The sequence below is a fragment of the Acinonyx jubatus genome, chromosome A3 (assembly GCF_027475565.1).
Source record: "Acinonyx jubatus isolate Ajub_Pintada_27869175 chromosome A3, VMU_Ajub_asm_v1.0, whole genome shotgun sequence".
Taxonomy (NCBI): domain Eukaryota; kingdom Metazoa; phylum Chordata; class Mammalia; order Carnivora; family Felidae; genus Acinonyx; species Acinonyx jubatus.
In genome coordinates this window covers 30,864,841-31,008,365 of record NC_069388.1, presented here as the reverse complement: position 1 = coordinate 31,008,365, position 143,525 = coordinate 30,864,841, and the positions used below count along the sequence as shown (strand labels likewise).

At 45.3% G+C, this 143,525-nt stretch overlaps 4 protein-coding genes and 1 pseudogene across 7 annotated transcripts in view; 3 read left to right on the top strand and 2 right to left on the bottom strand.

Moving 5' to 3' along the window:
- PROKR2 (prokineticin receptor 2) overlaps window positions 1-12,260 on the top strand; it is a 12,701-nt gene extending 441 nt beyond the window's left edge. Inside the window, exons 2-3 of the mRNA XM_015078138.3 lie at window positions 1,951-2,533; window positions 9,213-12,260. Of these exons, the coding sequence (XP_014933624.1) occupies window positions 2,013-2,533; window positions 9,213-9,909 (1,218 nt within the window). The 5' untranslated portion in view covers window positions 1,951-2,012 and the 3' untranslated portion in view covers window positions 9,910-12,260. The remainder of the gene's footprint in view (window positions 1-1,950; window positions 2,534-9,212) is intronic.
- Window positions 12,261-66,434: 54,174 nt separating this feature from the next.
- On the bottom strand, window positions 66,435-122,439 carry CDS2 (CDP-diacylglycerol synthase 2). 2 transcript variants are annotated; one of them, XM_027069619.2, is made up of 13 exons: window positions 122,138-122,439; window positions 82,986-83,122; window positions 81,010-81,106; window positions 79,917-80,014; window positions 78,768-78,907; window positions 76,942-77,000; window positions 76,207-76,289; window positions 73,646-73,733; window positions 73,057-73,125; window positions 71,974-72,126; window positions 70,108-70,227; window positions 69,280-69,383; window positions 66,435-69,019 (listed from the first exon to the last, which is right to left on the bottom strand). In XM_027069619.2, exons 1-13 carry the CDS (start codon window positions 122,192-122,194, stop codon window positions 68,887-68,889), a joined length of 1,338 nt encoding a protein of 445 aa, XP_026925420.1. In that variant the 5' UTR covers window positions 122,195-122,439; the 3' UTR covers window positions 66,435-68,886. The 2 variants fall into 2 exon arrangements, with proteins under 2 accessions (XP_026925420.1, XP_053056192.1); XM_053200217.1 differs by lacking the exon at window positions 122,138-122,439 and adding an exon at window positions 88,768-88,827.
- On the bottom strand, window positions 106,942-113,603 carry LOC128311147 (ATP synthase F(0) complex subunit C2, mitochondrial-like; annotated as a pseudogene).
- A 9,612-nt stretch (window positions 122,440-132,051) lies between the features above and the next one.
- Window positions 132,052-137,856, top strand: PCNA (proliferating cell nuclear antigen). The gene is made up of 6 exons (XM_015078162.3): window positions 132,052-132,474; window positions 133,311-133,408; window positions 133,560-133,627; window positions 134,686-134,880; window positions 137,235-137,358; window positions 137,458-137,856. Exons 1-6 carry the CDS (start codon window positions 132,254-132,256, stop codon window positions 137,535-137,537), a joined length of 786 nt encoding a protein of 261 aa, XP_014933648.1. The 5' UTR covers window positions 132,052-132,253; the 3' UTR covers window positions 137,538-137,856.
- Window positions 137,857-139,239: 1,383 nt separating this feature from the next.
- Window positions 139,240-143,525, top strand: part of TMEM230 (transmembrane protein 230) — a 10,507-nt gene continuing 6,221 nt past the window's right edge. Inside the window, exons 1-3 of one of the 3 annotated variants that reach the window (XM_015078163.3) lie at window positions 139,240-139,395; window positions 141,509-141,629; window positions 142,961-143,083. In XM_015078163.3, the coding sequence (XP_014933649.1) occupies window positions 141,531-141,629; window positions 142,961-143,083 (222 nt within the window). In that variant the 5' untranslated portion in view covers window positions 139,240-139,395; window positions 141,509-141,530. Of the gene's footprint in view, window positions 139,396-139,447; window positions 139,593-141,508; window positions 141,630-142,001; window positions 142,081-142,960; window positions 143,084-143,525 lie in introns of those variants that run through there. The other 2 variants (XM_053200218.1, XM_015078165.3) reach the window with 2 other exon arrangements.

Genomic DNA, 143,525 nt, shown 5'->3' with positions numbered 1-143,525 from the left:
CGAGCGCCAAACTGCAGGGGAGGGCTTGGGCAGGGGGCACCTCGTTGAAAGGGAAGCTGAAGAGGGAAGCATCTCCCGGGTAATTCCCGCTCACCGGGTCCAGCCCCTAACCCCGGTTTTCCTCTGGCCCGGAGGCCTCGCACGCTTCGCCTTTGGAGCCCGAATCTCCGACTGGATTCCCGCCCTTGCTGGGCGGCGCCTCCGGGACCGCCCGGCCGCGCCGGGGCGGGTAAGGGAGGGAAGGGAGAGGGCGCCCGAAGTGGGTTGGTCTGGGGCAGAGGGGTGCGTCCCGCGAAAAATGGGGCCGAGACCTGCGCCACCCGGGCTCACGCCCCCTCCTCGCGGAGCGTGGCAGCCGAGAGGACGCGACTCCGGCTTCTCGGTCTCGGGTCGGGCACTGTCTGCGGGGACCCGGGCTTCGCGGAAGAAGGCGAGGCGACCCGGACGGAGGACGCTCCCGGCTGCAGACGCCGTTGGCACTTGAACGTCGTCTGGCGGAAGAGGTTTTCGCCTCGGGTACGCAGCACTCGCACGCGCTGCAGGTTCGAGCGGCCCTGCCACCCTGCGACGGCCGTCCCTGCTGCTTCAGTTCCTGTCCCTCGCTCTCCCCCCTCCTCTGACGGGGCCGGGCCAAACCCGCTCTCCAGTTTGGTCCACTGCTTGCTATCAGCATCCTGCGGCGCCCACACTTGGAGTCATTTCCAGTTGTGTTAAGCCTGGAGAGGCAGCACACAGCTTGATGGCTGGGGTCTTCTTTCTGCTGGTGTTGGGATCTCGAGTTTCTTGTTTTTGTTTTGTTTTGTTTTTTCCCAAGGCCCTCCGATGCGTTGAACCCGGTGGTGCCCCATCTCCTAAGGGCTCACTACTTCAGAGACTTTATTTCCCTTTGCCGTGGGGATCTTGAGGCACTGAAAACATAAAGGACTCGGGACAGTTTCAGCCCTCAGGCCCTCCTGGGTCCTCCCTGATATCCCCTTCCCCTTACTCCTGCCCCCCCTTGGGGGCCGTTTTCAGTTAAGCGGGGTCTTGGAGCAGCCACCACCACTTTCAGAGGACAGGGACCTTGGTGGCAAGATGTGGTGCTTCCCAGTCAGGGTTGATTCTGGGGGAGACCTGGGGCGGGGGGGGGGGGGGGGGGGGAAGCTGTCCAAGGAGACAGGGAGCTGATCACAAAAGTGGGAGCAGGGAGGGGAAGCAGACAAAGCGTTTCTTGTTAGATCTGGTTCCCAAAGCACAGAGGAGCAGCAGCAGAATTCTCTCCCACCCACAGCCCCCTTCACCAGCAGAATCCTGGGCGGATCCTCATTCCTGCATCCCACAGACTCCTGTCCAGCCTCCACTGTCCAGGCCCGGTCTAGGCAGCGGGGATTTGGTTTATAGGAAGATCAGTGCTCAGACAGCATAAATCACTGGCCCAGGATGACTCAGCCTGTATATGTGAAAGTGGATTTGGTGATGTCCATGTCCAAGGTTTGGCCAGGGCATAGGGGGCAGTGCCCTGCTTTGGAGGAAAGACCTTGCCGTGTGTCCTGATCCTCCGGCTTCATTGTCCTTGACCAAAAGGTGACACAGCATGGTAGCTGCTGTGGAAGCCTGGGCCAGCCGCCTGGAACAAGCTTGTTAAACTTTTTGAAGACCTTGTGGGAGTTGATGGTGGGGAAGGGGAGTGTGACTGGGCAGTCAGACTGGTCCCGGCTCCTGAGAAAAAGACAGACATGCAGGCTCTTCGTGGGTGTCTCTGGAGAGTCTAGTTCATCCTATGCCCAGTACCTCCCGAAAGCCAATGGAGGATTTCCCAGTTTCCAGACCTCATGTCCTCTCTCCCCCAAAGTCTGGGTAATTCTGTCTCAGGGTAGTCACTGGGTCTGGTTGGCCTCCACTTGGGGAGCTGTGGGAGAATATTACCAGGTGTTTTCCTGCATGTTGCCCACTGACTGTGTCTCCTTCCAGGGTCCAGGATGGCGTGGTGACTCTCCTCAAGGATGTGGGCGGGGTGCTAGGCTCGGCGACTCATGACAGCAGAAGGTCTGGATCCCCAGCTCAGAATTCTCACCACTCCACCTGCAGTCTCCACCATGGCAGCCCAGAATGGAAACACTACTTTCGCACCCAACTTCAGCCCGGCTCAAGACCATACCTCCTCCCTCCCGTTCAACTTCAGTTATGGTGATTACGACCTCCCTCTGGACGAGGACGAGGACATGACCAAGACCCGGACCTTCTTTGCCGCCAAGATCGTCATCGGTGTGGCACTGGCGGGCATCATGCTGGTTTGCGGCGTCGGCAACTTTGTCTTTATTGCTGCCCTCGCCCGCTGTAAGAAGCTGCGCAACCTGACCAACCTGCTCATTGCTAACCTGGCCGTCTCTGACTTCCTGGTGGCCGTCATCTGCTGCCCCTTCGAGATGGACTACTACGTGGTGCGCCAGCTCTCCTGGGAGCACGGCCACGCGCTCTGCGCCTCTGTCAACTACCTGCGTACAGTCTCACTCTACGTCTCCACCAACGCCCTGCTGGCCATCGCTATCGACAGGTGAGGGTGCCGGGCCGGGGTGAAGATGGGGGCTGGGCCAGGCGGCCCCTTTCCTCACTTCAGCCCCGACAGGTTGGCGCCGCTGCTGATTCGGAGGCTGGCTCATCTATTCGAGGCAAGAGGAGACCTGGTTTCCTCACTTGGGGCTCACGTTCCCCCCCAGATGTGGGCGAGAGGGAGGCTCCTGAGCCCCCCCCAGCTCTGGGCCGTGCCTGCAGATACCACGTCTGCCACAGAGTGGGTGCAGGCATGTCAGGCGAGCGCGAGCAGCCACAAACACGACTGAACGCAAAAGCAGAAAGTTTAGGCCACGTGAGACTTCACCAGGGCACCTTCCGGTCAGGGTCACGTGTACCAAGTTTGTCCTGTAGCCAGTACCCAAGTCAAGACGTGGAACATTTATTTGCATCACCTAGAAAACTCCCTTGTCCCCCTTACCAGTCAGTTCGCACCCCACACAACCACGGCTCTGATCTCACTCATCATCGTTTAATTTTGTCTGTTCTTTAACTTCATAAAAACAGAATTGTGCGGTAATGTACCCTTGTTTCTGGTGCCTTTGTTGTAGAGCTGATTTTAAAATAAGATAACCGCCTATTTGTAGAAAAGAGGGAAGGACATCCTTGCCTTTGTTTCCTTGCGTACATCCATGGGCTCATTTGCATACATTTGCATGAGATGTTCTGGAAGTCCTTGCTCTCTTATAAATTTATAAAATCTACAAAATTTCTAGCAGCAGCTTGTGACAAATCTTACACGTGTTTTATTTACGCAAACAGCTATAGAGCTATAAGCCAGTATCAGGTCACCGGTGGCTCTGTTTGAGGGGGGCAGCTGGTAAAACATCCTCTTGGTCCACGGTGTGCTGAAATTCATTTTTAAATTTTTTTTATTATTTTCTTAAATGTTATTTAAAAAAATTTTTTAATGTTCATTTTTTTTGAGAGAGAGAGAGAGGGTGCGAGCAAGGGAGGGGCAGAAAGAGAGGGAGATACAGAATCCGAAGCAGGTTCCAGGCTCTGAGCTGTCAGCACAGAGCCCGACACGGCCTCGAACCCACAAACCGCGAGATCATGACCTGAGCTGAAGTCAGACGCTTAACTGACTGAGCCACCCAGAGGCCCCTAAATTCATTTTGATGATGTGTTTTTTAAACATCTTTTTTCCCTTCTGTCTCCTTTGAACTCTTCAGTTTTTTCCTTGCTCTCAGTGCTATTTAGGTTTGTCGTCCCTTTTAATGAGGCACTTCATTATTTTTCATAATGAAATACACGTAGAGGTCTAAGAGGCATCTTCTTTTTAAAACATAATTCCTGCAGGATAAACAACTCTGTTATTACAGCTCTCCAACCTTAAAACCAGTGTTTGTAAGATGTAACTGTCCAGCAACTGCACAAAATCCCCGAGGGCAAATGATACAAAGTCAGATTCCTAGCCCCCACCCCCCAGCCCTACTAAATGAGAATCCCCTGGGCTAGGTCCCAGGAATCTGCATTTTTATCCAATTCCCTGAGTGATTCTGATGCTCACTCCAGTGAGAGTTATCCCTGTCCTCATCCCCTTTGACCTGTGGAAACCTTTGTCATTTTAACGTTGGGGGTTTGGGCGACGTAGGAGTCTCTTAGGAAGCAGCCATCCAATCGTAATACAAAGAGTGGTTCCTTTTTCACCCTGAACCAGCTCTGCCGTCAGCTTCCCAGCTCCATCCACAGCTCTGCTATTCCGCCCATCACCCAGGCAGGAAATGTTACCATCATTCTTTTTTTTTTTTTTTTTAGGTTTTTATTTGAATTCCAGTTAGTTAACATACAGCGTAATATTAGTTTCAGGTCTACAGTATAGTGACTCAACACTTCCTCACAGCTCCAGGGCTCATCGTGACAAGTGCACCCCTTAATCCCCATCACCTCTTCCACCCATCCCCCCCCACCTCCCCAGTTTGTTCTCCATTGTTAAGAGTGTATTTCTCTGTTTCTCTCTCTCTTTTCCCACTTTGCTCGTTTGTTTTGTTTCTTAAATGCCACATGAGTGAAATCATATGGTATTTGTCCTCCTGACTTATTTTGCTTAGCGTTACGCTCTCTAGCTCCATCCACGCCATCGCAAATGGCAAGATTTCTTTTTTTTTTTAATGTTTACTTATTTTGAGAGAGAGAAAGAGAGAGAGAGCGGGGGAGGGGTGGAGAGCGAGGGAGAGAGAGACACTGCCAAGCAGGCTCTGCGCTGTCAGTGTAGAGCCCCATGCGGGGCCCCATCTCACAAACTGTGACATCATGACCTCAGCTGAAATCAAGAATCTGACATTTAACCCACTAAGCCACCAGGCACCCAAGATTGCATTCTTTTTGATAGTTAAGTAATGTTCCATTATATATATATATATATATATATATATATATATATATATAATCACATATGTATATATATAATATAATCACATATATATGTATATATATAATATAATATAATCACATATATATCTATATATCACATTTTCTTTATCCATTCATCAATAAATGGACACTTGGGCTGTTTCCATAATTTGGTTATTTATTATAAATAATGCTGTAATAAACATAGGGGTGGGTACATATATCCCTTTGAGTTAATGTTTTTGTATGCTTTGGATTTGCTGGATCATAGGGTAGTTCTATTTTTAACTTTCTGAGGAGCCTCCATACTGTTTTCCACAGTGGCTGCACCAGTTTGCATTCCCACCAATAGTGCAGGAGGTTTCCTTTTTTTCTCCACATCTTTGCCAATGCCTGTCGTATCTTGTATTTTTTATTTTAGCCATTCTGACAGGCGTGAGGTGCTATCTCATTGTGGTTTTGATTTGTATTTCCCTGATGATGAGTGATGTTGAGCATCTGTTCATGTGTCTGTTGACCATCTGGATGTCCTCTTTGGAGAAGTACCTGGTCATGTCTTCTGCCCATTTTTAAGTTGGATTATTTGCTTTGGGAGTGTTGAGTTGTAGAAGTTCTTTATATATTTTGGATACTAGCCCTTTATTGCATATGTCATTTGCAAATATCTTTTCCCATTGTGTAGGCTGCCTTTTAGTTTTGTTGTTGTTGTTCTTATTTTTAGAGAGGGAGTATGAGCAGGGGAGAGGGGCAGAGGAACAGAGAGAGAGAGAGAGAGAGAGAGAGAGAGAGAATCTTAAGCAGGCTCCATGATCAGTGAGGAGCCCGACTCAGGGCTCAGTCCCATGACCCTGGGATCATGACCTGAGCTGAAATCAAGAGTCAGACACTCAACCGCTCAACTGACTGAGCGACACAGGCACCCTGCCTTTTAGTTTGGTTGATTGTTTCCTTGACTGTGCAGAAGCTTTTTATTTGGATGCAGTCTCAATAGTTTATTTTTTGCTTTTGTTTCCCTTGCCTCAGGAGACATATCTAGAAAAAAAGTTGCTACAGCGGATGTCAGAGAAATTACTGCCTGTGCTCTCTTCTAGGATTTTTATAATTTCAGGTCTCACATGTAGGTCTTTAATCCATTTTGAATTCACTTTTGTGTGTGATACAAGAAAGTCGTCCAGTTTCTTTCTTTCCCACGCTGTCTTCCACTGGAATGCAGGAAGCAGAGCCTGAAATGCCAAGGTGAGGGCTGCTAGGGAAATGGTGGTCCAGTAGCCAAGAGGACTCTGGAAACAGAACTAACTCAGGATTTCATCTCTCTCTCTCTTTCTCTCTCTCTCTCCTTCCCTCTCAACCCCCCTCCAATATAGTTCCAGCATGAAAAGTATCTTGATAACCAATGCCAGAGAGAATTTCTACATTCCTGCTTCTTCTGTCGTGGACTCTTAAATTCTAATATTTTCGAATCCAGTAACAACTTCCTCGTTACAAAAGGGATTCCAAAATTCAAAGTTGTCATCAAATAAATCAGAAAGGAGGGCCGCCTGGGTGGCACAGTCGGTTAAGCTCTGACTTTGGCTCAGGTCATGATCTCGCGGTCCGTGAGTTCAAGCCCCACATCAGCTCTGTGCTGGCAGCTCGGAGCCTAGAGCCTGCTTCAGATTCTGTGTCTCCTCTCTCTGCCCCTCCCCTGCTCGTACTCTCTCTCTCCCTCAAAATTAAATAAACATTAAAAAAAAGAAGAATAAAAAAAAAAAAAGAAAGAAAGAAAGAAAGAAAGAAAGGCAAGAACACTGGCCTAGGAGTGACTCAGAACATCTGGGTTCCAAGCTGGATAAATCCATTATGCTCCTGGGACTTAGTTTCTTCATCTGTGAAACAGAAATAATAATAACTTGACTGACAACCTCTCCAGCTTTTTGTCAGGTTCTGAGAAGGTAAACCTACATAAAGCATGTGGGAAGCTATAGTATTTTGTTAAAACTGATCTTTCCCCGTGACTTGTCCATTGGCAAGAGGGACAGCCACAAGGTCTTTGTTACCATCTGTCTGCCTGGATGCGTGTTTCCTGAGATCAGCACCCTCCTAGGGTCTCTATGAGCTGAAATAACATCTCTCCCAGGTCCTCTGCACATAAATCTCACCCTTCTTCGGCAGTGGCATTCAGAAATGGCAGTAGATAGCCTTTCTGATATTTCCACATAGAACAGGCATGTGTTACCAAGGAGTAAAGTGCACAGGGAAGCCTGTGTCTCTCTCACTGGCCTGTGTCAGGGTTTGTAGGTTTCCCTCATTGACTATGAAGTGGCCCCTGTGCTCACAGAGAAAAGCCCTACTGTCCAGTATCAGTGTCATCACTTTGGGAGTGAGAGTTTGGCCGTCCATCTTTCTTATCGTTTTGCCTTATTTTTCAATTGGTTTTGAACCTGAGTGCTGTTTATTAGGCTGTTATATTGGAAAGCCTGAAACTCCCTGTGCTGCTTTGACATCTTCGAGGCCCACAGGGCCCCCAGGGTCTCTAGCCATGAAGCCCTCTGTTCTCACCAGGTATAGCCCTCTACCCAGCAGGAAAGGCTCTTGACCTGCTAGTCTTGTCTCGCCTGGACCAGCTGCACCCTCGGTCCTCAACCTGATGCGTGTCACCTCCCTATCAGGTGGCAAAATTATTCAAACAAGCCGATCACATCCTCTCATGGGAGCCCAGGGTCACTTAATCCTCTTGTCGCTACAAAGCCTGCTGCCCACCACCCCTGCTGGCTCATTCTGTTCCTGTGTGCCACTCCTATGTGGCCCCACATGCTTGGCAGTGTCCCTCTGTCTGGGCGGTGAGTGTAGGTGACTAGTTAACTGCTCTAGGGCTCATCTGTCCACTGTCGGGTGTTGTGTGTTCACTCACCTCGTTCTCCATAGGGCAGGGGAATCTTGCCTTCATCAGCAGGTGAATAGAAGGTGGTCAGAATCTCACAAGCTCCATGAAGCGTTCCCAGACTACATCGCTAACATAATGACCATGGCTTCCTTCAAGTTGCTCTTGACCTGTCACTTGGTTATTCTAGTTTTTGTGTGGAAGAAAAGCTCCCGGAGGTCAAGGACTGTGTCTTCTACTCTGTCTCCATTTACACAGGTCGGGCCCACAGCAGGACCAGCAACCTGCTGTGGATTTACCAGGTTGTAGCAGATGCTACTGATATGCTCCTCTCAGACCCCTTTGCTCCTGTCACGTCTGCGCCCCGTCCACTCCCACCTGTCAACACCCGCGTTTCTTTGTCCGAAGGCCTCCTCTGGCTCCCCCAACAACGACTTAGGAGAGTTGGTGTATAAATACCCCTGCTCCCTCCCACTCCTGGGGGAACTACACCTGCTCCAAGAGTTCCTCGGCAAGAACGAGCACCAGTGAAACCTTGCTCAATAGCGCAGCCTGTAGTGACCCCACGACGGGCTCCAACCTCTCCCAGGCAGGGTCGCTCACTGGAACGAGCAGGATAAAGCTCTAACGTTGTGTGCCGCTTTGTGGTGTCGAGGCAACTTCACACACCTCATCTGAGCTTGAGACAACCCAGGAGGTGGGTGTAAAAGCTCTGTATCAGAAGCCGGGATCCTGGTCCCTGCACCGAGTGAGGTTGGGCAAGTCATATACTTCTCACATTAGACTCCTTAAATTCCACCCTAAACCGACCCCTACGCTCCTGCTCTGTAACGCAGGATGGTCCCTGGGGGGGAGGGGAGAGGAAAGCCCTAGTGCACTGCCCTGAAAAGGACCCTACCTCCCTCTGAGCTCCAGAGCCCTTTTTTCACCTCGAAACCATGAGATATTTGGAATAAAGAGTTTTGAAAGTATTAAGTTCTTGGGCAGAATGGCAAGACTGAAAGCCAAGGTGGTGTCAATAGGACTAATAATAATAACAAGAACGCCACATATATTTATTGAACACCTACTACAATGCAAAGCATTTGACAAACATTATCATGTTTAATATTTACAGCAGCCCCACAAGGTAGGTTGTCATTTTATCCCATGTTGCGTTTGAGGAAACAAATCTCAGAAGGGCTGAGTGATTCCCTCCAGACCCCAAAGCCACTAAGGGGGAAGAGCTGGGATTTATTCCACCTGTTTGCCCAAAGCCTGTGCTGTTTCCACTAAACCACTGCACTACTCCAAATGATGTTGCTAAAATAAGATGAAGTCTGGTGAAGCTGGATAATTACATGGGAACTCACTGTGCCATCCTGTTTTTGTGCCTGTTTGGGCTTAGATCGAGACTAATGTTTCCAAGCACATATCATTATTACTGATGGCTTTCCTCCCCCACCAGATATCTCGCCATCGTCCACCCCTTGAAACCACGGATGAATTATCAAACGGCCTCCTTCCTGATTGCTTTGGTCTGGGTGGTGTCCATTCTCATTGCCATCCCATCGGCCTACTTCACAACAGAGACGGTCCTGTTCATCGTCAAAAGCCAGGAGAAGATCTTCTGCGGCCAGATCTGGCCGGTGGACCAGCAGCTCTACTACAAGTCCTACTTCCTGTTCATCTTCGGCGTGGAGTTCGTGGGCCCCGTGCTCACCATGACCCTGTGCTACGCCAGGGTGTCCCGCGAGCTGTGGTTCAAGGCCGTCCCGGGCTTCCAGACAGAGCAGATCCGGAAGCGGCTGCGCTGCCGCAGGAAGACGGTGCTGGTGCTCATGTGCGTCCTCACGGCCTACGTGCTGTGCTGGGCGCCCTTCTACGGCTTCAGCATCGTGCGCGACTTCTTCCCCGCCGTGTTCGTCAAGGAGAAGCACTACCTCACTGCCTTCTACGTGGTAGAGTGCATCGCCATGAGCAACAGCATGATCAACACCGTGTGCTTCGTGACAGTCAAGAACAACACCGTGAAGTACTTCAAGAAGATGCTGCTGCTCCACTGGCGGCCCTCCCATCACGGGAGCAAGTCCAGCGCCGACCTGGAGCTCAAAACCAGCGGCATGCCGGCCACCGAAGAGGTGGACTGTATCAGGCTCAAGTGACCGCCTGGTGCTCCGAGGTGGAAAACCCGAAAGCCAGCACTCCGAGCACAGTCCACCAGTAACCAAGTTCACACAGGCTGCCTGGGAAAAGGGCAACTGTGTTCCCACCTCACTGCCCTCAAGGAGCAGATGCTTCTCAGTCATGGTGGGCGGTAAGACTCAACGCAGCTGACGTGGACCGGACAGCTCCTGTGTGCCGGCCACACCAATGAGATTGGACAAGGCGACAGGAGCTGGCATTTACCAGTTACTATGTGCAAAAATTAAACAAGAAAAAATGTCAGAAGCTATTGGAGTCACCAAGCGATGGCCAGTCAGAAGCCTCACATGGTTATTGGCACTCACTCTGCATCTACCTACCGTCATTCTCTATCTCATCAGTTTGCAGGAAAGTCAAAAGCCTATAGAATAAGCCACTTAGACGTGATGGAAATGTAAGGATAAGTTCGTCAGAGTGTGGGGTTTATAGCCTCTTGGGAAGAAGGTTCATGCCATCACGTTGAACTTTCCCACTCAGCTCCCACTACCTCCCTAAGGATATTCTTCAGGATTCTGGCTGTGAGAAAAGAATTTTTCTCATAACCAGGCCATTGGTTAGCTACAGTGGTGTGATTTCAAAGTAAAGGACCAAAAAAAATCTCTTTTCCACTGATGGTTGAAAGCTCATCATTCTTTTGGGTGAAGACATACAGTCCTGAAATGAGGACCACATCCTGTCCTTGATACATTAGTGTAAAGGATTCAGAGGCTGTAATGTCAGGGAGGAAGGGGACAGAGAAAGGGGTGGAGCTTGCCACTGGCAATGAGCATAATCTATGTTGCTCTTTTACTAAGGTGTAGATCACTTTTCTAGGACAAATCGTCTTTTGAGAACAAAGTGATCTCTACTTGGAACGGAAAGGCCTGGGTTCACGTCTTTAAGATTCATGTGACCTGGATGCTTACTCTCTCTGTTTCTTGGTTTTGCTTCAATGAAATAAGGGTGATGAAAATACCTGTACTGTCTACTTTACAAGAGTATTGGGGGAGCCCGCTGACGCCATAGTTTGTGAAAGTGCTTTGTACTATACTAGTGACAAGAATGGCTAAGTGATATTGAACAGTTTGGATAAGAGAATCCCCATTCACTGTGACTTAATGTGAAGAAACACTCCCGCTTTTTCATTCCTGTTCTTTGGACCAGGGACCCCTGAACTCTTCACAGTGCAGCCCATCTACACTGGGGTAAAAAAAAAAAAAAAAAGGAACGCCTGTCCTGGGTTATAATGAGGAAGATTTAACTTCAGAACTTCAATGACTGCCCGCCGCCCCCCACCTCTTCAGAAGCGTTGACGGTCTTCCCTGCATGTTGTCAAGGAGCTTGCCCCAGGGCTGCATAATGTTTGTATTAGTATACATCGGTGATGATTGTGTATATATGTCCTCAATTCTTCCTTGTTCATTTTGAAGCAGAGACTACAAATGGTACCCGGTTTGGGACTGACTCATCCACATTTGGACAACTCCGACTTTTCTGTAGAGAAAAGGTTAATGAGTTGTCTGCTTGTCTTTTAAGTGTTGGTTTGCCCAACAGTGAAGTTTCAGCCAACGTTTTCTTCCATCACCACCCAGCAGACTCACCTTCAGCCCAATCACTGTACCTTCAGAAAATGCAGACTCACTTTAACATTAGCTTAAGCCAAATGGTTTGTAAGTTCTAAGTTTACAAAATATACACAATGCGATTTAAAGCAAGCAGCTGTTTGGGTTTGTCTGCATTTTTACAAATAGAATAATAACTATGCTTTTATTTATTACCCCCATCCAGACCCTTCTCCTAATTAGAAGATTCTTTAAGAGTAGACTGTGCACCAGTTGTGTGTGTCAAAAGAATTCAGCCCTTTTTTCCTTTTTACCTGAAATGGACCATCCTCTTCTCATTGAAATTTAACCGAAATAACTTTGTAAATATCGGTGTGTTTGTGATTTTTTTCCAGGGAATGAGTGTTATGTTATCCAATTAAATAATTAATATATGGAATCTTAACCACAATGTTCAAGTGTTTCCCCATATATACATATAAGTATATTTACATATAAACAAAGTAATAGCCACCTAAACAGTTCAATCATGAAACTGAGAAGAAATTTGTTCAAGGCATATTTAGAACAGTGGCAGCTCAAACCAGCATCCAGCCTCATGTAGGTTACATCCCTCAAGCTTACAGCCCAGGAGTGTTTTCATGCATGCAGAAACGATTTTGTGCCCGTGTTACCCCTTTGTTTAAAAGTCATCTTGTTTGTGTAATGAAAACCGCTGTTTGCATGGAGACTGTCCATTCATCTAACTGGTGTTAAGGTAATAAAAAATTAATTGCACTTGTGTTCACCCTTTTCTTCTCAAGACTAATTAATGAGGGGCGCCTGGGTGGCTCAGTCGGTTAAGCATCCGACTCGATTTCTGCTCAGGTTAAGAGCTCAGGGTTGTCAGATCAAGCCCCGAGCCTGCTTCAAGATTCTCTCTCTCCCTCTGCCCCTCTCCACCACTCATGCTCTCTCTCTCTAAAATAAAAACAGACTAATTAATGATAAGCTTAAGATACTTTTAATGCACTTAGATAAGTAAATGTCTATATATACTATTGTGTATTGAAATTTTAATCTCATTTGACAAAACAGATCCATTTCCTTGGCCAGAACAAGAGAAAATATGGCTTTGTGATGAAGCTATTATTAGAGATTTTTCTTTCAGCATCCAATATCTAAATAAGTTGATTCTCAAATTGAAGAAACCAAAAGATGGCTTCAAGCGCTCAGGCATAAAAACCAATTCCAGACTTATGAGGGAGAATGTGACATGTGGGAGGTGATTAGAAAACTTTAAGAGTTCTGTTTCTAGGGGGAAATTATGGGTTTGAAACATATCTCCTCAATTTAACCATTCTCTCTCCCTTAGGCTCAGAAACACACACACACACACACACACACACACACACACACACATCTATAGGGCACTAGAGCAAGAAATGGCCTTTCAAGAGCATATGATTCAACTTATTCCTTTCTTAGGTGAGGAGATCTGAACTCCAGATGAAAAAATGATTTGCTTAAGGATGCGCAGCTAACACTTTTTGGAGCCAAAACATTGCCCCAAGGTCTAACGCTGATCCAGTGAACTGCCCTGAGCCACTGTATTCTGGAGAAGAATCTTCCAAAGAAGATAACCTCCTCTAGGAATGCTTCAAGGGCCATTTAAACTGGTTTCTGACCTACTGGGAGAATCTTAAGTTGCACAAAAGATACCTTCCCTCCCTCTGACAAGCAAAGGGTGCATCCCATCCATGTGACTTCATAATCCAGACTCCAAGATTCCAGAGAAACCAAAGAGCATCATGCCAGGGCCCCTCTAGTGCTCCTATGTTTCTTTCCCCCATGAGAAACATGCCCTCCCTGGGGGAGGTCTGAACACATTGGCCTGAATGTACATGGAGCTATTTGGAAGTGATACTAGAGCATATGGGAAAGCAGATTGTGAGGAGAGGTGACATTGACCCAAAGGACAGCAGGTAGTGGGAAAGGGGGTTTGTTCATATTCAAAGACAAAGCGAGTCTGGGGCCACCCAAGACACAGTATGCAATCCTCAACCAAGTCACTATCAGCTGACCCCAAGCAGTGGTCATTCTTCGTGCTTCCCAAGAACCAAATGCCTTCTGGTCACCAGGTCAGCCTCCCTCCTGAGGCATACCAACCAGGCGCACATTGTCCCCTGGGGTTTCTTGCCCAGCTTACTCCTGTGTTCAGAGAGCTCCAAATAAGGGACAGTTTTTCCAAGAGATTAAACCTGTGTGAGAAAAAAAAAATGTGTCTGGCACTTTCTTCAGATATAACCAACTCGTGGGAGGCAAGGGATTTATTGGAACTTAGAATGAAGAAGTAATCGCTGGACAGGGAAACGAGCAGGAAGGAGGTTTGCCTCCCAGAAGCAGGAAGGTCAGCCCTTGGAACAGAAGGCCGTGTAGGCACAAGGTCCTTGCATCCTTTTGCTGACTCTTATAGTGAATTTCCGCAGATGAGTGTCACAGGCTGAAATGAAAGAGGTAATTCCTGGAAGCTTGGTTAAGTATTGTTTAATGTTGTTTAATGGTAATCCCAGCTCTGGCTCCAACACACTCTTTTGACTGAACCTGGCTTCAGGGATGGTCCACTGTGTGTAAAAAAAGGGCCTTCCACCCACTCATCCAGTCTCTATGAATCTGCGGAGGAACAGAGCTGATGGAGGTGCAAGCCTGGGTCCCAAGGTGACTCTTGAGATGATATACAAAATGGAGACACTGTAAACACAAAAGTGGAAGGAATTCAGAAGATAGTTTCCTTCCAGCCATGGGATCAGAGAAGGTTCGGGGTGGTGGGGTAGTCAGGCAGAGCCCTGGACGATGGTGGGGAGAAGGCATCCCAGGCAAAGGGGACAGAATGACCAAAGATGGAGAAGAGGGGAAATGAGACGGAATACACATGGAATGATGAATTGTCTGATTTGCGCAAAGCACGCAGGTTGTCTAAAGGGAGAACAGACTCAGGCAGCAGGCTGAAGAGCAGGATGAAGAAAGCGGCCAGGGAGTGGCCAGGATGGACTGAAAGAGCCTGGGAGGCACAATCATACAGAATCAGGTTCAGACAGTAATTCCTGCTTCACCATGTACATTGGGAAGATACCTCACCCCTTAGCTGGGCCTTAGTTCCTCGTGTATTAAATGGGAGTAGTGATAGTACATACATCATAGGATTATACGTGGTATAACTATATATCTTAGAAAAATGCCTAGTACATCATAAGCAGTCAAAAAATATTATCTGTTATGTTTATAGCAACTAATTATAGAAACAGAATTTCTCCTAGAGGAATCCAAAACATTGTGTCATGTATAATGGATATAATGTTTGGCGATTATCAAATCAGAGTATTTTTATTTTCTGTGATTTCAAGTCTGTAGTTATCTTGGACTCCCACCCATACCAGGCCAGCTCAAATCACAGGAGCTTTTCCATAATGTTGAGAATGCCCTTTCCACCATTAAGCCTGAGCCAGGAAGTTTAATGACTCTCAGGAAGGAGACTATGATGTAGGGGAAGTCCTTCCCATAGAGGAAGAAAAAAACGAGGACCACTCCTTCCAGTCCCTATGATGTTGGGAAAGAAAGAAAAAAGAGTTAATTGAACACAGAGGTATTTGTCCTTGCTTTTTCCTTTATGGGCTAAATCTAGGTGGTGGCAGTAGGGATGCACTAGAAGCATCTAAGTTATGGGAATGCCTAAGATCAAGAAGTAGGGACACACCAATGAAATGCTTCCCCAAGTTCACTCTTCCTCAAGCTCCTCTAAGAGGAGTCATGCATGTCACCCAGGGAGATTGTGGACCAGCAGTGGAAGGGGCCACCATCTTGGTTCCCAGGTTCTGTGACACAATCTTGACACGTGGAAGCGTGCTTAAACCTCTATGTCATCTCACTTCACCATTTAAAGATGGCTAAATCCCCCCACCCTTGCCCCATCTGGAAGTCCTTGATGTAGGAGTGAGATCAGTGGGCAAAGTGAAATGTGAGTTGTTACTGGGGCTCCCTTGTGAATAGCTGTTGGGAAAACAAGGCACCTAACCTCACCCAGGAGTAGTTCAAAAAATAAGTTCTTTCTCCTTGGAGAAAGAGAAGGGAGAGGGAGGGAGGGAAAAACCAGAAGAGAGAACGCATAGTCCCATGCGTTTCCAGCCTGATTCTAGCTGCCTTTCTGGAAAGAAAGAAAGAAATGCCTTTCCAGCCATTTCTAGCCATGCACTAGAAAATGTGAGGGATGAAGAGGTGCTTACGAAATATGCAGATGGGGAGAAGATTTGGAAGGAAGAGCTCATCCTTGGCTGTTCTGTGGGACCTGGAATGTCAAAAGCCTTGAACTGCCTTCTGGAGCCCGAAGGGCATTCTCATAGAGGGAGAGAAACACCAGAGAAAGTACTGCCAAGGAGAGAGGGACAGACCCTGGGTGAGGCAAATCCTTTGGGTAGACAATGGAATTTCTAAAAAAGTGAGTGGGAGTCCCAAGATGAGAATAAGAGAGGAGTTGGTGCTCCCTTTTAAAGTAAGAACAAGATGAAAAATGTCTGTTTTCCACTGATTATTGCGGAACTTATTTTTTTAATTTTTTTAAATGTTTATTCATTTATGAGAGAGAGAAAACAGAGCATGAGCGGGGGAGGAGCAGAGAGAGAGGGAGACAGAGAATCGGAAGCAGGCTCCAGGCTCTGAGCGGTCAGCACAGGCCCTGATGCGGGGCTCGAACTCACTGACCGTGAGATCATGACCTGAGCCGAAGTCGGACACTCAACCAACTGAGCCACCCAGGGGACCCATTGCAGAACTTATTTTTAAAGCCTATTTAAGTAAGCAAAATATAAATACAAGAAGCAAATAAAATTAAAATGAAATATTAGAGTAATTTTGGACAAGAGTTTTTAAATAATAATACTATAAAATTACATGTCGTTAAAATTTTCAATGTAACAAATTGTAAAATAATGCCTTGAAAAAATGTAAATGTGAAGGAAAAGAATAAATGGAAGATGTAATTTGACTACTACCCAATAGAAATAGTAGTAATAAAAAATATACCCCTAAAATTAAAAAAAAAAAATCTGCTTCCATCCCTTCCATTCAACCTGTAGTAGAAGTCAGCACAATAAGACAAGAAAAAATACGTATGCATTACAAAAGGCCATTGCCCTTGTTTGCAGGTAATATACTGTCTACACAGAAAAACCAAAAAAATCTAATAAAAACACACAGAACTAATAAAAGTGCACAACAAGGTAGTTGGTTACAAGATTCAGAAACAAAAATCAATACTAAACTTGATAAGTTTATTCCAAAATTCAAGCCAAATCACCTTTTTGAAGGGACTTATTTTACCAGAACCCAGTACTTAGTACAAAGCTATAGTCGTTAAAACATTGAGGTGTTCAGGGGCATGATAGATAAACAGCCCAAAGAAATAGAAGATAAAGCCCCAGATACAGATGCATGTATATCTGGAAGTTTGCAAAACATCAAATTGTCTCCAAAATGTGCAAATCAAGACTCAAGAACTAATTTAATCTGTTACAGAGACATAAAGTGAGATTTTACACACCTGACTTTTTTTTACTGAAACTTTACACCTCCAGTCTACTCCTATACTCAGTTGTGGAGGTGCTGAAGGAGATAAGGGCACAGAACAGAAAAGGGAAATGTATTCTGCACCCCCCTTCAGGCCCGTGTGAATGCCTGGGAGAATGGTGTCCAGGCCTTCCTGGGTCACCTGCAGCAAAGTGAGAAGAGGGGGGAATGAAGCCATGATGCCCAGCTTACTTCCAGGTAGATTCCTCACAAAGGACCGAAGAGCAACTCCCCTACACGAGGCCAGGAGGCTGGGAGGCTTGTCCATGGGTGACTCTACCCAAGTCTAGTCAGTATCATATATTACCAACAGAATTCCTCTACCATACATAACACACCAGCAACTCACTTCCTAAACAGACTGTGATCTCCCTTCCTGGCACCAGAGAGAGTTGCCCACTTTTATAATAATGCTTTCCTTCCCCCCCTAACATCACTAAAGGGAAAGCCAAAGCTACATAATCATGAGCTATGATTCTGCCACCAGACATTTATCACCATGTAAAACAGAAAGTGTGGGCTTCTGTTTTATGTGTCCTTTCCTACCTGTCCTTTCCTGCCTGTCTCATCCCTACTCAGACTCCTCTAAGACCATGAGAGTAACCCTTAACCTCCCCATTTTCATCCTTATTACCTACGCCAGTTTCTCTGGTGGAACGGGCTCATGGTTCTCAGCCTGTTGCCTGGTTCTGGGCTTATGCCCAGCTCTGGGCTTCCCATCCCATCGGGACTGAGCCTTATTGGACGCAGAAGGATTTCCCAGAGTGAACTAAGTCCCCAATCTCCACTGCCCAAGATCCCTGCCTCTTTCCCCCCACAAGAGAATGTCTCCTCAGTTTCAGCACCAGCACAGGCCAGGAACAATAACCTATAATTAAGAACCATGTGACCCACTTTGTTCAATTCCTGGGTCCTGTCTCACATGCCCCAAGTTTATTCCACATCCTCCCCTCTAACCTGCATCACTGCTGCCTCAGAAAATCAATCCCACACAAATTGGGACACTTGGTGCCTTTACTCTTTCTCCATGGGGCCAGTCAGATGGTTCAAAGGAGAAGAAGATTTTAATGGAGGGGCTATTTATAAAAAAGAATCCTGCTGGCATGTGAACCCCAAAAACTGCCACCCCTAGGGTCAGTCTCCAAGCATAAAGCAGAGCAGAGCAGAAAATGAATCTAGGGTGGACAAACAGCACAAGCATCCTTCCTGTCATGGTAGGTCCTTCATTTCCCCTGTGACCATGAGAGTTTCAGCTCTATCATGTGGGCTCTTCTGGTCTCTAGAGAGGGGAGTTTCTCCGAACTCCTTCATGAGGTGTCCACCTGGTATTTGCCAAGGCGTTACAGCTCCCACGATGCTACTGCAGCTACTCAGCTATGAGTGAGGCCATCTCTTTGACTTTCCAGGAGTGGCACCACAGATGTCTGGTACCTCTCCGATGCCAGGAGCTACTGCAAATTTACAGACAGATGACAGGGAGGGCACGGCTCCCACCAGAGAGCTCCCAGGGGAAAAGCAGGCAGGTGGGACAGAAGCAAAAGCGAGGAAGAACACAGGACTTCAAAGCTCAAGCCAGGATCCTTTGGTCCGATCCCTTGGGACATTTGAGGGCGACAGTCCCTTCTCTCCTGCCAGGGGCTGCCCAACAAGCAGCGGAGTAGCTCAGGCAGCCTGACAGGAAGGGCTATGGACCATGTAGCAATGCCCTTTCCAAGTTCACACCCTCTGCTCTGTCCAGACCAGGCACAGATTCCCAGCCCCCACTCACACACAGTTGTCCTTTTCTAACTTAGTGTGCATTTTCCTGCATCTCGTATTCCCAGCTCCTTCCTCTCCTTTCTTTCTAGGTTTATTTATGTCATCCCATCACTTTGTGTTGTCACCTAGTCCCAGTTCCATGTTCTTTGCCAGCTTTTAGTGACTTTAAAAAAAATCTGGTTGCCATAACAACACTTGCAAATTCACGGGCTGGCTGCATTATTTAGCAGTTGGTATGTCCCACCTCGGACGACATCCTGGTAAAACAGAGGGTGTGGGCTTCTGTTTTATGTTAACATTGAGACTCAGGGAGGAGAACCAACACTCTCGCCACTGGCTGGCAGGCACATACACTAGCTCATTTGACTCTTCAACTACCCTGTTAGGTACAAACCAATATTAGTCCCATTTTATAGATGAGGAAACTAAGGCTCGGAGAGGCTGAGCAACTTGTCCCAGGTCATGCTGCTAGTGAGGGTCAGAAGCAGGACAGGAGCCCCGATCTGTTCAGCTCTAAGACACATGTTCTTAACCAGTAAACTAAGTCTTCTCTATAAATCACTTCAAAGACCTTGAAGTGATGACACAAACATGAGAGGTTGTGATACAGACCCCCCCCCCCCCCACAGGAGCCCCTGCTCCTAGCAACTTCCTCCTGCCCTAAATGAGAATTCTGCTTCTGGTCCATGGCTGGTTAAAGCTGATGCTCCCCGGGTTCTCCTTCTTCCTGAGAACCTGGAGAGTTAACTAGAATGTCCTCCTGGGGTTCAAACACTGGTTGTCCAGCACCCTGTAATCAGATCAGAATCTGACCCTGAGACTGGAGTTCAGGTGTAAGTGGTCCATTACAAAATAAGTTCCCTAATGAATCAGATGATTAATTAATTAAGGAGAACCCAGTAAGAAAATGAGGGAAGCAGTATATGAAAAGAGAAGAAACCAAGGAGGGGAGCGTTTCTGGTGGGGCCCCAGGCTCAGCCAGATCCCAAAGGGAGATCTGGAGCATACAGTACACCTTGGGCTTTGTCTACCTTGAGGAGCTGAGCTCTGTATTTCCACACTTGTCCTTGGTTATGAAGGGAGGAGTTGGGGGGAGGGACATGGAACTCCCAGGCCCCTCTAGCTCTTGTCCCCGCCCAAGATGATTTTCCGAATGGCACAGGTACCAGCATTCACAGCCATGGCAACTGGAGCTACACAGGGAGAGCTGGGCAGAAGGACCTCAGGGGACCTGGGTGGTACAACGACAGGGTCAATGCCACACACCAGCTCCCCTCCTAAAACCAAGAGCCAGTACTGTTCTACTCCAGAGCGACAGCCAGCTCCGCCCTCCTGATGCCATAGCTCCGTCTTCCAGGTGGTTCTGAGAATGTGCTGGTTGGATTTCTAGCCCTAACATGAGCTTTGTCCAACCCCACTCAGTTAATTCTCTATCTTGCTGAATGTCCACGGTGCAAAGGTGAGGGAAAAGAGCAGCCTTTTGAAGGGAGGCACTTTTCTCTCCATTTACTGCTTTCGTTTCTCTGGCTTACCCACAGTTTCTGTATACATCTGCCCCTCGTCTTTACCTTATGTTTCAGAACCAGACTGAATGGATGAATAGCCAGAGCTATCAAAGGCGGCCTCCCAAATGGGGCTACACGAGCCGTAGGTAGCTGTGGTGGGAACTGGACTCCTGTCGTTGGACCTTTTCAAGCTCAACTCAACAGTCTGCCATTGTGTCTTTGTTCCCTTTTATTCCCGGAACAGAGAAAGGAACTTTCGCTTTCTCCAGGGAGTGAGGAGAGATGAAGGTGAGGTCATTCAGACAGAGTAAACTGAGACAGAAATGGGGCAGGACCTCTCACTGCTCCTCAACCCCCCCCCCCCCCCACCGTATCTGCCAGTATTGGAGTTGCTTCCACACTACAAAATTGAAAAAGCATGGCTGTTAACACTTAACAAGCCATTTCCTGCATTACCTAGGGCACTCTGGGATCTCTCATTCATCCCTCAGCACACACGCACATGCACACACACATACGGCTCTGGCTGGGTGCAGAGTGGACAAATGACCAAATGCTCCTGTCCTGGTTGTAAAATCCATGGAAGCTAAATCCATGTGTGATGCATGAGTGGTCCATAGAACCCTCAGCCCTCTTGTTTTCTAAATAGGGAAATCGGGTCCAGGAAGGCACCCTGTCCTATGCAAGGTCACAGAACCTGTTGGGGACAGACCATGATCTAGAACCCAGGTCTCCTGGCCTCCAGTGCAAGATGTTCACACTGGGCCAACCCTACTCCTTTCCCTCCATGGGGGCTAGCTGTGGAGAGTCAAGAGCAGAGTCCAGCTGGGCCCAGCCTGCCATGGCTTACTTCAAGGTGAGAATATTTGTAGGGGAAGAGGCTCTTGAAAAGTGAGAAATGAGTCCTTTGGTCTTTCTTGTGGCAGAGACAGACCTTCCCAGGTAGGACTTCCAGATTCACAAATTAAAATACAGGACATCCAGGTAAATTTGAATTTGAGATAAGAGTGAATCGTGTTTTGGACAAAGTATGTTCAAATATTGCAACTCTGTCTACTCCCAAGGTTCAGATGGGGTTGGGGCCCAGGAACACCATAACTGCCACCGAGCCTTCCTTGTTTCCTGGGGGTGGGGGGTGGAGGGTGGGCGGCTCAGGCCCTCAGGGCTCTGACTACAGCAAATTCAATCCGTCCTGTTTTCTAGGTTCAGTTCTGGTCTGAGGTCAACAGAGACTAGGAGGCAACTAGAAAAGTTAGAAAATACAGATTCCAGGGACGCCTGGGTGGCTCCGTTGGTTAAGCGTCTGACTTCAGCTCAGGTCATGATCTCACAGTTTGCCGAGTTCAAGCCCTGCATCAGGCTCTCTGTTGTCAGAGTGGAGCCTGCTTCGGATCATCTGTCCCCCTTTCTCTGCTCCTGCCCCCAAAATAAATTTTTTAAAAAAAGAAAATACAGATTCCAAAACACTTACCCCAAACTACCTGTTTGATTTTCTGAATTCCTCTGAGAGTGAGAAATAGACATGTCATGCCGCTCTAAAGGATGTCACCCTAGGAAAGATGCTGAACAGATGACCCTGAAATTAAGCAGAGGCTCTTCACATACTTCTTTTCCTTTAAACATATTTTTAAATGTTTATTTATTTTTAAGAGAGAGAGAGAGAAAGAGCACGAGCAGGGGAGAGGCAGAGAGAGAGGGAGACACAGAATCTGAAGCAGGCTCCAGGCTCTGATCTGTCAGCACAGAGCCTGACATGGGACTCGAACTCATGAACTGCAAGATTATGACCTGAGCCACAGTCAGACGCTTAACCGACTAAGTCATCCAGGCACCCCAACCTCATATATTTCTTGAATGAGTGAGTGAATGAATAAATGAATGAGCAAACAAGGGCCAGAGAAGGGTGTCAGGAAGGCCGACATCTGAGAGACAACACTCTAATCTTGAATTGACACCCCGTCTTCTCTCCCAACCCAGGCTTGAGCTATCTATCTTTCAGGGCTCAGTGGGCTCCCCTACTCCTCTAAGAGCAAGCAGCTCCTGGATATCAGGGGTCTGGCTCACTCATCCAAGACCCGCATGGCCTATCTCAATGGTAGGCACAAAGTATGAAGCCAATTAAAAGTTGAATGAATGAATGAATGAATGAATGGCAGATCTGACCACAAGGACCTCACGAGTCCAAGAAACTAGCAGGATTTGGAGTGCACAATGATAGGAATCCCTTATCACCAATTCTGAATCCATTCATCTATTCAATATTAAATATCCTGAGCTTGTTGAGGTGTAAGCAGGAAATAGCTTCATTTATCCATTTTCCTTCAAAATTGCTCAGTCCCTACCCCTAGAAAACGTCCCAGGCTACTTGACCACTTTCAACAATAAGAACAGCCTCATTTTGATACCGACTCATTGCTTAGCTATTGAAAGCCAAGTCCAGTCCATTCCAAGTCAAAACTCCAGTCTTGTGTACAATTCCAAGCATCAATTCTTGGAGCTCACTCACAAACTGTGGCTCAAGACCCTGTAATGAGGAAGGGCGCTGTCAGCTGTCCTTCCCTTCCTCCACTTCCTTCCCCCAATGAAACAAAGCAGGAGAAGGGGGGATTAGAGAAAATGGACTTTGCTAGTGCTGTTTGTGGTTGTGCCTTGACTGTAAGGGTCTTCTGTATGTGGAAGGCTCTCAACCTTGCTCCTGGTGGGGTACCCTGGGGAATCCTTTGCAAATATCTTTACACGAGCCTCCATGCTGTATCATTCGCTGATGTGGGCAATGACAATGTACTCTCTGCATAACCTGCATGCCTCCTCCTTTCTGATTCTTGCCCAACCAGTTCATCCCCAAATCTCTTCCTGCTGGAATCCCTTCACCTCTTGGGCAAGATCCCATCAAGTTTGCTTACACCTGGTGACGGTCTATCACCCATCCTTGCTTCTCTAAATGAAGTGTGCTATCTGCCTACTGATGCCTTCACTCCTAGCTCTGTCATCCATCAATGCCAATGAACATTCCACCTTTAGCATGACCTGGTAAGTCACGGACACCAAAATGTTTCACATAAATCCCCTAGTTCCAGGTTTGCCCACGAACTCTCACCTCTTTCCTTTCCCATAGCTACACCAAGGTGGTTACAGGATTCTGTATCCCAGCAGACCACCAGCAAGGAAGAGGCCAGGTGGGAGAGGGTGAAAGAACCATGGAAAGTAGAGAGAAGACACCACAGCAGCTCCCACTAGACTGGACTCTCCTTTCCCCGTGACTCCCCCATAATAATTTCAAATAGAAAGTTTTCATAAACACTAGAGGTAGGAAGGGGTTGATGGCCACTGAATTTATTCTAATATTTTCTAGTAAGTCTAGCATAGGTATGTCTAGTGTCTTTGTAATGTAGGTAAATACATCTTGCATCGTTCATTCTAGTACCTCCCTTTGGGAAGTGAGGGTAACTTTCATCTACTATCCTCACCTTCAGGGATTCACCAAAATTCCATGACTTCAGGAGAAGTCCTTTTATTCATTCATTCATTCATTCGTTCGTTCATTTATTCATTCACTCATCCACCTGTTTATTAATTCAACACATTGTCAGAGCCCAGTATTGAGTGTGGCAGAGGGAGACTTGACATAGGAACCTAGAAGGAAGATCTCAATGGGAGAGGGCATCTGGTTCCAAGACCACACCAGACCATCAGTAATCGTGGGCTTCAAAAGCAAAAATGAAACAACACAGTACAATCAGTGGCCACATCAATATACGTGCAGTCTGATTCGGGGGACATACCAACCAGCCTTCCCTCTGAACTCACACACTGAGTATTGGGTTCCATTTGGAACACCACGTTTCCAGGAAGGATGTTGACACACTAGACTTGGCTGCCAGAAGTAGCTGCACGGGATGGTGAAGGTCTGACGGCTGTACTCTAGGAAGAGGGGGTAGGTGAGCTCACCCCCAAAAAAGGGAAGCCGAAGGGAGAAGTGAAAACAGTAGCTGCCTTCAATATTTGAGTAGTAACCAGGCATGAGGGGAGTAAGCTCAAAGAGTAGAACTACAAACAATGACAGAAGATCTCCTGGAATACAGATTTGAGTTGTGTATATTAAACCGCTCGCCAATATTCAGAATCACCTAATTATTTGCCCCGTCTGCCAGTGAAGGTATAAACCAAGATCTGATGGACCATCTGTCAGGGAGTTTCCCTCCTGCAATGGTCTTCAGACAGCATTTGTAGAACATGTTAAAATACAGATTCCTGGACCCCGCTCCAAGCTTGAAACCAAAACCTCTAGAGGTGTCTGTTTCGACCAGCTCCACAGGTGATTCGGAAGGGCCAGCTGAGGGCTGAGAACTAGTGCTCTGCGGGGTGGGGAGCCACACTATGGCCACTGCCAACGCCCAGCTTGGACAATTTTAGGAAATATTCGATAAGTAAGTCGGAGTGTTCTAACTTAAAATGAGGGACTGGTGTGCCTGGCTGGTTCAGTTGATAGGGCTTGCAACTCTTGATTTCGTGGTTGTGAGTTCAAGCCTTGTGTTTGGCATGAAGCTTACTTTAAGAAGAAATTTGGGGCGCCTGCATGGCTCAGTTGGTTAAGCACACAACTTTTGATTTCAGCTCAGGTCATTATCTCACGGTTTGTGGGATCAAACCCCATGTCGGGCTCTGTGCTGACAGCATGGAACCTGCTTGGGATTCTCTCTCTCCCTCTCTCTCTGCCTCTACGCACCCCCCCCAATAAATAAATAAACTTTTTTAAAACTGTTAGATTTCTTTTAAAAAATTAAATTAAAATAATAAAGGACTGAATACACCAATTATCTCCTAACCCTCCCCAAATCCTACCTGAAAAGTAACAAGAATGCTTCTTAAAAGGCATAAACCACACAAATAAAGACAGCGGGAGAGGAAATGACATACCACGTTTGGAAGCTGGGCAGCAGTAGGATGTGCAGTAACTGAGTTAGTAGACTTGAGAAAGTAGAATCCACAGTCAATAGTGGGAAAATCCAAGACGTAACCCACTTTGCTCAGCAGAACCCGCAAAAGCTTCAGGCATTATCAGGGGCAGGGTTAAGGGCAATGCTGAACACAGAATGAGGTTGAGCATCTAGTCACAAAGCAAATAGACACCCAGATTCTCCTTGGTACCACCCAAAGACTAAAGGATTTTTTTCCCCAGGGAGAATAAAATGGAAACACCAGGCACAACAGAGGGCAGCAAGTACCATACTGAAAACAAAAACACTGGCAAACATATGTTTACATTCTAACTTTACACCCCAACCCTCTTTCTCCACTTATCCCCGGAATTCTGACAACCAGGGTCACATCCCGAGAACTGGGCAGAGAAGTTTTCTTCTCTGGAAATCGGCCTAGCCCAAAGAGGAAAGACCTAAAGATACGGACGTGATGTTTCCCTAACAAAATGGCCCAGTCAGATCACTCTACGGTGAGACCCAAAGATCGACAAGCATCACCCACGAGCACAGACTTCTCATCACTCTCAACGACATGCACTTCAAGGTGAGAAGACAGCCAAACATCTGAGGAAAGCCATGGAGAGGGACAAAAACAACAATTAGAATACATATATATATTAGGGGCACCTGGGTGGCTCAGTCGGTTAAGTGCCCGACTTCAGCTCAGGTCACGATCTCACGGTCCGTGAGTTCGAGCCCCGCGTCGGGCTCTGGGCTGATGGCTCAGAGCCTGGAGCCTGCTTCCGAATCTGTGTCTCCCTCCCTCTCTGCCCCTCCCCCATTCATGCTCTGTCTCTCTCTGTCTCAAAAATAAATAAACCGTTAAAAAAAATTTTTAAAGAATATACATATATCATATTATATGTTATGTATAATATTATACATAATATATTAAAATATATTATTTTATGTATGCAATAGAAATTAAATATATAATATTCTCTATATACATCTATAGCAACATAATATATAATATCTATGGCAATTCCATTCCTCCTACACGTGTGCACTGGGAGGCATAAATAGAATATTCAAAGCAAAATTGTTTTTAATTTAAAAAGGGGAGGAGGCCAGATACAACCTAAACGTCCATTGGCAGGAGAATGGATCAATAAATTGTGGTTATAGTCATAAAGTGGAATACAATATGGCAAAGGTTTTCATTTTGTTGTTATATTTATAGTTTGGAATCTACAGCAGGAAAATGATTGGAGCTCAGCTATACATGTCACTGGGCAGATCTCAAAATCAATAGTGACCGAAACAAGTAAGTCACAGAGGGACACATATTTCACCATCTGCAAGACTCCCGGTAAATTCCTCTGCCTGGAAGAAATGTAACTTTTCTTTTCTTCTTAATTTTTTTTAATGTTTCATTTATTTTTGAGGGAGAGAGACAGAAAGAGCGAGCAAGCAAGCAGGAGAGGGGCAGAGAGAGAGGGAGACACGGCATCCGAAGCAGGATCCAGACTCTGAGCTGTCAGCACAGAGCCCGACACGGGGCTTGAACCCGCAAACCGGCGAGATCATGACCTGAGCCGAAGTCGGACGCTCAAGCGACGGAGCCACGCCGGTGCCCCAGAAGTGTAACTTTTCAAGTCTGACTCCGCACTTCATGTTGCCATCTGAGGTGGCTTTGGGAAATCTCTCACCACCGACTTCCAGGGCTTCAGCCCATTCGGCCACTGAAGGGAAGAGGTTAGAGAAGGAAGCTCTTAGGCTTAGCTTCTTAAATGAGTACCTGGAGACTGTACACGACAGGGTTCAGCTCTGTTCCCAAACACAAGTCGGGGGTCTAATCCAGAATTCCACTCTTAGGGTGTTTATTTGTACCGAGTCTTTGATGACGTTAACAGGGCCCCACCCTGGCATGGCCTTTAGATACTGAAAGGCAGGGGACAATAATTCCCCCCACCTTTCCATCCATTGTACCTGTGGCCTGTGCCTGGCCCAGACGGCTGTACCTCCCACCTTCACTGCCCCGGACGGGGCTGTGATGCCACATAAGCACTGCCTCATCCCCACCCCTGCCAGCCCCCCAGGAACCCAGATACACACATTGGGAGAAACACGGGGTGGGTGGTAGGGGTGAGGAGATCGCATCCTGAATTGACGGAGGTGAAACCTGAAATGACCAAAAATCTTCAAATAACTACATTTGCCTGAAAGTGACTGGATGAAGTTTTACGTATTCAGATGGACAGTGCCACAGACTTGCTTTGGCCTTCTCCAGACGCAGACCCGGGGGCCAAGATCTAAGTGTCAGTGGCTTAGGTAGGGGTGGTCTCAGAAAAATACTGGTAGGGGAGAGGGGAAGTGAGACAGCGAAGGGAAGGAGGCCCACAAAGAATGTGTGGCTGAGCAGATTACCGCTGCGGGCAACTGGGGCTCAGCCCGAGAGACATCCGGGGGCCCGAGTACAGCTTCTCTTGTAGTTCTCGCCCGCCGTCGCCGTTGATGGGAACGAGGAAGCTGGTGAAGTCCGCACTCAGGCCGGCCCCTTGGTTCTTCCAGCCCGCGCTGTGCCGCAGGAGCACCCAGAGAACACCCCCAGGGGAAAGGTGCAGCAGGAAGCCGTGGGGTTAGCCTGCACGGGAACAGGGAACCCTGAGGCGGACGTGGGGGCCATCGACAGCGTCTGCTACAGAGGCTCGAGACGACAGAGTTCATTTTTAGAAACAAAGGAAAGGTCGATGTTGCTCTTCGGAGTTCCGTGGCCTTGAAATACGGTTTCGGGGCCCCATGAAAAATCAACAGACAATGCAGAGTCCCATAGATCTCCAGAGTGGTACATTTGTTACAGTTGATGAACCCGTCTGGACACGTCAGTGCCGCCCAAAGTGCATGGTCTGCATGAGGGTTGGCTCCTGCTATTGTATATACTCTGTCTTTTTTTTTTTTTTTTAAACGTTTTTATTGATTTTTGAGACAGAGAGAGACAGAGCATGAACGGGGGAGGGTCACAGAGAGAGGGAGGCACAGAATCTGAAACAGGCTCCAGGCTCTGAGCTGTCAGCACAGAGCCTGACGCGGGGCTCGAACTCACGGACTGCGAGATCATGACCTGAGCCAAAGTCGGACGCTTAACCGACCAAGCCACCCAGGCGCCCCTGTATATACTCTGTCTTTAGATAAACGTATAATGATGTGTCTCCACCACGACAGCATGGTTTCACTGCCCTGAAAATCCTCTGTGTTCTTTTTATTCGTCCCCCCATTCCCTCCAACCCCTGGCAACAACCAATCCTCTTGCCATCTCCATAATTTCGCCTTTTCCAGGACGTCACATAGTTGGAATCCTACAAAACGTAGTCTTTTCAGATTGGCTCCTTTCCCTCGGTAATACGCATTTAGTGTTCCCCTACGTTTTTTCGTGGCTTGATAACCCGTTTCAATAATATTCCGTTGTGTGGGTGGACCACAGCTGAGCCACTTACCTGCTACAGGACCCCTTGGTTGCGTCCACATTTGGGCAATGAATAGATGAATAGAGCTGCTGTGAACGTCCATTGTGCCGATTTTTGTATGGACTTAAGTTTTCAACTCCTTTGGGTAAACGCCAAGGAAGGAGCACGGTGGCTGGACCATGTGGTTAGAGTGTGCTCAGTTTCGGAGGAGACCACCACGCTGTCTTCCAAAGCGGCCACACACACCATTTTACATGCCCGCCAGCAAAGAAATGAGAGTTCCTGTCGCTGCACCCCTTTGCCAGCACGTCCTGTTGTCGGTGTTTTGGACTTGGGCCATTCTAATAGTTGTGAAGTTGTATCTCAATTAATTTCATGATAATTTTAAATGTAATCATTAATGTCATTTAAGATTTAAAAAGGTTTTTTTTTTTTTTTTTTTTGAGAGAGAGAGAGAGAGAGACAGTGGGTAAAGGCAGAGAGAAGGGAGACAGAGATCTGAAGCGGGCTCTGTGCTGACGGCAGAAGTTTGACGTGGGCTCGAACTCACGAACAGAGACATCACGACTGAGCTGAAGTCAGAAGCTTCAGTGACTTAGCCACCCAGGCGCCCCTGTAATTTAAGATTTTTAAAAACGTTTCCTGACATTAAATGTCTCCTCCATAAAGGGAGGAGAGAGTTGGCCTCTGTGCTTGAGCCTCTGCATCAGAATGAAATGTAAGAAAGGCACATTAAGCCTGAGGGAGGATGGGAAGGGGCAGGAAGGGTAGCCTCCTTGAAGAACAGCTGGTTCCACCTTCTGGCCTCATTCCTCCTCTTCCTCTCTTCTGTCTTCCCTCCTCCGACTGCCACTCAGAGGCTAACATTAATAGAACAGTTGCCATACATCAGACTCAACAGATGTGAAGTATCCCGATTATATTCTTATCCCAGAACATTCCAAAACAGTTGATAACAGCTTTAAATAGAAATTTAGTGTATTTTAAGTGGCTCCATAAGGAGACAGTGAAACCGAAGCCATGGGGAGAAAGTGCCGGGTAGACAATTTATTTATTTATTTTTTTAAAAAAACTGTTTATTTATTTTTGAGAGAGAGAGAGTGCAAGCGGGAGAGGGGCAGAGAGAGAGGGAGACACAGAACCCGAAGCAGGCTCCAGGCTCCGAGCTGTCAGCACAGAGCCCGACGCGGGGCTTGAACCCACGGACCGCGAGATCATGACCTGAGCCGAAGTTGGATGCTTAACTGACTGAGCCACCCAGCACCCCATTGGGTAGACAATTTAGCAACATGATTCCATTCCAGAGTCCTCTGCTTATGGGTGACATAGAGTCATCAAAATTGCGTAGGAAGTGTGCAGTGGTAACACAGACATTCGTGTGCTGCCGAGGACGTTTTCCTGATGTGTGATCCTAAAAGCCCAGAGAGTTCACTGACAGGCTGGTGGGGCTAATCCACCAGCTCCCCCAACTGCAGTTGGGTGTGAATATGTACAGTATCAGAAATGGGAGCAAGTTTGGATAAGTTTTCACCTTGGTAACCTTCTCAATTTAAAAAATAGTAAGTGTGGGAAAGGACATATACATATGTCCTTATATATGGACATATATATGTGTGTATATATATATATACACACACACATATATATATGTATATGTATATGTATATGTATATGTATATGTATATGTCAGGAATATGTATATGTCAGGAACATATACAAGGGAGCGCTGGGTGGCTCAGTCGGTTAAGTGTCCGACTTTGGCTCAGGTCATGATCTCACAGTTCGTGGTTTCGAGCCCCGTGTCGGGCTCTGTGCTGATAGCTCGGAGCCTGGAGCCTGCTTTGGATTCTGTGTCTCCCTCTCTCTCTGTTCCTCCCCTGCTGGCACTCTGTCTGTCTCTCTCTCTCTCTCAAAAATAAATAAACATGAAAAAAAAAGAACATATACAAGGATGTGCATATGTGAGTACACAAACAGACACGTATACATACATATGGGGCTCCTTGGCAATGACTTAATTAAAATGGGATCACCTTATGCATACTTTTCTCCATCTGGGTTTTCTCATTCAACAGTACCTTGGGAAGATACCTCCAGGCCATGCTTGTAACTCTGATTGGCTCCTTTTTTTTTTTTTTAAATGTTATATCCAAATTAGTTAGCATATAGTGAAACAATGATTTCAGGAGTAGACGCCTTAATGCCCCTTACCCATTTAGCCTATCCCCCCTCCCACAACCCCTCCAGCAACCCTCAATTTGTTCTCCATATTTATGAGTCTCTTCTTCTGTTTTGTCCCCCTCCCTGTTTTTATATTATTTTTGTCTCCCTTCCCTTATGTTCATCTGTTTTGTCGCTTAAAGTCCTCATATGAGTGAAGTCATTTGATTTTTGTCTTTCTCTGACTGACTAATTTCGCTTAGCATAACACCCTCCAGTTCCATCCATGTCGTTGCAAATGGCAAGATTTCATTCTTTTTGATTGCCGAGTAATACTCCATTGTATATGTATATACCACATCTTCTTTATCCATTCATCCATCAATGGACATTTGGGCTCTTTCCATACTTTGGCTATTGTCGATAGTGCTGCTATAAACTTGGGGGTGCATGTGTCCCTTTGGAACAGCACACATGTATCCCGTGGATAAATGCCTACTAGTGCAATCGCTGGGTCGTAGGGTAGTTCTATTTTTAGTTTTTCGAGGAACCTCCATGCTGTTTTCCAAAGTGGCTGCACCAGCTTGCATTCCCATGATCGGCTCCTTTTAATGACAGCACAATATTCATCAGTGCGACTCTGCCATATTCAAGCATGCCTCCATTTGTGAACATTTTCTGTATCCCCAGTTTCTTCTGGGAATAACCAACAACATTGTGATAAACACCTCTGTTTTGTATGGAGTGGTGGTTTTAGTTCATGGAACAGACTTCTAGGAGAGTGTTACTGGGTGAAAGCAGATGTATTTCAGTGAAGTGCATAACTCTTCAGGGCATGACTCAATGAATTTTTAAAGGATAAATACTTTTTAATTGTAATAGATGTTGCCAGATGGCTGTTTATAATGCACATGTCCACAGCAATGAGTGAAAGTGCCTTTTGCCCTCACATCCCTGCCAGTAATGGGTTTTTTTCCCAGTCCGATGGATACAAAGTGATACTTTTTACCTTAATTTGTATTCCCGTGGCTGGTGAGTTTGAGCATCTTGTCACATGCAAACTGACCATCTAAATTTGCTGCTCTGTGAATCATCTCTTTAAATCATTGTCCATTCTTTTCTGGTGAGTGCTTGATCTTTTCCTCGTGAATTGTAAGACCTCTTTGAATTTTAATGAATATTAATATTAAATATCATTATCGACATTTTTCCCAATCTATCATTTATCCACTAACATTTTCTGTGGTTCCTCCTTTCCATATTAGTCTGTTAACAGCAATTAAGGCGGGGGAGAAGAGGGATGTGGATAAAGATCTGAGAAAGAAGAAGGGAAGGGGCAAGTAAAAAGAAGGAAAAAAGACTGCGTTTGAAATAAACTCTGTACATTTATGTAAAATTATGTATATGTTTAAAGAAATTAAATACAGGGGCGCCTGGGTGGCTCAGTCGGTTGAGCGTCCGACTTCAGCTCAGGTCATGATCTCACGGTCTGTGAGTTCGAGCCCCCTTCGGGCTCTGAGCTGACAGCTCACAGCCTGGAGCCTGCTTCCGATTCTGTGTCTCCCTCTCTCTGACCCTCCCCTGCTCATGCTCTGTCTCTCTCTGTCTCAAAAATAAATAAAAAACATTTTTTTTAATTTTAAAAAAGAAATTAAATACAAAGGTAAAAAGACATGAGACTGCTTTTTTTTTTTTTTTTTTTCATTTTAGAGAGAGAAAGAGAGAGAGCAAATGAGCATGACTGGGGGAGAGGCAGGCATGACCCAGGGATCCCTGACCCAGGGATCATGACCTGAGCCAAAATCAAGAGTTGGAATCTCAATCAACTGAACCACCCACATGCCCCAGAGAGACTGCTTTACTTTTTAATTAAATTTTTTTTTATTTGAGATCATTGTGGATTCACATGCAGTTACAAAAAGTTCAATATACCCTTTTATCCTGTTTACCCCAATGATAACATTTGGCAAAACTATAGTAAAATGTCACAAGCAGGGGAGCCTGGGTGGGTCAGTCGCCTAAGTGTCTGACTTCGGCTCAGGTCATGATCTCATGGTTTGTGGGTTTGAGCCCCGCATCAGGCTCTGTGCTGACAGCTCAGAGCCTGGAGCCTGCTTTGGATTCTGTGTCTCCCTCTCTCCCTGCCCCTCCCTGACTCACACTCTGTCTCTCTCTCTCAACAATAAATATTTTTTTAAAATGTATCACAACCAAGACATTGACATTGATACAGTCAAGATACAGAACGTTCCCATCACCATAGGATGTTACCCTTTTATTTTATTTTATTTTATTTTTAAAAAATTTTTTTTAATTTATTTTTGAGACAGAGAGAGACAGAGCATGAGCGGGGGAGGGGCAGAGAGAGAGGGGAGACACAGAATCCAAAGCAGGCTCCAGGCTGTGAGCTGTCAGCACGGAGCCCGATGCGGGGCTCGAACCCACAGACTGTGAGGTCACGACCTGAGCCGAAATTCGGACGCTCAACCGACGGAGCCACCCAGGCGCCCCAGATGTTACCCTTTTAGAGTCACACCTGCTCCCCTCCCATCCTTATCCCTTCCTCGGCCCCTGGCAACCTCTCCATTTCCATAATTTTGTCCTTTCAAGAATGCTACATAAATGGAATTATACAGTATAGGAAGCGGACTTTACTTTAGGGTTGCGGCATTGTCTGGAGATTCCTCCAGATTGTTGCCTCTGCTGCCTGTCGACCCTTCTTAGAGCTCAGTAGCATTCCACAACACGGATGCACCGTGGTTTACTCAACCAGTGAAGGGCATCTGGGCTGTTCCATTTTCAGAGTATTACAAGAACAGCTGCCAGGAACATTCATGAGCAGCTTCCTGTGTGAACACGTTTTCATTTCTCTGAGATAAATGCCCAGGAGTGCGATAGCTGGATGCTACAGTAATCGCATAGTTCTCGTAGTTTAAGAAACTACCACACTGTTTTCCAGGACGGCCATACCATTTTACATTCCCGGCAGCAGTGGAGGAACGATCTAATTTTCCTGAATTCTCAGCAGTATTTTGTGCCATCACAATTTTAAGTATTCTGATAGGTGTATAGTGAAATCTCATTGTGGTTTAGGCATAATTTGGGAATAGGGATCCCAGGCTGTCGTTGACTCACGAATCTCCATCAACCCAGCCGGCCTCCCCGCTCTGCCCCGCATTCACAGGGTCCCCCACTCAGGCCAGAGACACACGGAGCTCTATACATCATGGTGGCCAGGAATTGCAGGTGCCTGTCCTGACTCTCCCGGGGACTGGGGATGGGGAGGGGAGTGCTGTCACCTTTCAACACCTTCTTTCTCCTGCACACGTGGTGATGAGGTGGGTCACACTAGACTTAATTCCAGCCAATAAGAGCTCCTTCAAGATTAAATAAAATGGAAATCCCAAAGACACGTTACACACTTCCCTGCTTCTTAACATTTTATGGAAGACTCAGGATCGCTTTGTGTGCTCATCCATGCCACAAATATTTCTTTTATACAAAACTAAGGTCCTAGTGTGGAGCATAGTATAATGTAATGGTTAAGATTACACTGGAATGCCAAAAGGAAGCCAGTCGGCTTAGGTTGAAAGCCTCAATTCCCACCTTCCAGTATATTGCCTTGGACAAAGTACCTAACTTCTCAGGGTCTCCATTTCCCCGTGTCTCATAGGATTGCCGCTGGCAGTAAGTTGGGACAATTCTTATGAATTTAGTGCAGTGCATGGCACATAGTAAGACTCAATAAATGTTAACTATTATGATGACCATTTAAGGCCACTTCCTCTATGCAAAGCACGGCTCTTGTAGATTTACTTAAATCATCTCTTAATTCTCAGAGTGACCCCATGGAGTAAAGGGCAAATTTTCATAGAAGATGGAACTCAATCTTGGGGAGACCCTTCTATGTGCTGGACATTGTGTTAGGTGATGCAAAGAGGGAAAATTAGACACTCTCTCAGCATTGACAAGTTTGTGGAAGAGACAGTAAGAGAACAAAGCAGCGATCATCCGAGTGATGGATGAGTGTGTTTCCAGAGAACCGGTTCCAAACTAAGATTAGCCTGCTTGCAGATTGAAAATCAACACTTGCGAGACAAGCGATGGTGGAAAGAGCAGGGTTGCTTTATTCAGGAGGCCGGAAACCTGGGGAGATGCTGGACTGATGTCTCAAAGACCACCTTCCTCATCCAAGGGAAGCTGGAAGGTTTCAAAGGGGAAGGCACAGGGAAAGGGCAGGGAGCTATGTGCAGAAGAAGTAAGTGCCCAGGTCGTTAGTCATATGCGGACATGACCCTGAACAGACTTGCTGGCATCCGTGGCAGCTGTTTTCAAATGTAGTCAGGCCTTATCTTCTGGGAACATTTGGTCCTTCACTCCTCAAGGCCAGTGGGCTGCAAATTGCAAAGTAAGTAAGTTAGTTCTGCTACAGATCAAGGGACTTAGGTTAGCAATCGAGGAGAGCATAAACGTGATGCCGGTTAACCCTCGAGACTGGGTGCAGTGCTTTGCAGGTGTGGCAGTGAAAGCATAGAGCACCAAGTCTTTCGTGGGGTCATGGAGCCATGTGTCAACCGATCTATCCCTTCCTCCTCCTGCGATGGCCCCTCATGGCACGTCTCCGGTTTCCACAGACTTGTGTTCCTGTTTCCGGCCCTTCTGTCGCGCCTCATGTCTAGTCGTCTCTCCTCTGACAATATCACAGTGCCTTAATGACTGCGACTCTTTAATAAGTCTTGACAGGCAGTAGAGCAGGACCTCCCCACCACCTTGCCCTTCCTCTGTCGAGAGTGTCTTGACTAGGCTTGGTTCTTGACTCTTCCACGCAAATTTTCAAATCAGCTTTTTGGGTTCCAGGATGACTTTATTGGAATTTTGCATGGAATTACATGGTATCCATAGCTCCGTTCTGGGGAAATGGACACATGTGTGGCATTGCATCTTCCTAGTCATAAACATATGCAATTATTTAGATATTCCTTAACATCTTTCAGTAAAATGTCATCATTTTTCCCATAATAAATCTTGCCTTGACAAATGAAAAAATCTGAGTCTACACGGAAATCCTCCTTATCTTAATTTCCAAAATGCTCGCATAGCTAGCACTGATTTTCATTAGTAAATTGGCTGCTGCTAAAGAACTCTCTAGAAGAGCTCTTCAGCCTAAGTTCTCATCAGTGAGGAGCAAAGATGGGGAGGTAACATCGTGCCCAGGAAGTTTTCAATCAGTTAATTTTCTCATCCGCTTTGTTCAAGGGGAAAAGAAAATGCTCACTGCTTAGGCAGTGCTCCAGGACTTAAATAGGTTTTCAAAAGTTATATCCTTTCACTTTTCCAACAGACTCTTATACTCCATGTACTTGGCACCATGCTGGAAACTACCGGGACACAGGCGGGAAATATATCGTACTTGGTCCCTGTCCCCCAAGAATTTACAGTGTCCCGAGAGACAACTCACCCCTGAGTTGTTCTAAACTCACAGCCCAGAGCTGCTTCCAGTTTGTTCTTCCCATTTAGCCCAAGGCAAAGTGATGATGATGCTGAAAATATGCTTCTTCTTTATCCCCACCATATACATTAAAAAAACACTATTGCCATTTGCACCCCCTTTTTCTTATTTTAGAGAGAAAGAGAAGGGGAGAGGGGCAAAGGGGGAGAGAAAGAGAGAGAATCTCAAACAGGCTCCAGGCTCAGTGCAGAGCCTGACAAGGGGCTCGATCCCACAACCCTGGGATCATGACCTGAGCCAAAATCAAGAGCCCGACGCTCCACGGACTAAGCCACCCAGGCGTCCCTGCACCCTTTTTTAAACGGAACTAATGGTTTCCCTTTTCAGTCCACCTCTCCTTCGTAGGGAAGGAGCTGAGGGCCTCCTCAATTCACTGATTGAATTTTTTTCTTAGCATGTGTGTTTCTTGTATGATGGCAGATAGTATTTCTATCATGCACCTTTATCTCTAATTGGGGAACAAAAGATTTTGCTTGCTGTTAAAGGAACTTTATATCAGCATCTAAGGAGATATCTTTCGGAGGAGGAAGTTTAACAAAGGGGCAGAGAGAACTTGAAATCTAGTGGCCATCTACAGCCCTGAAGAGAGGAAGACTGAAGTTCCTCCATTTGCACTGACGAAATTATAAGCCCAGAGTATGGGGTAAAGGAGAAGAGGCACATGTCCCCCCACCTGCAACTTTGCAAAGGAAAAATGATTTGAGGGGCGCCTGGGTGGCTCACTGGTTAAGCATTCGACTTCAGCTCCGGTCATGATCTCGAAGTTCACAAATTCAAGCCCCGCATCGGGCTCTGTGCTGACAGCTCCGAGCTTGGATCAGATTCTATACCTCCTTCTGTCTCTGCCCCTTCCCTGCTCTCTCTCTCTCTCTCTCAAAAATAAATAAAACATTAAAAAAATAATTTGAAACTATGAGATATGTTTAAAGCGACAAAAAGTGTATCACACACACATTTTGTAGGCAGGTAAGTTGTGACACATAAGTTGTATTTCCATTCTGCAACAACACAGAAATTGTAAATCTTTCCTCAAGGTAAAAAAGAAAACGGAAGAGCCCTTTGGCATGACTCAGCCACCTACATCATTCAGATTATGCCACCGCTACATCCCGGCACCAGCTTACGTCTTCATGTTGACACGTGCGCAGCTCTCTATTGCCCGGCTCCCACATTTCGTATTTCCCTTCAGTCACTAAATATTTACGGCATGTTTGGCCGTGGTTTCTTTCTAGCACTGCAATGTCCAATACAGTAGCCATTAGCCATATGTGACCATTTAAATTTTAATTAAACAGAATGTTTAAATGTTTATTTTTTCTTTATTTTGAGAGAGAGAGAGAGAGAGAGAGAGAGAGAGAGAGAGAGAGAGAGAGAGAGGATGAATGGGGGAAAGGCAGAGAGAATCCCAAGCAGGTTCCGTGCCATCAGTGTGGAGCCCAACGTGGGGCTCGATCTCACAAACCATGAGATCATGACCTGAACCGAAATCAAGGGTCAGATACTTAATGAACTGAGTCACCCAGGCACCCCTCAATTAAACGAAATTTTAAATCCAGTTCCTCAGGGGGTGCCTGGATAGCTCAGTTTGTTAAGCATCTAACTCTTGCTGTGAGATGGAGCCCTGCATCAGGCTCTGAGCTGAGGGTAGAGCCTGTTTGGGATTCTCCCTCCTCTCTCTCTCTCTCTCTCTCTCTCTCTCTCTCTCTCTGCCCCTCCCCCACTTGCACATGCATGTACACACTTTCTCTTTCTGAAAATAAATTAATTAATTTAAACAATTCCATTCCTCAGTCACAATAACTACATTTCAAGTGCTCAGTAGCTACATATGGCTAGTGGCTACTGTATCAGACAGCATAGATCTAGAACATTCCTTCATTATGGAAAGCTCTATAGTGGTGTTCTTAATAATTGGAAGAGTTTGAAAATCAGATTAAAACCAAACTCATTCTCTTTCCTCCCAGACTCCTCTCCTCTTTTCTCTCTCCCTCCTCTTCTACCACAGCCTATTCTTACATCTGGTTCAGAATTCCTGGAAGAGACTGGACAGAAGTCTCCAGGATTTGCGAATATTAATAAATTCCTGAACTTTCCAGCAATGACCCCAAAGTTGTTATACATCAGTAAAAATACGGGAACTGTAACAAAAAAAATTTTAAAGAATGAACTAAACAGGAAATAAATACTTAATAAATATTTTAGAAATTTAGTAATAGGTCAGGAGCCTGGGTGGTTCAGTTGGTTGAGCGTCAGACTTCAGCTCAGGTCATGATCTCATGGCTCGTGGGTTCAAGCCCAGCATCGGGCTCTCTGCTGTCAGCACAGAGCCTGCTTCAAATCCTGTCTCCCTCTCTCTCGGCCCCTGCTCTGCAGGTGGTCTCTCTCAAAAATAAATAAAAAACATGAAAAAAAAGAAGTGTATTCATAGGCCAATTGTTTATTATAATGAATAGTTCTGATTAAAATATTTGTATTAGTAGTACATTGAATTATACATAACTCAATTCACTTTAATTTTTTTAAATGTTGACTCAACATTTTGTGTAACATAATTTGAAGGTAGGTCTGTTTCTTTTATTTTTTAATTTTTTTTTAAGTTTACTTATTTATTTTGAGAGAGTGAGCGAGAGCTGGGTAGGGGCAGAGAGAGAGAGGGGAAGAGAGAGATTCCCAAGCAGGTTCCAGGCTCTGAGCTGTCAGTACACCATCTGATGCAGGGCCCGAACCCATGAACCTTTAGATCATGACCTGAGCCGAAGTCAGACACTTAACTGACTGAGACATCCAGACGCCCCATAGGTCTGTTTCTTTTAACACTTCCTTTTGATATCTCTTGTAATCGAAAAATATTCCTCATAAGAAGTAAATGTAGTAAGGACATCATTGGGTATGCTCTCCTAAATTGTGATACTTCTTTTTCTCTCTTCCACCAACAATTATGGTGACATGTAGACAGTAAATCACTATGTTCCCTGATGTTTTTGCAGACTAATCAGAGGGTGCCATATTCTCATATATATTAACAAAGTATTTCATTTCAAAACCTACTGAAATACTTCATTTGGAAGCTTTTAAACAGCCCAACCATTCTGTTCCCAAGTTTTTCCCCCCATTTTTTATTGTGGTAAAAAAACACATAAAATTTACCATGTTAACCATTTTTAAGTGTATTATTCAGGAGTATTAAGTTTATTCACATTGTTGTGAATGGATCTCCAGAATTTTTTATCTTGTAGATATGAAACTCTATACTCATTAACTCTTCTTTTCCCCTCTCCCCTACTCCTGGGAATGACCTTTCTACTTTCTGTCTCTGAATTTGACTACTCTAGATACCCCACATAAGTAAAATCATGCAGTATTTGTCTTTTATGACTTGCATAAAGTCCTCAAGGTATATCCTTGTTGTAGCATGTGATAGGATTTCTTTCCTTTTTTAAAAAAAATTTTGTTAATGTTTATTTTTGAGAGAGAGACAGAGAGACAGAATGTGAGCGGGGAGGGACAGAGTGAGAGGGAGACACAGGATCCAAAGCAGGCTCCAGGCTCTGAGCTGTCAGAACAGAGCCCGATGTGAGTCTCGAACTCACAAACCATGAGATCATGACCTAAGCCGAAGTCAGACGCCTAACCAGCTGAGCCATCCAGGTGTCCCAGGATTTCTTTCCTTCCTAAGACTGAATAATGTGTGTGTGTGTGTATCTCACATTTTGTTTATCCATTCAATTGTCATTGGATGTTTGGGTTGCTTCTGTCTCTTACTATTGTGAACAGTGCTGCTGTGAACATGAGTGTGCAAATATCTCTTCAAGATTCTGATTTCAATTATTCTAGATATATACACTCAGAAATGGGGTTGCTACCTCATATAATAGTTCTGTGTTTAATTTTCTGAGGTATCTCCAGACTGTTCTCCATAGCAGTGGGACTAGCTTACAATCGCACCCACTGTGCACTAGGGTTCTAATTTTTCCACATCCTCACCAACACTTACTATTTTCTAGTGTTGTTTTTCATAGTGGACATCTGAATGGGTGTGAGGTGATACTTCATTGTGGTTTTGGTTCATGTTTCTCTGATGATTTGTGATATTGGCATCTTTTAATATGCCTGTTGACCATCTCTATATTATCTTTAGAGAAATATTTATTCTCAGTTGGGTGATTTGAATTTTTGTTGTTGAGTTGGAAGCGTTCTTTATATATTCTGAATATTAGCCCCTTATCAAGTATATGTTTTGCTTATGTTTCCTCCCATTCCATAGGCTGCCTTTTCAGTCTGTTGACTGTGTCCTTTGATGCACAAAAGTTTTTAAGGTTGATATAGTCACATTTGTCTATTTTTGCTTCTGTTGTCTGTGTTTTTGGTGTCATAACCAAGAAATAATTGCCAATCTCATGAGCTTTTCATCTATGTTTTCTTCCAGGATTTTTACAGTTTTAGGTCTTAAATTTAGATCTTTAATCAATTTTGAGTTAATTTTTGTCTATGGTGTAAGCTAAAGTCCAACTTTATACTTTTACATGTGGATATCCAGTTTTCCCGACACCATTTGTTGCAAAGACTGTCTTTCCCCCATTGAGTGGTCTTGGCATCTTTGTTGAACATCATTTGACCATATACACAAAGGCTTATTTCTTGGCTTTCTATTCTATTCCATTCTTCTATTTGTGTTAATGCCGATACTACACCGTTTTGATTATTGTAGCTTTGTAATGTGTTTTGAAATCAAGAAGTGTGAGTCCTCCAACTTTGTTCCTTTTCAAAATTGTTTCGGCTATGCTGAGTTTCTTGAGATTCTATATGAATTTAGAATGTATTCTTCTATTTCTATGAGAAATGTCATTGGGATTTTGATAGGGAGTGCACTGAATTTGTAGGTTGCTTTGGGTAGAATTGATATCTTAACAATGTCAAGTCTTCTATCCATGAATACAAGATCTCTTTCCACTTATTCATCTTCTTTAATTTCTTTCAATAAGTTTTATGGGGCACCTGGATGGCTCAGTTAAGTGTCCAACTCTTGGTTTCAGCTCAGGTCATGATCTCATGGTTTGTGAGCTCGAGCCCCGTGTTGGACTCTGTACTCCAGTGCAGAGTCTGCCTGGGATTCTCTCTCTCCCTTTGTCTCTACCCCTCCCCTGCTCTCTCTCTCTGTCTAAAAAATAAATAAATTGTAAAAAATAAAAAATAATAATGTGTTGTAGTCTTCAGGATAGGAGGCTTTCACCTCCTTGGTTAAGTTTATTCCTAAGTATTTTCTTCTTTTTACTGCTATTGTAAATGAAATTATTTTCTCAATTTCCTTTTTGGGTTGGTCAATTGTTTTTCCCCCAATTTTAAAAAGTAAGGCAGGAGGTAGACGACCCACTTGTTTTTCTTTGATCAGTAAAATATAAACTTTCAAAATGTTCTCTCCATATATTTTATTCCAAAAAAATATTTGCTTTTTTTCTCAATGCTGAACCATCATTTTCACCTTGGTGGTAGATGTTTTGTTTTGTTCTGTTTTGTTTTTTTACTAATTTTGTTTATTATAAAATTTTTATTACGAGCATTTTCAAACATATGGAAAAATAGAAAAAAATAGTGTAATGACCTCCCATATATGCATTACCTAAACTTAACCATTCTTAACATTTTGCCAGATTTGCTTCCTATTTTTTGCCAAAGCATTTATAATAAATTACAGACATGACATTTTACTTCATAACACTTTCATATTTCTATTTTCTAAAAATAAGGACTTTTCTTCCATAACCCTATACCACTCTACCTAACAAAATGAACAATAATTCTTTCATGTCACCTGGTACCCGATCCGTATTCAGATCTCTCCAATTGTTGCCATAACGTCTTTTGCAGCTGGTCCATCTGAGCCAAGATCCACACAAGGACCACACATTGCATTTGGTTAGTAGGTCTCTCAAGTCCCTCTTAATCCAAAGACAGCTGGACAGCACTAGGTTCAGGAATGTGTCTGGACAAGGCTGTTAGTCTGGAGAAGCAAAGGGGACACAGAAGGCTGTGTTCATGGCGGAGGGTATTGGGACCTATAATAATATTTCATATCATAAACTCCAAGAGTGATGAAGTGCCTCTGGCTCCAGTGCAAAATTATGGAAGTCTGGAGCCAAAGAGTCTTCCAGAAGGTCTGTTGGAATCCTTACTTGATCAGATTCTGTCATCTGACAATGTGTATCTCTGGGAGAAGATTTCGTGCACAATTTTACTTCTCTGTATGGCTCAGTTAATGTTTCTAATCTCTTTGCAGTGAATTCTGACGACACCAACTTCCTTCCCCATCCACGAGATAAGCGAGTCTTGCTGATTCACTCTTGTCCTTCTGCCAGTCTGACCCTCCACCATCACTTGTCAGTTCTATTGATAGTTATTTGTCTTCCCAGAATAGGCTCCCAAATTTGAAACACTCGCCTTGTTTTAGAGGAAAACTGTGTAACTTACTTTTAAATTAGATGCCCTTTAACAAACGTTGCCACCAGATAACCCATGAATTCTCGTGTGGTCTAATGATTTTTATGCTTATCCTCTTAGAAACTTCCTTATTCAGCAAGCTATGTCAGTGGAGCACTTCTGATTTCCACCTCTTTGCTGCAATACCTAGCCTCTGAAACAATGGTGGATGTGTTTTTTAGGGGATGTTCAAGACCCTCACACCAAAATCCTTTCTGATCCCTTCTTAAAACAAAGCAGACGATCCTTGCTGGCTACAGGTTTTTTGGGCTTTCCTTTTCATCAAACACTGGTTTTATTCAAAAACTCATTACTGCTGAGACTCTCTGTCTAGTTCATCTTTTCTTTCATGGCTCATTAAAAACATCTCTTGCGTTTCATTACCGCCAGAACCTAACAAGCACTATATACCCTGGGACACGTTAGGAAGAGCTCTCTGTACTTGTACCAAACTGCACTGCCAACTTCCCACCTGAGTCCTTTGTTTTCACATTCTCCAAATCTCCAGACGCATTTTCTAGGTGTCCTCCATTGATTTTCTGACCAAGGACCGCACCGTAATTTTGCTACCACCTTGTTTTTGTTTATTCTTTCAATCGTTTTTATTCCAGGAGGATGAGACGTTTTACACAATGGCATGGAGCCTGCCATCTTTACACTCCTAGATGGGAAATATTAAAAGTGATAGAAAATATTAAAAGTGGCTTTCCATTTGTCAGGAAGTTTCACAATATTTTGTCGAGTTCTGAATCCCGTTGCCCACGATTTCAAAAACAAAGCAATGAAAAAGTGGAGAGCTTTGGATTAGGGCCCACCCTACTCCAGTGTTACTTCATCCTAATTGCATCTACAACGACCCTATTTCCAAGTAAGGCCATCTTCTGAGGTCTCAGGGGTTATGACTTCAACATATTTCGGGGGGGGGGGGGGCACAATCCAACCCACCGCAGAGCTCTAAATAGATGTTAGAGGAATGACTACAGACCCTCCCAGCACTAACAGCCTATGTATCTAAAAATGAGATGAACAAGGGGCACCTGGGCAGCTCAGTCAGTTAAGCATCCAACTTCAGCTCTGGTCACGATCTCATGGTTCATGAGTTTGAGCCCCACATCGGGCTCCATGATGACAGTGTGGAGCCTGCTTGGGATTCTCTCTCTCTCTCCCCCTCTTTCTCTCTGCCCCTCCCCCACTCACGTGCACACATGCTCTCTCCCTCTCTCTCAAAATAAATAAACCAAAAAAAATGAGATGAACGATGGGAAGTGCTGTCCAAGCAAGAAGCGCCACTTGGGAGAGTGATGACTACGCTTTGTGATGGTTGGTGTGGATGATGCCAACCAGAGATATCATTCTGATCTCTGCCTCTGCCATCAGATCTGGCTTTATTTGGATCTAGCCAGATTGGGTTCTGGCTGCTGTTAAATCAAAATGTGTAATTGCACGTGCTAGCCATAAGAGTGCTCTATTCAGGGATATTTCCTCCCACCTGTAGAAGTGATCGATGTTCCTAATAAGAGTCAAGTGACCCTGCATGGTTAGGGAGTATCTTCTGAATCATCAAAGAACAACTAAATTGTCTTCTGAAGAATGTTCCTGTTAAATGCATTTGAGTGCTTTCTTTGAAATTCAGTCTCAAGATAAGTCCCTTAAAAGCAGAGGTTGAGGAGCGCCTGGAAGGCTCAGTTGGTTAAGAGTCTGCCTCTTGGTTTTGGTTCAAGTGGTGATCTCACCCTCAGATCGAGCCCTGCGTGAAGTCTATTTAGGATTCTCTCTCTCTCTCTCTCTCTCTCTCTCTCTCTCTCTCTCTCTTTCTCCTCTCCCCTGCCCCTCCCCTGCTCTCACGCATGCAGGCACTCTCTCTTTCAAAAAATAAAATAAAAAAATAAAATAAAATAAAATAAAGTAAAATAAAATAAAATATAAAATAAAATAAAATAAAATGAAATGAAATAACAGAGGCTAAGACAGGATTCAGGTGCACATGATTTATTGAGGGTGAATGGAGAAGAGGAGTAAGAGAAGCAGGAGGGGGGCAGGGGAAGGAGCTGAGCAGGGATGTGGTCTCAGCTGGAGTCTAGCGTCAGCCTGGTCCACAGAGAGCTCTAGAGTGTGAATGCACCACGTGATCAGTCCCACCTTAAGGCAAGGGGACTGGCCTTTTGTGCCCCTTATCAGTCGTCATTTGCTGTGGGCTGCCGGAGGGGGGGGGGCGCGCGCGCGTGCGCGCGTAACTTCTCCCAACGGAGTTCCCAGACAAGGAAAAGTCTGTGCAGAAGGGGGCGACTGTGAGCCACCGTCTGCCAAGAGTCGCAGCAAACGAGAGATGGGTACACCGGCTGGTAAAGGCTGTCTGGCATTTCTGTACACTCGGTGATGTGTATATGGGTTACAGTCACTATTGTGGGGTGAACTGTGTTACCACCACCACCACCAAATTCATATGTTGAGGTCCTAGGTTCCAGTACCTCAGAATGGAATTGTATTTGGAGATAGGGTATTTGAAAAAAGTAAGGTTAAATGAGGTCTTTAAGTGGGCCTTAATCCAATACGACTGGTGTCGTTGTAAGAGGAGATTAGGACCTAGACACTCACGGATGGAAGGCAATGTGAAGACACAGGGAGAGTCTGCAAGCCAAGGACAGAGGCCTCAGGATAATTATACTCTGGTGACGCTTTGACCTTGGACTTCTGGCCTCCAGAACTGTGAAAACACAAATTTCTGTCAGTTAAGCCACCCAGTCTGTGGTACTTTGCGATGGCAAACGAATAGTCTTATATGGCAAAAACAGTCACTCATTTATCTTCGCCAGCTCCAAAGGCCAGGATGTTGGATTCGCTTGGAAATCTCCTCTCCCAATCCTGCTAGAAACCCCTGCCATAGTGTTTCATTGTCCCCAGTGCCCCGAGGCCACCAATAAAGACAAATTCATCTAACGGCTCTACCTCTGTGGAAACATACTTACATTCAGGCATCTCCTCCGTGTATTTTCCCACACCCATACCAGTGGTTTCTACAGCCAGCAAGCAGGCTTTGTTTTGCTAAAAAATTATAAATGTGAGAGTTCCCGCATTAGGGTGGTTTGAATAACAGTGGGAGAGAAAAGCTATTAGACCAGGCACGCTCTCTCTCTTCTGTTCCCATAACATCTTCACTCTGTAATGGTGTCAGGGGATATTAAAACGTCATTGATAGACAAAGGCTTTATAACAACACCATCTTACCCAAAGGCTTATGGGTGGCTGAATTATGATGGAGAAGTTACTCAAATAGCCATCAATCTCTGCTGTGTTGTCTGGGAGAAAACATTTAGTGCTCTGATTTCACCATCTTCTCCTGAAACCTTTTGGTAAGGATTGCTGCCGGCCTGGGTATATGTCACTATTTGGAAATAAAGCTACTTCCTAATTACCTTTTCCATAAGAGGACAATAGCTAAGGAAACTGAAATTCCCACAAAAGCAATTTTGGTTCCTTCCCTCTCCCTTCCCCACACCCTTAAAGCAAATAACAATGTTGGCTCCCCGGAGTTTCTTCAGTCTTTCTTTCCTCTGTCCATTGACTGGTGGAAATACCGATGAAGAGGTGAAGTGGCAGGCTCGAGGAGGCAGGAAAGAGAGATGCATATCACGAACGAGATCCTTCAATTCTCACTTTACCCTAGAGCTGAATTCAGAGCTCTGTTAGGGCCAGTGGCTCAATGACTCTGGCGTTCGGCCCCAGAAGCACCAGCCAGCCTTCCTGACCTCTTGGTGCGGTTCATGGGTCCTTGGACGAAGCTGTCTGAGGCAGCTGCCCCCTACTACCCAGATGTAACCTCCAGAGCCACTTAGAATCTTCTCCTGTAACTCGGTGGGGATGGGGGGTGGTGATTTTGCTCCCCAGGGGACATGTGACAATGTGTGTAGGCATTACTGGTTGTCACACTGTGGGGATCGGGGGGTTGCTATTAGTATCTAGTGTATAGAGGGCAGGGGTGCTGTTAAATATCCTATAATGCACAGGACATCCTCCCCTCCCCCATCGTCCAACACGCACCTAAAAAGCAATTATCTGGACCAAAATGTCAATAACGCTAGGTTTGAGAAACCCTGTTCTAACTATTTTTCATCAGAACCCACCCCCCCCGCTCCAGCCTTTCATCCTGCCTTGACCTACGTCACCCATCTATGCATCTATCATTCAGCCTATAAACATTCACCATGAGCCTTGTGTCAGCCTGGAACTGTACCATTTGCTTTCAAACACACATGGAACAGGAATGATAAAGATTTAAACTGTAGATTGGCAGCTAATAAGGGCAATCATTCAGACGGTGATTTTACTTGAAGATATGGAGGAATGTGGCGTGTGATAGATGGGCTGGGCCAGTGGGATGGCTGCTCAGCGTGGTGTTGGCAGGGCTCCCTCGTGCACTACAGTCAACTCATGGCCGATGACCTCACTCGCACATCTGCCGGGTGTCTGCCTGTTGGCAGGGACAATAACAGTCTGTTTATCATCCTGCAGTGGGCTCATTCACAGAGCAGTAGTAGTAGGGTTCCCAAGAGCACCATGAAAGGGCAAGTTCCACTGTGCTAGCACATTCCAAGCCTCTGTTTGCAACACAGAGCAAGTCACATGGCCCTGCACCAATTTCCAGGAGTGAAAAATAAACTCCACCTCTTGATGGAAGAAACCAACAAGTCACATCGCCTAGGGGTGTAGATACAAGGAGAAGAAGATCTGGAGCTATTTTGCAATCAGTTTTGCAATGAGAGTGACTCCTTAATCTTTCTTTCTGGTTCCTCTCCGTGGCCAGATACTGAATTCTTCCCTTTGGCTTTGCTAAAATGACCATTTCTCATTTTCACTTTAGTGAATCCTCACCCCAATCCCATGCGGGTTGGCCAGGCAGGTTCAGTTTTCCTTGTCGCTGTTTTTACTTTATACGTGCAAACCTTGAGTCCCTGCAAGACAGAGTTCTAGCCTAGGTCAAAAGCTAGTAAGTGACAGAAGTAGACCATAATAATGACCATCATGTGTTGACGGACCACCAGATGTCAGGCGATGGACTTTCTTAATCCTCACAATAACTCTTTCATGGATCCTATTTTACAGATGGGCAGAGTGAAGTTCAGAGAAGTTAAGTAATTTGCCCAAAGTCACACAGCACATAGGGTTGAAACTCTAACCTAGGACTTAAATCCAGATTTTTCTGCTGCCAAGTTGTATCTCCATGTAACAGGGTCGTTATAAAAACAGCCTGAGCCCTTGCTGAAGCAGCAGGTAACCTCACCTCTGTAGTAAAACAGGGCAATACTATAGTTAGCTGGGGTCATCTCTGTGCTAAAATCAATTTCCCCACCATCTAAGCTGATACACAGGACAATGAAGAGCTTATAACCACAGTCAACGATGTGGTCTGATGAGACTTCTACGGGATGTCACTGTTTCTTCATGGTGACAGAGGCCCCATGGGTGAGGAGCCTGCGCTCACTCAGGTCTATTGACCTTTTTTGGTTTTTTTTAAGTTTATTTATTTATTTTGAGAGAGAGAGCGCACGCACGCATGGGGGAGAGGTAGAAAGAAAGAGGGAGAGAGAGAATCCCAAGCAGGCTCTGCAGTGTCAGCACAGAGCCTGATGGGGGTGGGGTTCAAATCCATGAACCACGAGATCATGACCTGAGCTGAAGTCAAGAGTTAGACGCTTAACCGACTGAGCCACCCAGGCGCCCCTCAGGTCTACTGACGTTTGACCAGCACGCCAGCCCAGGTAAACCCTGTTAATATGAATGATAGAGCCACACCTGAGGCTGGAAGGCAACCACGAGGTGCAGTTTTGCTCAAACTATCTGCATCAACAGGATCAAAGACAATATTCCTTTTCTTGATATAGTTTTCTCTTTGCAAAAAGAATATGGTCAACATAAAACACTGTGAAAACATGCCAATAGTATCTTTCCCCAAATTCCAAACCACCCCTCCTTCCAATGTACCCATTATGAATACAGTCTTGTCTACTCTCCCTGTGGGTCTGTATATGTGATTTATGTGTATAAGTAACTTACATGTATAATATAAGCATGTGTCTTGTGTATGGGGGTAATTTACAAATGTACCTATAATTTTTATTTGCCTGTGCAATTTATCAAAATGAGGAGTTCCTGTACATTCTGCCTTGTAGTTTGTAATCTGTTGTGAGCACTTACCCCTGTATGTCAATATTCTTTTAGAACATGACTATAAGGGCTATGACATGTCATCACACCTTGATCATCTATCTAGCTGGATCCCGGGGTTGGATGTCTACAGGGACAGACTTATAACCAGTTGAGTTTTGGAATTTGGGGCCCCTTATCATTGAGGCAAAGAGGTCTGGGGTGACCAAATGGAGATGAGGATGAGAAAATAGGCAAAAGCCTCTCTCCACGCCTCCTTCTCCCAGAACCCCACACAGGGGCCCACAGTCCTTGAGTTCATTAGAAATGCCTGGGGGAAGCACAAGTGATAGAAGCACATTACATCTCTCAGGGCTCCGTGAAGCATGATGTTGCGTGGGATTGTGGAAGGCATTATTTATTTTCAAATGCACCTTGCCTCCAGGAGGCAGCCCATTCAGTATTTCCAGTGTGTCCATGCTGCTAGTCTAGTGAAGGACGTGGAGGTTAACGTTTGTATGCTAGATATTCAAGAGAAATTATCGGCTCAAGTGTATGCTTGAGGCTGGTTGGCAATTTGAGGCTGTATGCCAATTTTAAAAATAATAATACCCAGAGTCCTCATCGTTCCTCTTTAGAGAGATTCCAGGAAGAAGGAACATTATTTTCTTGTACAATTTGTCTGTATCTCTGCTTGTTATTCATGTGACCAACAGAGACTATGTCTTAACCCTGAACACTCTGTGAACAAACAGGACTTCCCATCTGTGGCTTTAAGCCTCCTTGGTGTACCTGGACCTCACTTTTTCTCATAGTGCCAGATGGAATGAGGAAAATATATTGTTTTAAACTGCTTGCAGTGTGAGCAACAGTCAACACTCAGAAGTAAGCAAAATGTGCAGGGCGAGACCTCCTCCTTTGTTTAGCCAAGACTCTCGATAGGTAGGGTTACTAGAGGAAGTAAAGATCCCTTGGGCATAGCTTGGGTGAGAGAGATAAGGATAAAGAACAGTTAAATCGCTCTGCATAATAATTTGGGATGTGTCTGCTGGGGCCTGGAGAAAAGGGGTGAGATCGTAGAAGGGAAAGTGAGACCAAAGGGGTCCTAGCAATATAGTGGGAGGGAGGGACCCTAGTGGGAGGATGAGGCCAGTACTGCCATCAATCCCAGAGAAAGGGGGACCCATGGAGGCAGCAGGTGCATTGGGTCACTGAGCAGAAGTCAGGGAGCAGCATCTTAGGTGGTTTCCCAGAAGCTGACCGGAGACAGGATTTGAGTGCAAGCAGACAATTAGGGAGGTGATCCCCGAAATGCTGGTAAGGGGAGTAGGGTGAGAGATAAAGGGATGGCAGGAAGTGGCAACAAGCAGGACATCACTCTGGGCAGGTGGGGCTCAGTCTTGCCGGGCAGCTCTGGCAGACAGCACAGAACACACCTGAGTTAGCCCACCGCTGGGGCAAAGGGGCTGGATTGTTTATCTACCAACTCCTCCACACCACCCGCTGATAGGCCCCTCCCCGGGACGCTTACTCCCCAGAATTCCAGCCTCCTCAGTGCGGAGAGGGAAGCCTCAGGCAGGAAGGTACAGGGGCTCGCAGTGGAATGCGGTCTACATGTCCTCGAATGGTGAGTGCCAAGAGCTGGCCGGTCACTGGTGAGGTCTGCTGTCGGCACCCAAGACTGAGACTCACCGGAAGCACTCATGAATTACCCTGCTACTACAGTTTGGTTGAAGGCTGGCCACATGAAGGTAGAAATTACATAAATAAATAAAATTAAAAATCTAATATTCGGGAGCCCCAGGGTCATCCAGTTCAAACCCATTATTTTACAGGCAGCCAGAGCCCAGAGGATTTCAGGGCATCTTTGTCTACACAGCCAGATAGAAGCAGGGGATTAGCAGGGGAAGGCCAAAACATTTAACCTTTCACACCCCTGGGAATCCAGGAAGGAAGTGATCCCAGTGGCCAGGTGAGATGGTTGCTGATAAATTCATAGAACAAACACTGCTAGGTTCCCAATGTTCACATCTAATCTGTATTGCAGGGAACTTACCATGGCCCAGCACTGTTCTAGAAGATTAGGACACAACAGGGAACAAAGGGGCAAAATTTTGGCCCTCAGGAATCTCACCCTTGAGAGGGAGAGATAGACAATAAACAAATAAGTAAAATATGTAGTATGTTGGTGACAAGCATATGGGGAAAAAAAGTCATGAATGGGGAAGGGGGTTATCTGGGGTGTAGGTGTGTGTGCTGTTAGATGAGTGGCCTGATGAAAACCCACTAAGGAGGAGACATTCGTGTAAAGATCTAAAGGAGCTATGTGGACATCTGGGGTAAGGGCAATCCAAAACAGAGGGAACAGCAGGGGTGCCTGGGTGGCTCAGTCGGTTAAGTGACTGACTTTGGCTCAGGTCATGATCTCACGGTTCGTGAGTTTGAGCCCGCATCAGGCTCTGTGCTGATAGCTAGGCCTGCAGCCTGCTTTGGATTCTATGTCTCCTCTCTCTGTTCCTTCGCCACTCACTCTCTGTCTCTCAAAAATAAATAAACGTTAAAAAAATTTTAAAAACAAAACAGAGGGAACAGCAAGTGCAAAGGCCCTGAGGTGGGCTGTGCTTTCCCAAGGGGCCAGTGTGGTTGGTACAGATCATAAGGGCTCTGGCTTTTACTGAGTGAGAAGAAAGTTCCTGTAAACTTCTGGGCAGAGGAGGGAGAGGATCTGAGTGGGCTGGATCACTCTGGAAGCTGTGTTGATACTAGAGTGAAGGAAGGGACAGAGAAAGAGAGACCAGTACCAGTTAGGAGGGTGGCTAATCTAGGTATGACATGACAGTGACTCACTCCAAGGTGATAGCAAGGGGCAAGAAGTGATTGGATGCGAAGTGCATCATTTTTAAGGGAAAGTATAAGTAAAATACACATTTGTGCCAGAAGTGATGTCCCAGATATCCATACCATACAAACCTAAGAGGCCAAGAAGGCCAGACATGGACACTGCCTGTGTGTGGTGTGGGCTTAGAGAGGCGAAGGGTGGCATCCAGTGACTTGGCCAGCACCCCCCTCCTTCCTCCTTGTTCCTTTCCTTATGGCAAAGACCCTCTTTGAACTTTCCCTACTTTCCCCATGGAAGGTCTGTCCCATAAGGGGCCCAAAGGAGGAGTTCGGGCTGCAACTTTCCTATTTCATTATTTAAGGCAACTCACTCTTGTCACCAGATATTGAATTGCAGGGGACTCTGAAGTCAGCATGGTCTTGTTACTGCCACACACCTCCTGAAGCTGATTAATATTGTGGACTTTGTGAGGCCCAAACTGGTAGGCTCCTGTGTTTCCTTCTGCCCTTTTTTGGAAAGTGGGGGTGAGTGGTTATTTGGTATGTGTTAATGTTTGTTTGTTTGTTTGTTTAGAGAGCGAGCATGAAGCCGGGGAGGGGTGGGGAGAGAGAGAATCCCAAGCAGGCTGCACACCCATGCGGGGCTCGATCTCACCACCATGACATCATGACCTGAGCCAAAATCAAGAGTTGGATGCTTAACCAACTGAGCTACCCAGCCTTCCCTTGCTACTGTTTGGAAGTAAAAGCTATTCTTAAAGACAGCTAATGTGACTTTCCACTTAACCCTTTTCAAGTTAAATGTCCTCAGAAGGGTCGGTGTGCGTTTGGACTGACGTAGGAAGAAATGTGGCAGCTCCCCGAACTAATTATGACTCGTCTTCACGTCCACACGGAACATCAATACTGTGCCTGCATCATGCCCAACAGTTGACTTAATGACACATCCTGGATATAAATCATTCTTTTCTAAACTCACTTTTCCTGGATAGTACTTCCATTAACATTGACTCATATGGCAAATTTGTACAAATTAGAACAAGATACATCCTCCAGGCAGGTTGCAGATTCCTTGTGTCCAGATGTATCCGGACTGGATACAACTCCTTACTGGATATCGGAGACTAGGTGAGTGTAGCTGTTGTGCATTTTGGCCCCCCTCACCCAGCACCCTTCTGCAGCAGGGGTCCGCCCTACAGTATCCAGACTGAGCCCACGTGAGCGAGGCCTCCAAACGTCGAAGCCAGCTAATTACCTAGGTATTGTATGCATGAATTCCTGGAAAAGGTCTGCCATGACCAGCCCATACTTTCGGCCAGTTGCATGGGCTCCATGCAAGCTGGCTATTTTAAAGAACAAAATCGTTGGAGGAAGTATCAAACATGGGTGGAATATTTTGGGATCATGGAAATTATTTTGCTGTTGCTTATAATTTGTTGTGAGGTTCTCCAACTATGGAAGTGCCACAGGCGCCCATGGCATCCTTTGTGTTATGCTTGGGAAGACTGTCTGCCTGCCCTCCCGGCCAGGGCTTGAGGTCCAACAGCCCAGCTTTTCCCTGAAAGCTGCAGCAGCCGAGGACATCAGTGCCCACCCATGTCCCCTTGGCCCTCACCGTCCCCAAGCGTGCAATGGCTCCCGATAGCAAGTGCTGGGGACTCATCGCCTGAGAGGTCCCTCTGGCTGCAGAAATGTTCTTGGTCCACTGCACCACGGGTACGGTCTGCTGGAGGATTTGATGTCACCCGAAGCTCTCCTCGACTGGTGACAAAGCAGGTTGGAGGCCCTTCCTCACCTCTTGGGGGTGACAACTCTGAAGAATGTGCTTTTCATAGTGTCACAAGTTCCTGCAGGGGGACTGAGCCCCAGAGGCCCCCTGGCAGGAGCTTCTCATTAATACACACCTCTCGGTCTGTTCTCCACACCACCCTGCAGGCTTGTCCTGAACGTACTTCCAAACAACCTCCTTGCCTCGGGGTCCGCTCCTGGAGAAGCCCAGTTGCAAGCAGCTGCTTAAAGGACTAAGTACATTGATTCTTCCTTCAGCTCTTCTAATTCTTTCAGACTCCAGTGCAGACGGGGAGTAATTTTCACAGAGGAATTGAACGTACGCAATGACAGTCAAATCAATCCCGCTCAGTGGGCAGAATAAGAACCGCTGTTATTTCTGCAAACCTAAATATGCTGACGCCCGCAAAATGCCAGAAAGAGAGAGGCTGTCAAAACAAAGATAACGGATACGAACGCACCAAAGCAGTCAGCCCTGGCTAGCGCCATCGACCCCCAGGTGAACGCGACTTCACCATGAGAAGTCCCGATTTGGAAAGTGTTTCAGGTGTTTCTCCTCGGAAACATCCTTCACAACCGTTACCCAGTTATGTTCCCACTCCCTCGGATCTCTCCCCATCTCCGTAACCACCTCTGTCCTACACTAAGTAGTGAGACTCATACCAGGAAACAGTGGGACCCTGTCCACAATTACGGACAAGCCCATCCTTTCCCTGCTGCACTAACCTTGGTCGTAAACCAAGTGGTCATATATGTGCAGGTCTGTTTCCCTGCTCTTAATTCTTTCCCTTTATTCACCAGTTTCTACCTAGGCTGCTAGTTGGTTCGTCTTCATGCGGCAGGTATTTATTCAGGTATAAAAAATTTGCTACAGTTTATTTAGAAAAGGCAGGATGAATGCTTGATTTTGCCCCTTTGTTTATAAGTTTCATTTATTTTTAATTTTTTAAAAAATGTGTTTATTTATGGGGCACCTGGGTGGCTCAGTCAGTTAAGTGGCCAACTTGGCTTCAGATCATGATCTCAAAGGTTCATGAGTTCAAGCCCCGCATCGGGCTCTGTGCTGACAGCTCAGAGCCTGGAGCCTGCTTCAGATTCTGTGTCTCCCTCTCTCTCTGCCCCTCTCCCACTCACACTCTGTCTCTCTCAAAAATAAATAAACATTAAAAAAATGTTTTTAAATGTTTTTATTTTTGAGAGAGAGGGAGACAGAGCGCAAGCAGGGGAGAGGCAGACAGAGAGGGAGATGCAGAACCCAAAGCAGGCTGCAGGCTCTGAGCTGTCAGCACAGAGCCCGATGCGGGGCTCGAACTCATAAATCGTGAGATCATAATCTGTGCCGAAGTCAGACGCTTAACCGACTGAGCCACCCAGGCACCACTGTTTATAAGTTTTAGAAATAGTTTTAATTTACCAGCATCCTTCAGTGGTGATCCATTGACTTTAAGTATCATCCAGAATTCATGTATTTAAACCTAATTGATACATTTCAGTCAATTGCAGTTATTAATCCCAACCAATGTTCAGAATGTCTTATCTTTGGGAGCCTCTTCTTGTTGAGTCATTTGGACGTGGCCCTATTGTTTTTTATAGCTTCCTTGCTCTCTAATACATTTGCAGCAATAGGTAATGGGCAGGTAGGGAGCCCTTGGGCAGCTTAAAATCTCACAAGCCTGACTGGGGGCTATGGGGAGTTCAGTGTGAGCAGCCATTTACATACAACAGGTATGTTCGAGAGAGGGCGGCCCAGACCCAACACTAACTCCTCCACTCCCATAGGGTCGTCTCCAGGGTGATATGAAAAGGCCAAGCATACAGATCAGGAAGCAAGGGGGATGCGGGGAGGGAAACACTAAAATAACAATAGCTAATATTTATGAAAACTTACTGTGTGCCAGAAGCTGGTCTAAGGTCTCTCCAAGTCCTAACTCATTTAACCCTCATAACGACACCGCGGGGTGGGCACTGTCATTACCCCCATTTCACAGATGAGGAAACGGAAGCACGGAAAGGTTAAATAACTAGGCGGAAGCTACCAGGTCATATCAGGTCATGCCAGAAAATGATGGAGCCAGGAGACAAAGTCAGGGGCACTCTCCCAACCAAAATGGAAAAGAAGACCAGCACTCCTCCTTTGTGGATCGTTAAGGATTCTGTGGAGGGAGGGTGGGGGTTTGCAGCGCACGTGGGAATCTGCGCAGTCAGCATCCAGTGAGAGTTTTCGACCTGACCTTGGGATGCCCAAGGTAAGTGATCCAGCCGCTAACCTCAGTTCCCCCTGCCTCCCTCCCCAGCAGTGTCCCTCCTAGTCTGTGCACCAGCCCCAGTGTCCAGCCCTGCTCCCGCCTTCCCTGGAGCATGGTGCTAGCTCCTTCCTTCCCCAGCATCCCCCAGAAATTCACTTCTCAGACCAAGGTGGGAATAGCACAAATAAGTTTCTGATGGGGGATTAGGAGGTGCTTTGCACATCTCCTCGAGAATCGCTATTTTGTAGAGGAGGAAGCTGAGTGGTTGAGTGTTTTGTTCAAACCATGAAGCTAGCGACCTCTGGACCAGGTTTCCACTCAGATCTCTCTCTCACACCACAGCCCTGTGCCTCACTCGTGCCCCACTGCTGCCCTCTGCTGGGCTCATGAGAGCACCTCCCTGATGTGCTGTAACCACGTGTTACCTACGCTTCCAGAACACGGTGTCCAAAGTGATCCCACCTGAGGAGAACGTTGGGGGGGGGGGGGGGTGGGGGGGAACAGGGATGATATTTCTCATTCTCAAAGCCACTGGCAACGCTCCTCAAATCACATCAGTAGAAACCATATTATTTTGCTATGAAGAACAGTATTAGGATAATTGGTGACGTTTGAATAAGGTTACATAAAAGGGACATCACGTCTATAACTTTCAAGCAATTTGGAAAAGTGTGTGTGCAGAGAGAGAGAGAGAATACTTGGGAAAATGTTAGCATTTGGGGGATTTGGGGGAAGTATGTAGGGAATTCTTTACTATTCTTTCTCTTCTGTTCATCTGTAATCATTTCAAATAAACTGTACTTTCAGGAAACCACCCACCACAGCTCCCCTGAGAGTAGTCTCTGGCTACTGATGGAGCCTGTAGGAGACTACAAATTTCTGAGCCACGGGGCTCCCTCCTCGGCCCTTCTTCATGACAATAAGCACAACCACCATGGTAGGTCCGGAGTACAGGGACCCTTGAGAGGAGGAAGAAGCTACCTCTTGGGCAGTAGCTACTAGGGGTCTTCACTTCCCACAGGACCCCATGTGCAGCCCTACTAAGGCACACACGAATTTGTCACTGTAGGCAACGAGGGGAGACCCTCAAAAAGGATAAGCCTGTGTGTGTCCGGATACCGGTCAGCATAGTGAAGGGGCCAGAAGGCATTTCTCGTGAGGTAGAATGAAGGGCATAAGATGGGGCGCTTGGGAAGAGTACAGCTGGGTGACAAGGAAAGGAGCTACCTGGGGGCACATAGGAAACACTATGGATCTCTGTCCAGCAAAATAGAAGCAGACTCAGTCTGTGAGATGTGAGAAGACACTATGAGCACTGAGTGGAGGTGCTGGGAGGCACAGGTCACTCTACACCGGGGCCATGGTGCAGAATGCCATCCAATGATTAATCCAGAAAGCTCACCTCAGGGCACCCTGGGGTGCCCACTGGGGACACTCCCCCAAGAGGGTGCTGACCACCTACAGGGGGAGGGGTGTCTGAGAGGGGATGGACTCACTGCAGGGAGTTCCAACCACTGCTTTTCAACCTTGGCCATACATTGGAATCACCCAGGAATTTCTTTAAACCACCCATGCCTGAGTCCCACCCCCAGAGATTCTGATGTAATTGGTCCAAGGTGCTGCCTGGGCGTTGAGTTTTTGTTTTTTGTTTTTTAAGTTCTGCAGGTGATTCTAATGTGCAGGCAAGCTTGAGAATCACTGGCTTAGAAGGCACTACCTTCCAAGGCTCTTTGAATCTCAGAGAAATCAGGACCACATGAACAAGATCAGAGGGCCCATCTTTGCTGTAGGAATAACAGCTTCAATCACCTCAAAGAGAAATCAGAATGAACCCTGAACCTAGTCTCTGATGGATGTGCATCTGAGCCTGAAAATGCACTTAGGTGTCTTGTTAAAGTTGAGAAGAGACATTAAGGGAAGGGCGGCATGGTTTTATTGCATTTGAGAGCAACCTGGGTTTGGGTTGATTTTGGAACTGGTACTGTCTTCTGGCAAATATGGGGAAGTAATGGCTTGTGGTTATGTCACCGTGAGGCCATCAGTCCATTCTCTGGGGCTTTCTACTCCAACTGCCAGTCCTCTGAACATCCAAATACAGAAGTCACTCTGGCTTTGTTTCCCTCTGCCACCTTCCCCCGGGAGACCAAAAAGGTAATGGCACCCTTCCTTCTCAAGGAAGGAGCACCCAAGCCTACAAAATTCTGGCCCCCTTCTCCAGAAGGAAGTTAGCAGCCACGGCTGCTGTGGCTGTCGGGTGGGAATGGGGCCACCTGAAGACAAACTCCATCCAGGCCTTTGTCCCATCCGAACAGCTGGATGGTCTGAGGCTCCCCGAGAAAGGAAACACTGTCTCATTGAAGGGATGAGGGGAGAGGCCCAAGTGAAAAGCGGATCCCCAAGTCCAGAATAACGAACAGAGGGCTTAGTTTTGGGCTTCAACTCTTCCCCATCAATGGTCTCATCCTGGCTCCTGGTGCAGAATATTATCTATATCTTGGCCACCCCCCTGGACTGGACAACCCCACATGGGTATTTCACAGGCACATCAGTCCTACTGTGTCCAAAACCAAACGCCTGATCTTCCCTCTCTGCTCCACCCCCCACCCCAAATCTGTTCTCCCTCAGCCTTCTTCAGCCCCCCAAAATGGCAACACCATCCTTCCGGTTGCCCAGGCCAAGAGCATCAGAGCCACCCTTCACTCCTCTCTTCTCTCCCATGCCACATAGAATCCTTCAGTCCCACCACACCGGCCACGCTGAGCCACCGTCTCCTGCCTGGACTGCCACTGGGTCCCCCGCTCTGGTCGTCCTCCTTCCAACCCCTCTGAAATCTGTTCTCAGCACAGCAGCTGAATGACTTTGAAAACATCTGATCAAGTTACTCCTTGGCTCCAAGCCCTCCAACAACTTCTCATCTCTCACAGAGTAAAAGCCCGTGGCCTTGGCCTCCATAATTACCCCCTATCTCTGGGACCTCATTTCCCACCACCGCCCCCTCCCCATTCACCCTGCTCCACCCCCATTGCAGCTCCTTGAGGACATGTTGCTGTGCACCTGCCCAAACACGCCCCCCACACCCTTCAGTGCGTCCAGTTGCCCAAACATCCCTTTGGTAGCAAGGTCTTCCCGAGGGCCCTATTTAAAGCTGTAACCTCTCCCCACCAGCCCTCCCCTCTCCTGGCTATGTTTTCTCCAACTAACATACTACCTTTTCCAGGTGTCTGCCACCCACTCCTAAAATGAACTCCACAAGGACAGGGACTTTGTTGGCTCTGTGGCTGCATCCCCAGTGTCCGGACGGGCCAACCACAGAGCAGATATCCCATGAGCATGTGCTGAATGCGTGGAGATCATCAAGACCAGAGCACAGGGGCTCTGAGGTCGAAGGACACCAGGTGCAGACAACTGCAGGGGGTGTCACGGGGGATGGGCCCTGATACCACTGACTGGGGACCTCCTCCTAGCAAGCAGAAGGACCTCGTGGGCCTGGATGACAAGAGCCTTCAGCACATGGACTGGGGACCGGGGGCCCCACCATTTCTCCAGCACCACATGAGCCTTGGCTCCCAGTACAACAGGGGGGCAGGCAGCCAGGGAAGACAACCAACGCTGGGCTTCTCATGAACCTTGGAAACCCACAGCTTGCAGTGAGATTTTGTTGGATTAAGAAAAGTTAAGTGAATACGGGCTATTTTGCACCTTGACTATTGGGCAGCAATTCCTACCAGAAGATCCCCACTGAGGGTCCCTGTGGGCAAGAAAAGCAGAGGCCCCTTGCAAAATGCAAACACTGATGGTCCCTCCCGCAGGGCCGAGGTGCTAGCCTGGGGGTGGGGGGCGCTGGCCCACATGCTCCCAGGGCTGCAGACTCGTGGTGTCCTCCACCCTCCCACCAGGCCCACAGTCTTGCTGAGACAGCAGAATCTTAGGGTGGGACGGTAAGTAGGGGTTAGGCAGGCAGGGGGAGCCGGGGGAGGAGGAAGAGAAATCTGGCAGAGGATACAGCATGGAGGCAAGGAGGTAAGTGCCTGGGACAAAGCGGGGACGTGCACGGAGCACGGTTAGGAGAGAGCAGGGCCCAGGTGTGGGGTCAGAGGGCATGGCCTTGGGAACACACCAACAAGCCTCAACTTGGACCTAAGGCCGCAGGAAAGCACCCACCTGAGAAAGCTTGTCCCTGCCGGAGTGGGCTGGTAGAGCCTGACTGGTGGAGGTGGCCAGACCGCAGGAAGCTGGCTGGCAGGCAGGGTGAAGGCAGGATGGGCAGCTGTGGTTACTGAAAACAGAACACTAGTTACCGGCTGGGGAACAGAACACTAGACTGGGGCAGGTGTGGGAAAGGGGCCAGGGTCTGGGTTTGGTCGTGCAAAGTCCACATGAAGGGGCCTCACAGCCCATGTGGGCTAGCGATGTGGACTTGGGAATCGTGGAGATGAGTGTGGTAATGGGAGCCGTGGGAGTGGGGGAGAATACCCAGGACGGAGTTCAGTTGGAGGGGAAGAGGGCCTGGGGCAGAATGCCACCATCTGAGGGACGGGCGGAAGAAGGTACTCAGAAAAGTGGCTGAGGAGGGGCGCCTGGGTGGCTCGGTTGGTTAGGCGACTGACTCTTGGTTTCGGCTCAGTCATAACCCCCACAGTTCATGGGATCAGGCCCCGCGTTGGGCTCTGCACCGACAAGCCCGTTTGGGATTCTCTCTCTCCTTCTCTTTTTGCCTCTCCCCTGTTCACTGTTTCTCTCTCGAAATAAACAAACATTAAAAAAAAAAAAAAAAGGTGGCGTGGAGGAGAAACTGAGGAAGCCCGAGGAAAGCCAGGAGAGCAGGTTGTGAAGGCCAAGGGCAGAGTGTCTCTAGAAGCAGGCAGTTGTTGGCAGCATCCTGGGAAGGGACGCTGGTTCCACACAACCAGCACCCCCCAGCTCGAGCCAAGTGCGTCCGCCCCTGCTGCACCCCTGGTCTTCAACAGGCACTCCTCCCCCAACAGAAACCACAAGTGACACAGAATTTAATAGATGTTTATTTGTGTAACAGGAACACTCGGGTATATAAATAAGGTAAATACTTCCCAATGGACAATACATCATGTTGTGGAACCGTGCTGGAAAAGAATCTACGTGTATTGTTCAACAGGGATCAGACAGCGCGCAGAGAAAGGTCAGCGGTGGCTAACACACATGGACGGTGAACCACTAAGTTGGGTAAAGGGCACGGCGGCAGCACATGGGCTCACACCTATTGGGGGAGGCCCTAGGACTGCCAGGTGGGCTCCACATTCGCCCAAGAGCTGCTCCAAGGTCACCCGTGTTTGAGGTCAAGAAAACCAAATGTCAATACCCTGTATATCCATGCAAGAATACCAAATCTCACCCACACAAGAGGAGGAGCAGAGAAAGTGACCCTGAGGGGGCAGGGTATATACGGGCTAACCTCTGCGTGGCTCAGACACAGGCAGTGATAGGCAACATGTGACTGCCTGGCACTCCCCAAGGGAGGCCACTTCTGTTTGGGGGAACTTTACCCTTAAACAGACCCTCAGAATAGACAGAATTGAGGAGGAGCCCATAGCTGTGCCCAACTCACCCAACAGCACAGGGCTCCCAGGGCTTCAACAGAGGGGACTCTTTCCTCTACCACTTTGATCTTCCCCTCCTCTCCTGGAAAGTATAAACATCAATAAAAATTAAAATTTGGTATCAGCATCAGCTCCAGAAGGTAGTCCACAATCCATGAGCTTTGCCTCTCCCCGGATGGGCTTCTGAGCCCTGTTCCTGACCCCTGCACCCACAAAACACACAGCCGGCCTCTGTCAGTCTGCCCTCAGCTGCAGGACTCCTGGCTTCTCCTTGGCTCCTGGGGTCTCTCGGCTGTCCTCTGGCTGGACAACAGCAGCTCTCTGCGTCCTGTCCCTCACCTGTTCTCTTGGCTCCAAGTCCTCTGGTTTTATTGGCCCTGATGTCTGTTCGGCTCTTCCCCTTTCTAACCAGTCCCCAGGCACCCAGCTAGTGTGACTTACGGCAGGAACACGGTGCCCTGTGTATGGAGGATTTAAACGAAACAGCACACGAAGGGCATCTTTTAAGAACAGGTATGCACGTTCTGCCCGCTAGAACTCCCTTCCTATTCTGGCGTTTCTAGGCACAAAGGCGGCAAGCCCAGTCCATGAACCTAATGGAGGTGAGAAACGGACGTGTTCCAGGAGCCAAGGACAAAGACAGCGATGCGGACGATATCAGACACAATTTCTCCCGGAACAGAATCACCAGGGGACTAAGCCCAGCTAAGCCATCTGAGCACTACGTATAGGTAAAGCCCCCAGGAGGCTGTAAGGAGCTAGGCCCTGCCTAATGCCTGGAGACCGACACAGAGGCATCTTCAGCCCAATGTCCAGAGGGCCCTTCTCCCCAGTTTAGACCCCACTTCTCTACAGAAAAAAGCAGCCTGGGTCCATCTGATGCAACAATGAGGGAGGAAGTGCCAGGTCTGGCAAACACAGGTCCGGGAGGGCGTTGAGGGCAAGCCAGGATCAGCCTGTCACAGCAGCTGCTTACTAAACACTTCCACAACCTTGTTCTCCTGATTCCTGTCATAATCACTCCTTCTTTGGGTAACTGAAGGGGAGAGGCCATTATTTAAATACAATGGGCCTTTGAGTCTGGTCTCCATTCCCCACCAACACCCAGGGAACAGACAAAGGTCAATTGGTAGTCCTGTTACCATCATTCCCTTGGCTCGAGAATTTCACAGATCCTTGGACAACAAGATTCCTTCAAAGCAAAGAACTCTTCACACGGGCCCTTCCCAAGTCCCCATCTCCATTTGGGAAATTAAGCGGAGGAAGTACTTTTCACACAATCCAGTGCCCCTTTCCCCTTCATTCATCACACACCCATTTGATCCTTCAACCTAGATTCTAGCTAACCTAGACTCCAGCAGAAACATCCCACACCATCTATCCTCAAGAGGTCACCTGCTTCTAGCCCATTACTACTTTTAAGAAAGCATGAAAAACGAGCCTCCTAACTGGCTATGTTGTGAGGGTGTGGGCAGCGTTTTTAGGCTTTCCATCGGTCCCATAATCACAGGTTTCTCTTTTCCCCACTCTTCTTGGCCCCGGAGAGGTCCATCCATACCGAGAACAGCTGTAGGCCCTTGAGCTGTGTGCAAAGAGCACACAGAGGAAAATGAGCAGAGGAAAACGGGGTCCGGAGTTACAGACCCTCACGTCTCATGGAGTGGAGGTGCCATCAGCAAGAGGTAAGGGCCTTCTTCTCCATGGAAAGTCTAGACCAGGGGCAGCAGGAAATGGGCAAGACCTCAAGGAAACCATTCCAACTAAGAGGGGAGAATCCCTGACTATCCTCATGTCCTCTTTCCTTTTGTCAGGCTGGTCTTCTAAATGTAGTATGAAGCACCTAGAGGTCGTAGGTGAGCGTTAAGAATGGACTGCTTCTCTCAAAATCTTCTCGACGGTGAACTCCCGGGCTGTGTGCAGGGCAAGTGACAGTGTAGTATGGAAGGACCCAGTCTCTCGCATTACACCAACTTGGGTTCAAATAACTCACTTGAGTTCAACAAAAATAACTACCATTTATTGAGCGCTTACTATGTGCCAGGCATGGTGCTCGACGCTTACATGCATTATCTCATAAAATTCTCACAACCATCCTGCGAAGGTGGTACTACTATCAGGCCCTGGCAGGTTGGAGTTACACCCGGTAACCTGCCCAAACCTAGGGCTATTTGAGCCCAAAGGCCATCTTCCTAACCACGGAGATCAGCCTGTCATGGTCTCTCAGTCTCTTTATCTACAAAATGGGAATAATCCCTAATCAATAGCTGTTTTCTGGATCAAAAGAATAATGTCTGTAAACCCTTAGCACTATGCCTGGCACATATTAAGCACTATCAGTGTTCTTGCAATTATTAGTAATAAACATACCGCTGGTATCTTGTTGGCTCAAGAATAAAATGGAGCCTCAGCAGACAGGCATTCGGTGGAGAGGACAAGGGATGGGTCAGGGTTTTCAAATGGCCCATAGGTTTGAAATCCACTGACCATAAATTCCTGGATGCCACATTTCTGCCCCCTATTCTCATAAATCACACACATGTTCTACAAACCCCAATACTTCAGCATCCAAAGTATACCCCCCTAAACTGCCCTCACGGCTGTGATCTCTTTGCCCTCGAAAACATGGTGAACATACAAACAGGGGAAAGTCTTAATCAAGAGGCAAGAATAGCCTCTACCCACCTGGGAGCCCAGGTAAATATGGTCATTGCTGGTCAACCTGAGAGGGGGAGGGTGGCAGGGCGGAGCCAGGAGGAACAGAAAGACGGGCCACTCTCCAATGGTACAAGCAGTCAGCAGCCGTGACTCCGTTCCTCACTGAGAAGGGGCCACCTCCTGCAGGGATGTGAGTGAGCAGAGTCCAGGACCAAGAGGAGATGGGCCCAGAAGAGAACTTTCACTCACCACCACTTGGTCCAAACTGCAGCACCCTCTGTAGATTAAGCCATCAGGCCCTCCCTCAACAAGGGAAACCACGTCAGGCAGTGGGTGTGGCAAATCTCTTCAAAAACTGGAAACTGGTCAACTGGAGATCGATCGAGGGAAAGGGAAGTTTGTTTTCACCAAGACAAGGACAGAATAACGAGACTGCCCAAAAATCAGCCCCTCTCTGCAGGGAGTGGGAGGTCTGTTCTGGCTGCTGTCACAGCCCCTGCTGCAGACAAGCACAGTGAGTGGGTCCACGCTTATTTTCTTGTGATGTGTCTAGACAGCCACCTGGACATCCTCCTCTAGCCTTTCCCCCCCACCCTGACTTTGGAGGAACAGGAACCCTGGGACCAGGTGAAACCAAACCCCTCCCCACTCCACCCTTACCCAGCACATCATCGCAATGCACAAGCAAGGTGGGCACAGACTGCTACTCCGAAAGACTGACAGTGCCTAAGATATGATGAGCACAGGAAGAGGTTCCAGCAAGGATGAATCACATCTGGCAGAGAAACAAAAATCTACTTGCCTAGAAACTTACCTAGGGCAGGCTCCTTATGGAGCAAGGCCATTGTTAATTTTCCAAGCAGTGCCGCTCTTTGCCCTGAGCCATTCACATCCTCCCCTGCCCACCGCCATCAACATCCAGGGTGCTTCTGAGCCTGCTGGGACCTCATGGACACACTGAAGATCTGAATTCAAGGATCCATTCAGATCAGCCTCTGGCCAACTCAGCAACTCACTTAGACTCAAATCACAGGGTCTGTTTAATCGCCTTTAAAATATATCATACAGGAAGATTCCAAAAATATGAATCAAGTTACAGGAGAAGAAGCCCAGTAGGGAAAAATAAATACCATAAGAGTGACTTCAAAGTCCACCTGGGCAAAGTTAAATGTTACAGTTCACTCCTTCTACAAGTAAAAGAGACGCTAATTTCAAACATACACTCTTGTAGAATTAGAAACCCAGAAAACACTATGGAAAACACTAAGAGTAATATGTTTTAAATATGATTACACAATAGCTACTAATATGCTCAGAACATGAAACAGGCAAATAATAATAAACATAAACAGGACCCAGGCTGCCGTGGACTTTCCCCGTGCACGGGGTGGCAGTTAGGTGCGCCTGCTTGTAAAGGGGAAAGACCCAGGTGTCCCGTGAGCGGTCACAAGTAGGGCTCACAGGGAGGCGGCTCAGGCCCAGCCCTCTGCAGATGCACCCTGCTCTCCTTGACAGCGTGTCCGTCAGCTCCCTGAGGAAGCTCCAACTTGGTGCACAGGCTGACCTCCTCAGCTTGAGGAACGAATATTCCAGAATTCTTGGAATTTCAGGCACACCTACACCACTTTCACAAAAGCAAGTGGAACTAGGGCTGATTCCTGTCCTGGCAAGCTGGAGTGAGGTCTGCCTCTGCCCCACGACCCTGGGGAAGCGCTCCACGTGCTCTTGCCCTCAGCGTCCTCACAGGCAAGGCACCTCAGGACTCTTGCCTGAGGCCCCTCAGGAGGCTGCTGTGAGAACCTATAAGATTCAGAGCAGAAAACAAAAATCTTGGGGCACCTGGGTGGTTCAGTCGGTTGAGCATCTGACTTCGGCTCAGGTTGTGATCTCATGGTTTGTGAGTTTGAGCCCTGCATCAGACTCTGTGCTGACACCTCGGAGCCTGGAGCCTGCTTTGGATTCTGTCTCCCTCTCTCCCTCTGCCCCTCCCCTGCTCATGCTCTGTTTCTCTCTCTCAAAAATAAATAAACATAGGAAGGAAGGAAGGAAGGAAGGAAGGAAGGAAGGGAGGAAGGAAGGGAGGAAGGAAGGGAGGAAGGAAGGGAGGAAGGAAGGGAGGAAGGAAGGGAGGAAGGAAGGAGAAAGAAAGAAGAGAAAAGAAAAGAAAAGAAAAGAAAAGAAAAGAAAAGAAAAGAAAAGAAAAGAAAAGAAAAGAAAAATCTTGACATCAGGACTGCATGACATTTATGAAGCAAAACAAGTGGGAAACACATCCACACACGAAGTGAGAAACTGAAGTCACAAGGGAGAGTATACAGTTTCAGCCACATTTTATTTCTCACACAAAAAATGGATCTGAAGCAAGTTATACCATTCATTAAGAATGCACAGGTATATGTTAAAATAGTCTTTTGAATCTCGTCTGTACAGTGAAATATCTTCAATAAATGGGAGAAAGAAAAACACTGTGCATATATATAGATATAGATAAATAGACACGAGGTGGTGTCACATTCCCAGCTACTAGGCTAGGAAGCTCTTCTTATTTGACCTGAAAGCATGTGGGGAAATCAGAAGATAAAACCCGAGCTGACCCTCTGGGCTTCTTGCTGAGAGCTCTCATGAGCACCCAGCTTCAGCTTCCTGGGATGCCAGGACCCTCCCCACTTGGTGACCACTTCCACAAAGGAATGTGCCAGTCACCTCGATCCCAAAGATGGCCTTATTCAGGAGTTGCTGGGCCCCAGCCACCAAGCACCCCGCCACATGCCCACAATAAGGCAACAGAGACTACCCCTTCCGTCTCTGGTCTCAGGAACCAAGTTCATTCTTCAGTGTGAAAACTGGACTTGTTACTAATTACCTCCACTAAGATTTGTGGGTGAGATACTGACTCATCTCAAGGACCAGCATTTAGAAATGGCCTGAAAGCTGTTGCCTTTTGGGTGCCCAGGACATCACTCGATACCCATAAGTAGCCTCTGGTGACAAGAACTTGCTCAGCCAGAAATCACAGAATACTGGACTTAGGAGAGAGCTCCGAAAACGAGGCCCCAGAGAGTGCTATGTCCTGCCCAGGGTCACAGAGCCACAACAGAAACCCCAAGCAAAAACACATTTTGTTTTTAAGGGGGCCTTGGACCTGAAAAAGAAAAGCCATGTGCTGAAACAGAAGTACACGTTCAGAAGAAAAAGTCACGTAGTGACTGAGAGCTGCAATGTTGAGGGAGGCCTGCCCTGTGCTGCACATGGCAGCCATCTGGGCGGACTGTGAGCTTTCAGGGAAGCAGGAGGGCTGATTTAAACAGAAACAGAATGAACCGGCCACAGACCAAGGTGCTGAAGCGGGTCTCTGCACTGCATTTGGCAATGAGAACAGCCGTGGCACAGAATAAGCAAACACATCTGGGCACCAAGTTCTCTCTCCCATTCTCCCCTGCTTGCTGTCCTGACAAAGAACTTGTCTTCCCAAAGTCAACCTCACTCCTATAATCAGGCAGGGGAAAAAAAAAATAAATCACAGTTTAAAAGGAAAAAGGTCCCTCAACGAAATACACGCTACATTTAAACTGGTCACATTATATTAAAAAAAAAAAAAAAATGTGCACTGAATCTTCAGAAGAGTCAAAACCTCTAATCGGATTAGGTTTCCAGAGCTGTAAGCAGGATTCTGTGGTTTCAGTGGAGAAGTCATGGTACAACTGAAATCACTGCAAGGGATAAGTGATTTTTAAACCACACACACACACACACACAGATACACACTTGCCTTAAGAGGAGTATATACACAACACAGCAGCTACATGGGTGGTCGGTCAGGCTAAGGGTGCGTGAACAGGAAGCCCCCTGCTCCCTAACAGGAAAGCCCCCAGAAAGGATTCAGCAGCAACAAGTCTACAGCCCAAACGTGAACAGCATCGTCCCTGAACAGACACAGTTAGTCGGAGCCACCAGAGCCTACAGCCTGTGGGAGGGCTCGGTTACAGTCCATTCTACTGCGTACACTTGAGATATTACAGTGTATTTTTTCAGACTATTATAAATAATTTCTCGTGCTTTCTGGAAAAAAAAAAAAAATCAAACGAAGCCTTCTTTCATTCAGTCTGTGATGAAGTAAGGTGAACCCTTCTCGTAAAGCACAGCTCAGGCTCCCCAGGGCTTTGTGAGCAGGATGCTCCTCTGATTAATAAGCTTGTGTCCCTCCAGCCTACAGAAGGCAACCGTCCCGTCACTCCAGCTCAGGTGTTCTCAAGAGGCCCGTGTGAAAGCTCTTGGGGAGCAAAGGCATCCAAGCTGTGCACCTCTTCCCTGCTGGGGGGGGCAGCTACAAGGCAGGCAGGGGGTCCTCTGAACCGGTCAGACACAGACGAACGTCTCCACTCTCTGATGGAGCACCGAAACAGAAGCTCTGGCTTGGGAGCTAGAAGTACCCAGCAGACCCACCCCAGGTGGGCACGACACTGCCTTCCAGGTTAAAACTTTTGTATAAAAGACCCAAATGGTCTTACTCCTGTGACTTCTTTCCAACTCAAAGCTATGGTTTACCCACAACCCAAATCATAAGCACATAGACTGTATATATACAGATTGTTTTTAAATCCCACAAATAAAAAACACTCTACAAAAAAAACAAAAAACAAAAACAAAACAAAAACAAAACACCAGTGAGTTGAAGCCTTGTCATAGTCTGAGACACACCAGTGGGGCTTGCCTTGGGGCCCTGCCTCTCGCTCTGCTCACTCTTGCTCTCTCGGCCCTGGGGCCCCTACTCATCCTCCGTGCCGGCTGTCAGCATCCCCTTGTCAGCCAGGTGAGATCTGAGGGTGTTGAAGATGTGCAGTTGTTGATCTGGACGCAAGGTCAGGAACTGCTGAATCAGCTTGCTTGGGTTCGGGCCCCTGGAGGAGAACGTGAGGAAACAGCTCTGAGTGGGGGGACTCAGCAGCTTCTAGGGCCTGATTATCCAAATAGCTGCTGTTCCCTGTGGATTCTCTACTCATGGAGGGCAGGGGGCCTCAAAGAATCCATTAAGAGCAGCAACTGAAAACTGCAATCATATTTGGGATGCTTTTCACTTTAACTGAGGTGTAGCTAAAATCTCAGATGTTCACCACACTCAAAAATCCAACAACTGGCTTCAGATGGAAAGGCATCGTACCTGATAAAACTGGCAATGTACACGTTGACAAAGGTGGCCATCAGATACTGGCAGTCAAAGCGATCCATGATGCCGCCATGGCCGGGAATGGTATTGGCAAAGTCCTGTTAGAGGCAGGGGAAGGACTGGTAAGCCTGGGCTAGGCCAAGATCAAACCCTGCCCTATGGTCCCACCTCAGTGTCCAGCTACTATCCTGAGTAGCTGAGGGCAACAAAAAGTAAGAAGTATGGACCCAAATGCTGAGGGTATAATACCACAAAATCTTATTATAAAATGTTTCTTTTGAAGAAAGATACAAGGTATATTAACAAATAAACTGAAAATCCAACTACAGTTGACTCTTGAACAACAGGGGTCTGAACTACAAGGGTCCACTTAAACGTCATTTTCTTCAGTAAATATAGTACAGGAATATAAATGTATTCTCTCTTCCTTACGATTTTCTTAATCACATTTTCTTTTCTCTGGCTTGCTTTATTGTACGAATACAGTATATAATACATATAACATACAAAATAGGTGTGAATCAACCAATAATTCTTCTGGTCAACAGTCACATGTGAGTTTTCTAGTACATGGGAGGATGCAGTAGGGGGGAATGTCAGTGCCTCTAACCCCTGCATTATTCAAGGGTCAAAACTATACTGAATTTTCTTGGAAAGCAATGTATTTTTATTTAACCTACCTAAATCTCATGCACGAGTGAAGGAAAGCACACATTAACAGTCAGGGTTTATAGCCTGGAATTTTGAAGGGGGCGGTGGTTGATGGGGTGGGACAGGAGACTGGGCTGGGAGACAGAAGAATAGGGAAGACGATTTTCCTACTTTGATTTTAAAGGCTCGTTTGAATCCACTTGCAAAGAATCCTCCAAAGGGGCCGATGAGCGAGGCAAAAGTGGACAGGGCGATGCTGTGGATCTGGAAGGGGTACATCCAGACTGTTGTCTGAGAAGAACAAGGGAAAATCAGTCAAGATGCCTTGTTGACATAAATAACTCTTTATCAAATGAACTATATTTTCCCTCCAAAATCAAAATGAGTAAGAAAAGTGGATTTTGTGTTTGTAAATCTCGAATATCTGACTTAATGGAGGACATTAAGTATCATACATTCAGTCTGTTGCAATATGTTTTGGCTGACGTATGCGGAGAAAGTCCAGCCTTACACAAATTAGGTAGTTGAAAAAAAGGAAGAGTAGGGGCGCCTGGGTGGCTCAGTTGGTTGAGCGTCCAACTTTGGCTCAGGTCATGATCTCACAGTTTGTGAGTTTGAACCCCATGTCAGGCTCTGTGCTGACAGCTCAGAGCCTGGAGCCTGCTTCGGATTCTGTCTCCCTCTCTCTCTGCCCTCCCCCACTCACACTCTGTCTCTCTCTCTCTCTCAAAAATAAAGACATTAAATTTTTTTTTTAAATAAGAAAAAAAAAGGAAAAAAGGAAGAGTATTTTAGCACGGTCTTTCAGATGCTTACGGGTATTCTCCTCTGATACTGCACCAGAACTTGACAAATGGTAGTTTCTTAAAAATTTGTCGAATTTGAGATCCAGGAATGAAATTTTTGTACTCTTAGCATTAAAATCCATTGGTCTGTCTTGAACTTTGAACGGACCTTTTACCCACACGTGACTGCTGTAATGCCATGCACTGACTATTTAGGAAATAATAGTTCACTAAGTTATGTAAATCTTCCAAACGTGGACACATTTTGCTATATATGATGTCAAAACATCATTATGTTAAAGTCATCATATGTTAAAATCACTATAAAAATCTTACAAAGAATCACCACAACTCTCATCAGCAAAGCTATGAAGTATTAAGAGCTCTGGTGGAAACCCTATGACACTTTCCAAAATACTAATTTTCACTTGGCAGGTGAATTTTATCGTTGGTAACAATCACTGTTAGGTGTTTTCCTTCGAGTGACAGACTCACTTTTGTCATCTTCAAGGAAAATGTTTGTCAAATACACAGGTCTGAAAAACCATAGCTTGTCGGTACTTTTCAAGTAAAAATGATGTCCCTATAAAACAGCAGCTAGTTCAGCTCATATCTCAAACAGGCGCACGTGTGCTTTCCTTTAGGTAAACGCTGTACTTCAGTATTTACCAGAAATCTTTTATGCATCGTTTTCATACACAAGAGTATTAGAAAGATATGTATTCAAGGGTCAGGATTTAATAAAATGAATAGTTTTACTGTTTCATCAAAGACACTCTTCGGAGGAACTCTCTTATTCTCACTGCGTGTGTGTGGCACGAAGAATCCAATGACTCAGTCCAGTTCGGGGCCAGAGCCCCCACTCATACTAACGCACCAGACGAGTTTACCCATCACTGCTTGTGTACCCTACCATTCACAGCAAATTTCAACAACGTAAACAGGCAAATGATGTCATTATATTGTTATGGAAATAATCGTGACTTCACAGGCCCCCTGAGAGGATCTCAGGGTCCCCCAAGGATCCACAGAGCACAGTTTGAGAACCACTGGTCTAAATGAATAGAAGTGAGATGAAGTGTCTCCTTCTGCTTTCAGCCTGAACTGACCTGAACAATTCTCTGTCCTGGGGCTTGCAGCGTTGTGGAGGGAGGAAGCTAGGTTGTTGTTGTTGCTGTTGTTGTTGTTGTTGTTTTGAGGGAGTGGTCACTATCTAACCAGGGATAGCTTGCCCCATGTGAATGGCACGTACCAAGCCAATGACCGACCGGATCACCTCAGGAATGTTGTACTCCTGCAGACGGAAGAGGTCCGAAGGCTCACAGTCCACAGTGAAGCTGTTGGTGTCATTGTTGTACTCCACGGGGCAGACAAAGCATCTGTACCCGGACATCACATAGGACAGCTGAGGATGAAGAGCAGAGACGGGCAGAGGAGACCAGTCCCAGTCATCCTGCCTGGGTGGCAGACACGGGGCCTGACTGTGTCCCTCACAGCGCCTAGCCTGCTCGCTGCAAGCTGTGCACTAAATCAGAGGTTCGTATTTCCCCACGTGAGTATTTTGCCAGAATCTGGGAAAAAATTTTAAAAGAGGTTCATGGCCTGCTGAGGCTTCACACATACTTACCCCAACATCCAGGCCAAAATCCAGGACAGACCTGAGGAATCTGGGCAAAGAACTACAAGAAGATTCCCCCCATTCAGGGAAGCTACGGTCCCTTTTTCTCAGCATCTCTTAATTTAATTCAAACGGGAGGCAGGTTGGCAGGGAGCGATATAGTGAGAGACAGCCAGTCCAGAGGAAAAAGGAAGAAGAATAATGAAGTAAGGGAATCAGTACTGGAGGATGGCTGGACACCTCTGAAGAAAGGAGAGAGGCTGGCCTGATGGTCAGAAGCAGGGAATGCTCCAGAAAGGGTGGGAAGATCAACCACCCACAGGCAGGGCACAAATGGGAGAGAACCTTGGCCAGAGTGGCATGGCTCGCCTCACCTCCTACTCTTAGCTGCCAATCACTTGATCTTGAAATATCAAATGCGTGGACAAGAACGCTACCTGCTGAGTGTCACCATGCCTCGACATAGGGGGAGTACAGGTTCACACGGCCCTGCTCAACTGCCAAGACCCTGTTTGGAATCTGGCAGATAAAGGACAGCTGGCTCTGCCCGGGCCACTTACGGAGCATGCCAGGCTCATGCCCCTTGCAGGGCAAGGTTACCATTCAGTGGGACAGGGTCCTTGGCCTCGGGAGACAAGCTCTCTAGCCCTGGACAAGCTTTGAAGGTGGGCTGAGGTCTCTGTGCCCTCTCCCACCCAGCGGGAAACCACCACCTACCAGAAGGCCAAACACCACTGTAGCAAAGAAGCCCCCAATGAAGCCTTCCCAGGTCTTCTTCGGGGACAGCTACGGACAGAGAGCAAATCTTAACAAAGGTCATTTTGATAACTGGCTTTGGAACAATGATTACTTGTTTAAAACCTTCCTACTGTTAAAACAAACAAACAAAAAATAAACAAAAAAACCTTCATTCTGTTAACCACCTCCCTTTCTAAAAATAACGCCATGCTTGGTTTCCTTGTTCCCAGCCTGATATCCCTCAGTTTCCTTTCTGTCCCAATTAGTCATTCAAATAATTTAATTATATTATCAAATAGTATACTAATTAAATAACAACACTCAAATTCAGATCAGAGCCCCCAAAGCGTGCCTGTATAGTCTATACAATTATCTTCTCTAGGAGCTTGTTCTTCCTTTCTGAATAGTTGTCAAATGTCTTAGTCTGGCTTTTCTCTTAAGACTAAACTATTGCAAGACTTTCTCCAAGATGACACGAAGACATACACGCTAGTGAGATTTCTTCTGTGCCAAGCTGATCCTCACTGTTGCCTCACAGTGGTGTTTCATGTTAGGGTGACCCACTTACCTTAATGAGTGGGGTCCGACCAAAGAAGAAGCCAAACATGTAGGCCATAATGTCATTACAGATGACGCAAGAGATGGGGACAATGAACCTAGGGAATAAACCAAAGTAGAAATCAACTCTCCTAAGATGACAATACCTCAGATGTCTATAAAACACTGCCATTCATCACTTCCGGCACCAAAATAACCCCTAAGTACTTGTTCTCCACTAACTAATAAGTAAAAGAAATTAAATAGCAGACAAGCCATACCTAGTACCTGGCACACAGCAGACATTCAAGTGTTTACTGAACGACTCCCGAGTAAACGGAGGTGGTGTTCTCTAAAATGCCATTTGTTCTTTTTATCCTTACAAAGTTAATATAGGCACACAATACTACAAATTTAAACTGTAAAGAAAAGAAAGTTTTCCTTGTTTCTCCCATCCCTATCTCCATTCCCCAAAATAACTGCTTTTAATGACTTCTGACTTCTCTTCTTCTAGAGGTCATCTCCATAATTCTATGCAGTATGTTTCATAATTTACCTATTTTTTTTTTAACTATTTATGACTAGCTCTGATGAGGCCTACATTTCCTAGTGCTCGGCTGAGTGCACAACCACACCCCATATAGCTGGCTACCTTCTCGACACCCGCCCCCCCTCCCACCAGCCCCCACCATGAAACAGGAGGCTGTTCCCACACTTGTAACATCTTTCTGCCCTCCTCACTCTCCACTCTCTGGCCAGCACTTTTTTAAAATTTCCCCTATTTAAATTTCTGAATTTCACATACAGAAATCTCTGACTTCCTGGCCCCTAAACTACAGGCAGTATTTTCTGACTTCCTGTTTGTTAAGGGAGCATCTGTATCCTCTCAACACCACGCGATATTATTTACTTTGTCGAGGCTTCTAGCACATATTCTCTGCTCAACATATTTTCTACATCTACAATTAAATCTTGTAGTTTGAATGTGAAAACCAACAACCAGAGATTTTAATATAATTCACTGTAGAACCGAGTGGCACGTTTGGCCCTAAAGATAAGGACTTATCATGAGCCATTCCTCGAAATTACCTGAAACTCTGAAAAGGAAAGATTTTGTGTCTCCCCAGGCCATTGCTATCATAGTTTTAAACGTAATAATGCCTAAGGCTACCAATTATCTGAGCTAGTCTCTGGTCTAAGCACTTTACATATATTTACTAACTTGGAGGTGGGTACTATTATACCCTCATTCTGAGATCTGGAAACAGACACAGTCTGGGATCTTAACCACAACTCCTCAACACTTCTAATATAAACTAGGATATGCCTTACCTTTTCACTAAGATCATCCAGTTACCTTAGCCAGCCTGCAGACTTCTATAAACGCTGACAGATTTCCTGCTGAAACCACTGCATTTCTGGAATAATGTCTACTAAGTAACAACTATATCATTCTTTTGACACATTGCCAGATTCTATGTGCTAATAGTTTATTTACAATGGCTTATCTGTAATCATTAAAGAAATCAGCTTAACATTCTTTCTACCTCCCCATGCTTATTAGCTTTAGTATGAAGGGTTAGATAAAACTCTGAGATTATCATTGGTTGTTTTTTTTTTTTTTCCCTTCCAGGTGTGGATTCTTAGGCAATCCAAAGTTCTTCTATAGTTATTGATCTTTTCAGGTTTTCTTCTTCATGACTTTTGGTAGCTTCCATTTTGCCAAATCATGAAAGTTTCCTTTTGTTTTCAAACCTGTTGCTATACAATTGCATTATCTTTTATTCTTTAAATATCCATGTATAGGGGCACCTGGGTGGCTCAGTTGGTTGAGTGTCTAACTCTTGATTTTGGCTCAGGTCATGATCTCATGATTTGTGGGTTCAAGCCTGGCGTTGGGCTCTGTACTGACAGTGTGGAACCTGCTTGGGATTCTCTCTCTCTCCCTCTCTCTTTCTCTCTCTCTGCCCCTCCCCTACTCACGTGCACTCCGTCTCAAAATAAATAAACTTTAAAAAAAGAAAACTCTTAGAAATTAATTAATTAAAAATATCCATATGCTAACAAGTACATGTCTAATGTCTACAACATTAGTTTTTGGGGAACCTGAGTGGCTCCATCGGTTGAGCATCTGACTTCAGCTCAGGTCATGATCTCACAGCTCATGAATTTGAGCCCCGCATTGGGCTCTGTCCTGGCAGCTTGGAGCCTAGAGCCTGCTTCAGATTCTGTCTCCATCTCTCTCTGCCCTCCCCTGCTTGCACTTGCTCTCTCTCTCTCAAATGTAAATAAACATTAAAAAAAAATTTTTTTTTAAATAGAACATTAGTTCTCAAAATATAGATCCTGACCAACAGTATCAGCATCACCTGGGAGTGTATTAGAAATCAAATTCTTAGTACTGAACCTACTAAAGCAGAAACTCAGAAGTGAGGCCCAGTGATCTGTGCTGTACCCAGCCCGGCAGGGGATTTTGATGTAGCTCAAGGTGAGAACCCCTGGCTTAGACTGTAAGCAGGGGTTCTCAGCCTACCTGTACATGAGAAAACCCACAAAATAAAAGGGAAAACCTCCCTCACTGACATCACTCACCAGATCATTCCTTCAAACAGGTTGTGGATAACAAGGTGTGACTGGGTTACAACAATCAGTAATGTTACATGCGTCCAGCCAAACTGCAAAAGAAGATATAGATTACATTTTACCTGTATCTTTACCTTGAAAGGAACTTCAAATACTGGCAGTAACAAATAGAAAACTGCCAGCAACAATAACAAAAACATGTAGAAAAAATGTCTGCTTCTGTACCTGTCTTATTGGAAGTAAAAAGATACAGAACAGGCATTTGGGAGTAACTTGGTCCCCCAGCTACAGTCCCCACCAAAAGTAGAAACCACAGGGCCCACTTAGTGAGCAAGTCTTTCTACGCTCCAAAAGCCTGGGTATGTCTCATTTTCTCAATAAGTGTTTACTAGGTGCTTGGGGCACTCAGTGAGGGGATGTTTCCAAGTTGAGGGAGCGATGTAGCTGGTAGGATATTCGTGAGCATTGCCTGAAGCTTCACCCTGAGCCTTACTTGGAGGCCACCTTCAGGTCCTGGTGGAGAGGTTGCTTGGGGTGTATTAAGTAACAGTGATTGGGTCTAGGTAGAAGCAGAGCCACCTAACTTAAATGGGGACACTCCTTTGTGCTCTAGGTTCTAGATGCAAACACAACAGCCTGCATTCCAGACTGCTGATTTGTCACAGAAAGCATAAAAGGCCTGCCGAGTTTCTGCAGAACTTCCCTTAAGCCAAGAATTCTGACACACATATACATTTTCCTTACCATGTAGAACTGCAGTCGATAATGCTTCTTGACCAGACTCAGTACAAACATGCAGAATCCTAGTTTGAGGAGCAGGAAGAGAAGAAGGGGCAAAATGAATCACACTCTGCATTATCTTTGTCCTACTCATTTCCTTTAGACGCATGAAGTGGTCCTCTGGCCAATCCCCTGGCAGCGGTTAACCCGGGTACAACTCCAAAGCCTAGGGGGATAATCCTAGTCATTCCAATGACAGCAGGGATAATGGACTCCCTCAAGACAGTCAGAGGAAGGCAATATTTTTAAATCTTGCAGACTACACTCAATTTAGAACACTGTTCACCAGATAGGAATGTTTTGATCCTAGAGCAAGGGTCAACAAACAAAGGTCAAGCCAGCTGCCTGTTTTTACAAATCAAATTTTTTTGGAACACAGTCATGCCCATTTGTTTACATGTCGTCTGGGCTTCTCCTTTCATGCTCAAGGCCAGAACAGAGGAGGTGCAATGAAGACCCTTTGGCCTCCAAAGCCTAAAATATTATCTGGACCTTTAAGAAAAGGTTTGCTGAAGGGAGCCTGGGTGGCTCAGTCGGTTAAGCGTCTGATTTCGGCTCAGGTCATGATCTCACAGCTTGTGGGTTCGAGCCCCGCGTCGGGCTCGGTGCTGACAGCTTGGAGCCTGGAACCTGTTTCAGATTCTGTGTCTCCCTCTCTCTCTCTGCCCCTCCCCCACTCACACTTGCTCGCGCGCGCTCTCTCTCTCTCTCAAAAATAAATAAATATAAAACAATTTTTTTTTTAAAAAAGAGAAAAAATTTGCTGACTCCTCCTGTCCAAAGTTATAGGTCTGGCTAAGGGAGACCCACCTGGTGTGGAGTCAAGGCCACCCCTGCATCTCTCACACTGACCCAAATGGTGGCAAAACAGTCTGCAGCCGCCCTCCCCACCCCCTTCAGGAAGGAAAGAGACTTTTACCCACGAGAGTGCTGGGCCCCTCAAACACAGCCCTGCCCAGAAGAAAGCATGTGGCTATTCTAGACCCCTGGCTCTGTGAGGGGTCACTCTCAGGGTCTGAGGCATGCTCTCTGACTGTGCTCAATCCCAGCAGACCTCTTGGCAGTGGATTTTCTATTTTACAGCCAGGTGTCATTCACAGAGACAAGTATTGCTATAAGCTGATCAAAAATAGATCAGACGGAAATTTAGGTCAGAACAAATTTCTCATGTGCCTCAAACTGGCTTTGAGGGCAACTATGAAAAAACAGGAGCATGAACACTTAACACTCAGATAAGACTGAGGTTAGATGGACACAGTGTTTGACTGTTTGTCAACTTCTAATGTATCTGACTAAACCCTCACAGTACCCCTGCTGTTTTAGCTCCAGATTATGAAAGGGATTCAAAGATTAAGCTCCCAGCTCCTGTGAAGTCACAGAGTCTTTTTAAACCCAGGTCGGTAAAATTTCCACTACACTGCAATGTCCCCCATGCGGCCACGCCCCTAGCGATAGCCGCTTGTTTTTATACCCAACTTCCTGGACAGTTTTTGTTTTGATCACACCGCAGAATCTCTGCCAACAAGAGAGTCAGGACAGGACCGTGTTATGCTGTCCTCTGACGGAGGCTGGGACACAAGGTCAGATGGCACAGACTGAAGTCCCCACAACTACACAAGGCCCTGGGTCCCATTTCTTAGGCAAGAGCTGCTACAGGGCCCTCAGCTCTGCTGCCCTGAACAGAGTTAACACCATCGAAACTGCGTGAACCAAGTAATTCCCCAACCTCTCCTCCACGGACCTACAAACACAAGACAAACACAAGAACTGGTAAACCGCTGAATGCCTACCTATTAGATAGAGAGTAAAGGAAATGAACCGGTGGTATTTACTGAGAATCCGCAAAGGCTCCTCTCTCTGAACCAGAGTGAAGAAGTAATCCGTCACGGTTTCACCATAGAAGAAATAATTTACACACAGTAGAAAGTACCTGTAAAGGAAGACAGGTCACTGCTGTGAGGGGCACATGTGTCCGCTCCTTTACAGTGAGGCCGTGAAAAAGTTCCAGGGATCAGAGCGGCAGTCCACCTGCCCCTCGAGACCCTGGTGGCAGCTTGCAGAGGGACAAGCAGACCAGGGTTCCCTGTTTACTGGTGACCCTGTAGGTGAGAAGTTTATCTGGGAATTTGTGGCAGCTTTCACTCCCTCTCCATGTATCACAAATCGGGGGCTCAGTTTTTGCTCTTTTTGTCCAGTTTCCACACCTAATGTAAGAACACTCAAACCATAACATGACCTTCCAGAGTGTGCCTCAGCCTGCCTCCCCATCCTATTTCCACTCTTCCAGGAACCCTGTGCACCTATCACAATGGTTGACTCTGGCTTTGCCACCCGTCTGCTTTGTTCCTGTCTTTCCCAGCCTGGAATATCCTCTTTGCTTACCCATTTTTTTCACTTGTTGCTCAAATACCATTTTCTTCATAAAACCTTTATATAACCTAACATGTATCTGTCTCCCCCACATTTATTTCCATAGTATATAGTATTTCATCATTTCACTAAGCAATTAATTACGCTCTGTCTCAGAACCTTCCTCCGGCCCCTGGTTGGGCTCTGAGCCTGCTTGGGATTCTCTCTCCTTCTCTCTCTGCCCCTCCCCCACTCGTGTGCACATGTGTGTAAGCTCTATCTCAAAATAAATAAAGATTTAAAAAAATATATGCTAGTCTAAAAGTGGGGGTCACTGTGCAAAGTCTGACGGATCCAAATACCAAGGCCAACGTGTTCATGGATACAGCCAGTGCGGAAGTTTCCAGATCCCAGGTAACTATTATAAACACTCCTCATAGGCCAACCACATAAAATACCTGGGTCTCAAAGGTACTGTGTGAGCTGGTGGCCATCCCTCCCCGCCCACCCAACCACCATGCCTGTAAATACCCACTACAAAACACTTTTCATCCAAATCTGTGGGGCCCCTGTGGGGCTAGATGGCTTACCAGCTGAGGGTTCTAAACCAGGGCAGGTCATAGGAGTGGTAGACGTTGTAGCCAATAGTGATAATCTCATGGAAACACTTAATCTGAACACACATCACCTGCAAGACACAAAAGAATCCAAATACTTGCTGATTCCCCAGTTCTTACCATCTTTGGAAACAGAAACCCACACACAGGTCATGGGCCTTCAAGAAAAACTATCACATTTAAGAATGTCAGTCCTACAGGCCCTGTAGTGGCTGTAGGGCGCCTGGGTGGCGCCTGGGTGGCTCAGTCAGTTAAGCGTGCGACTTTGGTTCAGGTCAAGATCTCGCGGTCTGTGAGTTCGAGCCCTGCGTCAGGCTCTGTGCTGACAGCTCAGAGCCTGGAGCCTGCTTCGGATTCTGTGTCTCCCTCCCTCTCTGCCCGTCCCCCACTCATGCTCTGTCTCTCTGTCAAAAATAAATAAACATTAAAAAAAATTTTTTTTAAAAAGAATGTCAGTCCTACAGGGACTCCGCTCTCCTCCTCACTCTCACTCACACCGCAGGACTTGGCAATGTAGTCCTTTATGTCACACAGAGTAGATGCAATAGAAACAAACCCCTGAAGCTTCAATTAACTTTTTATTGTTGCACCTCCCTGGATTCAATCCCTTCCCTTTGACTTTGAATAGGAATACCTGAAAAGCCCCAACTGCTTTGCTCAGCAGTCAGCTGCTAGTCATCTGACCCTGTCCATGACAGTGGGAAGACTGCAAGAGCAGTGCTGTGGACTGGGATTTTTAAATGAAAGTCCTAAGCCCCAGAGTGAGGCCCTAGGAAAACCAGAAACAAACCCGAGAGTCACACAGAGTCACAGCTGGGGTCACCGTTTCATCAAATGGCTGAAATAATATCATCAAATTTTTAAGTGAAGGGAGATCTTTAACCACATACTACTGGCCTATCCCAGTGCCCCTCTGGTTGGCTCCTGACAAGGGAGAAGTCACAGATACTGGAAGGCAGATGTGGTCTGAGGAGCCAGGCCCGCCGCTGATTCCCAGAACCAACCACAAACCCCATACTCAAGATTAAATTAGACAAAATTAAAACAGCATGCAAATGGCACTTACAATGATCATTAAAACCATTGGTCCCAAGTAAATGATGATGAAGAAAAATGCAATCATGGCCAAAGTCAGGATGCCTCTCACCCACCAGTTCTTCCATCTAAGTTAGAGAAGAGAGAAAGGAGAAAACATGTTAGGAGCCCAGAAAGAAGCAAAGCACAAACCCAAGGGGGAGGGCTGGCAGGACAGGTCAATTCCTTCTAGGAACACCTCCTTCACCTTGACAGAGGTACTAGCCACAGGCTGGCAGAAGCAGGGCCAATAGAGCCATTACCTCACTCCCACCAGACTCAGCAGGTGCTCCACGGCCTACAGAAAAATACACCCAGCTTCTATCTTAACGAAGGAATCAGGCAAAAATCCTGAGGGAAATGTGGTGCCTACTTCTGTATCTACTCGGATGGCTTCTATCCGAAGAAAAAACTGCATATTTATCCTGCGGCACAATCCTATATCACTCTGCCCCTGCATCATTATGGTGATAACAATATTAACCAGTGATTAATAGCTATCACAAATATGCATCTGGCACACTTATAAGGATTTTGCATATATTAATTCATTTAACACTCAACACTACTAGCCTTTACAGTGGAAGAATTGGACAAATCACATAGTTGTGATGTGGTTAAACTGATACCTGAATCCTGGGAGTGTAGCTCTAGAACCCATGCCCTTGACCACAACAGAACCTTTCAAAGAGAGACGTGCATGGGACACACACATAGAAACACTTTTAGATAATGTCTTGGGGTCTTATAGTTTGTGTTTTTAGTCTACACACATAGCTGGTGTTGGAGGACCAGAGTCTCAAGGGACCAACACTTTAACCCTGGATTCACTCAAGTTGAGATTTCTTAATTCTTCCAGAAGAATCTCAGGAATGTCCACAATGGATGTGTGGGAGAGGGAAAACTAAACTTTGACCATGAAACTTGGGCTCCTCTGTGGAAAGCAGTCTGCCCATCAGTCACAAAGCCCTTCACATGCTACGTCAGCAATCTTGCCCACCACCACCCCTTTGTTTTTTGGGGTTTTTTCCATCTTATTTTATATTTTATTTTTTATTTTTTACAGTTTACATTCAAATTAGTTAGCATGTAGTGCAACAATTTCAGGAGTAGATTCCTTAGTGCCCCCTTACCCATTTAGCCCATCACCCCCCCACAACCCCTCCAGCAACCCTCAGTTTGTTCTCCATATTTATGAGTCTCTTCTGTTTTGTCCCCCTCCCTGTTTTTATATTATTTTTGTTTCCCTTCTCTTTTGTTCATCTGTTTTGTCTCTTAAAATCCTTATATGAGTTAAGTCATATGATTTTTGTCTTTCTCTGACTAATTTTACTTAGCCTAATACCCTCCAGTTCCATCCACGTAGTTGCAAATGGCAAGATTTCATTCTTTTTGATTGCCGAGTAACACTCCATTGTATATATATACCACATCTTCTTTATCCATTCATCCATCGAGGGACATCTGGGCTCTTTCCATACTTTGGCTATTGTCGATAGTGCTGGTATAAACATGGGGGTGCATGTGTCCCTTCAAAACAGCACAGCTGTACCCCTTGGATAAATGCCTAGCAGTGCAATTGCTGGGTCGTAGGATAGTTCTATTTTTAGCTTTCTGAGGACCCTCCATACTGTTTTCCAGAGTGGCTGCACCAGATTGCATTCCCACCACCACCACCCCTTTGTCCACACTTTCCTCCTCCTTGGGCACTGCACCTCCCAGCCCAGCCTGCAGCACCCTTCAAGGGCCAGATGTAGTTGCTGTTAAGCCCTAGATTACACTCAGTGGAGCCCTGAGCAGAAGCAGGGAGACTGTGGCCAATGCAAGTGAACAGGCCCACCCTGCACATTTTAACAGAAGCGGGCTCGAGCCACATGACTGCAGGCTGTCTGAGGGCTCTGGGTCTTCCACGGCACTTGGACCTGATGCGAGGCCCCCATGGGCATCTGCAACCTTAAGCCAGGTTACCTTGAAGACAAGTTGGAAAGGGCCCTGTTGAGGACCTCAGGGGTATCGTCTGCAGAGGTGGATAAAGGAACAGCTTCCGCTCGGCTCTCAGTGTCCGATGCAGTCTCTCCGTCTACCTTTACTTCTGACTCCGATTCCTACGTGGCAGAAAAACAGATGAAAGGTTAAAAAAAGAAAAAAAAATGCCTAGTAGCACGCCGAGAAGTACATGCATATCATAGGAGATCTGTGGGAAAAGACCCCCAACAGGGCTCGGGGACATAGCACAGTCAGGTGACAGAACAGATGGGACTCACAGCGATCCCAACACTGTTCCGGCATGTGCTGAGGTGGCCAGCTCTGCTGGAAGTAAGGCATGCACCTGCACCACGGGGGACGAGTGACAGCCACAACCTGCTCAATTTCCCTTGTCTTACTGGGGGCAGGGGAGGGAACAGTCCAGAACAGGGAGAAAGGGGTTCCTTTGCATCCACAGAAGGCAAAAGGGAGTCAGGCCTGAATTTCATCAGGACCTCATTCCTGACCCTGCCCTTAATGCCAGGGTCATTACCTATAAGGGCTCGGCTGCTGGCACCCAGGAAAACATATCCACCTCTGAAAACCCCTCTCCCCCAACACCTGAATCATGCAGGGAACAGTCCCTGCTCTGCCACAACATGCCGTGAACTCTCAGAGCCACCGGAGTGGCCCCAGAACCAGGCTCTCTCAGAGAAAGGCTGGATGCACAGGCTGTTGCTCCCCGCTGGACTCCCCAAAGTCCACAGTGTTACTTCCAGACTTCACAAGAGCACCCCATGAGGAGGCCAGCCCCAACGAGTGTAGAGGCCGCACAGTATTGCTCACCAGGACGGGCGTGTTGCTGTCCTTTCCCTGTCACTCGGTCCTGGGCATCAGCAGACCCTGCGATGTCACTCACAGAGTTGCCATCCAGGCTCCAGCCAAGTCAGGCAGTCACCCTGCTCGCCAGCCCCTGTGAGGGGACCAGAGCCATGCCAGCAATAGGCTTTCTATCCGAAGTACCAAGGAGCAGGCTGCTCTGAATCCTAGGGACCCTACTGCTACTCAGAGCATTTCTCTCTTACAGAAATTTAGAATCATTGCCGTGAGGAGAGGTGGAAGAGAAATCAAATCACTTCGAATTAGACAGAGTCTAACAACACTGCTCCGTATTTGAAGGGCCCTCAACAGTTGTAAGCATGTTTCCCATACCTGCGAACCTCAGAGTTCTGGAAGGAAGGGAAGGGAGACAGAAGATCCCTACTTACAAATAAAGAAACAGGAGCTCTGAGAAGTCCAATGGCTGGCCCCAAATCCCCTATTAATCCTGGTCTTCTGACTTCTAGGTGTTCATCCCACTAGACTTCCTTTTATTTAAGTATCTTGGAATCCATTTTTTTCCTGACACCCGACACTTTATGGGTGAGGAGCCTTGGTTTGGGGATGGGGGAAACTGGGATGGACAAGAATCACCCATCTCAGGGGATTTTCCTGGACAAAAAATTTTTAACTTAAAAAAAAAAAAGACAGCTGGCTTTGGTAAAGGATGTAGAGATGGTCTCCTCAGTAGGATGTGAGGGAAAGAGCCACAGCTTCTGATGATAGGGTCACTGTTCCTTACTCTGCCACAGCTGAGCCTGGTGGCGCTCAGTAAGTCACACTGGTGCCTCTGTACTTCAGCGTCCTCACCTTATAAAAGGGGGCCAGGAAAGGTCCTCCTTGTGAGGGTTCCCTAAAGAGATCCAGCCAAACTCCACCCAGGGCTATGTCCTATTCCACCATCTGAGGTTCCGAAACAGGGCAGTGCCTCCGGGATTACCCCTCTCCAGTTAGACTGAAGACCGAGGCATTCAGAAAAGCTTCCCGTTCTTTATGTTAACGTTAACACCCACGTCCCAGCAGCAACCATCAATGATAGGAAGTAACATCTAGATCTGACCCCCAAGCCCAGGAGCTTCAGCACGTGACCACCTGGGCTCTACCAAGGCCTCCCACAGATGCTCACCAGGAGCATCCGGAAGCCACGGGGACTGAGCTGGAGCCCAGCATGGGAAAGGGCATGTATCCAGGCGCAAGCGCACGTGCGAACACACGTGCCCCAGCACAAGGCTATTTTTAACTTATCCATCCTGTTGTCAAGGAGACTCACAAAGGCTGCTGGTCTCCCCAGGCGAGGAAGGGCAGGAAGGAGCCTAGGCAGAGCCTCTGCAGGGGAGGGTAGAGAGACTTGGGTGCCGAGTCTCTCTGGACCTTCCATGCCCTTTTATGAGCATCAGCCCAGCATTGTGTGCTGCAATATAGCCCTGACTCCCCTCCTTCCTTGCTAGAAGGGGTGAGGTGCAGAGAGATACCCTGAGATGGGAAGTAGAACACAAGATAGCTGTTAACTGTGTTAACAGGACAAGAAGGGCAAATCCTGTGCAAGGCGCAAGGGCACAACCCAGAAAGACACGGACAGAGAGGGAGCAAGAGAGCCGGCTCTGTGGGCTCCTGAACCCTAGTCCCCATCCCCCCCACTCCCTGAGGTATAGATGTCACAAGAGAGCAGGCCAAGGGAACAGAAGCTTAAGACAACTTGGAGGTTACAGTGTTCTGGCTCCTCCCCACCCCATGGGCAAAAGCCTTTTGCTTGAACCGCTAAGACCACCTCTTTGGCTGCTTATGCCTCTAAGTCAAAGAAGCCCAGTGCTGGTGGTGGCTCCCACAGTGGACAGGGAGGCCGAGGAGGCAGGAACCCGGAGCTCGAGTTCTTGCCCAGGAGAAAAGTGGCACATGTTGGACCAAGAGTCAGAGGTGCTGAGAGGTACACTGCCTTGCTCCTCCAGGGGATGGCAAGATAGGCAGATGGAGAGGAAGACTTTCTGCAGGAGGAGGCGGCAGCCAGTCAGGGTGAAGGGGCCCAGGACCTAGCTGCGATGCTCATTACACTCCTCAGATCTCTGGTCTTCCAGTGAAGAGAGGATCCCTTATCCTGAACAACTTGGAATGATCAAATGTCATACAGATGAAAGTCATGAAAACTATAAAGGGACTGAAGAGCAACACCACCCCCACCCCGCCCCACAGTATCCTGACCATGGCTTACAGGACAGGAGCACAAGAACCTTAAATACCTAACTCAGGCGACCTGGGTACCCTGCCCGAGGAGGGTAGAGTGGAAAGCACAAGAGCCATCAGGCCGTGCTGGGGCCTGTGTGTGACCAATTACGTGAGCTCAGCACCAGCCTGCTTCCTCTTTCGCACCCTCCACTCATCCAACAGGCGGCCCCTCAACTCAAAAATGATCCACTTCCCAAAGCTACCGTGTTAGGGGGTGGCCTGGCACACGGAGGCAGCAGTACATACTAGTGCTCTCTGAAGTGGGATGTGTGCGACACAATCCACTGAAGCGTGAGAAGAAATATTAGAACTTCCTTCTATCTCCTTTGTATTTTTCTTTCTTGTGCATGCTTTATGATGGACCCAGCAGCACACATATGTAACTCAGTAAGTCCGTGCAAGCTGGCACACGTGGCTAAAACCTCACACACTGTCAGACAAAAGTGTCTCAGCAGCCACAGGCTCGTTTCCCACCATGCTGAGCAGTGCCTGGATCATAGCAGGCACCCAAAGATTTGTTGACCCAATGAGCTAATGAAGTCTACTTGACCCACCACAGGCCAAGGCATCCGGACTGCACCGAGAGTGTGAAAGAACCCCCCTGCCTCCCAATGGCCCTCACAGCAGGACCAGACTTGCCCAGTCCCATTCTGGCCTTCTCCCTGCAAGGAGGGCAGCAGGGGGAGACTGCTTTGTTGCTTCAGACTGTCCCAGCCCAACTCCCAGGCGGCCTCTCCTTCCTTTTCAACCCAAGGGCCCAGAACAAAGGCTAAGTGGAGGATAGCCTATCTCTCCAATTTGATCTCAATCAACAGCCATCCTCCACAGTCCCTTAGCCAGTCCCCAAGGGGCCTGTGATGCTGATGTAAACAGGAAGCAAAAAAATGTTTCAAAAGGAAAGAAAAAAGCTCCCTCCTAGGCCCTTCTGATTCACTTAGACCCTGAAGGGAAAGAAGAAAGTCTGTCTAATGACGGACAGAGGTAATGTCCTGGGTACCAAGGGCTCAGCTAAGACCTGTTGACATTTTTGGAGAAATAGACGCTCAAAAGGCTTCCCCTACCAGCCTTCCAGCACCCACAACTGCTCAAAAGCAACCCCAGCCCTGACCTAAGGCTCAAAACAGCACAGCACAGAACCTTCTTTCAACAAAGGACAAGGCAGTGAGGGAGGGCCTGTGGGGAGCTGCGGAGTGGGAGGTGAAGCTCCTTGGGGCAGAGGCCTGGTGTTTCCTGGCCTGGGGAGGGACCAGCACTCAAAAAACTCATTCTCATTGTTATTCTCTAAGTAGACAACCCTACCTCTTCCCACTCCCTCCTAATTCCCAGTATTTCCTGAAGGCCTGCCTTGGGCTTAGAAAAGCTTACTAGGCAGTGTCCTTTTGAGGCTCCTTTTTGGTGGTCAGTGTCAGGGCCCACCCTCTGACGTTCCTATTCCTCAAGACTCCACAGTGACACCCACAAGTGGTGATGGTCAGAGCTTGACCAAAAAAAAAAAAAAAAAAAGTGTGGCTGTGGCCAAGCTAAACAGGAGCCCTTGGCATTGTATCGACCAGGCTCCAGGCAGAGGGTAGTCACCCCACCTCATACCCCATTTCTTTACCAGATGCCAACTCGGTTTTGTACCTTGCTAAAGAAAATATATTAATATTCTGTTCATGTTTGCCCATGAGAAGCAAAAAACTAAGGAAAGAAAATAAGTGGTACCATCCACTAGGCCCTTTCTCCTCTCTTTCATTTTCAGAGAAATTTCATTAAAAGGTAGTGCTCAGTGCACTGGCTGGTTATGCTTCCAACAACCCTGCCCTTTCCACTGGCAATGCATTCAGATTCATAAGTTTCATTTACTAGGTGACTCCAAACTCACACAAACTATGTTTTGCACTACTTTAGATGCAAATCACAAATCTTGCCCTAGAAGAAAGTCATCAGGCTGAGCCTAACTTTTCTGCTAAATATTGGGCTTGCCATCGTTTTCAACCCTGTGGCAGCTGCCAGGGCAATCCACTCCCCCACTTACAGACCCATCCCCGGGAAAGAAACTATCAGAGACAGGTTTATCCTTAATATCAGAGACCTAAGTGTCCCTCTCACTGAGAAAGCCAAGTAGCTCTGTGTGTGTGTGTGTGTGTGTGTGTGTGTGTGTGTGTGTGTGGTGTTAGGAAGAGCAAATATTTCTAGCTTTTTCTAATGTTAATCCTATTTGACAAGTTCAATTGTTTGAACAAAAGATCAAGAAAGAGAAGTCCTACTCTGCAAGTTCACAATCATCCCCAATATGGCTATCCCCTGTCCTCCAAAAGCCTATCAATAATATGATCTACAGAAAATGCACTCAGCTACTCCAGATGGACTGCTTCACCTAAACTACCTCTACAGGTGACCGCACCCCAGACCAAAGACCTCAGAGAAAGGACATGGAACAACGTGTACATGGAAGACTCAGCTTTTTAAAACCTGACTCTGGCTATGAAACCATTTCACCTCCAGACAACACTTCTTACAAGGAGCTCCAGGGACCTTTGCAGAGAACACATCCCTTGAAGGACACTCGTTCCCAGGACAGCTGCACACATGCCCAAGTATGCACCATCCCTTTTGCTACAGCCTCCTCTGAGACCTCACACCACTGACCTCTCTCCCTCCCTCTTGAGTCCTCTCCTCCCCCTCATCACAGGCCCTTACTTACAACCAGGTGAGTAGGCTCAACAATAAAAAGCTTTTGACAGCTCATCCACCCAATGCACTCTCTTTCCTAGTTCACAAACGAACCTTTGGCAAGAGCTGCGGACACCCCATCCCCCTCTCTGACCGCATGATTCTTCAACCATGGCAAGCCACCTGCCCTGCCTGCCCAGCCACTCTGCTGAAGCGCTCTCCCCTCACCAATGACCTAATCACTAAACCCTGCACTCTCTGTCCTCTGCCCAGTCCCTCCCTTCCATCAGCCAATGCAAGAGACACACCCCTTCTTTGCTTCCAAGCAGCACATCCTTCCTGTTTCCCAGCTGCCTCTCTAGCCAGGCCTCCTTTAGGCAGTCTTCTCCTTGGCAGCTTCCTCTTCCTGGCTCTTAATTTGGGGGTTCTGCCAGGTTTCTTCTGAGGCTCTCGTTCTTGTACTACCCACTCTCCATGAGTAGCCTCGTTCACTCTGATGCCTCCAACTGCCTCTCCTTGGGCTTCACATTCATTCATCCAAATGTACTAGATGTCTCCCCTTGGATGTCCCCACCACACCTAAAATCCTCCACGTGTCCAAAGCCAAACTACTTCCTTTCTCCTGAATTCTCAAGTGAGAAATGCGACCTTCATCCTTCGTGGCTCCCTCCTCAGCCCCTAGAACTATCTATCACCCAGTCTGTTAATGCCAGCTCCAAAAAGGCTTTCTGCTGCATCTACTTCCTGTCGCCTCTGGCACTCCCTTAATTCAAGCCAGTACCATCTCTGCTGAGTACCTGCAGCAGCTCAACTGGCCACCTCACCCTCAGTCTTTAGTCCACTCCTACCTCCCCTCTACTCTTTACGCTGCACCAAGAAAATCTGATCATGTCGCTCCCTATTGTGAACTCCCTCTGGAGCACCGGTGTAAATGGAGCAATTTCCACTTCCGGTAATCTAAAGGATAGACTGAACTATGGAACAGATCTACACTTTTTTGAGATGGTTGTACCAGCCACTTTGAGATCCAAGTCTTATCCACCCTTCCAGCCTCATTCTTGCGGCCATTCTGAAGAACAGTCAGCTGTACTTTGTCACCTTTAGGTCTTTTGTCTTTTGTTCATTCTGCTCCTACCCAGAGCAGTCTGCAAATCACTTCTGTGGACACCTATTTCTCTTCTTTTTGGTCAATTATAACTTAGCCTTTGAATCTCGGCTAAGAGATCCCTTTCTCTCCAAACCTTCCCTAACTGCCTATGTGCCCCCAGTGGCCCCCTGTCGTTTCTCAAGAGCACAACATACAGCGTGGTCTCCTGTTGACTTCCTCAACACAGTACCCCAATATCTGGCATGGGGCCCACAACAGAGAAGACAGTAAGCAGGTCTTACCACATCTGCATAAGGTGTCAGAGAGGATCTGGGGTTTACTGAATTGGCAAATAGCTGGGTGACTCAGCAACTCATTTCCTGTGCTCTTAACAAGCACCACATGAAGTATCACTGGGTTGTAGCCCCGCTGTCCATCTTCTCTTCTTTCCTAAGACATTGTAACAGAGGCCCTGATTTTTAGCTGGGCTTAGACCAGGACTACATTTTCCAATTCTGGCCAATGAGTCATTAGCAGTTGTGTGCACTTCTATTCTTCCATCATGCTGGCTAGAATGCAGACAGGCTAGGGGCGCCTGCGTGGCTCAGTCAGTCAAACATCCCACTTCAGCTCAGGTCATGATCTTGCACTGGTGGGTTCGAGCTCCTCATCAGGCTCTGTGCTGACAGCTCAGTGCCTGGAGCCTGCTTCAGATTCTGTGTCTCCCTCAAGTTTTTTTAATTAAATTAAATTAAAAAAAAAAAAAAAAAGGTCACCGCTGAACTGCAAGTGACTTTGAGATATCCAGTACCTCAGCAGAGAAAAGCAACACGGCCTCAATTTCTAACACATGAAGTAAATAGCCTCTATGCTGCCAAATTGGATGGACTTTCCAGTATTCATCTTGCTGTACCTCTTGGCAATTTTAAATATTAGATCTAGTTGACCATTTCCTCCTTGAAACATTTCTCTCTTGGCTTCCACGATCATTACCTTCTGGGTTCTCATTCCATCTGACTGGCTGCTCTTTCTCAGTCTCTGCTATTTTCCCTCCACATGACCTCTACATGTTGGACCAATTCTGGTCCAATTCTAGACCCATTACATTCTCTCCCTAAATATTACCATCCAACCCCTTAGCTTTAATTACTAATTCCATGCCAAAGATTCTGACATTTATATTGCCAACCTCAACCCCTCCCCCACTGCCAGACCCAACTATTGTTTCCAAATACTTCATGGCATTTCCACCAAAAAGTTCTCATAAGCATCTCAAACTACCTGAACAGAACTACAGATGTTGTCCTCAAAACTGTTGATCCTGAGGCCCCACCTTGCTGACAAGTTGATGACACCACAATCTGTATCCTGCATAAGCCAGAAACTTGGGAGTCATGCTTAATTTCTCTCTCCTCAGCCTCCCCCAGTACTGGACACAGCAGTTGGCTCCCTCTGAAAATCCATTCCACTCCTCCTCGATGGCACACAGTAGCCTGTACAAGCTAATTATTTTAATTGCACCCCCCTTTTCACAGTGACAGGTTCCTGAAGAGGCATTTTTACCCCCAGCCTAAGCCATGGCTATTTTATTAGAGTGGGCACTTGGCTTCAGATGGTACAGTCGAATTATAGCTCCAGAATCTGGTGAGAAGACCATGGAGAGCCACTTGAGCTTTCTTTCCCTCCCTAGCCTGAGGAAAAAGGAAATCAGGTGCTACCAGCACTGGCCTGCATCTCCGTGAGAGCCTTGGGATGACCATACACCTGAAAGGCACAGAGAAGCGAGGACAGAGAATGATTTAAGCTAATGAATTTCATGATTATTTGCAACTGAAAGGCAATGAACCCAAATCCTGCTGACTCCACAGCCAAAACAGATCTCAAAGCTATCCTTCATATCTCAGCAGTCACTCAGAGCCAGGGATCTTTCTAAGATGCCTATCAGTTTGCGAAAACTAATGAAAGGAAACCTTGTTCACAAAGAAGTCAGGAGGCCAGCAGGAGAAGCTCTCATGCCCTACCACTCCTAGTCAAGGGCAGACCCAATAAGAAGAGACTACTTTGCAAGTCAGCAAGTCAAATCACTACTACTTTACTACCTCAGCAGGAGGAAGAAAGGTTCTCTTCCTCCCCGGCAACAGCCCAGCCAATGAGAAAAAGTCCCAACTCAGTCAATGAAAAGCCACCATATTTTGAATTCCCAGTTTACTCCAATGGCCTTTTTGTTTGTAACAGCCTTCCCACCTTCCCTCCATCTCCTCTATAAGAGACCATTCCTCTGGTTTGTTCTGTGGACTTGTCTGTGGTTTTGCCAGTAGCTTGCTTATGTCTGACTGCATGTCTCTGTTATTCCCAAGTAAACCCATTTCTACTGGTAAAATGACTTTTATTTTTAATGTTAACATTACTTGGTGGTAAGAAGTGGGATCCAGAAAAGATCCCCCAAAACTCCAAGGCTGGTGGGGAGAAGATGCCGGTACCCACAGAGCCAAAGGGGCTCACTGCTCTCTTGCTGACTCTGGAGTGTGAAGGTAAGTTTTCTCCTAGATTTCAAGCTCCACTTTGTGTCCAAGCTCTCCAGGCTTTACTTGAGATCAGTTTTAAGGCCTGTTTCTTATGAGAATACTCTTAGCCTTCAGTCTGACTCCTTTTCAGAGTCAGACTTCTTGCTGGAACTGTGCTGGCCTCTGGTCTGATTCCTTCTGGAACAAAGCTGTTCTTGTTGAAACTGTGCTTTTAGGAATTTTTTTCTGTGCTCTAGAGAAAAACCTCTAAGAAATGGGATTCCAGTCATCAGAATGCTTTGAGGGTGACCCCTTTCTGGGACCCCAGTGAGTTTCATATTTAAAAACTATGGTCCCTGCATATGCACATTTATAACCAAAGGGACTGACTTAATGAGAAGTAATTTAGGGCACCAATGGCCACTATGAGGAACTTCCAATCTCCCCAAACTTGTTTTTCGTGAATTAAATTAGAAAACTGTGGCTCCCTGGCACAAAAACAGACACTCAGATCAATGGAACAGAATAGAGAACCCAGACATGGACCCACAAACATATGGCCAACTAATCTTTGACAAAGCAGGAAAGAATATCCAATGGAATAAAGACAGTCTCTTCAGCAAGTGGTGCTGGGAAAACCGGACAGCAACATGCAGAAAAATGAACCTGGACCACTTTCTTATACACAAAAATAAACCCCAAATGGATGAAAGACCTAAAAGTAAGACAGGAAGCTATCAAAATCCTCGAGGAGAAAGCAGGCAAAAACCTCTTTGACCTTGGCCACAGCAACTTCTTACTCAACACGTCTCTGGAGACAAGGGAAACAAAAGCAAAAGTGAACTCATCAAGATAAAAAGCTTCTGCACAGCAAAGGAAACAATCAGCAAAACTAAAAGGCCACCGACAGAATGGGAAAAGATCTTTGCAAACGACCTATCAGATAAAGGGTTAGTATCCAAAATATATAAAGAACTTATCAGACTCAACATGCAAAAAACAAATAATCCAGTGAAGAAATGGGCAAAAGACATGAATAGACACTTCTCTGAGGAAGACATCCAGATGGCCAACCGAAACATGAAAAAATGCTCAACATCACTCATCATCAGGGAAATACAAATCAAAACAACAATGAGATACCAACTCACACCTGTCAAAATGCTAACATTAACAACTCAGGCAACAACAGATGTTGGCAAGGATGTGAAGAAAGAGGATCTCTTTTGCACTGCTGGTGGGAATGCAAACTGATACAACCACTCTGGAAAACAGTATGGAGGTTCCTCAAAAAATTGAAAATATAACTACCCTACGACCCAGCCATTGCACCACTAGTTATTTATCCAAGAGATACAAGTGTGCTGTTTCAAAGGGGCACATGAACCCCCATGTTTATAGCAGCACTATCAACGATAACCAAAGTATGGAAAGAGCCCAAATGTCCATCGATGGATGAATGGATAAAGAAGATGTGGTGTGGGTGTGTGTGTGTGTGTGTACACATACATACATACACACACACACACACACACATACATATACACACAATGGAGTATTACTCGGCAATCAAAAAGAATGAAATCTTGCCATTTGCAACTACGTGGATGGAACTAGAGGGTATTATGCTAAGCGAAATTAGTCAGAGAAAGACAAATATCATATGACTTCACTCCTATGAGGACTTTAAGATACAAAACAGATGAACATAAGGGAAGGGAAGCAAAAGTAATATAAAAACAGGGAGGGGGACAAAACAGAAGAGACTCTTAAATATGGAGAACAGAGGGTTACTAGAGGGGTTGTGGGACGGGGGGTGGGCTAAATGGGTAAGGGGCATTAAGGAATCTACTCCTGAAATCACTGTTGCACTATATGCTAACTTGGATGTAAATTAAAAAAATAAAATAAAATTTAAAAATCTTTAAAAAAAAAGATATTTAGATATTAAAAAAAGAAGAAAACTGTGGCTCCTGAGAGACAGGACTCAATGGGATGCTTATTTGATTTTATTATTTTTTTTTATTTTTAAGTAGGCTTCATACCCAGCACAGAGCCTAACATGGCGCTTGAACTCATGACTCTGAGGTCAAGACTGGAGCTGAGATCAAGAGTGGGATGCTTAACCGACTGAGCTACCCAGGCACCCTGGGATGCCTATTTAAATTGGCATCCCCCAAACATTTTCAAGATTCTTGAGATCCCCAAACATTTTCAAGATTCTAAGTTTGCCTTTCTGCAAAAACACTATTTCTAAATTAACTGAGGCAACCAAATCATCTCAAGAAGTCAAAATGATTTCTGAGGCTTCTTTTTCTAACTAAATGGACCAACTTAAAAGTAATTTAGAACTTCAATGGCCATCATAGAGAACTTTCAATCTCCCTAAACTTACTTTCTCAAAACTGAATTGGATAGCCATGGCTCTAAAATTGTCAAAACTGAATAGGCTTTTGGGATTTTGAAGCTTCCAAACATTACCAGGAATCCCAAATTGCTGCTCTGCAAAATACAATTTCTAGACTAGTGGAAGAAAGCAAAGGGGGTGGAGGGGAAGGGCTTCTGTGGCTTCCTTTTTCCCTTCCTGTCTTTTGTGTCTCAGGATGTGTCTTGTGTTCAGTCCCTACCTTCTCTATATCACCCCCCTCCCATACTAACCCTTTCACTGAACTTCCCTTTTCCTCTGAACTTCTCCCCACTCTCTCCTTTTCTGAACCTAATAAAACCTGCTTCTTTAAAGTTAGGTCTTCTTGCTTTGGATTCTGTGTTTTCCCCTCGCTGCCCTTCCCATGCTCATACTGTCTTTGTCTCTCTCTCAAAAATAAATAAACATTAAAAAAATTAAAATTTAAAAAACAGGGCACCTGGGTGGCTCAGTTGGTTGAGTGCCTAACTTTGGCTCAGGTCATGATCTTACCCTTGGTGAGTTCAAGCCCTACATGGGGCTCTGTGCTAACAGCTCAGAGCCTGGAGCCTCCTTCGAATTCTGTGTCTTCCCCTCTCTCTGCCCCTCTCTCACTCACACTCTGTCTCTCAAAAATAAACAAACATTAAAAAAGATTAAAATTTAAAGTTAAGTCTTCTGAAGATCTGAATAAACCCCAGATTTCTTATGCTGCCTGGACCAAGGCCAAACTGCAAGCCAGAGTTAGAGTTTCCTAAAGTGACTCAGGACCCACGTTTGCTAGAGAATTTAACATAGTTACTCCAACTTACCACCCTGCTTTCTCAGATTTGTATCAGTCAGGCCATGTGCTTGTTGGTGAGAACCAGGCCTAATGTGAGATGAAACTAACCCCATGAGAACATCCTAAAGGATTTAGAGAAATAAACCCCTAACTTTTGGCAAGATGCTAGAACAGTCACTGGAAATCTTCACTGGGCAATTACAGTAGCTTTTTCCAAGCCTGCTGATTGAGGAACAAAACTCAGGCTTGCACACAAAAGCCTGATGAACCTATTCATGACCATTATAATCAGCTTGTCTATAAAGAAGATTCTGGTCTTCCTTTAGAGGCTGAATCCACCTGGGTAGTTTAACTCTGTTTACTGAGATCTTTTAAAGGACCAGCATGAAATGGGAAATTGTGTCCACTCCAGAATTAGCTAGCTTGGCAAACCAGCTCTCTCACACGCTAGAGGAGTCACCTCAAAGAATAACCACTAGAGGCGCCTGGGTGGCTCAGTTGGTTAAGCGCCCGACTTCAGCTCAGGTCACGATCTCGAGGTCCATGAGTTCGAGCCCCACGTCAGGCTCTGGGCTGATGGCTCAGAGCCTGGAGCCTGCTTCCAATTCTGTGTCTCCCTCTCTCTCTGCCCCTCCCCCATTCGTGCTCTGTCTTTCTCTGTCTCAAAAATAAATAAACGTTAAAAAATTTTAAAAAAAATAACCACTAATTTTCTCAATTTTCTTTTTTTTTAATGTTTTTTTTTTTAATGTTTTTATTTATTTTTGAGACAGAGAGAGACAGAGCATGAGCAGGGGAGGGGCAGAGAGAGAGAGGGAGACAGAAAATCTGAAGCAGGCTCCAGGCTCTGAGCTGTCAGCACAGAGCCCGATGCTGGACTCAAACTCATGAAGTGTGAGATCATGACCTGAGCTGAAGTTGGATGTTTAACCGACTGAGCCACCCAGGCGCCCCGTCTCAATTTTCTACTCTGGCAAATGAAGGGCCCTAACAGACCAAAACCCCCTGGCTTTCTGCTATCACTGCAAAGGGCCAAGATACTGGAAAAAAGATCGTTACAAACATAAGCATTTCAGAAGCCTTCAGCCCGCTAGCCAGCTTTTCCAATGTCTTCTTAATTCCCAGTGACGGGGCTCTGAGGACCTACAGGGGCTCCTCCCAGTCCTCCCTCTTCCCCCCCCCCCCCCCCCGCCAGTTCTCCCTCTTAATCAGCTTGGAAAAACCACTCTCCAGACTAAGAATGAATCTCTTTGTCTTAGTGACCCCAGAGTTGCATTCTCAGGGCTCAACAACACTGCTATAAAGTAGGTCCTGTCTCACAGCATGAAAACAGTTCAAATAGTGGGGGTCTCTCATAAACCTCAACAGGTCCCTGTCTCTGCACCTGTTCCCGTTTAGGCCCTTTGAGATTCCCATCCTTTTTTCCTTAATTTCTCTACCCCATTCATTTACTAGGCCAAGATTTCTTAGGAAAGTATCATGCCAGAATTTCTCCCAAAAGAAAAATAATTCTAGAATCAAAATCACCACAAGGCACCTATGTGGCTCAGTAGGTTAAGGAACTGACTCTTGATTTCAACTCATGATCTCATGGTTTGTGGGACTGAGCCCCACACTGGGGTCTGCACTGATAGTGTGGAGCCTGCTTGGGTCTCTCTCTCTCTCTCTCTCTCTCTCTCTCTCTCCCTCCCTCCCTTGCCCCCCCCCCCCGCCTCTCACCCTCTCACCCTCTCTCTCTTTAAAAATAAATAAACTTAAAAACAAATTGCCAACCAGGTGAATTAGATGACCCTTCAACATCTTTTATTTGCTCCATCTCTAATGTCACTATAAAGGAGTCTGGGGACGCTGAGCACTTATCCCTATTGGATCAGTAGGGATAGATTCCTTTATGGGCAGATTCCTCATCTGATACTGGCAGAATTCACAGTGCACCTCCCATCAATATTCAAACAGATCCCTCAACACCTCTCCCCAAAAGTATATTAAAAAAAGAAACCCTTTAAGGCATCAAGCCCATAATACGGCACCATGGACTCAGGGCCTTATTATCCCCTGCGCTAGTCCCTGTGATACCCCAATTTTATCTGTGAGAAGACCCAGTAGCCAAGAATGGAGGTTAGTCCAGGACCTCAGAGCAATAAATAACAACATTATCCCTCGGTGCCCTGTTGTTCCTAACCCCCACACATTGATATCTGTTTACACTGAAAGCAAATTCTTTACTATAACTGTTCTATACAGTGCATTTTTAGTCTCCAGTTGATAAGGACAGCCAGTATCTTCTTGTTTTCATTTGGGAAGAACAGTACTATACCTGGACAGTAATGCTCCAGGGTTATACAGATAATCCTTGTTAACTTTTTACAAACCTTAAAAACTGATTTGAAAGATATAAAGTTTTCTGCAAGCTCTGGTTGGTTACAATATATACATGACTTGCTTCTCTGCTCCCTTTCTCAAACCTCTTCACAGGAGACAGCATTCACCTGTTCAAACTTTTGGCCTTAGGGGCACCTGGCTGGCTCAGTCGGTGGAGCATGTGGCTCTTGATCTCAGGGTTGTGTTCAAGCCCCACACTAGGTGTAGCAATTACTTTAAAATAATAATATCTTTTTAAAAATACCAAAAAAAAAAAAAACCCAAAACACTTTGGCCTTAAAGAGACATAAAGTCTCTCTCTCTTTTTTTTTTTCCGGTTTGCTCAAACTCGGGTTCCATTCCAAAACTACATTCTGCATTCAGATGAAACTCATGACTGCTTAACACTGACAGATTACCTTTTGATTTCCGTGAAATTTACAGGAAACTCCTCTAGCCAATGCAAGTTTTTCATGGCTTGCTGATCGTTCTTATTTATAGGGTGAAAATGGTAAATCCTGTGCTGGGAATGCTAGTGCGACTCCTTCTGAAGCCACTGAAGCAGCACCTTCACCTTTAGCTACTTTAGCCCAAAGGGAAGAGTTATAAACCCTTACTTGAGCTTATACCTTAGCCCAAGGTAAAAGAGTAAATGTTTATATTGATAGTTGCTATGCCTTTGGGGTAACTCGTGACTTTGGAATGTTACGGAAATAACCAGGTGTCCCTACCTGCAATGGGGACAAAATCAAGTATGGTTCCTATGTCCAAAATTTATCAGATGCCATACTTCTGCTGGTTGCTCTGGCTACTGTTAAGATTACTGTGCATTCCAGATTCACTCCCTGAAGGCCAAATTAAACACCTTGCTGGTATTTCCACCAAAAACACTGTTCTCAAGGAAACTAATGGCCTAACCTCTGTCATGTTCCAAAAGGATGTTCTCCCAAACGATAATTTGGGAAAAGTGACCAGAGATACCCAACAATTGGCCCCAGAGAGGGAAAAACAATATTGGAAATCTAATAATTGTTGGCTCAATACAAAGAGAACCCTGGTTTGGACAAAATAATCATCCATCCCTACCAGCAATTCTCAAATTCCTACTACTTACCACTGTATGTGCCTTAAACCATTCGTCTACTGACAAAATGATCTCATTCAAGAGCCAGTATGTTTTGATAATATTGATAAATGTTTGGGTCATGGTTTGTATGTTTTTTACTGGACACACAAACTAATCGCAGTGATTTCCTGTACTTCTTCTGGAGCCCCCAGGAAGAAGGCATGACTTTGTCCATGGGACTTCCATCTGCTGGGAAATCTTGCAATCATGTGAAGCCTCAAAACAAAAGTAATGTGAAAGACAGCAACCAAGGTTTGGTGACATCTGAGACCCCAGATTAAATTAGACCTGAAGCTAGAATTCCCTTGGTCTTTAAGTTTACATGAGCCAATGGATTCCTTTTTCCATTTTAATCAAATTTGAGCAGCTTCCTGCATTTATAACTAAAACCACCTTAGTTTTCTTCCTCTCCAATCACACCTTTTCTGTTCTTCCTCCCCACACTTCCTAAATGCGGGTTGTATTTCTACACCATATCCTTAATGATCACTCCACTGCCATCAGCCTCTCTTCTATGGACTCACCCTCCATAACACTAGTTGTGTCCCCTCCCCCAAGCTACAGCACTACACTTCAGCCTTCATGTCTGACCAGCACCCCAAACTCAATAGGTCCAAACGTATCACCTCCTTTCCAACCCACACAAGCTCTTCTGTCTTCCTTCAATACCCTAATCAACCTGAGATGTACTCCATGGGAAGCACATCCTCATCACTGTCTCCAACCCCCTGTTGAAAACTACAGACCCCAAACGGTGTCACTTACACCAAGTTCCCATACCAGAGCTTAATACCTAATCTAATTGCAGTTTCAACCTCCCCCAGAAATGTAGTCTTAACTGTGCAGTCAGGAAGTTCTGGTCAATGGCAGTAAGTATGCCACATGGCCCTCTTCATCCCCCAAATGAAGAAAAGTAATCTGCATGAGAAGACCTTCAGCTTCTCCCCACTTGCCTGGAACAATCCTTTTCTTTAGCTAGTAACTTTCTCCCCCGCAGAAGAGGGAGAGGGTATAGAATGGAAGGGGATCCAAAAAAAACCTTCCATTCTATACAACTCCTCAGAGCTCCCCTCTATTTGCTAGATGGGATGCTGCCTGATTCATGAATCATTTAAGAAAAGCCAATTCAGTCTTTAAAATTCACTTAGTTGAACTGTTGTTGTGTAACACCCCCCACCCACGCTTCACCTCATCAGTTCTCAAACCGTGTGACCTTCTCACTTACAGGGTCTTCCCTTATTCCCATTCCCACTGCTAGTACCCTTGCTGAAGTCTGCACGTCCACCTCTCTCTACTATGCTGGTCTCTCAATTGCTTTCTCCACCAATTCCTCCTTTCTCTAATTTATTCTGCACACACTCCCAGATTAATCTTCATGAAGCACAGTTCTGATCACACCCCGCCTCCACTCATCTTTGCCTAGTGAATTAAAGACCAACTGCCTCCCTTTCCGGGGCCTCCACACTCTGCATACACCACATGCTCCCACCAAACACAACTAACTACACTTTGGCCCTGATTACATCCCACTCTTCCTTCTCTCCCTTGCTCCTTGCCTTTTCTCCTCCCTGCTTATCCCTTAAATCCCATCTTAGAAGCCACCGAGACTCCAGGAAGGTCTTCCCTGATTCTCATCTGTAGTAGGAATAAAAAAATGCTCCCTCCCTCAATATAAATTGACTTCCTAGGAACCTGTGGATATTACCTTACATTGCAGAAGAGTAAATATTCCCTCATATGGCAAACGGCGTGACTGAATTAAGGATCTTGAAAGGAGGTGTATTCTGGCCCCTAAATGCAGTCACTTGTACCCTTATAAGAGGGGGGCAGAGAAAAATCTGAGAGAGGAGGGGCAATGTGGCCAAAAGCCAAGGAATGCCAATAGTCACCAGAAGCAGGGCAGAAGAGGCAAGGCACAGGATCCCCCCTAGATCTGAAAGGGGTACAGGCCGGCCAACACTTTCATTTCAGCCTGCTGGCCTCCAGAAGTGAGAGAATAAACTTCTGTTGTTTCAGATCACCCAGTTCGTGGTAATTTGTTAGAAGAGCCCCAGGAAATAAACAGCCCATCCTTCCCACCAGCTTTATCTCCTACAAATAAAGTTCCCACAGGATGTTACTTACACCTCTCTCACACCATTTGTTGCCCAAGTGTATTTATGTCAAGAGGGAACTTTCCATAATCTGATTTGATTTCGAACTCCTCAAAAATCGGGACTGCACTATTCATCTTTATCTTGAGTGCTTCTTGCCTTGAATTTGGTAAAAGCTACATAAGTGTTTTTTTAAAAACTCACTGAATTTTAATCAAATTCATCAACCTTTATCTACAAAGCCTAGAATCATGGCAGGCCAGCATTTCTCTGGGGAAGACCACCCTAGAGCTACAGCGCTACAAATCCAACTGGTGACTAAAAGGGTTGCATTTTCATCCTTCCCAAAGGTTAAAATGACTGGAAGGCCCCAGGGGCGCCCATAAAACCCAGGGTGGCAATGAGCTATATTTCCAGACAGTCATAATGTTGCCAGGAATAATGAATAAGTGGGCAGAGTAAAACCTTTTAGAGCCCTGAATGGTTCAGACCTGCCCTACAAAAGGTAGGTCTGTGCACATTTCCCTTGAACAATGGGAAATGCTCCAGGAAGAGTAAGAACGCATTTGTCCTTTGAGCTGATCGAACTAATTAGTGGAAGGGCTCTTCCAACACTAACACTTCAAAATGCTACCCTCATATTAAAAAAACACCCACTTTGTTCTTCATAACACTACTACCACCTGAAATTATTACACATTTGTCTGCCTCCGCTGGAGCACAAACTCCATGTAGAAGGGACTTTGGGGGGCGCCTGGGGGGCTCAATCGGTTAAGCCTCCGACTTCAGCTCAGGTCACGATCTCATGGTTCATGGGTTCGAGCCTCTCATAGGGCTCTCTGCTCTCAGCACAGAGCCTGCTTCAAATCCTGTCTCCCTCTCTCTCTGCCCTTCCCCCATTCACTCTCCCCCCCAAAAAACGAAAGTTAAAATAAACATTAAAAAAAAAAAAAAAAAGAAGGGACGTTGGTTATTCACTGCTACATCCCCATGGCCTACAACACTGTCTGATATATCTGAGGTCCCCAGTAGTACAGGTTTCTTCAGAAAGGGAGGAAGAGTGGGAAGATGACAAGTTAAGGAACAATTAAAGAGTTCTCCGTTTCTGACTCTGTAGGTTAAAACAGCAAGCATAACTTCTCACATAACCAGTCGCTCTGCACGAAATGGTCCCGTCTCACTGTGTTCCCCCAGATTTGCACATTCCCTAAGTAGAAGGAATGGGAAATTTTTAAGAATGTCCTAAGGATGAGGCATCAAACATCCAAGAGAATAAAGGTGGTAGGAAAATGAGAAAATAATCTCCAGCAGCTACTGACTGCTTTCCTGTCCAGCAATCTTGCAAAAGGGAAATACCTGCTTCCTGCAGCTCGGGCTTCTAGAAGCTAAGCCCCTGTCCAACTGGTTGTTGCCCCAGACAGATGCAACAACCAAGAAAATCACTCACCATCTTTGCAACAGGTGCAGCTGTGGCGGCCACTCCAGTCTCTGCACTGTGGACAGGCTGGCTCTTGTGCCCACCCAATTCTGTCTCAGCTGACAGTTGAGGTTTGATGAATAAACTCTAACACCTCAGTAATCTGGCATTAAGGAGAAATCTGCGAATCCACAGTGAAACTTCTCAATAACCAAAATGTACCTACTTCATCAACAAAAAATGGCTTTTTATGTTCAGGATTGTAAATCTTCTACCCAAAGATTATTATGCACTTCTGCAATGAGGACACTTATTTAACAGGGCATCATTCTAGGTTTCCTTCTCTAAAAAAAAAAAAAAAAAAAAAATTCAGCTGAGTAAATTTTAAAGCTCTCATTGGCTTTTTTGAATGATTCTTGAATAGGGCGGCATCCCTCTAGAAGACAGAAAGGAGCTCTGACAAGCTGTACAAAATGAAAGACTTTTATAGGCAGAAGGGAGTAGGAATAAGGAAGTCATGCTAGGCCCAAGCAGATTGGTTACTGTGAGATCGTTTTCCTTTAGGGGACAACAGGGGTCTATAAGGCAGGTTACCTAACCGGTGCTATCAGATGACTTCTGACTGGTTTAAGATTCCATTTCTGCGAGAGCCAAAACTAAGTTTCAGTTTGGTGATGTAATGCTTAGCGAAAGTGACTCCATTTTTGGGCCAGCTATGTTGTTTTCAACACCTGAAATCTCTACTGTTCTTCTGGCTGGGCAGGACTCAGGGGCTAGTGAATAAAGATGCCGCCTGCCCCAATAGTACAGACCCCGTGCTTCATGCTTAAGTTTGAATCACAGAGTATCCTCCCTCATTATCAGGCCACTGGCTAGCTGCAGACCTGTCTTGAGAGTGTTTCCAAGCTGCCTCTCTCCCAGAGAACTCTATCACGGATGGAGAACTCAGATGGCCCAGGTTCTTAGAACTAGGCCTGACCTGAGAATGGACACAGGGCGTGAGTAATTCACAGCTCAAGAGGGTCCTCAGGCTCAGTGCCCAATCAAGGACTTCTAGGCATGCGCTGTTAGACACCAGCCCCTGCTGCTCTCAGAGCATTTACTCCAAGAGGTTGTGGCTGGGAGCAAAAAATCTCTCAATCAGAAAGGCTTGAGAATGACAGGACCACATGACACTTAGGCCCTGCAGGTAGGTTTCCTGCAGCCTGAGGGAGACATGGGGTGAGAAGAATTATCTGTCTGTAGGCTTCTACACAGAGAGAAGGAAATGCAGGTCAGCACAGTGCTTTGTGGCAGGTGACAGGGAGGAGCTGTCTACACCCAGTCCAATTCATCTGTCATACCTGCATGCTATCTATACACCAGCAGAGTTTCATTCTATTAGGGGGAGGCAGAGGATGAATGCCATGACAGCCTCCAAACCACACAACCTCCAAAACAGTGAGCAAATGTATACCATTCATATTCACAAAAACATTTGCGGTACTTAAGAATACTGGAATTCACTAAGGCTACATTAATAATGAATATCAATCCTGTAAACACAAGTAAGAGGGAGTGATAAACTAGACAAAAACAAAAAGGCTGCAACCGACTTTCCAAAGAAACAAGTCTATCTCAAGAAGAGATCTCAGAGGCATGGGGAAAGGGGGAACCAGTATACGCTGTGTGATCTTAGAAGAAATAACGTCACCTTCTGGGCCTCAGCTTTTTCACCTATAAGAAAGAAACAATTCTTGTCTCAGGGGTATTGGGGAGATAAAATAAGGTAGGTGTTTTTCAGACTGTGGATTGAAACTTACTGGGTCTTAAAATCAGTTCAGTGGATCACAACTAGCAAAAAATAAAATCAAATATGGCGCCAGAAGTCAAGCTACTCCTGAAAGGGGTACACGTCATGTTAACATAATGTGGCACTTCAGTATTAGAAATAAATCCTGACATGCCAATATTTTCTTTTTGCTCTACAACAACTCTAGTCACTAGGCTCAACAAATTCTTCCTGCAACCAGAGCCCTGGTTCTCACTGCCTGGCCAGCTGCTAATCTTCACAGCTGACTTAACACCACTCCACCTTCTGACAACCATATGTGCTAGGGACAGCTAAGTCTGACAGCAACCAAGGAGCTTATGACCAAGTCGGCAGGAGAGCTGTGCCCTCAAGCTTTCTTCTCCCAGGGACAGTCAGTTTTGCCTCCCTGCCGGGAACATCATGACAGATCAACATGCCTTTACTGAATCTCATGGGACCTGCACAAATCTAAGACAAGGAGTCCAACTCCAGAGACTTTCTTTGCTGATGAGACAGCACCTACCCAGAATTTGAACAATCTCCATAGGAGACTGGAGAAGGAAGGAAGATGAAGAAATGGGGTGCAGGAATAGAGAGGGTGACACAGAGGAGCTGGGGCTGAGGTGGCCATGAGGAGATGAGGGCTCTATGCCACGTGTGCTTCACATTGCTGTAGCCTCGAGCCTCCTTGCAGCCTTCAGGGCCTGTGCTGAGATGCCCCTGCTTCCAGCATGCAGGCCCCAAGGAACTCTGGGGCCACTGCCCCCACTTCCTCTCTCCAAGACTGTTGCAGAGTGAAGCAAGTACTCTCCCACCCCCATGGGGCCCTGTTGGCCAACGCTGAGACACTCACAGGTCTTCCTGTGTTAGGGCCAATTTGGCCAAACCATGGAAGAAAATGACTGGGGAGACCAGGAGGCCAGGAAGGCAGAATGGCAAAACAAAGTGCATGGAACTCAGATTCAGCCTCCCTGGGTTCAAATTCTCACTTGAATTTCAGGCCTTTTAGCTCATCCCTGTAAAATCAGAGTCAATACTTTTTTTTTTTTTTTAAGTTTATTTATTTATTTTGAGAGAGGGAGAGAGAGTGCGTGTGTGTGAGCAGGGGAGGGGCAGAGAGAGTGGGAGAGAGAGAGTCCCAAGCAGGCTCCACACTGTCAGTACAGAGCCGGACGCAGGGCTTGATTCCACGAACTGTGAGATCATGACCTGAGCCGAAATCAAGAATCAGACACTTAACCAACTGAGCCACCCAGGCATCCTGCAACCAATACTTATAATCCAGAAAGCCTGCCTTTAGATATACATACAAGCGGCCAGCTGGTCACTGCATGATCAGTCAGGCCGTGTAATAACATCACAGCCCTACTGAACAGCGCCCCCTGGCCCTCAAATACCTGCCAGGTGATCACTGCACCATGTCTATGAAAAACAAATCATCATTGTAAAAAAAAAATCCTTTAGGAACAATATCACTTTAGCTCTTTCAGCTCCCTTAACTATTAAAAAAAAAACTCTTATAATACGGCCATGCCAACAGAAAAAAATCAGGAGACAATTTGCCAAATACAAATAACCTGTATACTTATTTAACCTCACTAATAATCAATGACATAAAAAAGAAAATGGCCATAGAAGCCATCTTCTCACATCAGAGTGAATAAATAGATAAAGAGAATATTCACTGTGAACGAGGCTTGGAGAAAACCAGTACACTCACATAGGGCTCACACAAATATAAATTAGTACCACCTTTCTGAAAGGCAATTTGGAAAGATGTATTAAGAGCCTTTAAATGATTCACATCTCCTCTGATCTAGCCATTCCTTGATGAGAAATATATCCAAAATGAGTATCTGGAGAAATGTATCATTTACATGAGGATGTGCATCACACCATTATAAGAAGAAACAATTTATATGATCTACTTAACAAAAATAGGGAAAAACACCAAGCAGCCATAGAAAAAAGATTAGCAGGACGTGATAAAAATGTTAGCAGCAGCTACATTCTGGGTAGTAAAATTAAAGGTAATTTAAATTTTTTAATATTTTCTCATCACCTCCACATTTTCCACCAAACAAGTATTGCTTCCATAATTTAAAAAAAGTACTAAATGGATACATCTAAGCCTCTCAATTCCTCTGTGCTGACATCTCTACTGGCTTCCCCCTAAACTCTCTGGTCTGGCCCTCAAGGCCTTCCCATTGGGACCCCTGACTCATTCTTGGTGCATCTTTCCAGACACATTCCTGCTCCTCCAGCTCAAATGTCACCACCCCACAAGACTTTCCTCCGCCCCCGCCCAGGCAGTGCTGAACACTTCAGAATGATGAGCAAGCCCTAGAATCCCACACGGATGACCATAGGAGGCAACATGAGATTCTTCAAAAGTAACCAAAACAACCAGCCCCCGAGGTCAGCTTCCACAACCACATCACCTATACTGAACTCATCAAAGCTAAGAGAGATCTGTGACGAATGAAGATGGACATCCCAGGCCAAATTTCCCTGGAAAAAGGGGGAGCCCTGAAAAATCTCAAACCATCCTGGTTTCCCATCCCCTTTTTGGTCCCCTGGACACTAAAAGTCTTTGTTTTCAACTTCAAATAGTGGCTCATTCTCGTACTTTGGACATTTTTTTAAATCTTATTAATACAGTATTTATTTGTCTTTCTTCTGTCAAACCCTGAGCCAACCACTTTCCACAGGCTGCCTGGGGAGGTATAGGAAAAGGAACATACAGGGCAGATGAGACTCAGGAAAAAGATCTATGGGAGGTGGAGACAGCTACTTCACATGGCAAAGGAGGTGAGAAAGCCCACCATCAGGAAAAAGAGCCCCATGGCCTCCAAGAAGGCAAAACCCAGGACGACACAGAAGAAGAGCTGTTGCTTCAGAGAAGGGTTCCTGACATAACCAACGATGGAAATACCAAACACTGTCCCAATTCCAGCCCCAGAGCCAGCCACCCCTCCCGCGGCAGCCCCAGCCCCAATGAACTTGGCTGCTGTGTGGACGTCCCTTGAAATGGCACTGGTTTGGAAGCTGTGGCTGGGAATAAGTAAGGCATGGGACTGCCAAAGCTGCTAAGGCTCTCAACTTTCAGTGGTTTTAACACCGCTGCTCAACAGCTGAGAAGTGCTCCTGACAAAGAAGGGGTGGAGACAAACTCTGCCCAGGTGTACATTTTCAGGGGACGAGGGGCTGTGGCAGGAGAGCTGTGCCCAGTGCAGAGCAGACAGAGAGCTCCTATTTTAGATACTTTAAGACCAATGAGAAATGTAAGAGTCGTGTTAGAATGCCAAACCCAACACTCCAGATAATTCTTCCTGAGATCCAGGAAACAGGATGTCTAACCATTTCTCCTAGGACTCAAGCAGGACCCTCAAGCAGAAGGATGAGATGCCACCTGTCTGATAAAAAGCCTCTAGGAAAGGCGAATTCTCTGGAAGAAATGGCCCTTTGTCAGAAGTGCTCAAAATAGCTACTCTGCCATGGCGTGTTTTCAGCAGACCACTGTGTGAAAACTGAAAATTCTCTGTACAGAGAACTCTATGGAACAGACAGAAGATAGAAATGGCAACTGTTCTGGAAAACTGAGAGTCTGGCTGACATCCCTGTAAGAAAACAAAGCCCATGTGGCTCTTGTTCACCCAACACTATAGGAGATGACAGACATCAGTCTCAACACGGCACAGAGCAGATTGTAGTGGGAGATTCTATTTAAACTAGCCAGGGAAGAAGGTCCTTGGGCTTCTACAACTACCCTCATACTCAAAGTAGGATGGGACACTATACACCTACAGTGGAAGGGAACAGAAAAGATTCATGATTTATGCCTTCGGAGGTAAGCCCCTGGAAAAAACTGGCTACAGGCAATCAGAATGCAGGCTGGCTCGTCAGTCCCCCTGAGCCTGCTTACACATGCGACATAATGGGACCCCTTCTCAACTGATTATTTTTCCACCAATGACCTCTTATTTAGAAGACTATTATTATTTTGAAGACTGAACTTATTAGTAACTGATTCATTTCTCCAAAGAAAACTGCCATGTCGCACTAAGACCCTAACCATGGCATGCTTGTTAGGCCCTTCAGGTAGCAAGACAGCCCTGCCAGGATTTCCAGCAATTGACTGTTCCAACATCTAAGGAACATACATTTCCGCTGCATTGGTGGAAAGAGGCTACATGTGCGATAATCATTTTTATCTGAAACCATCTTGTTAAAGCAGCACCACCACTGGCTATCTTGAACAGGTACAATTTCTTAAGAATTAAGATCATCATTTTAGGGGCACCTGGCTGGCTCAGTCGGTAGAGCATGCAACTCTTGATCTGGGGTCGTGAGGTCAAGCCTCACGCTGAGGATAGAGATAACTTAAAAAAAGAACAAGAAGATTGTCATTTTAGGTAACATTTACTGCTCTGCCCTATAGAGAGATCACAAGATATGAATTAGAGGAGGGGTATGAAACTGAGAGCCTGTTTTTTTTTTCTCTACCTTTAGAAAAACGTTGCTGGACATAGTTGGGAACTACTGGGATGCAGGGAGTTTTCTGGATATTACTCTTGTTTGCCAGACATTTATGGGCCACTCACCAATAGATCCCCAAGGCCTGTGCCTGGATGGTTCTCCCACTAAGCAGCAGGCAGCTCCTTGTGCTTGATCCCCTGGCCCTTCTTTCCCATTCCCACACCTGTGAAACAGCCCCTCTTTTCTCCTTGCCTGGCTGTCAGTGAGTCGGCTGTCTACCACCCCCAGAGGAGACCCTGAGCCCCAAAACTGGACTTTTCTACTCTCTACCTTCGTCTTCCCACAGCTTTGCTTCTTCGCTGCTATGCAGAATGCCTGCCAATTTTTCATAGGCATCTTCAGGCCCATGGAAGTGCTCACAGTTCTCCGTTTGTCCCAACATCCATTCCCCTTCCCTTCCATCGTAATAGGAACCCCCAGGTTTAGTCAAGCACACAACCACCAAGAGGGAGCATTTCCCAGCTTCCCTTGCAGCCAGACAAGGACATGTGAGAGTTCTGGCCAATGGGATAGACGCAGAAATAGTGCATTTCCTAGAAAGAGTCCTTACAGGAAAGGACTCTCTCCTTCCCTTCTTCCTCTTGGAATATGAAAGTGATGGCTGCAATTCCAGCAGCCATCCTGTACCAGGGGATGGAAGTCACCCGACTCATGATGGTAAACAGCAAGATGAGAAGAAGCCTGAATCCTTGACACTGTGAAGCTGCTGGAATGCCCCCCTCCAGACTTCTTTTGTGTGAGGAAGAAGTGTATCTATACTTCTGTCTTGTTTAAGCCACTGTCATTTTTGGTTTTCAGTCACATGTAGCTTAACAGGGCAGCAACTACTTTTTGGTACAGAAGCCAGAGACTTTCTGGTAATGCTTAAAGAAATAGGTTATAAACACACACAGTACTGGTTATTTCATAAGATAATAGAAGCTAATAAATATTATAAGAGTTTAACAAAATCCATTAAATGGGCCACGTATAAAGCTTTTATATTTGTATACATGTATACAAGTTTGCAGTTCAGAAAAATTTAGGCCCCATCACCTTCTGAGATACCATCTTCCATGAAAGGATTTTTGGACCACTGTGGGAAACAATGGTGGCAAGGTAAAACCTTGTCTACTACTCATTCTACTTGATCTACTTGAAAAGCTGTGTTTCTTTTTTCTCAAAAACTTGTTCTTTCAGGATCTGGTAGCACACCTCTCTCCTGACTCTTCCTTGGTCCCCTGCCCAGTCTCATCTCCTCCACCAGCCAACTCCAGTCAAACACAGGCCCTTCCTAGGGTTGCTCGTCAGCTCTTGCCCTTCTTAATGTCAAGAGCAGAAGCCCGGAATTCACAGGTGTCATCAGTCAAGAGCAACCATTTTTATCCTTCGCCCCGAACACAGAACAACAAAGGGTTGCAACAGCCTGCTTCTAATGTAAGATCAACTCAGTCTCTCAAAACTGAAAACTTCCTGTTGGTAAAAGCAGACAGAGCACATGCCTTTTGACCTCAATATCCCACTGAAATGAATGTCATTAAGCACAGTAAGGAATAAAACCATGGCCTTTTAGGCAGAAATAGTAGGGGACTGGGACCATCCATGGATGTGAGATTTTAACAAATTTCTGGATAACAAAGTAGACTGAAGAACTAAGATGGAGGAAATGAAACAAAGTGTAGACAACAGTATACACTTCGGAAGGCTGCAGAGAAAGTAGAACCCCTCTGCCCTCCACCACCCTGGAGGGTTCTGGATTGAGATCTGACATATGGGATGGTGGATGGCACTTAGGAGGTCCCACTCCCTAACCACTCAACCTAAAATGAAGTCTATCGCGCAACAGGCCCCATCTAAGCACAACAGAGTCTCAGACAAATTCCCAGTCTGGAGAGAGGTGAGCCAAGACATTGCTATGTGTCTTCCTCATCCTCTCCTTGTCCAAATGGGAAAACTTATTTGGATTATCCTGCCTCCTTCCTCCTGTCCCAACTGTCCTTGAAGAAGAGAGGGATGGAAGATAACTTTCAGTTCGTAGTCACCAGACCCAGTAAGACCACTGGACATCAAATGGTGACACGGGACTCTGGGCTGCATAGAAGGACTAGCAACTGGATGGGCTTGGTGCCGCCTGCCTTGGGAGGGAGTGAGGTGTTCTGCAGGCCGGAAGAAGAGACTGTATTAAGTAAGCACACCCTGCGAACCCTCCCCAGTTCGTGTTTGCCTGGGAACATAGGCACAGATTGTTAATATGCAAACTTCAAACAATGCACATGATCTTCAACATGAGGTTTTCAGTCAATGTTTATGTAAGAAACAAATGTATATTTATGTCTGAAAAATCCATTTGGCATTTAAAAAAATATTTTTAATGTTTATTTATTCTTGAGAGAGAGAGAGAGAGCGCGCACAAGCAGGAGAGGGGCAGAGAGAGAGAGAGGGAGACACAGAATCCAAAGGAGGCTCCAGGCTCTGAGCTGTCAGCACAGAGCCGAACGTGGGGCTCAAACCCACGAACTGCAAGATCATGACCTGAGCTGAAGTAGGAAGCTTAACTGACTGAGCCACCCAGGTGCCCCGATTTTGCATTTTTAACAAAACAATGCATGGGGAAATTTTCAAGTTACATTCCAAATAACACTGGGAGGAGGTCAGAATCATTAGATAAATTTCAAGTCATTAGTCAAAATTCAAAAGGAATGTACAGTCTCCAGAATTACTGGAATTTTGAGAGTCGCACTGGCAACATATGCTTTGTGAATATATAAGAGGTTTTCCTTTAGGAAAAAAAAATGACATGATGTCTTACAGCATCATACAAAGAAATTTTTAATGTAACAACCAGGAACGTAATGTAGCTACATTCTGTAGTTTTTTCATCCTAAACCACGGTCCACAAGAAGATGAAAGCTGGCCAGTTTAGGAAGCTCTGCTACAACACCAGGCAAAGGTGAGTGGGTTGCCCAGTTTGACCATCCACCTAATAATGGATCCTGTCATTAGGGTGACCATATAACATATCCTCCAAACTGGGACACTGGAGGGCAAAGGAGAATGTCACCCACCTCATCTACATCCATTAGCAAAGACTGCTTCAATCCTTCTCTTCCTTGGTGAGTAATAATGCAGTTCATTAAAGCTGCAGTTCTTGATTTTTTTTTTGCTTTTTTTTAATTCTCAAGACCTCTTTACACTCTTAATTACTGAGGACCTCAATAGTTCTCTATGTAGGTTATATGCATCAATATTTGCCATTATTGGAAATTAAAACAGAAATCCCTAAAATACAAGAATACACCAATGTGGCAGTTCCTAAAAATATTAAACACAGAATTACAGTATGATCCGGCAATTCCACTTTGGGGTCTCTGCCCAAAATAACTGAAAGCAGAGATCCCAACAGATACTTGTACACCCATGTTTATGGCAGCATTATTCCCAATTTGGGTGGTTTGCAGGCTGGGGTTACTACCAAGAACACTGCTTTCAATATTCTAGAACTTATCTTTCAGTGAACATTATATACAGATTTCTACCAGGTAATCACCTAGGATCTATCCTAGGTCGTAAGATTTGTGTATAAAATAGGCATTAGTAAGTATCTGCCAAACAGTTTCCCAGAGTAATTGTACCAGTTTATACTATCCCAAACAGTATATGAACTCCACGTACGTGCCGTCCCTTAGTATTTTCAGTCTTCTTAATCCCAGCCATACTGGTGGGTGTGCAGTGGAAATCTCATTGTGGCTAATGATGTTGAGCACATTTTCATATATTTATTGACCGTCTAAAGAGCCTTTTTAAAACTGAGTTGTCTTTTTTACATGTTCATTTTGTTGAAATTATTTATGTAGATTATGGATATGAGTCTTGTGTCAAGTATTTTTTTTATAAATATCTTCTCATCTGTAGACTTCCTTTTCATTTAGCTTAATAAACAGAAGTTCTTAACTTTAAGGTATCTCTATTTATAGATTGTTTCTTTTATAGTTAGTGTTTTCATTAGGGACTTTTAAATATCACTATACCATTATCATACCTATAAAAATTCATAATTCCTTTATATTAAATCTCCAATATTCAAATTTACACAAAATTTTCAATTCTTTTCTTTTCATAGCAGTTTCATTAAATCAGGATCCAAATGAGGTCCAGAAATCATTAACATGCCCTAAGTCTTCTAATCTGTAGGTTTTATCATATCTATTGCTCACACACACACACACACACACCCTTTTCTTAAGTGGGTCAAGATGTCTCTTGCCATGTATTTTTTAAAGTAACCAGGTCATTTGTCCAGTGGTGTTTTTCAACGTGTTCTCCTGTCCTTTGAATTTCCTGTCAACTAGCACTTAGAACTAAAGTCTTGATCAGGCTCAGGTATGATTTTTGGACAAGATTCCTCCATCAGTAGTACTGTGTACTTCCATCAGGAGATCCACAATGTCTGGCTGTCTCTGTCATGGTAGCAGCATTGATGGTTATGGTCTCATTCTATCAATTCAATGGGGAGTTGAATATATTAATATTCTATAACTCCTTTTCCATTTACTTATCCAATAAAAAGAAACTTTTTTTTTTTAATGCTTATTTTTGAGAGAGAGAGCACGCGCCAACAGGGAAGGGGCACAGAGAGAGGAAGACAGAATCTGAAGCAGGCTCCAGGCTCTGAGCTGTCAGCACAGAGCCTGACACAGGGCTTCAACTCACAAAGCAATGAGATCATGACCTGAGCCAAGTCTGAGGCTTAACTGAGCCACCCGGGCCGGGGGGGGGGGGGGGGGGGGGGGGGGGGCTGTAAAGAGAAACTTCTAATCAACTATTTGGTTACTCTAAGGTACAGTTCCTATGGGAAAAGCATGATAATGCCTCAAACCCCATTCTAAGCCCCATTATCCAGATGAGAAAACTGAGGCAAATTATTGGGGGAGCCAAGTTATAAACCAAGCAGTCCAACTAGGAGTCAGTGCTTATAATCACTAGGCTATAATGCCTCTTCTAAGATCAGGAAACAAATACTCCATATGTCTCTGTGGGAGAGGAGAGACCACAGAGATAGACACTCTCATGAAGTTAGGGTGCTACAAATTTACTGCAGGAAGGAAACATATTAATTGTGTCAAAAGCTTAGACAACGTACATCCCTTTTTGAATCAGCAGTTCTAAACATAGAACTTATCTAAGTGCAGAAAGGGTTTTATGCAAGTGCAGAAAGGGTTTTTTGTGTTGTTTTGTTTTAACAAGGGTACTTCCTGCAGCATGCTTACAATAGCAAAAACACTTAAAACAACTTAAGAGCCTGACTGGTTCGATAAGTTAAGGTACAGCCACACAATGAAATGACACATGGCCAAAGAAAGGACACTGGTTCATTGTTTAAAGACTTGAACAATGTTTACAGCATATTCTTAAGTAAAACGGAGTTATAAAACAGTAGTATATATAATACAGGAAGGTGCAATGTGTATAAAAAGAAAGGCTATACACCAAAACACCAACAGTGGTTGGTTATCTCTGAATGGCAGGCTGAAGGTGATTTCTTTTCTTTTTGGTGCTTCTACAATGAACATCTTTTATTTCCATCTGTTTCTTTCATAATGAGAAAAAGTTTGATATATTGTTTACAAAGAACTTAATGAACCTTAACGATGTGGGAAAATGCTTCTGACAGCATAAAAAAGGAAGCTATCAGATCATACATGGTAACTACAATTACAGACATGTGTAGCAACATGCATTTGAACAATGGTTGTTTCTCTGCATTACAGGATTACAGATGGATTTTGTTCTCCTATGTATACATTTCTGTGATTTCTACAATAAATATATGCCTGGTAAAGTATTGAGATGGAGAAGATCCAAAATGGATTTTGAGAAAATAAGATTTAAATAGGTAGAGTGTAGAGAAAGAGCACAATTCAGGGGTTGGAGACAGCAAGAGCCAAGACTGATACCACAGGGTCACCAAGCAAGAGGAGGGACCAGTTAAGAGAGAAGGCTATGGGGGCGCCTGGGTGGCGCAGTCGGTTAAGCGTCCGACTTCAGCCAGGTCACGATCTCGCGGTCCGGGAGTTCGAGCCCCGCGTCGGGCTCTGGGCTGATGGCTCAGAGCCTGGAGCCTGTTTCCGATTCTGTGTCTCCCTCTCTCTCTGCCCCTCCCCCGTTCATGCTCTGTCTCTCTCTGTCCCAAAAATAAATAAACGTTGAAAAAAAAATTAAAAAAAAAAAAAAAAGAGAGAAGGCTATGAAGGACCAAGTTTAAGAGATCTGAAAAAGGGGCCAGAATTCTTTTTCCCCCTGTAATTTACAGGATGGTTTCAGAGCTGTCAGAGGACAGAAAGGACAGATGGACTAGAACCGACCATGCAAATTCTGAAAGAACGGAGCTCAATTAGAAGGGTTCACAATACTGCTGAACTATGTGAAATACACAAGAGCAACAGGTAAGGAATCTGGGTAACACCTGGGTAGAACCTGTGACCTAGATGCGGTGAGGGAGCAGAGACACTAGGACCAACGGATTTTAAGCTGGAGCAACTCAGAGATAGGATTCTACTTGCACAGGAGACAGAAAGAGGCTCAATGTCTAGAACAAGACAAGTCAGATTTGAGATAGTCACTGATTAAGGGATATGCACTGGGGAATGTCCTCCAAGCCACTGGAACCACCAGGACTAGCAGGACACATTGTGGGGAGGAGGCTCTGAGAATCACCCACTAAGGAATCTGGGGTCAATGACAGAGATCCTCTCAACATCAGAGACCCAGGAGCAGAGAGCATTGTCAGGAAATCCTAGTCTCAAGGGCTCTTTCAAAAACACAGCGGAGTCTCCAGAGAAGCCCCAGGCTGGCCCTGTGGTGACCCTAATACAAAGGACATCCGACTTTGGAAAGACCTCTCAGGTCCCGCACCAACAGCAGGCATTCAGGAGCCCCACAACCTGGCTCGAGAGGCTGCCTCTGCGGAGAACTGGGTAGGGGCGAAGCTGCAAGTCACAGTGTACCCTTTGCACCTTTTGAATTCTGAACCATGCACTGTCCAGTCAAAATGACACAATAAGGTCTTGAAAAGGTCACTCAACTGAATGGGCCCTATGCCATCCCCACTGCTGGGGCAAACAGCAGAAGAACAAAGATCAGGGACCAGCAGGGCGAGCTGCCTAGTGGAACCAGCCTACCATCACTGGCACTGCACCACCACGCGACAAGGCTTGGAAGGCAAGCACTCTACCCAATGTCGGGAACAAATTCGTATTTTTCCAAAAAGACCCTGGCAAAAATACCAGTCAAGAGTCAGGGTCTCTATGTCTCTTTCACAAACCAGAGGCAGTACAGCGCATGAAAGGCCATGCTTTCTCACACCCAGCAGCCTCCAGCACCAGTCAGGAAAGTCAGGGAGGCTGTCAGAGCACAGGGAACAAGAAGCTGTGTGCAGGACAGTTACTCTGCAAGTCTGCAAACAAGTTCAACATACTCCACCTGGGTGGATCCGAGAACGGATGGAAGGGCGCACAAATCAGAAACACAGTAGCCCCTAGTCTGCAGTTTTGCCTTCCGAGGTCCCAGTTACCCCCAATCAACCAGGGTCTGGAAGCAGGCGATCCTCCTGAGGTATCGTCAAAAGGTCAACAGTAGCCAACTGCCAAGTCACAGTGCCTACATCATTCACCTCACTGCGCCTCATCACGTTGACATTTTATCATCTCACATTGTCACAAGAAGGGCAAGTACAGAACAGTATTTTGAGAGAAAGAACACACGTAACTTTTATTATAGTACACGGCTATAATTATTCTATTTTAACACTGTTGTTAATCTCTTACTGCACCTAATGTACAAATTAAGCTTTAGCATAGGTATGTACGTATAGTAAAAAACACAGTATATACAGGGTTCGGTGAGATCTGTAGTTGTGGGCATCCACTAGGGTCCTGAAACACGTCCCCTGCAGATGGGGGGTGGGGGGCTACTGTATTGATGCTCACATTCTTTCAAACAGTTTAAAGGAGGATCATTTGCAACCTTTTGCAACTGTGAAATTAGTTACAAGATTCATTTAGGGGCAAAGTTAGATTTCTCCAAATATTTGGAGCCCAAACCGGTATAAAATCCTGAACATTTTCTTCACGAACACAGACACCAGCCCTCCTCCCTCTGAGACAACAAAGACTGAACACAGCAGACCCTGGATTCAGGGGATGTTCTAAGGAGAAGGTATGTTGAATACTGAGTGACTGATTACTGCTGGAACAGACAGTTCCGATACTATGAGTCATCATCCGGAAAGCAGGCTCATAGACAGCTCAGAGGGAGAAGCCCGCACCACGCCGGGAGCTCCTTCCAAGGATACCCAAATGGCTCCCCCAAAGGATGGGCTTCAAAATCTAGAAATCACCAGTCATCCAATAACGGGGAAAACTAGGCCTAATCAACTTTTTCTGCCAATTTTTTTCCCTCAGAATCTCCACATTTGAGAATTTTCATACATATATATACATATACACACACACATTGAAAAATGTTGCTATTTTTCTGATTTTTATAGCCACAAAAGAAAAACAGGTGATATCTGGGCATGTTTTATATCAAAGCCAATCTGTATTGGAGCTTTTAAAGTCTGTAAATTAAGTCTATACCTGTGAAGGCAGCATATGCAACATGAGAAAAAAACAGAAATTAGAAAACCTTTATACTAGGACCCATTCTGCCTTTAACGAGCAGGGTGCTCTTCAGCAAGTAAACCCCCTGGGATGTGGTATCCTCTTGTATAAAATAATGACCCCTAAGATCCTTCTAGTTCTAACACCCAATGAGAATAATTTAAACTTTTTAAAAGATATAAATTCTTCTAATGAAATATCACAAATGTGTGCAAACACAAAACATTTCAAACAAAATTAGCTATTTTTTTTTAATGTTTATTTTTGAGAGAGAGAGACAGAGTGTGAGTGGGGGAGGAGCAGAGAGAGAGACAGAGTGTGAGTGGGGAAGGAGCAGTGAGAGAATCCAAAGCAGGGTTGAGGATCTGAGCTGTCAGCACAGAGCCCGACTTGGGGCTCGAACCCACCAATGGTGAGATCATGACCTGAGCCGAAGTCAGACGCTTAACCGACTGAGCCACCCAGGCGCCCCCAAAATTAGCTTTTTGAACAAAAAAAGATTTTAAGTAAATTTCTACACCAAGAGTAGGGCTCAAACTTAACAACTCTGAGATCAAGAGTCACACGCTCTACCTACTGAGCCAGCTAAGTGCCTCAAAATTAGCTTTTTAAAAAAATTAATATTGAGTAGTCATAAAATGGGAGGTAATTGAGCTTTTAAAATTACGGTTTGATCAACATAAATAAGAAACTTAAAATGGCAGGTTATATGACAAATCTTGCACCTTCTCTCCCTGTTTAAGAGCCATAGTCAAGGGGCACCTTGGTGGCTTAGTCAGTTAAGTGTCTGACTTCGGCTCAGGTCGTGATCTCACGGCTTGTGAGTTCGAGCCCCGCATTGGGCTCTGTGCTGACAGCTCAGAGCCTGGAACCTGCTTAGGTTCTGTGTCTCCTTCCCTCTCTGCCCCTCCCCCACTTGTGCTCTCTGTCTCTCTCAGAAATGAACATAAAAAAAAACAAAAAAAGAAGAACCATAGTTAAAGTTTACTGATTTTTCAATACCAAAGTATTTCTCAATGTTAAAAAAAAAAAAGTTGAAATACAGCATTTCTCCTACATCTGTAGTTTTATAGCTCTTAAAATAAGATGTTATTTCAGTAGTTCACTCTTAAAAATCAAAAAAACAGGGGAGCCTGCATGCCAGCTAAGCATCTGACTCTTGATTTTGTTCAGGTCATGATCTCACAGTTTGTAGGATCGAGCCCAGTATCAGGAACTGTGCTGACAACACAGAGCCTGCTTGGGATTCTCTCTCTGTCCCTCTCTCTGACCCTCCTTCCTTCACCCCCACCCCTACTCAAGGGCGCTTGCGTGCTCTCTCTCTCAAAATAAACAAACATTTTTTTAAAAATCAGAAAAACATTTTTAATTACTAACCACTGTCCTAAAACATATTATAGTTAGTGCAGTAAAGGAAAGATAATTGCATATAGCGATGCTGCTTCTACAGCCTGTGTTTCTGAGCACTGAAAAATTCAGCAAGAAAATCAAGTCAAAAGATAGGTCAAGGAAGGCCAAGCCCTATCTGTAACACTTTCCTTAAAAAGTGATGAACAGGGAAAGACTACTCCAAAAACTCATAACTTGATGATTTAATTATCTTACAAGAGTGGAAGGTGAAGATTATTTTTTCTATAAAACTGTATTTTAGCCAAAGACAACATTAGCTAACCCATTATCACAATGTGACAATTCCTGCCCTACCCTACGTAACATGCATATTCATTTAATCCACAGGAATATCCTATGAAGCACATACTAATTTTATCACCCCCATTTTAGGAATGGACAAACTGAGGTGTTTATACAAATGCCTTGCTCAGAGTTACCCTGCTGTGCTCAAAGTGGCACAGCCCCTTTCCAAATGATGTCACTATTTCCTCCCCATTCTGGTTTCATCCATCAAAGGAAGCTTTGAAACAAGTAAAGCTCTAATTTAAGTAGCACTCTAGCACCTAAATACAGCAGCCTTCACTCTAACCTTCAAAACAAAGTCTCCTGAAATGTCAACCCAAACATAAATTTTAAGATGCCAATCTTTTGGCCCACGTTTCATCCTTTTCTTTTCTAACCTCCATTGGAAAAACGTGGTTGGGTGGAAAGAGGATCATTCCCAAAGCTTAAATTCCAAGTTTCTTAAATTTGGCAACAATACTGTGCTTTTGGGACTTTAAAATTATAAGCACGGCTCCCAGAGGAAAACATTTCCTTTATTAGCAATTGGCTTTGAAAATTCCATTCTAGGATGCTAAATATAACAAAATACCTTCTGACTTCTAATAAACACATTCTCCAGATTATTTTGAAACTAATGATTGCTTATTTACAAAACAATTTTGCCACAACCGTTAAGCAACTGGAACATTTTAAAGAGCCTTTTAAATTTGTTCCAGTTCTTTTAATGAATTGACCTGGTATTATTTTCTGGATTCTTCTACCATGAAATAAGAAAGTCCTCATTTCACAATTCATTTTTTTTAAAGAGATATACTTGTTTTATTACTTCTAATTTTGTTTTAACACAAGAATATCAGCAAAGCCAGAGTCACAGAAATAGGTGTTTCAAACTCTGAAATAGAGTAAATATTATTAAAGACTCTACTATATGCATTCATCAAAGGCAAAGAAAACATTTCACGGTTGTTAAACTGTACCTTTATTATTAAAAATACCATACGTGATAGTTCAGAAATACTGAGCAACTGGTGAGGAGCTGAGTGCCCTGTTCTGGGCTAATGGACTACAATCAATCAGCTTTTAACTGAATGCAGTAGCCTCTGTGATTTAGGAACAAGCACTTAGTGGAGCTCACCACCCCGGGCATTGTCATTGTATAAGTGGCTTAAGTGCAGCTGTGAAAATTTAAGGTATCTTTAGCTGGACAGCTCCTCCTTGTCCTCCCTACCTAAAAACAAGGAAGGAGAAAGTAATTAAGACTCAACCGGCACTTTTTCTCTGGGAGGTGGACCCAAGGAGTTGGGTGGGGAGGCTAAAAACTTTCACCTCACAATCCCAAGGGTCGTGGGTAGGCGGTTTTGTTTTCACCAGTAAGTACGTCTATTACAAATAGCTTTTCAAAAATTGTAGCCCACTGGCTATCATGCCTTCTTTTTATCTCCCTCTCTTCCCACCTTTTAGGCCACAAAGTCCCATTAACATGAGATCTGATCTCTCACCCTTAAACAGGGCTACACACCTACAAACATCTGAATATTCACCAACTAGTACATGCAGGGTAGCACAGAGTTCTTTTAGGCCCAACCAGAACATTTAATGGGAAGATAAAGAGACTTCAAAGTACCGTTTCCCTGCAAGTGACTCCTAAACTTCCACTGAAGCCCTAAATTTTCTCCAAAATTTGCCCTTGGACGATCCACTGTCAAGAACAAAAAACTTGTTTAACACCCTATTATCTTTCACCCAAAACACTGCTCCTAGTGTAACTGCTCTGTTGACACTGTCACCAAATCTTGTGTTTTCTTCCTCCTTCCTGGCGTCTCCCTAATGCCCCTTTCCTCCAGTGACCATGCAAGCAACATACATAAGTGGGTGCTGTAGGCCTGGTGTAGGGCAACAGGGATTGGTGGGAACTGCTGTTCCTCAGCTCCAGCCCCACGTTAATCAGGTGGGAATATGACGGCAGACCCTCCAACTCCCCACACAGGCCCGAAGTTCAGACAGTTGGGAGAAACCTTCTGGTTTTTAAAATAGCACGTCAACCAAAGCAAACATGTGCAGGTCACACACTGGCAACCACCTCCAAGTTAACCAGTGTCTTCGATTCCGGCCCACGCTCCCTCGGTCCATTCTACACACCACTGGCAGATGAATTTACCAAATACACTGCTCCTGAAGCTTGAAATACTACCGCGAAGTCCCAATCCTTAGGCTGTCATTCCACCTCCACAGAACAAACCACTCTCCACCTTCCTCAGCTCCCCTACACAAATCTTGCACTTCAGTCGGAGGTGTCGACTCCCCTCATCCCTCACCCCCCAACCAGCTGCATCCCCACCAAGATGGCCTCTTTTTTTACCTTCCTGCTCTAACCCATCAATGCCCACTCTCGAAGGAAGGAAGATATACGGGGAGTATACCTTCCATCACCTGCTGACGACGTGAGTCAAGAGACTTCTCTGCTTAATTGAAAGCCACGGGATTCAACTTTCAAGAAAGGATTTAAATCTCCTAAGAAGCAAAGCCATGGCCTTGTCTTGATAGCCGCCTCCCTGCCCAAATAACATTTTAAAGGAGAGCAGAGAGCCTCAGACGAACTCAGGGGAGTCTCCTGCCAAAGAAGGCTTTACGGGGTCTTGACGTCTCCACACCAGGAAGGCCTCGGGGAGGTGAGAGAATGGAAGGGGACCCCAACCAACCCTGCGAGGCAGGTGGCCGCGCGCAACCTCCCGCGCGCTCCCTCCTGCGCCCGGGAGATGCCACCCCCCAACCAGATCCCGGGGCCCGGACCTTCCGCCCCCTGATGCGCGCTCCGCCGGGGCCCCCACCCAAAAACCCTGGGCGCTACCCAGGCCCGGGGCCGCCGTGGGCCACGACAAAGGGTCAGAGAACCAGACGACCCCCAACGCGTCCCCCCGCCCCGCGAACCTGCGGGGGACGCCGCTGCCCATCCGCGCCCACTCCGACGCCGCCGCTACCTTGTCCTCTGGCGGTGCGTCCGGTTCGCGGACCGCTCTCTGCCTCAGCTCGGTCATGCTTGGAGACCCCGGCGCGACGCCGCAGCAGGCGAGCAGCGCAGCTGCCGGAGCGGGCAGCTCAGTGCGGGCGCGCGCGGACTCCGCTGGGCCGGCCCCGCCCCGCCTGAGCCGCTTGCAGGACCCACCGCAGCCCTGCCGCCCGCCGTGGAACTCTGCCCCGCCCAGTGCTGCCGCCGCCCTTTCACCCAGGCGAAGCACGGTCAGCTTGCTCCACCACCCGCCTGCTAGCTCCTCTCGAGAGGGCGGCCCTGGAGCGAGCGCGCACGCGCACAGCCGCCATCACGGCCCCAGAGACCCACCAATGGCGCGAATCCGCCAGGGAGGCGGGGCGGTAGGGGCGGGGCCGAGAGGACCGGAGAGGAGCGGAGAGGGGTGCATTGGACTATCAACGTGAGGAGGCGGGAAAAGGCGTGTGTTTCCGAAGGAGACTAGCCAATGGCAGCTCGGGCCTGACCTTGGTCGGCTGGCGCTGGCGCCCAGGATCCTAAAGGTAAATCTGGTAGCCGGGGGTAGAGGTGGGAGCCTTGAGGTTCTTGTCTGGGTGGTGTTTTGCTGATCTTAGCTTCGCGTCCTCTGTAACCGGGGCGCGTCCCTCACACGTATAAGCAGATACTTGTTAGGCCCTGAGTGGAAAGGCCTGCGGAGCCCACCTGTGTAGGAGAGACTTACGTGATAAGGAAGTGAAACCCAAACTTAAGTCGCCTTTGCCTCTCCAAGCTGTCTCTAGTACTTATTGAGTGTTAATTATGCTAGGCACTGAACTAAGTAATCGCCTTATCTATCTCACTTAATCTGCTTGGAAGTGGATATGATTTTCGTTTTACAGAGTTCTTACACGGCTTTTCAAACTTCTGTCTTCTGGACTGTTGAAAGACCTTTTCTTGGACGGGAATGCTGCCTTCTTCGTCCACAGTGGATCCCCGAAGTACCTGACACATCCTTGGTACTTGAATGGATTTAAAAGTTCTCCTAAAGAAAAATGATTTAACCAAGGTCTCAACAGCTAGAAAGTGCCCAGTAGGAATTAGAACATAGATCTATTTGTTACCAAAGTCCACGATAACCATTGTACATACTGCCTGCCTTCCTAAATTCATTCATACCTGTGTGGTTCAAACATTTCTTTCAGCGGTTCCTATTCTCTGCTTTGTAAGTGATGTAAAACAAGTATGAAATGGGATGCCTTCCCATAATTATACTGTAATTTAGCGAGAGAAACTAGCACACGTAGGAGTTGCAATTTCGTATTAGCAATTTTGACCTTAGTTTTGGATGAAGTAGTCAGAATTCTGAGAAAGGCTTGTTTCCTTGATTTGTATAAGTATATTCCCAAGTTCCTGTTAACAGTGCTTGAGAGTGACAGTAAAATAGGCATGGAGGAATACTGAATCCGGGTGTGCTTTTTTTTTTTTTTTTTAAATATTTATTTTTGAGAGACAGCGTGAGCAGGGTAGAGGCAGAGAGAGACACAGAATCTGAAGCGGGCTCCAGGCTCTGAGCTGTCAGCACAGGACCCAACTCGGGGCTCGAGCTCACCAACCACGAGATCATGACCTGAACTGAAGTTGGTTGCTTAACCCACTGAGCCACCCAGGCGCTCCTAGGTGTGCTTTGTTTTCTACCAACAATGTTGCACAAATACTTGGTGGGTTTTTTTTTGGGGGGGGGGGAGGGGGAGAAACAGATCACTCCTTTTAAGCCATACTTTATTTATAGAAAGCTTTGCTTGGGACGCCTGGGTGGCTCAGTCGGTTAAGCATCTGACTTCAGCTCAGGTCATGATTGTCCGACTTCAGCTCAGATCATGATCTCACGGTCCGTGGATTCGAACCCCGCGTCGGGCTCTGTGCTGACAGCTCAGAGCCTGGAGCCTGCTTCAGATTCTGTGTCTCCCTCTCTCTCTGCCCCTCCCCTGCTCATACTCTGTCTCTCTCTGTCTCAAAAAAAATAAATAAAAACATTAAAAAAAAAACTTTGCTTTTGTATTTTGTCTTTTATTATAAAAGTAAATAACATACTAATGGTAATTTTAAAGCTCTTTTAATCTGTTGAGGACTGTGTGACCACCATTTTGACCAATGTCAGTGGTTACTTCATCTAAAGACCAGACACGTATTGAGTAAATTAACCAAGGTTTATTATCTAAAGGATGTAGAAGGATGTCAACACAGAGAGCCAACAAGGTCATCCTCTGAGACAGAAGGTGTTTGTATCCAGATCATTACTGTTAGGGTACTTACATAATTGTGAAAGGTCACAACTGAGAAGTAAGCATCACAGCAGTCCTTCAGGCTCAGCTGTTGCCTTTCAAACCCAGCCTAATATAAAGGAGGCTGGAGAGCTGTGCATACAAATCAGAGTTTCAGAATGGACAGCATGATTACTAGGGTAGATAAGCCCCTACAATTTGGCCTGAACAAACTTCTCAGCCATTCCTCTCAGCCCTGCCAGGCTAACTGAGCTTAGACCAAGTACATTACTGAAATCAGTGCTGTAGAGAACAGGGAACAGGTACTCAGACCTCTGAAAGCCATACTAATAGGCCTTTAGGCAAGCTTTAGGGTCTAGCTCTCTCTCAACTGTAGAAAGAAATTTTTAAAAATCTCCCCTTATCTCCAGCCTGAAGAAAGATTTTGTTCCTTTACATTACCTTACACCTCCTCCTCTATTCCTGATTTTTCTTTTCTAATCCTCATAATAGCTCTTTCCCTAGGGTCATTTCTTCTGGGCTTGTAGCATATCTTGTTTACAGTGACTTTTTTTCATTGCATTCCTTCATTAGTTCCATTATTTTTAGATGTTACTTAGATTAGTTGAGGTAACTAACAAGAGAGTCTTAAACCCCCCGGAATATTCAGGCTGACTGTGAACTCAGTGTAAGTGGACAGCTATTGCTGTAATTATTATTCTACAATAAAAACACCTCCCCCCTTTCTGATATTTGAAAACTACATTGGTACAGCAAGATAATTCTTCAGTTACCTGAAGAATTTTCTTCTATTACATCGGAAGAATTAATAATTCTTTAAACAGTAACTTCTTTTAAAAATTATCAATAAACAAATACAGGCTTTATCTGCTTATCTTGCCCTCCATATCGCCTTTCTAGTTCTTAGCCTGACAAGTGTTTTCAGGGAAACCTTACTCAGTTTAATGAGGCAACATGCAAAATGGAATTACGAGTGCACTCTGCAGAATTGTCAAACTTCTTAAAGCTTCAAAAATGCAAATCCTGCCCTCCCACAAACTTAGTCAAACATTAGACAGTCCGTTTAAACTATAATGTCAGTTTCCTCTCGGCAAATTGTAGGTCTGATTTTTTTCAAGCCAATAGTAGACTATGGAGGTGCTTTAAGCTTTAAGCAAATATTCATCTATTGATCACACATGGTGAGAGACAGTACTACTCAGGCCTCATTACTTATTAGAATTACCTGGAGAGCTTCTAAAAGATACTAATGGAGGGCCCACCCTGGACCAACTAAATAAGAATCTCTGAGATGGAGCCTAGAGGAAATAGGCTTTTTTGTTGTTGTTAAGCTCCCAAGGTGTTTCTAATGGGCAGCTAGAATCGAGAATCACTCATACATGATACCACCTTGTAAAGAAATTTGCCAGAAATTATATAAAATAGTTTACAGCATTTTTCTCTCCCAACATTCATTAACATTTTCTGATCAACAATACATATCTGATGAAGAATGCAGAAAAATAAAATGGAAAATGCAGAAAAATATAATGGAAAACATTACAATCATTTATGGTATCACCAGCCACACATAATTATTGTTATTATTTACATTATTGCATTTTCATTCTATTTTCTGTGCATTTATACCTCGATATAACAATTTTAGAAAATTGGAATACTACTATTTATACCATTTCATAATCTGACTTTTCTCTTTATCATTATATGCCCTTTGAGAATGGTATTTCAAAGACCCTTTAGTATTCTTACAGATTTACCATAACAGCATTTTGTTACTTAACGGTATTTTGTTAGACCTCAAGGTTATTTCCACTTTCAGAGGAATTTTTTTTTTATAATTTGTTTTTAATGTTTGTTTATTTTTGAGCGAGAGTGAGCAGGGGACGGGCAGAGAGAGAGGGAGACAGAATTGGAAGCAGGCTCCCCATAGCGCAAAGCCAGATGTGGGGCTCAAACTCATCAATGTGATATCATGACCTGAGCCCACATCTGATGTTCAACCTACTGAGCCACCCAGGCGCCCCTCAGAGGAATTTTTAATAATTCTACAAGAAATAAACATTCTTCATCTTGGTAAGTACCCCCATTACTTCTTCAGGAAAAAATCCTGGAGTTTGAATTTGTGTGTCAAAGAATAAATAAAATTTGAAGGCTTTCTGTACACATTACCTAATTCCTACGAGAAAAAGTAAACCATTTATACTCCTATTTTCAATGCATGAAAGTGCCCACTGCCTTGATTTCTTCCTATCAACAAATATTAACACAATTTTCATTAATTGGTAGGTTATAATTCTGTCTCCCTTTAATTTACTTTTCTTTGTTTATTAATGTGGGTAACCATTTTTTCCATACACTTACTAAGACTGAGCCTTGGACACTGGAAACTACCTACTTCGGCTTTTGTTTAGATTGATAAAGTCACCTTTTCTCTTGATTGAAAAGTGAAAAGTTTGAATTAGGTTCTCTGTGTGGAAACTTAAAATGTACTAACCAACCACAGTGCTCTCACGCATACTGAAGTTTTAAAACTTCTGTTTTAAAAAAACATTTTAAAAAATTAAAAAAAAACATTAAAAACATTAAAAAATTTTTTTAAAAAGGGGGGCACATGGGGGGCTCAGTTGGTTAAGCATCTGACTTCGGCTCAGGTCATGATCTCACGATCCATGAGTTCGAGTCCCACATTGGGCTCTGTGCTGACAGCTCAGAGCCTGGTGCCTGCTTCAGATTTTGTGTCTCCCTCTCTCTCTCTGCCCCTCTCCCACTCATGCTCTGTCTCTCTGTGTCTCAAAAATAAATAAACATTAAAAAAATTGTTTTTAAATTTATGTAGCCATTTCTTATGTTTTATGAGGTTTTTCCTTTTATATTTAGAAACCCATAGCAGGATCTCATAAATAATCACCAGAAGACTTCTACACATCTTTTTGGGTTTACATTTATTTGAATTTTTTTTTTTTTTTTTTAGATTTTATTTTTAAGTAATCTCTACACCCAATGTGGGGCTCGGACTTTACAACCCTGAGGTCAGGAGTCACATGCTGTACCAACTCACCAGACAGGCACCTCCATTCATTTGAATTTTAATTCTTTAATCTATTTATTTTGGAATCTATTTTGGTGAAGAGTTATTAGGAAGAGTCTATAGCTTTATTATTTCCTAGACATTTAATGAGTTTGATAATCAATACATTGTTTCTCTTGCTGATTGGAATAGCATCTTTACCAGATGTTGAAGTGATCCTCTAAAAAAAAATTAGATCTTGTCAGTGACCTTCTGATAATTTTCCCTTGCACTTGCAAAGTCTCCAAGCTCTCATTTCTGCTTCCCTTTGCAGCTTCATCTTGTACCACACTCCCCTTTTCTCAATGTGTTCTAGACATATCAATCTTTGAGTTCTATTATATGTCAATTATATCTCAATAAAACTGGGGGAAATTGCCCATAAAAAAAAAATCTTTGAATTCTAAAACAAACTACTATGTGAACATCTTCTAAGTATGCTGTCCTTTTTCAACGTACTATTCTTTCAGCCTAGAATGCTTTTTTTTTTTAATGTTTGTTTATTTCTTGAGAGAGAGAGAGAGAGAGAGAGTGGGGGAAGGGCAGAGAGAGAGGGAGACACAGAATCTGAAGCAAGCTCCAGGTTCTGAGCTGTCAGCACAGAGCCCAACGGAGGCCCAACGGGGGCCTCAAACCCACAAACCCCAAGATTATGACCTGAGCTGAAGTCGCTTAGCCACCCAGGCGTCCCAGCCAAATATACTCTTTCTTCCACTCTCCAAACAGCTAGATTTTGTGTAAAATTCTACTACCTTGGAGGGCCTTCTCTGACCACAGATCATAGTCATTCATAGGTCTTCATTTCAACTGATCACCTGCACTGTGGGTGCGACATGGGTGGAATTTAATTGCCATTTAAAATGCCTTCAAATCCATTACACTTAGATCTGGCTTTAAACCAAAATGTTATTATGTAAGCAAAAGGCAAAGAAACAGGAGTAGCCGAGTTCCTGGCGGGAACACATTCCCCATTTTGCAAAGAATTCCCCATTTTGCAAACAGAATAAGAAAGGAAAATACAAATGAATGAAACTATTACGTTTTGATATTAAAATATATGCAAAAGAATAGTTGATCATACATAAAGCAAGAAGGTGCCAGTATCAAAATTTACAAATGCGAAACCATCAAAAAAATGAAAAGGCAACCTACTGAATGGGAGAAAATACTTGCAAATCATGTAACAGATAAGGGACTATCTTACACAACTCAATAGCAAAAACAATCCAATTTAAAAATTGGGCAGAAAATCTGAATAGACATTTTCCTAAAGAAGACATACAGATGGCCAACAGGCATATGAAAAGATGCTCAACATCATTAACCATCAGGGAAATGCAAATCAAAACTACAATGAGATATCATCTCACACCTATTATCAAAAAGAGAAAAAATAACAAGTATTGGCAAGGATATGAATAAAAGGAACCCTTGCACATTGTTGGAGAGAATGTAAATTGGTGCAGCCACAATGGAAAACAGTATGGACGTTCCTCAAAATATTAAAAATAGAATTGCCAGGGGTACCTGGGTGGCTTAGTCGGTTAAGTGTCTGACTTTGGCACAGGTCATGATCTCATGGCTCGTAGGTTCAAGCTCCATTGACAGCTCAGAGCCTGGAGCCTGCTTCAGATTCTGTCTCCCTCTCTTCCTGCCCCTCCCCTGCTCACACTATGTCTCTGTCTCTCTGTCTCTCTCTCAAAATATAAATATTAAAAAATAATAAAAAATATAAATAGAACTACCATATAATCTAGCAAGTCCACTTCTGGATATTAATCCAAAGAAAATGAAAATATTAATTTGAAAAGATGGAGACAACCTAAGTATTCATTGATGAATTTATATAGAAACTATGATACATATATATGTGTATTTACACAATGGAATATTATTCACCCATAGAAAAGAATGGAATCTTGCCGTTTGCAACAGTATGGTTGGATCTTGAGGGCTTTTATGCTAAGTGAATAAGTCAGACAGAGAAAGACAAATACCATATGATCTCTGCATGGAACCTAAAACAAAAACAAAACCAAGCTCACAAATAGAGAATAGATTGGTGGTTGCTAGAGGTTGAGGGTGAGGGTGGGAGAAATGGGTGAACTGTTTCCTTATTTGTTTTACTTTAAATAAATTGACTTAAACATTTTTATGGAGTGCCTGAGTGGCTCAGTTGGTTAAGCATCTGACTTTGGCTCAGGTCATGATCTTGTGGTTCTTGAGTTTGAGCCCCACATCAAGCTCTCTGCTATCAGCACAGAGCCTGCCTGGAATCCTCTGTCACCCTCTCTCTCTCTCTGCCCCTCTCCCACGCATGCTCACCTACGTGCGTGCTCTCTCAAAAATAAAGAAACATTAAAATATATATATATATTGGGGCACCTGGGTGGCTCAGTCGGTTGAGCACCAAGTTTGGCTCAGGTCATGGTTTCACAGCTGGTGAGTTCCAGCCCCACGTCCGGCTCTGTGCTGACAGCTCGGAGCCTGAGGCCTGCTTCAGATTCTGTGTCTTCTTCTCTCTGCCCCTAACCTACTTGCATTCTGTCTCTGTCTCTCTCAAAAATAAACATTAAAAAAAAAAATTTTAAATATATATATATATTAAAAACTTTAAGACATTTTTTCTTTAATTTACAAACAGGTGGCAGAGACTTGGAAGAGATTCCAGAGACCAGAGAGTAGCACTCTTGAGAATGCTGCATCATCAACACCTGTGATAACAGAGTATGCTAGCATATGGAAAAACAGCAGTATTAGCAACTGCGAGAAACTAAATGTGGAGAAATACTAAGAATGTCTTAATTTATTTTGTATTTTTATGTATGCACGGAGCAATATACAACACAAATATTTTAAAGAAACTAAAATTTCTTTCAACAATTGCAAAATAGAAATTCTAAATGATAAAGTATTATGTGACCATTTAACATTTTATATTTTTTTTCTTGTGCTACACAAAATAATGGTGCATTATACTTCGAGGTATCTTACTTTCCATGAAATAGATTCATCCAATAGAATTGCCAGAGGGAGAGAATAGTGTAGGGAAAGGCAATATGTGAAGCCCTAAGAGTTGAGAATATTCTAGATATGATGCAATACATAAATCTTCTGATTCAGGACACAAAACTCCCTGGACAGCATAAATAAAACTAAATCCACATCAAGATATGTAGTAGAAAAACATTCTACAGACCAAGATAAGATAGCAAACACAACTAAAGAGAAATGCTATAAGCAAAGCAAAAGAAACATGACAAAATGGGGGAGAATATATGAAATGGGGAAATGATTAATATATAAAGTGGTCCCTGTAATCAATAGGAAAAAGAACTTATTTTTTAAAATATTTATTTATTTTTGAAAGAGAGAGAGAAAACAAGCAGGGGAGGGGAGGGAGAGAGAGGGAGAGGCAGAATCTGCAACAGCTCCAGGCCCAGGCTCTGAGCGCTCAGCACGCGAGCCCAGGTAGGGCTCAAACCCACAAACTCTGACATTAGGACCTGAGCTAAAGTCAGACGCTTAACCCACTGAGCCACCCAGGTGCCCCGGGAAAAAGAGCTTAATAGAAACAATGGTCAAGAAATATATATGAAAGATGTCCAATCTATAACAAATTTTTAATTTGGAAATTGGAATTTTCACAAAAATGAGCACAGACTTTAAAACAAGATTGCTAATATCCACTGTTAGGAAAATATGGAGAAATGAGCATGCTCACAGTCTTGGTTGGAAGGTAAACTGCAGTCTTTCAGTGGTCAATTTAGTAACATTTATCAAAACTTTAATGTGTATGCTACTTCAAGGAGTCGATCTCATAAAAATCAGCTAAATGCTCAAAGGTGTTTGTAATTACAAGAAATTGGTAAATTAGGTTACATGCATAGGATATTATGCCATCTTTTTAAGAAATGCTGATATAAAGATGTTCGTGGCATAAAATTAAATATATCTTACCAAGTACATTGCAGAAGTTTCCTGTATGAATCCACTTTTGTTTTTTAAAAATGTGTATTTGTAGAGAAAAAAAAAGCTTATAAAAGTTGTATACAGTAAATGACACGAGCTTGGTGTGCGTGTGTACGGGGCGGGGGGAGCGAGATGATTTTGTAGTCATAACTGTATACCTCTTTACTGACTTTTAGGAGCACATCACCTCGATAATAGCAAAAATAAAATGCACACTTAAAACAACTGTAATTCCTCAGGCTGCAAGGCGCCCTTTACTCCTGGTAGGCTGGATTTGCGTCTCGCTTTCACTTTCGCGGCTAAATTCTTTCTACTCCTGAAGCGGGAGGTTGAGGAGGCAACATAAAACTAACTCAAAGCCCACCCCCCACCCCCGAATTGGGCCTGGCCTTCACAGAGGCCTACACTAGCCAAGCGTCCGGGTTTCCAGAACAGAGCAAAAAACGCAAGTGGTTCTAGAGGAGGTGGAGGAGCCGCGCTCCCGACCCCGCACCCAATCCTCCAATGGGTGTTCGGGGAGGGCGGGCTACCTGCAGACTTGGGGCACTATTGGCCCTGGAGTCTCTCCGCCCGGGCAGTGGGCGGAGCAGCGTGGTGACGTGTCCATACGGGCGCCGAGGCGGAGAGCGCGCGCTCGCAGACGCGGCTGTATTAAACGGTTGCTGGCGCAGCAGGCTGGGTGTTACCTTCCTGGGTCTCGGGCTTTCGCTTGTGCGTTTGCAGGCTCGCTCTTACCCTGTGACGCCCAAGCAGGCTACAACTTCCTCATTTTCGCCTGTAGCCGCGTCGTTGCGACTCTGCCACCATGTTCGAGGCGCGCCTGGTCCAGGGCTCCATCCTGAAGAAGGTGCTGGAGGCACTTAAGGATCTCATCAACGAGGCCTGCTGGGACATAAGCTCGAGCGGCGTAAACCTGCAGAGCATGGACTCCTCCCATGTCTCCCTGGTGCAGCTCACCCTGCGTTCCGAGGGCTTCGACACATACCGCTGCGATCGCAACTTGGCCATGGGTGTGAACCTCACCAGGTGAGCCCTGGGGTTGCCGAGAGCCGGGCTCTGGTGCACCCCCATCTCCTGCTCTTGGCGGGAGCGCCTGCGTGAGTCGGACCTTCATTGGCCCACATGGACCATCTGCGCTATCTCATTGGCCTGCGACACCGAGGGGCGGGATCTAGCAGAGCGCGCGGTTCGGAAAGCCCGCGCTGGCAACAGCGCGAACCGGCTCTTTCCGCGCCAAAGTCACAAAGCGGGTGGTGGCGGGAAAATGACGGCTTCTCTGCGGTGGCAGGAAGAGACTTGCACAGTTCTTTGGCCATTTGGTCCTGGCGGCCTTGGATGAGAAATCTGTGGCTTGATTGACTTAGAGCGTGCCCTAGTTCTGTCACTCTACCTAGGGACAATCGGTTGGTTCCGGTCTTTTATTCTTACAAAGTTTCAGTGAGCACCCTAAGTTTCTGGACTTAAAATTTCTCCAGGGCAGTGGCTTGCAACTTTTTGGTCGCTACCTGTCTGGTACATAACCATGTTTAAATCTTAAGGCTTATGAGAAATACCCGGACTACATGCAGTGTGTTTTAATGGGTATCTTAGATTTTTAATGATCGTAACGACCCAATAATTTGCTTCACCTACCAAAAGGATTTGCAGTTCATAAAATACTGCTCTTTTGTTTATATCCAGAATTGAAATTGCTACTGGTAGGGTGTGTGCTTGTTAAAAGTATAAATACTGCCAAATTGCAGTCCAAAATGGCTGGACGGCCTAATGGGTATAAATGGCAACTCCTTGTTTTAATTGCGTCAGAAATTAACGATCTTGAGAACGTGGTGTCAGTTTTAAATCCTGTGTCTTCTGTGCTCTAGCATGTCCAAAATACTAAAATGTGCTGGCAATGAAGACATCATTACACTAAGGGCAGAAGATAATGCAGACACCCTGGCACTTGTATTCGAAGCTCCAAGTAAGTCATACTCCTCTACAAAGTTAGAGGAAATTTAAATGCAGTGTTAAGTATTTCTCAAAGTTGTGAGAAATTTAAGGTAATGTTTGTAAAACTTTACATCACTGCTATAAACTTACATGCTTTTCTTCAATCTGCTTTCTTTTGGTAGACCAAGAAAAGGTTTCAGACTATGAAATGAAGTTAATGGATTTAGATGTTGAACAACTTGGAATTCCAGTGAGTATGAAATTTTCTGAGTGTACTGTACACAAGTCATGATAGTTATATATGTTAATACAATTTAAAGCCCAGTTCCCAACAACTATATGTCTGCTGATACATGTTCCAAAGTGGGGTTTTTAGTACTTAGTCATTTGTAATTTCATTAAACTACAGTACTCTAAAATGGATCATTTCATTCCCGCTAAATGAATATTTGCATTAACCTCCGTGCTTTTTTTTTTTTTTTTTTTTTAAGTTTATTTGAGAGAAAATGGGGGCGCGGGACAGAGAGAGAAGGAAAGAACCCCATGAGCCAAAGTGGGACACTTAACCAGCTGAGCCACCCAAGCACCTGTCCCCCTTTTTTTAAAGACTTTTTTAAAAATATTTTATTTATTTTTTGAGAGAGAAAGCAGGGGAGGGGCGGGGTTGGGTAGAGGAACCGAAGTGGGCTCTGTGCTGACTGGCTGACCGCAGTGAGCTTGATGTGGGGCTCAAGCTCAGGAAACACAAGATTTTGACCTGAGCTGAAGTCAGACGGTTACCAACTGGGTGATCCAGGTGCCCCTGCACCACCCCCCTATTTTAAAGAGTATACTTTAAGGCTGTACTAACAAATTCATTAAGGTTAGGTTTATCAAAATCAAAAGAGAGAAGAGATGTTGGGATGTTTAAAATGCTTAATATTTTTTGTCTTGTTTTGGAAAGTAGTTGGGCCTGCTTACAACATCCATCATTGTTTATATGTCATGGGCTAATGCCTTCTTGATTTAGCCTTGGAGGGTGATTAGAGGAGGCTCTTTTCCCTGGATAGCGCATTTATTATTACAGGTCTAAACTCTAATTTTAGTTTTCTTATGATTATTCTTACTATATACTTGTCTTATATCTGCATTTATTTTTTTGAGTGTTAGAGTGTGTTAAGAAATCACACAATGAGTGATATTTCAAAGTAATCAGGAAATCTTAAATTCTGAATTCTTGTCTACATGCTGAGTCTTCAGAAAGTGAGGATGCCAAATTTTTAATTTCCAGCAACTGACCTTTAAGTTTGTTTGTTTTTTTTTTAATAGGAACAAGAGTATAGCTGTGTAGTAAAGATGCCTTCTGGTGAATTTGCACGTATATGCCGAGATCTCAGTCATATTGGAGATGCTGTTGTAATTTCCTGTGCAAAAGATGGAGTGAAGTTTTCTGCAAGTGGAGAACTAGGAAATGGAAATATTAAGTTGTCACAAACAAGTAATGTCGATAAAGAGGAGGAAGCTGTAAGTTTTTAAGTAAACAAAATACTTTGAAGAGAATTATAACCCTGCTTAACATTAGTCGGTTTGGGCTGCTATAGCAAATACATTGACAATGGCTTATAAACAACTGAAATTGATTTCTCACAGTTCTGGAGGCTGGGAAACCGGCAGATTCAGTGTCTGGTGAGGACCTGCTTCTTGGTTCACGGAAGGGTCAGAGGAGCTGGCCTCTTTTATATAAGGGTACTAGCACAAAGCACCTCCCAAAGGCCCCACCTCCAAGTTCCAACACATTGGTGATTTGGTTTTAACATGAATGAGTTGGGCGGGGGGGCACACAAACATTCAGTCTATAACAAGGTAATTGTAAATCAACAGAAGTATCTACTTGGAGGTAAAAATCTACCTTTTAGGAGCTCTTTATGTGATCTTTATATTAACTTTCTGCATGGAAGGCCCAATAGGGGGCCTAGAGAACTCCCCCCATTTAGCAATAACACTCTAATTACTAAATATCCTTAAATTAAGGTTTTCCTATAAATTGGGTGCTTTTTTAAGATCCTTAGGGTATTTATAAACTAATATTTTGTAATTTACTAAAAAAAACTTACTAGCCTTTGAACCAAAGCATCAGTTAACTCTGTAAATGAAAGGACCATCGAAGGTTCTAGAAATCTCCATAGGATTATTAGGATTAAATATGGTAACGTATTCAAAGTGGTTAACACAGTGTCTGACAATGTAAGTTTATAGTAAATATGAGATATTATTTTCTAGTCCCTTGCACGAGTAGTCAACCTTCAGTTTAAATGAAGGTAAAACTCAAGTTTAAATGAAGACTTAAAACTATTACTAACAAAAGTCCAGGGGCTAATTCTGAATTAATAACTCCCCTGCCAATCTGGATTTTTTTTGTTTTAATCTCAAACATTAGTTCTTCTATAAATATTTTTTATATCTGTATTTTTTATATCTGAAGCATAAACATTTTATGACATTCTTTGATATTAAGGAATTTTTCAGTGTTTCCTATTTCCTTGATTATTTCAGGGTTTGTGTGTGTGTGTGTGTGTGTGTGTTTATGTTTGTTTTGAGAGTGCAAGCATGCCAGAGAGTGTGTGGTGTGGGGGAAGGGCGGGGGGGGGGGGATCCCAAGCAGGATCCATCCATGTTCAGTACATCAGCTCTATCTCTTGAACTGTGAGATCAAGCTGAAATTAAGAGTCGACCACTTAACCAATTGAGCCATCCAGGTGCCTCTAGAAGTTTGTTTGAATCAAGATTTTAATAGGCTGTACACATTATAGTTTGGTTGATGGGCCCTCAAATTTATTTTAATCTGTCGGTTCTCCATTCAGTCTCTGCGCACCCCCCCATTACAATTTGTTGAAGCAAGTCCTTTGTCATTGAGTTTCGCCAAACTCTGGATTTTGCCCATTGTATCCCTTATATCAATTAATATGCTCCTCTAACCTGTATTTCCTATAAACTGGTAGTTTCAGCTCTAGAGGCTTGATATTCAGTGTTTGGGAGTAAGAATACTTTATAGATGGTGGTGTGCCTCCCTCTAGTAGGCATATGAGGTGTCTAGATACATTGTTTTAGCAACCATAATAATTGTTTAGAATCCTTGTCATTAGGGTTGTAATGTATTAACACATTCCATTCTTCATTTATTAGAAATATTCCCATGAAGAGCAGCTTTCTCTTAACACATAATTGGATTACCTGAGGTACAGTTAATATGAGAAAGGCAGACTAAATACTTGATTCTTTTGCTTTATTTATCAGTCTTCAAAATTAGTTTCATACCACTCTCCAAAGTAACCAATAAAAGTTTTGGTTTTGGGGGCACCTGGGTGGCTCAGTCGGTTGAGCATCCGACTTTGGCTCAGGTCATGATCTCTTGGGTTGTGAGTTCAAGCCCCGAGTCGGGCTCTGTGCTGACAGCTTAGAGCCTGGAGCCTGCTTCTGATTCTGTCTCCCTCTCTCTCTGCCCCTCCCCTGCTCATTCTCACTCTCTCTCTCAAAAGTAAATAAACATTAAAAAAAGATTTGGGGGTGTCTGGGTGGCTCAGTCGGTTGGGCATCGGACTTTGGCTCAGGTCATGATCTCACTGTCCGCGGGTTCGAGCCCTGCATCGGGCTCTGTGCTGACAGCTCAGAGCCTGGAGCCTGTTTCAGATTCTGTGTCTCCCTCTTTTTCTGACCCTCCCCTGTTCATGCTTTCTCTCTGTCTCAAAAATAAATAAACGTTTAAAAAAAAATTTTTTTTTAAAGTTTTGGTTTTGGTTTGTTTTTAAATGTATATTCTAAACATGCGTGCAATTTTTCTTGATGTTTTTCAGTAGGATTAATCTTTTGTTTTCTCTTAGGTTACCATAGAGATGAATGAGCCTGTTCAGCTAACTTTTGCACTGAGATACCTGAACTTCTTTACAAAAGCCACTCCACTCTCTCCTACAGTAACACTCAGTATGTCGGCAGATGTACCCCTTGGTAAGATAAGTTTTTTTGTAGGTAAAACAAGGTACCTTGTTTTGTAGGTAGTATATGTAGTCCTTCCCAATAATTAACTATGTTCCTGTCTTCTTTCAGTTGTAGAGTATAAAATTGCAGATATGGGACATTTAAAGTACTATTTGGCTCCCAAGATCGAGGATGAAGAAGGATCTTAGGCATTCTTAAAATCCAAGAAAATAAAATTAAGCTCTTCAAGAACTGCTTCTGAGATGCCAGCATGTACTTAAGTCTCTTCTGTCACCAAATCTGTACCTCTCAGTACATATGTAGATATTTTATGTAAATAACCTATTTTTTCCTCCATTCTTTACAATTTGTTTAAAGAATAAAGTCCAAAGTCAAATCTGGTCTTGTTAACCTAGAAATATCTCTGCCTTAACCTAGAAATACCCATGATTTTCATAACAAAAGGGTTTTGACTATAAATGCAGTTTTAATTTTTTCAATTTAAATAAACGTTATTTGAATTTCAAACATCACAAGACAGTGCCTTCATTTGGACCATGACTGTTGCAGGTATCCTAGGGAATTCACTTCAAGCTACTGTTTTCTAGAAATGTGTTTATTTTTTCAGTCCAGGGGAGCCTGATAAATAATACATTGATACAGCAATAAAAGTATTCCAAGTACAGTAGCTGACAAGATATTTGGGGGGAGAGGATTTATTTGTCAAAATTACTTTGGTATTCTTCTACCTTTAACTCAAGAAATGAACAGAAGTATAGACCAAATCCTATATATTTAGTTATTTTGCCAATTTTGTTAGCAAAACTAACTTTAAGAAGCTTTATGAACCCAAAGCCATGTGTGCTTTAGAAGACTAGCAGTGCTATAGGGCAGTGTTTCTTTAGCCTATGGAGCCTTTTGAAAGAATCTTGAAAGATTTAGTAGATATGAGTTAAGGCCCAAGGAGTGTTTGTGCAAAAATAATTTTTCTAGTATAAGTAGACTTTTTGGGGACTTAATCCCAGCACTTGCGAAACAGACTGTTGAAATGTACCTACTAATGGTGCCACAAGGCCACAAACTGGCATTCTACATATTGAGAATTGTTTCACTAAAGTCCTTTTTCCCGGCGTATTTTGGGCTTGGCGGTTTAAATGACTGATTTCTTTGGTGTAATACCTGGAGGAACTCACAATCCAGTAGGTTACTGTTCATTACCTTCTGTGTGCCTGGGGGGTGGGGAAGAAGACGGAAAAGGGGCCTGATGGGAGTTGGGAGTGATGTAACTAACTTATCTAGAATGTGGTGATGATTCCAAGCCTATGCACTTGTCAAACTCCTCCAATTGTACTTTATTGTATGTAAATTATACTTTAATAAATCTGACCTTTGAAAAGCTTCATGTGCTGCAAAATGTCCCTTGTCGGCGGGCTTCTTACCTGGGCAAGACCTGATAGGCGAGGAGAGGGAAATCGAAGCACAAGAATGTGGGGGCACTCGAGTAGTGTTGGGGTACTGACTAGCAAGACCGCTACGCGTCCTGAAGGACGCGGGTCTCTCGCAGCCCTGGGCAGTGGATAGGAGACCAAACAGTTCCGGTTATCCGGTGCCTCACCGGCTCGGCTTTCGTCTCCCGGGGGCGCCACCACCACCGCCCGAGGGATCACGGAAAGAAACACGTAGCCTGCTTACCCGGGTCTGACTGTGACCCAGGCGGCCGGTCACCCTAGGCACCCGCACAACCCTGTGGAGGTGGCCAGCAGCAAGCCCAGGCCGCAGCGACTGCCGCCAACCCACAGGGAAGTACTTGCCGCCGGAGAGTTCCTCCTGCAGCACACCCCCACTAGCGTAGAGCTAACGCGGGACGTTCCCGAGCTTGGGATGAGAAGGCGTCGCTCTCGGTGACGCCACTTCCGGCGCGCCACCTCTCGACGCGCCACTTCCGCCGCCGAGCTGGACGGGAGGGGCGGGTGGCCGTTGGGTGAGGCGTGCCATGAGGCCTCGGGCGCCTCCGCTGCCAACCGTGAGCGAGCTGTCGGCGCGCGGGCGGCCTGGCGCGACGCTCCGGTAAGGCGTGCGTGCGGTGGGACGGGAGCAGAGACTGCGCTCCCCGCCGAAACCTAGCTTCGCGCCCTGGGTGTGCAGCGTTCGCTCGCCGCGGCCACGGCCGGCCTCTTTCCAGAAACCGGTTTTGTGCGTTCACCGTCTAAATTCGCGTCGGCTTTTAGTTCTCCTCCCGCCTAGGTCTGGAGACGGGCAGGAAGGTAGCGTGTGTGGATGTGCGTAGTGCCAGGCACTGCGCAAAGGGCTTTGCTGGTGCTTTTTAAGTCTCGCAGCCTTCGGATGCTGACGGAGGTTGGGGGTCTCGGTGCAGCCCGTGAAAAAGAGCCTGTTGGGAACTTGGACTGGTACTTTGAAAGCCTCGGGTTACGTTTTTCCTTCCTCTTACCCTTTGCATCAGTGAGCATTCGTGTCCCTCTTCCTCGCTTCCTGCTCTCTTTTATGTTTCGATGCAGGTGTATGAATAGGTATTGGCAGAGTACGTAAACTTTTTTCAAGAAGACAGTACAAATCAGAGGTGATTAAATGCCCTCAACCCCCACCCCCAAACCCGTAGTTTGGACTTTAAATTTCATAGAATTAAGTTTAGGTTATCGTGTAATCGGGATCGCAACACTTGAAACCTTGTGAGCTCATTTTAGAAAAGCATATCAATTAGCATACTTGATTCAGTACTTGATTTCTGCACTGCTATGTAATTGTTAAAAAGTGACATTTGCAGTTAGCGCCACCAATTCCATCATAATGCTGGTTGTTTTAGGTTGACTGTGGACCTCTTAAAACAGATCATCAATATTTGGGATTAAGTATATAGAAAGCACTTAGAATAGTACTTGGCACCTAACCAACACTGGGTAATTATTAATTGATATTATTATAATGATGATGGTTATTTGCAAAGTGTCATACCAGAGGAATGCAGAGTCTTTATGGTTTCTGGGGGTTTTTTGTTGTTGCCCTTATTGTGAAATACTTCGCTTTCTCTTTTTACAGATACATTTACCCTTTAGAAATAGCTTCACAGTCAAAATAAATTTACTTGTTTTATTCATATAAATTTGATTTTATGGAGGAAAAGTGCACAAATTACAGACGTTTTCCAATTAAAGTGTCATTGTTTTTAATCTTATCTGCTATCTCTTAAACTAGTGACAAAATAGTCATTTCATTACTGAAGTTGGTTTTGAATATTTTGGAAAAAAGTTTTTGTTTGTTTAAGGGAGCTAGAGAAGTAATTTGGAAAATGAAATCACTACTTTTAGTGCTAGGGGTGGGGCAGAAAGACAGGCAAATCAGAAGGCACTGGTACAGTGCTGATAACCAGAACCCATAGTGCTGATAGCCACATTTACAAGAAGCTCTACAGATCTTTGCATTAAAAGAATAATATCCGGGGCTCCTGGGTGGCCCATTGGGTTAAACGTGGACTTCAGCTCAGGTCATGATCTCATGGTTTGTAAGTTCAGCCCCAAAGTCGGCTCTGTGCGGACAATGCGGAGCCTGCTTGGGAGTCTCTCTCTCTCTCCCTCTCTCTCTCTGCCCCTCCCTCACTTGTACATGCACTGTCTCCCCCTTCTCAAAATAAATAAACTTAAAAAAAAAAAAAAAGAATGATACCCATCAGGGGGAATCAGCAAAATGCTAATGTGAGTGTATTCCATATTCCACATTCCACCCTCTCTCCCTTCCTGGCAAATAGGAGTATCCCTAGAATATATGCTCCTCTTGCTTTTTCCTGAAGCAGGGACAGGGCCAGGCAGTACAATAGCAGAATGACTGAAAATGTGGACTTTGGTGTCAGATTTAGATTTAAGTCACCACTCTTCCACCTACTCTCTGTGAATTTGGAAAAATTAGGAGTCAGGGGGACATTGGTGACAAGGTAAACATGAGGTCTGCTTCTTGGTAAATGTCTTGGCTCTTATACCACCAGGACAAACCAAAGTAGATGCATAATGAGAATGTTTTCACTTTGTCAAAGGAATATCAGATTTTAAGTGCAGTGGAGCAGAAATTGCCAGTTGCTTTGTGTGACATCACAGCCCCAAACGCCAGTATATCCAGTATACATAACACAGTGTTGTCATTTGCAGACAATAACAGTTTTCTTTGTTTTCAGACTGTAGCTGTGTCAGTGTGTTATGATGCCGTCTCGTACCAACCTGGCTACTGGAATCCCCAGTAGTAAAGTGAAATACTCAAGGCTCTCCAGCACAGACGATGGCTACATTGACCTTCAGGTAAATGCAGAAGGGAGCTGATCAGACCAGCTGGCTCTGTTTCTGTTGAGTTAGCAGGAAGGCCTTGCAGGTGGAGGTTTTGCTAAGCCCCTGGGGATTAGAAGGAGCAGCAAAAAAGAAACTAAGCCCTGAGATCCTTTCAGCCATAGTTTGCAGAAGGAAGGACCTTGGTAGAGCAATTTCAAACCAATATAAATATTGTTCATTTCTAAGAATTTTTAGTTGTGACACATGACACCAGAGCCCAGTAGTTGCAAATTTTATCTAGTGTATCTGGAAAATACTCAGATTATGTTTTGTTAAGTAGAATTTTTCTAAGGACTGTGTCATTGGTTCATTTACACTTTAGTCAAAGCCAGTTCATCTTTTAAGGGAGAAACTCACTGGTAAAGCCAGCAGATTGTGGGAATCTTCCTTCTTTCCTGATGTCATGAGATCCAATTTATTAAAGGTATTTTTTGTGGCAAACAGTAAGTAAAACAGAATATTTATTAAGTTTGTATCCTACCCTGATCGTTGTTTATAAAATACTTAATGGTGTAACATCTTCTTTTGTCCACTTCCCCTCAGAATACTTTAGGTGGGACCAGGGCCAAGGAGGAAGTAGCAGGAACCCATCCCTTTAAATATAAAAAAATCAATTATTCTTGGCATTCTTTGGACCCACACTTGAAGGAGAGAGATTTTGTTTTGTTTTGTTTTGTTTTGTTTTAAAGTATACATCTGGGAAGCTTCCAGCCAGTTAGGTCAGATGAGGCACACCTTAGAAAGCTTGTCTCTGATCTTAACTTTGAATCAAACTTATTAAATACAAGTCAGGTTACTTCATGGGGCAGGCAAGTAATGCTTGAGAAAAAGCTATTTTTAAAACCTTTTGACTATATGCTGACTTAACTTTGAATGCCAGACATTATTTTTTTTTTTTTACTTCTCCAGAGCATGATGTTCACTCTTGAATCCCTGTAGATTAGTACAGCCTTCCATGTGCCAGGCATCTAATAAACCTATGTCTAATCAGTGAATGACCATGAAGTGTCTTTTGTTTTTGTAAGAAAATATTTTCTTATGGTACAGTGAATGGTATGTGGAATGAGATTAGAAGTAGAAAGAGTAACGTTTTGCCGGGATTCCTTTGAGTGACTGTTAGAGCAATAAGTAGAGCTTCACCTCCTGCTTGTCCCTTTCCTTTCTGTCTCAGAGCTGTACTGAGTAGTAGGACTTCCTTCAAGGCACACAAAGCATCCAGATTGGTTCTTATTATCTTCCCTGTTTTAAAGTGTCTGAGTCCTGGTGTTTTCATAATGCTCTGCCTTTTTTTGTTTCTCTTCCAGTTTAAGAAGAGCCCTCCTAAGATCCCATATAAGGCCATTGCACTTGCTACGGTGCTGTTTTTGATTGGCGCTTTTCTCATTATCATAGGCTCCCTCCTGTTGGCAGGCTATATCAGCAAAGGGGTAAGCAGAAGCATTTGTGGGAATGTGTCGTAAAATCTTTAAAGTGTGAGTCTGGGCTCTGTTTTATATTCATATCTAGTACAGCAGATTCCAGCAGTAAGAAGAAAACTATTTTCTTCTAGATTTTGTTCTCTGACCACAAAACACGTGTATCTTTGTTTTGAGCAACAACAAGCTTGTCCCACGGTTTCTATGAGGTGGGGGGGAGCAGGTAGGTAAATTTTCCCTTTGAGATGTTGGGCAGTTTTCCGACTGTCATAATTTGGGACAGCAAAGCCAAGCCTGGCATTGAGGACTCCTGATGGATAAAGGCTGTAACTGGAGTAGAATGTGTTATTATAATTTTGCAGTGCCAGGGTTTGGGGAGAAGCAGTGAGGCTTGTATAGGTCTGGGGCCACTGACCAAGCCAGGACTTGCAACTCATGAGTCTTATCCTTCTTA

What these genes read in the sequence shown, in the direction of transcription:
- CDS2 (XM_027069619.2), bottom strand. Translation starts at nt 122,194, where the DNA reads ATGACCGAGCTGAGGCAGAGAGCGGTCCGCGAACCGGACGCACCGCCA. An exon ending in TCCGGTCGGTCATTGGCTTG is followed by an intron (nt 70,228 to 71,973) that starts GTACGTGCCATT and finishes TGTTCTTCTCAG; the next exon opens with ACAACAGTCTGGATGTACCC. An exon ending in TACATTGCCAGTTTTATCAG is followed by an intron (nt 69,020 to 69,279) that starts GTACGATGCCTT and finishes GTTCTCCTCCAG; the next exon opens with GGGCCCGAACCCAAGCAAGC.
- PCNA (XM_015078162.3), top strand. Translation starts at nt 132,254, where the DNA reads ATGTTCGAGGCGCGCCTGGTCCAGGGCTCCATCCTGAAGAAGGTGCTG. An exon ending in ATGGGTGTGAACCTCACCAG is followed by an intron (nt 132,475 to 133,310) that starts GTGAGCCCTGGG and finishes TCTGTGCTCTAG; the next exon opens with CATGTCCAAAATACTAAAAT. An exon ending in GTCGGCAGATGTACCCCTTG is followed by an intron (nt 137,359 to 137,457) that starts GTAAGATAAGTT and finishes GTCTTCTTTCAG; the next exon opens with TTGTAGAGTATAAAATTGCA.